Source organism: Podarcis erhardii, assembly GCF_964252035.2.
Source record: "Podarcis erhardii genome assembly, chromosome: 8".
Lineage (NCBI taxonomy): Eukaryota > Metazoa > Chordata > Lepidosauria > Squamata > Lacertidae > Podarcis > Podarcis erhardii.
Genome location: NC_138499.1, coordinates 63,791,897 through 63,909,874, shown reverse-complemented (window position 1 = coordinate 63,909,874; position 117,978 = coordinate 63,791,897). Strand labels below are relative to the sequence as shown.

General features: G+C 43.4%; 3 protein-coding genes across 4 annotated transcripts; 1 reads left to right on the top strand and 2 right to left on the bottom strand.

The window, feature by feature from the left end:
* Nucleotides 1–5,404: 5,404 nt before the first annotated feature.
* On the bottom strand, nt 5,405–11,145 carry GCM2 (glial cells missing transcription factor 2; the record flags this gene model as incomplete). The annotated part of the gene is made up of 5 exons (XM_081874973.1): nt 5,405–6,286; nt 6,962–7,087; nt 8,252–8,364; nt 9,893–10,145; nt 11,059–11,145. The coding sequence occupies 5 exons, from the start codon at nt 11,143–11,145 to the stop codon at nt 5,405–5,407; spliced, it is 1,461 nt and encodes a 486-aa protein (XP_081731099.1).
* Nucleotides 11,146–17,130: 5,985 nt separating this feature from the next.
* SYCP2L (synaptonemal complex protein 2 like) lies at nt 17,131–51,512 on the top strand (the record flags this gene model as incomplete). The annotated part of the gene is made up of 31 exons (XM_081874972.1): nt 17,131–17,160; nt 17,555–17,689; nt 17,876–18,018; nt 18,467–18,638; nt 20,134–20,158; nt 21,291–21,376; nt 21,483–21,571; nt 22,320–22,354; nt 23,412–23,554; nt 23,923–23,975; nt 28,457–28,610; nt 28,709–28,769; nt 29,246–29,398; nt 34,353–34,461; nt 34,913–35,018; nt 35,443–35,504; nt 36,789–36,840; nt 37,228–37,277; nt 38,710–38,758; nt 39,413–39,572; nt 42,517–42,566; nt 43,877–43,991; nt 45,644–45,717; nt 46,828–46,897; nt 47,549–47,683; nt 48,217–48,341; nt 48,478–48,572; nt 49,082–49,181; nt 49,259–49,329; nt 50,577–50,646; nt 51,275–51,512. 31 exons carry the CDS (start codon nt 17,131–17,133, stop codon nt 51,332–51,334), a joined length of 2,832 nt encoding a protein of 943 aa, XP_081731098.1. The 3' UTR covers nt 51,335–51,512.
* Nucleotides 51,513–53,547: 2,035 nt separating this feature from the next.
* Nucleotides 53,548–105,109, bottom strand: ELOVL2 (ELOVL fatty acid elongase 2). 2 transcript variants are annotated; one of them, XM_081873164.1, is made up of 8 exons: nt 104,837–105,109; nt 80,058–80,121; nt 76,871–77,058; nt 68,387–68,464; nt 64,170–64,341; nt 62,238–62,362; nt 59,966–60,100; nt 53,548–56,796 (listed from the first exon to the last, which is right to left on the bottom strand). In XM_081873164.1, the coding sequence occupies exons 1-8, from the start codon at nt 104,837–104,839 to the stop codon at nt 56,671–56,673; spliced, it is 891 nt and encodes a 296-aa protein (XP_081729290.1). In that variant the 5' UTR covers nt 104,840–105,109; the 3' UTR covers nt 53,548–56,670. The 2 variants fall into 2 exon arrangements, with proteins under 2 accessions (XP_081729290.1, XP_081729291.1); XM_081873165.1 differs by lacking the exons at nt 68,387–68,464; nt 76,871–77,058; nt 80,058–80,121; nt 104,837–105,109 and adding an exon at nt 65,407–65,645.
* Nucleotides 105,110–117,978: the final 12,869 nt, after the last annotated feature.

Here is a 117,978-nt window from a genome sequence, read left to right as displayed (position 1 = left end):
ATTACCCTTTTGCTCTGGCTCAAGTGCACTCCAACTTCTGAGTACCTGAAGCCAAGTGCACACGGCATTAGCCACAAACCGTAGGATCCTTCTGTTTATTGGTGCATTTCCCCTCCAACTAGCTTCCATCTGATTTAAAAACGCAAGCTGTTGGTTGTGCTTGCGCAGATGGCAGCTTTCTTGTACAGTTGAGGAGTTCTGGGGTGGGGGCTGCAGGGGTGGGAAAACAAAGCAGGTAACGTGCATTGGCCGAAGCGAAGGCACCCCTGCGTCCTCTCTGTACAGCAGATTAGAAGTGAAAAATCACTTGACTTACTTTTCTTTTTGCATTCAACTGTAAACCTGATCAGCTTCTTTGCTGCAGATATAGGCTTATGTTGACAGACAAATTGATTCTACAGCAAGTCAACTGGAAAGTCAGGGTAACAGAGTCAGTTTTCTGGAATCCAGAGGATAAACTGTTGAAAACAATAGATCTTGCCGTTGAAAAGATGTTCAAAAGAAGTCTTAAAACTAGTGCCATAAAGCAAATTAGGCATGGAGCGCTACTGCTATTGTTTACATTAAATGTGGTAACACTTAATTCCTGGTTTAATGAGCAATTTAAACAAGGAGGAAAAGTTTAAAAATTAGCTATTTGGAGTTCAAATGGCTAAAAACACATTGCCGGTTAAATAGCACTAACACCATACACGAAGATTTCAATCAGAAATCAGACTGCTTTATATCTCTGGATAAAAACAGCAAGCTTTACATACTGCTCTATACATCAACAAGATAAGAATTCCTAGCAAACAAGCATTTTCAAAGTCTTATCTTACCCTGCAGCCACTGATTATTAGATAGGTCCAGTCATTTGATACCAAGAGCTGGCTCAGTGTTTATGCTTCAATACCTTCTCAAGGTAACTGTATTGTGCTACAGATTCAGTACTGCTAGTGTAGTATCACCTTATGTTTTGCTTTATTGCATTTATAACTATGCATTTTTGCATTTATGCCTCACCTTTGCAGGAAGAAGAAAAGGCTAAGGAGTAAACAAATCTTGAGTGTAGTCCCTAAGACAGTTGGATGTCACCTTGTACGCCTCCTTCCAGTAACTGCCGCGCCCAAACTGGTGCCAAAAGTATTGCTCTCCTTTCCTTTTGACCATATCAGTGAGGCTGAGAGAAGGGGAGTCTTCTCATCTGGGCAGCCTGGGACCTCCATACACACTGCCCAGGCTTGTGTCCCATGGAGGTCACTACTATGTAACCTTTTTATGGCACAATCCTAATACAGTGGTACCTCAGGTTACATACGCTTCAGGTTACAGACTCCGCTAACCCAGAAATAGTGCTTCAGGTTAAGAACTTTGCTTCAGGATGAGAACAGAAATCGTGCTCCAGTGGTGCGGCAGCAGCAGGAGGCCCCATTAGCTAAAGTGGTGCTTCAGGTTAAGAACACTTTCAGGTTAAGAACAGACCCCCAGAACGAATTAAGTACTTAACCCGAGGTACCACTGTATATGGCTACTCAAGACAAGAACCATTATTTTCAGTGGGTGTAGAATTTCAGCTTTAAAGGTCTTTCCTTTCCTTCCACCACCATCCTCTCTCTCTCCCCGCCCCCCTCCCACACATACCACATTTTAACTAATATCTCTTTTTTGTCAGAACTTTACTAACATCTCTATAGGCAGTCTCATTGTAGATTAAAATTAAATTCATATTTCTCATGTTTCTATTGCATCTTTTCCCTTTTTTGCATTATGTTGTGCCACATCACATGTCACATTTTTCATATTTGAAAGCACTTCTGAATAGGAAAAACTGAAACGTAGGACATCTGATGATACAGGGAAACACTGGCCAGTCACAGCTTGCAAGTGACAACAGTGAAAGAAATACTTGTATGGCTCTCTCCTACTTTTTGAACCCTTCAAGCAGCAGGAGTAATTATAAATACATTTCTATCAACCATGTGCCTTAGTTTCAAAGATACTAAATGCACTTAACGATATCATGTATTCCACCATCATATCTATAGTAGTCAGCCTCTGACAAGAATAATTATTATTGATGCTTAATCTTTAAGTAGCAAAGGCATTGGGCAGTAGTTCTTTAGCAAGCTTAACATTAAGAATAAATAAATATGATGTTGGTGTATTTGAGCTTGTGTGATCATGTTTACTGCACATGCCTGTGTTGCTCTTCATGGGTTATCTATCACACAGTTGCTTTTTGATGTTGTTCTTTGATAGCAGTTCTTAGGTTTCATAGATAATAGGTCAGTTTGACCTTAGAAGAACAACCTGCCAGTGTTTCCCAAAGCAATGGGATCAACAACATGTGCCGATCAGTTTGCACGTCATTTTGCCCCAGAGACATAACAGCAGCAGCGTGCCTTGCTCTTGCTGTGAACCAGGAAATGAAATGAAAGATAATAGGCAAGAGCTAAAAGATCCATGAAGAGCAACACAGTTTGCATTTTTACAAAAGAAGCTGGAAACGACAACATCCAAACGCACCTGCTCCCTGACTCATTTTACACTTGGCCGTGTTCACGTTATGGTGCACCCAAGTTGGCTCCTATTTTAACTGAATATAACTTTTTGAAATGGACTTCAGGCATATTCCCCAACCAAGTTAATACTGTAAATAAAATACGTTGTTTAGTTTGAATTTATTCCATATCCTACATTTCCTCTAAGGAACTCCAGGAGCTGCATGTGGTTCTGCCCCCTTCCCTTCAGCCTCATGACAAATTGGCTAGACTGTGTGACTAGCCCAAGATCGCCTTGTGAACTTTGATGTCTGAGGGAGAATTTGAACCTGGGTCTCCCCTAGTCTAGCACTCTTAGCTCAAGGGTAAGGGAAGGGGCCTTCTTTAGGCTGAGGGCCACATCCCCTTCAGGGTAACCTTCTGAGGGCCACATGCAAGTGCTGGGGAGGACTAGCAATGTCATGGTCAACACAGGCCAAGTTCTTTACTGTCTTCACGATTGCTTCTAGCTGAGAAATAACGGTTGCAATAGCAGTGCAGATTCCACAAAGCAAGGAACATTAGGCCACATTCCAGTGCCCACTTCCATAGCACTAAACCGTGTCCTTTAAAAACTGTTTCAAACTGATTTGGGCTACCACATAAAAACGAGACACAATTGAAGATGTTTAATTTTATTTTAGGAGCCTCTTAAATACATAGCAGCTGCTACTGAATGATTCTGATAATGCAATTAGCTGTATTAATTAGAAGGGGAAATAAACAGCAAAGAAGACAAGCTCTCAATGAATACGTGAAGGACAAAGGCTGCTCTGAGAATCTGTGTGTGGTGAATGTGGTACGGATGAGATCAATATACTGTATTATTTTTCTCACATTTCTATTCCAACCTTTCCTGCAGTGACCTCAGGGTGGCACGTGCATGAGTGCAATCCCATGTTATCCTTACAATTGCCCCTGTGATATAGGCTCAGGGATGGTGCAACAGGCCCAATGAGCTTTATGGCAAGTGGGGCTTTGAGCCCCAGTCTTCCCAGTCCAAGTCTGACTTACTACCGAGATGCTAACCACTCTGGATCAGTAGATCTTGTAAAAGGTATTTGTTGTAGGGAAATTACAACCATAGAGGAGCAACAGGTAAATATTTTCAAGCACTCTGTAAAGAAAGACTCTGTCTGTGCCATACTTCATGATGCACAAATGAGAGCCCAAATTCATTTTACTGTTTTGATCTCACCTGCTAAACTGGCTTCCCATTCATGAGTAGTGTATGGATCAAGAAGAATGGTTTTCCTGCAAGCAAGCTTCCTTATGAGAAATATGGTCGTGTGAGCTAACCCACTATCACTGTTTCTGTTTTATTGATTCATGAAAAGGTGCTTTTAAAAAGTGCTGGGGAACCTATGAGACTCTGCATGTTGTTGGACTATAACTCCTGTAATCCCAGATCACTGGCCATATTGGCTGGGGCTGACAGGAGAGTACAGCAACATCTGGAGGACCACAGGCTATTGAAATGGATATTACAAGCCTTGCAAGCTTCCTTTCTCCATTCTGCTTAATTATCTAATCATAGAATTGTAAAGTTTGAAGAGACCCTGAGCCCAGCCCTGTGCAATGCGGGAACACGCAGCTGTCCTATAAGGGATTAAACCTGCAGCCATGGCATTATAAGCACCACACTCTACCCAACTGAGCTTTCTGGCCCATGCAGTGAATGAGGGCTGTTCCTTATGTTGGTTTCGTTTTGTAGCTTTCATTGACGAAACTGATTGGAATATTTGTTGCTGCAGTGAAATTCAGCCCTCCAGGAACACAAATTCTGTTCCATGAAAATTATAGTGATGTGTGCTTAGAATCAGAAAATTGTAGGGTTGGAAATGATAAAAAAACTTAAATAAAACTGATTCAAGTTCATAAAATATCATCATGTATTGGGATGAAGGGCTGTATAAAAATGCAATAACTAAATAAAATAAAATTGTTTGATTTCCATCTTATGTCTTCAAATTAATGTTTGACATAATAGCTTAATAAATTGATTTTTTGAAGGTGATTTTGTTTATTACTTGTTGGTTGATGGTTTTTCAGCCTTTAAAGAGTCACATTTTGATAGCATTTTATGCTGCCATAAAGACTGAATAGGTGCTTTCAACAGGGTTGTGGAGCATGTGGTCCTCCAGATTTTGTTGGACTTTGTCTCCCATAAACACAGACCATTGTCCCTGCTGGTTGGGGATGATGGAATTTAAAGTCCAGCAACATCTGAAGAGCCATATAGGTTCCCCATCCTTAAAACCTAACCATAACCACACAAGGAGCTAATGTGAAATAATATCATTACAAAGGGCGCACACATACTGATAATTTATCATGTGCATGACAGATTAAAAAGAATAGAGGTTCACTGTTCACTCATGCAGTATCCATGTGTTTCCACTGAGCATGCACAGCTGATGTTCTCAGTGATCTGCACTCACAATACTCACAATGGAGCGATTTTGAGTAAAATACCAAAGTTTACAACAGCATTTTGAGCCTATATAATTCTGGCACTGTATGTATTATATATGCCAACAGCTTAAATTCTTCCAAATCTTTAGATGATATCCAATGAAGTCATTTTCAGATTTCAGTGGACCTCTGGTATGACTGACATTGCATCACCCTTTAACCTAGCCATGACTTAACTGCTGTGTGGTTTCTACATTGTGACTTTAATGTTATGTTTAGAATGAATAACATGAGCCACAGTGTTGATCAGATCTCCCAAAACCAACAGATTTCCCACAAAATATTTTATAATCTATTGGTTAAAAATAAATAAATCCTTATCTTCTCTCTCTCTCTCTCTCTCTCTCTCTCTCTCTCTCTGTGTGTGTGTGTGTGTGTGTGTACACAAATCTTGCCACACCTGAGGCTTAGTATTCAGTATTCTCAAATTGGAATGTTTGTCCTTCATATCCAGTATAAACTTTTCCTGCATCAATACTATCCTGGCATTTATTCACTGATGCTATATGCTCCTCCTTATCAATTGTCAGAAAATGCTCACCAATCTCATTTGGTTTGCCCATTCCCCAGTCGTCTTGAAGGCTTATCTCTCGACAGACATTCCCTGAAATGCTTTCTGCCAAGGAACAACTCATAAGATCCTTTGGATCATATAAACTGTCATCGTACTTCACAGGAGGCTTGTAGGCTTCAAGGGACATCTTGGTAGTTGTGGTTATAACAGTTTGCAAAGGCAGGCCTTCCAAAGAGGAATGACTGCTATATCTGCAAGCATATTCTTCACAGTAATGGGGATGATTAACACTGACTTGACTCGATTCATCGCCAAACCTTTCTCCGTAGTTAGTTTCAGCTAAGGCCTGTTTTAGTCCATGATGTTTATGGGTGCCATCAAAGTTCTTTTCATGGGCATTTAGTGAATTTGCATGGTACTGAAGTCCATTCAACACAACATAGTCAGCATCCCCTGGAATATCCATTGGATCTTTGTGAAATGTATACAGACTGGAATTGATGTAACCAGGAAATGAGCATTCATAGCCACAAGTTGGTTTAGATGTATAGATTTTGGGGCTCGGACGCTTCTGAAGTGGTGATAACACATCCTCTTGAAAGCTGGCTGCATCGTAGGTAATGTTGTAAGGTTCTATATTTTGAAATAAATGGTGAGGCTGAGCTAGGAGTGGCAAGCCGGTATCTGTAATTATGTTAATTTTTTCTGATCCTTCTTCACATCCCAGATGATGAATATAATGAAAGTGACTGCTGTTCTCAAAACACATTCCTGTCTGATGAGAAGATAAATAAAAAGACTTCAGGAGAAATGGCTGCATGCACCAGTGAAATATGGCGAATGGCTATTTCAGTTGTTGCCAGTTGTGGTTCAAATTAATTTTGCTCAGGTTTTTCAAATGAAGCATCAGAGATGGCTTCAAATGGCTATTTGACATCAGAAACACCTGGATCTAGTGCTGATGTTCTGTACACATCTTGGAATCACCATAAACATTTGTTGGATAATTTTAATTTTATGGGTTTATTTATTGGCTTATTTCAAGCCTAGGGCATTTTGCTGTGGGTGTATGCAGCAGCAACCCACTGATGGGATTAAAGTGAAATTGTACTGATTTTGAAGTGGGCTATCTGCACCTCCTACTTCATAAATTATTATGTGATGTTCCAGCATCACTGCCTCCACACTAGCGTTGCTCCTCACCCCCCTCAAATTAGACAACTCTCCAGCCCCTACAACAGATATTGCTGCTCTTGCTAGCGCTCGACACACACACACACACCACTTCCCTGCTTTGCCAAAGGTGAGGAGTGAAGCAGATGGACATAGTGGCTGGGTAGCTGCCTGTCTATCCCCACGCACTGCAACTCACAAATGCTTATACCTGGATAAATTTGTTAGTCTTTAAGGTGCCACAAAGCTCTCTGTGGTTCTGCAACCTTATAGTTACCTGAAAATCCAGAAGCCTTTTTTTCTGAGATGAATGAGAAGGTGGTGTTTGCTTTTTAAGGGCACTTCTTCTGATCTCTGTTTCTGATTTACTCTCTGGTCTAGGGTGGTCATGTATTCCCTTGGCCTGGAGAAATACGGACACGTGAACAATGTTCTTAGTTACAGGAAACATACGAGCATAGAGACATTTCAACCCATCCACAAACTAGTTAATTTGGAGTGATCTTATAACCAGTTTAATATGGTATGAAGGTCATTTTCTTCTGTCGAAAGCCATGGTCAGGAACATTTATAAGTCTGACCTTGTAACAAGAAATTGCTTTTTTAATCTATCTGGAGTTTTGCTAACGTCTGTGGATTTGTATCATTTATAAGAAATGAAGTCAACTTTTGTTGTGCAAGCCTCATTGAAACGAACCAGAGAAACTGATTAAAGTGAGTGTTGGTAGTCTCCCCTGGCTCAGATGGACAGCTTATTTTCACCAGGACTTGTGCATTCAGGTCTAACTCTGTAGTACCGAGCTGAGATCAGACACCCTTCTGTTGAGCCGCAGGCACCTGAGGAAGAGCTTTGCATCCCAGCAGGCATTTTAAGTAAGTTGTATTAGGCCTATATGGCTTCTATTGATTTAAACGCCATATTATTTGATTAGTGCATTGTTCTATTGATTGATTTGTAAACTGCTTTGAGACCATTCATGGTAAAAAGTGGTCTATAAATATTGAGAATGAATAAACAAATGAAATAAGTAGTGAATGCTGGATCAAACATAGGAAAGGATCCAGAGAGCTGCTTTGGACATGCCAAAGGGTTGAGGCATACCCATCGTGCCATATGATGACAAACTCTTTGAAATGTCCTTCCATTTCATAAAAAGGTTGATATGAAACCTTGGGGCTACAATTTAGCTTCAAAGTCCTTGGGGCGTAAATTGTTCAAATAATTAATTGGATTCCGGCCACCATGTTTTTGGACTCTAAATCAATGGCTTTGGAATTATGTCAATATTCAATATATCAAAGACCCAAAAGTTACACGGCCTGCCATCTTATCAATGCCAGGCTATTGCTGCAGACCCTCAGTTAGTGCAACATGATTAATTTCATTCAAAAGCACTAAAAAATTGAAAAGGGTGAGTACAGGTGATTATTACAAGCAATTCCAGTTTGAATTTCTTCTATGTGGTGGACAAATATGATCATGGATTTTCCATCCACAAATTCCAAATCACTGAAAAGGGAAAAAACACAAGCTGCTCAAAATCCAAAAGCACTATTTATATTTTACCTGGAAAAATATTGCCTTGCCTTCATGTCTCCAGAAGTTAGTTACTGGGTAGCCGCTGTGCCCCCGGCAAGGAATTAATTCAAGAGCTGAATTGCAGTTTGGACAAAGTTTTTCTGTGAGACAGAGGGATAATAGGTTAAAGTGATGAACAGAAGGCAAGTCAGATTCAATCATTCTGTAGTAAAATCTCCAGGCAGAATTATTTTTGAAGCAGATTTGATAAATGGTGGAATTATTAACTTAGAACCTCTAAAGTACAAACCTCTTCAGAACTGATGTTGCTTGTAACTTAAAATGATTTATGAATCTGATAGCCTTCCACATTTTATGTACTCTCCAAAACTGAACCCACCACCAACTCTTCCCCTCTGTAGCATTCCAGGAGCTTTCCACTGGTTTGTTTGTCAACACTTGCCACTCCAGCAATTTTGCCTACTTTCCCCCAACAACCCAGAAGGGGAAGTCCTACAGGCAGGGTGGAATGACAAGATCGTAAATTTACTTTGCACAGAAATACATTAGTAGGATGGTGTATAATAACAACGGGGACTTTGGTTTAAAGATGTTTGAAACCCTATTAATTGCAAGTGCTCACAGCTGCCAGAATGAAAGGTAGGACTCCTAGAGCTGGCTCAGATATCTTTGGCATTTGCAGGATGCTTACAACATGATTTTTTACATCCATGAGACAAAAGTGATCCTATAAGTACAATGCAGAAAGAAAAGTTACACCTGGAACAGTTATGCCTGCAGTTTTTCTAGAGATGGTATTGAAAGCAGATATTTGATTCCTGTTGGTTGTTACTCACAGATTCAAGATTACTGTTGGGTCTTCCTTGGATTTCTCAGATACATTCCTTGGAAAGTGATGGAAATTCCAGGGTAATTTTTAAATAGAAAAATGGTTTGCAGTTACAGGATCATTCAAAACATCATCCCATGAGTGCCAAAACAATATTCTCTAAGAGGACTCTACAGTTGCACCTTGGATGTCCAACAGCTTAGTTGCCAAATGTTTTGGCTCCTGAATGATCGAAAACCGGAAGTGAGTGTTCCGGTTTTTGAACTTTTTTTGGAAGCTGGACATCCGACGGGGCTTACAGGGTTTCTGATTGGTTGCACGAGCTTCCTGCAGCAAATCAGAAGCTGCGCTTTGGCTTCCGAACTTTTTGGAAGTCGAATGGACTTCCAGAATGGATTCCGGTCGACTTCCAAGCCACGACTGTACTTTTAAAAACACTGAGAAAATATTTAACAGAGCTGTGTTGAGGCTTGAAATCTCCTGGACAGATTTTCCTTGACTTTTTACATAAACCACCTTTCATCCAAAAACAAATTCCAAAGCGATACACAAAGAAATTTAAAATGGCAGAAATGTTGTAAAAAAAACCAGCACAATAAAATTAAGAGGAATGAAGCCGTCCAACCAGCTAAAAATGCCACCATCTAAAATGCCTCTGCAAATAAGAAGACTTTAACCTGGCATCGATAATGTTACAGCATGGATGCCAGGTGTACCTCCCTGAGGATGCCATTCGACTGAACTCTCTGCTGTAAACTCCACAAAGGTCCCCTATGGCTCCCAAATCAAAGCAAGATGCAACAGCCCTTGGGTGGCTTCCTCCATCACAATTCTCTCACTTTGCTGCTTTTGGCGAGCCTTGTCGCATATGGCAGGCCGGAGCTGCAGCTTGGTCCCATCCAACAGGGTGCAGTCCCCGGCACATGCCACTACACCAAGGCAGGACTTCTTGAGGATCTGGCAGTTGTGGTTGTTGGTGTTGCGCATGGCCCACCCGCTGAGGTGGCGCTGTGCGTTTTTATCCTCGTTGGAGTAGATGAGCCGCAAATAGCCGTCAGGCCACTCCTGGAAGGAATCAAAGTGCTTGGGCTCCTGCATCAGCGGCAAAGGGATGAGAGAAAGAGGAACGGATGGAGGCTATATTAGCAAAGCTTCTCATTAAGGTGAAAACCAGCCTGGGCCTTTATCATTTTTACACACACACACACACACACACACACACACACACAATGTATTAACAAAATAATGCAAGCAGTGGCTCAAATGCACATGCGAAGATCAACCATGACAGCAACTTCCCAAAACCGTGTCCAGTTCAGCTCCACACTTAGATCCCAGATTAATGCTGCAAGTCTGCACATTCCATTGAAATCAGTTAGATTTATAATTGTGGGCTTGTAATTGTGCAAATGCCACAGGCTCAAGCAGCTAATGCAGTTTCATTGTGACTTTATTGGTGATGAACAATGCAATTCTCCTCTATGGGCTTTATTATTCAGGCTATGTATTCCCCCCCCCCCCAAAAAAAAATGTGCTTCGGTGGAGAATATTTTAAATAGAAATGAGCAGGTAATATAACTCTACTGGCAAAAGCACACACATATACAATATCATTTTGTAGTCCTCTCCTGTTTTTAATTTTCAGGGGTGCTTTGCTCCCCTTCTCTTCTTCTGGAGCAAATATCCACAATATCCACAAATATCTACAAAGTAAGAGGGAGAACAAGAACAGAAACACCTCTGCACCACTCCTAGCAATTGCCTATAGATCAGCCATCATACCATTATTGCTTGTTTGCTGTTGCAGGAGCATCCTACAAAGATACAGTGTAGTTGGGGGTGTGCTTTGTTGGGGTGTACAGGGCCATCCTATACACACCAACTCAAGAAAAAGCCCCAATGAGCTCAGTAATGCTGACTTTCAAGTGTGTTTTGCAGCCTTAGAAAACTAGCCCACAAATTCATTCAAGCAGGTTTCTTCCAAACCTCCCTCCTTGAACTGTACCTGTGGTAACTTGGGATCATTGATATCCCAGGTTAACTTCATCCCATAGGAGCAGGTGTAGTCTGAGTCCTTTGACATGTTAACCATGGATCTAGGTGAATAATATAACAAAAAAAAAAAAAAGATACAGCAAAAGGTAAAGATTAATCTGGAGATAAAGGTTAACCTTAAGCTGTAAAGAAGGCCAGAATTACTTTATATTTACTTTACTTTTTATTTAACAAAATTTATTTTGCTTAATCGTCAAAACCTCTAAGCTGTTTACCTAACATATAAAATGTGCATTAAAGGCAGATGTTAAAATTAGCCTTCTTTTTTCAAAATAAAATCAGCAGTTAAAAAAACCCACTACAAACTAAAACATCCTATTAAAATACACATCATATTTAGACATCTGGGTAGGCTTGCTTAAATAAAGAAGAGTTTAGCAGTGGTAGAGAACAGTGGCGTAGCGTGGGGGGGTGCAGGGGGGGCCGGCCGCACCGGGCGCAACATCTGGGGGTTAGGGTTAGGGGTAGGGTTAGGGGGCGCAAATCCACGGGTTAGGGGGCGCAAATTACTTGCCTTGCCCCGGGTGCTGACAACCCACGCTACGCCACTGGTAGAGAAGGTGCTTGTCTAAGGACAATGGGCGCGGGGGGGCGGTGCTGCCAAACTGAAGGATGGAAATCTGTGCAAGTGAGGAATGAACATTATGCAGCACTTGAAAAATGTCCCACATATCCAAGTGGTTGAGCAGGCATCTATGGGGTAAGGTGAACCTCATGCCCCAGCTAAGAGGAGGGGAGGGGAATATAAGAGAATCATGCAGTTCCTAAGGCCAGGCAGTGTGTTCATGGTTGATGTGGGAGTTGATATAGATGATTTCTGCTCCCAGTTCACCATTCTCACCCATGGCCCAACAGTCCTCAGCAGCTGCTGTGGAGTGGGGGTTAAAGGGCTGCAGTCTCCAAATCCCTACTCAGCCACGAAGCTCCTTGAGTGCCCCTGGCCCAGTTTCTATTTATCAAACTGGCCTACCTCACAGGACTGCTATTTGCAGCGGGTGTGAGAAATCATGTGAGCAGCCCTGGGCTCCTTGGAGGAAAGGCAGACATAAACAAATACCCCAGCACCTCCCTTTGTAAGGTGCCCATGTCTCTACGCAGCGGTTCTCAACCTGTGGGTCCCCAGATGCTGTTGGACTACAACTTCCATCATCCCTGAGCTCTGACCTTGCTAGCTAGGGGTGATGGGAGTTGTAGTCCAACAACATATGAGGACTCTACAGTGATGGCAAAAGAGAACAAACTGAAAGGGATGAAGGTGAGGATGAGAGACAGGACAGGACAGGAGAGGGAATCAAGGGTGTTGCACAACCTGCCTTAAGCAGCGGCGTCCTCGCCTTGCCTTTGCGTTTGGCCGCTGTCCGTCTCTTGTGGTGCTGAAATGAGCCCGCTGTTGCCCTTACCCTCTCGAGCTCCGCTTCTGATCTGCTGCTCACTCCGGGAAGGGGATCTTTTTTGTCCCCGACCTTCACCCTCCCACATAGCTGTCCTCCGAGGTGTTAAAAGCACGTGGGGGAGGGCGACTCCTCCTTCTCCTTCAGCCCCGGAGCTGAAGGCGCAGGAATCCAGTATTCTCCGCCCGCACACACAAAAAATAATTAAACAAACATTCAGGACTTCTGAATGGATTTCCAGCGCTGAGTGGATTTTAACCCAGCTGCGCACTCGACTCGAAGAGGGTGTATAGTTATCTAAGTAGTGCTTAGGCTTGCCAACCTGGCGCCCTCCAGATGTTTTGGACTAGAACGCCAGACGTTTTTGGATGCTGATGGGAGTTGCGGTCCAAAACATCTGAAGGGCACCAGGTTGAGCAAAAGCTGAACTACAGGAAATATTAATTGGAGGTTTTTAAACCGAGGTTGGCTGGCCTTCCGTCTGGGATTCTTTAGCTGAGATTCCTGCATTGCAGTGGGTTGGCCCAGATGAGGTCCCTTCCTTGAGGTCCCTTCCAACTCTACAATTCTATTATTCACTGTCCCTGAAATGGTTAGATACAAAGGAGCTTAACAACTACAACAAGGCAGCTGGAGTTGGAAGCGACCAAGTGCAATCCGAACCATGTCTGCTTAGAAGTAAGTCCTATTGAATTCCATGGGACTTACTCCCAGTCAGGTAAGTGGAAAAAGGACTGCAGCCTGAATTTGAACATGAATTAGACCATACACCATGTGTGGAAAACCGGAAGGTTCTGCAAAGTTGCTGTTTGATATCCTTTGCAACGACTCGAGGCAAGCTCTCTTTAATCTTCTAATGTTAATTCTGCAATGTGACAAAATTCCATCACACCGATGGCGGCAGGCAGGGAGAGAGAGAGATGGGAGCCATTTCCGCACGCTGACAACGAAAAGTATTGTTTCATAACGATTTTGCATTTTTCCTATGATGTTAGTTGGTTCACAGTTTTTAAACCGATAGGCAGGTAACACATCTTTGAGTTAATTAAACAAATCTCTGCTCTGTTCTAAGATACAAAAGCCTAGACTCCTGAGCACACTGAATACTTTCCTGCCTTCTCTTTTTTTTACTTTCGATTTTGGGTTTTATTCGCCGATACCACCCTGAAGACATTTAAGCCAGCTCTCTGGCACGTAAAACGACGATCCAATACACAATTACCTGGGAGTAAATCTCATAGAACTCAGTGGGTCTTACCTTTGAGGAGACACGTTAAATAAAGTCAGCTTTTGATGCTCAGCATTGTGCAGGGCACTGGCTGCGAGCGTATCCGATGCACACTTACGTGGCAGGTAACGTAGACGTTATTAATTTCAGCCCTCCAGATTTGCTAAAATACCCTAAAAACTTTACAAGCTTCTAGGGTATTTTAGCAAATCTGCAGGGCTGAAATTAATAACGCATTTATTCCGCCGCAGTCTCGATCCCTAAACACACTTGCTAGGGAGTGAGTCCCAATGAAGAAAATGGGATCTACTTCGGGGGGGGGGCGGGACGCGCGCAGGATTCCGCTACCGTGCATTCTCAAAAGCAGACGACGCGGCTGCGTACAATCAGAGGACTTGGTTCTGCCTAGCACAAACCTCTTGGAAAAGGATCGTTCTGTTAATAAAATATATCACGGGGTATATTCTGCCTTTTATATATATTTTTGATTTTTGTTCCCGAAACAAGCATTCTAAATAAACTCTGCGTAATAGTTGCGACAGTGTTTGTTCTAAAATTATGAACTGCTAGGATCTACTGTATTTTGTTGTGGCCAATAATAAAAGAAATCGCCATCCCTCGACCGTTTGGCAAATATATGACGCGAAACTTTATAGATTTTTGTTCTCCAATAAAAACAATAAAATGCCAGTTATTTTATTTGCGGATTACTGGAACGAGAATCATATTGACAATGTTCTTCCTTTGTCTTTACTTCCCTCGCTTTGCGTTACATTATTTCAATTTTTTGTGACCAGGATTTATCAGTGCTAGACCCGATTTATGAATGTATATTTTTATTTTATTGTTTTTATTTCATTGGCCGCTTTTCCATTTGTCTGTCTTGTCTGTTTAAAGCATGAATAAAATAAAGGCTGGGCCTCCCTCCAATGACCCTGGAGGCGTGTTTTCTGAACTATGTTCCTAAACATCTTTTAAGGCATAGATTCTTGTTTGTTTAATGTTAACCTCCATAGTTATTGTGAAGCAAAACTAAATAAGTGGCACCTGTTGAACTGGTCATGACGTATCCACAACACCGTTTTACATGCGCCGGTTGGTATTCAACTAAGTTTTACTCAAGAGTCAGAGTAGACTTGTTAATGAATATGCATAAAACTTAGTTGAATACCATCCATTATAGCTACTCTGTAAAAGAGCAGTCCTATACTTCCGTGTAGTTTGCTCCAAGGTAAACGGTATAGGATTGCTAAACCTAAATCTTAAGTTCCACTCACAAGATGGCTATAATGGGCGAAAAATCCGGTTGCGATAGGCTTATTTTTTGGCAGGATCCTAAGGTCTCCAACACAATGGGACTTCCTTTTGAGCAGACAAGTCTAGACTTGCCCTATAAACTGCGTTCTTGGTAGTGGTGCCGTGTGTGTGTGTGTGTGTGTGTGTGTGTGTGTGTGTGAGAGAGAGAGAGAGAGAGAGAGAGAGAGAGAGAGAGCGCGAGAGCGAGCGACCGCAGGTTACAATGGTGTAGCCGTAGCTATGTAGCGCCACAATTTCTTACAAGGAACTATGAAATTCCAATTTTCCTTTGTGGTTGGAGATTTTAATCTGCCTTGGATACAGAAAATATTAACTTTTGGGCTTCAATCATATATAGGCACGCCTTCACTTAGGAGCGACATTAAATCCAGGTCTGCGTAAACGTACTGCAAAATCCCTTCTCCGTTTGCAACACCTCCACCGAAGTGACCCTTCCAATCCAGCTCTGTAGGCTCGTCTTCCAGGCAGAATGAAAAGCGCGCAACGCTTTCGGGACTCAGCGATCCCGCTTCCTTCCTCTCCTTTTTAAGTCGGGGACAGAAGTAAGACTTCCTATTCGGCGGGGTTTATAAGGCGCACAGGATTGCAACCGTGGCGCAGAACTCTACCTCTTCTCGTTCCGCCTGCTTACAAAATAATGTCCCCATCCTGAACGCATAATTGATAAACCAATCCTAGGGACATATGCGCAGCAGCAGGGAATAAAATTCCCCCTGCACCCCCGGATTCAATGCCTACTAGGAAGGGATGCGTAGCTTTCCTTTCAGGAAATCGCCTCTTAAAGTAACCCCTCCGACGCAGTGTGGGGTGGGAGAGTGGATCGGGCTCCAAGCGCACTCAGCCATCCTTAATTCACGCCCTTGGGCGCAGGTGGCAGCATCAGCTGCGCGTGGAACGCGCGTCAGACGCTGCCCGAACGCTTATTAAGGCCGCGCTTGGCGCGCGCGCGCCACTCTTTCCTGGAGAATTTGGAGCCGGCCATGCAGGATCAGGTCGGTGGGCCGCTTGCAGGCCCGCGGGAGGGGCTCTGTTGACTGGTGTAAAGACTGGGTCTCCAGCCTAGTGCTCATGACAGTTGGGGTGGCAAGCCTGTTGTGGGCTTTTGTTTGGAGAGTGTGCCCCATGGGCCCTCCCCGTGGGGGATCCTTCTCAAGTACACATGTGTCTGATTAGGCTGACCTGAGATTAAACCCTTGGAGATGCATAGGGTCACCTTGCAAAACGCTCAAGGTGGGGGTTACCCAAGGAGCCTCAAAGGTCTTTTTTCTGGGATTTTGGCTGACTTTTTCTTGGCTGCAAATGGGTGGTGATATTTATATATTTTTTTGCTGGGGACACATTGAAAATCTATGCCACATCTTTTAATCAAATACTACCAGGAGTGGCTTATAGCAGATGAAAAACCCTGCAGGAGGAGGAGCTGCTTCTAAACACCAGCTGTTGGAAATCACAGGAGGGGAGAGAGCTCCTGTGCTCTGCTCCTGTTTCTGGGCTTTCTTATACAGATAGGTAGCCATGTTGGTCTGCCATAGTCAAAACAAAATTTAAAAAAATCCTCCCAGTAGCACCTTAAAGACCAACTAAGTTAGTTCTAGGTATGAGCTTTCGTGTGCATGCACACTTCTTCAGATATGTGTGCATGCACACGAAAGCTCATACCTAGAACTAACTTAGTTGATCTTTAAGGTGCTACTGGAATGAATTTTTTTATTTTGTTTGGGCTTTCTTATGTTCACTTAAAAACAATTCTGGCACAAGTTCACTGATGCTCTTTCTTGAGGACATCTCCAGTCTTTTTTGCAGTGATTGACATAAGTACTGGAATTACTGAGGTGGGTGGGGAGGCATTGTGGAGAGGGCCATTGCCTCTACCTTTCCTAATGGACTTGGGGTGGGGGCCTAGTGGGCAAAATTGGTGAGTATGAGCAGCTGGGCAAGTGAGCTTCCATTAAGGGCCCCCCTGCCGTTTCTGCCCACAATTTGAGCTCTGGGTAGATATTTCTAATGAAAATTTGTATGTTTGAAATGATTGTGTGTGTGTCCCCCTCACGTATAGGAAGAAGAGAGTAGAGAAAATGATGGTGACATGCCGGACAGATCTGAATACTATGTAAATATCACCATGTGCACAGCATTGTTCGGTCAGCTTAAAATCAGATGTCTTTGTTTCAGAGACACTCATCTTTTCAGCATATTGAGGGCCAAATGAGCCCCACTAGCAGAAGCTCACACAAGACTTCCACCATTGTCCTCCCCTCACACTCTTCCAAATTGGCTTGTGTGTGTTTCAGGAGAAGCGCCAAAGAAGAGTGTAGGGAGAAGAGTGGGGAGCAAGCTAAAAAGCTTGTGCTGGTGGAGCCATTTCCATGGCGCTATGTTGAATTTCTCACTCTGTTTTCAAAGTTGGTATGGACCAGGAAGTGGCTAGACCAGTGGTGGGAAAGCTAATCTGTCCATAACTGAGAGGCTACAAATTTTTCAAAAAGTTGTTTCTGCATGTTTTATTCTAGCTAGAGTCATTACTGAGTGATGCCTTCAAGGGAAAAGGATTTCAGAAAATAAAAGAAATAATCCAAGGGAATGATACTTATCCTCAGAAGTACAGCAAGCAACTGTTAAACCAACTGGACAAAGTTCTAAAAAAGGCAAGTAGGAAAAAGTTCCATTGTTTCAGCTGCAATTCTGTAGCTTCTTTCTGAAGAGTAAGCCCCACTGAACTCATGAGGCTCGCTTCTGAGTAGACATTTATAGGACTGCAGTGTTGATCTCTTAAAATTCAGTCCATTGAATTGCTTGTTTATGCAGTAATGCGGGATTTCCCTCCATCCTAGGAACTGGACAAAAATGAGTTCACAAATGTATCCCTATTGTTGAAGTGCATTCAGCAGTATTGTAGAAGTGATCCTCGAGATGGTGTAAATTTGCTTCTTCAGGAGGGATTGATAGCAAAGATAAGTAACCCTATGCGTGAATGGTTGTTTAAGTGCTATGCTGTGTATAAACCATACTAATGCTCCATGAAACAGAAATTTCCTTGTTCTAAGAACTGGTGATCTTAGCCCAGAGCTGACCAAAGCAAACTTCTAAATAGCCCTCCTTTCCATTGCGGATTCATTGACTCCCCCCTCCCCCCACCAAAAAACTCCCAAACCATTTGATTTTTTTGCAGTCAGTTTGTTTGACCTCATTTTCTTACTTGTGGACAAGGATGACAATCTTTCTTTTTTGTTTTATGCAGCTAGGCATGGTTCTGTGAAGATTTGTGTTATTTCATTGAAAGAAGAAATTGGTTTCATAAATTGGGAATAACCCACATAAGACGGGCAGGCAATATCCATGGGCAGCTTTTATCTTACTCTTCAACTGTATAATAAAAACACTTGTGGGTCCCCATACCCATGTAATTGTCTTCTTTCTCCTAGCTGCATTTCTGTAAGTAGAAAACTAGCTTTGAGACATTCCTTTGACTTTGCATCTTGTTTGTTTTACATGGTCATTTGGTTTGAAAGAACCAGAGAATTTCTGAGCCTGATCGAACCAAGTGAAAGTACATTCTTGGTCCAACTTGTTGAAGACTTCTTCGACACTGCCTTGGTAAGTGCACAGAGACAAACGTGCTGTGTTGCCTTTTGGCAACCATATTTGTGTGCCATGAAGCGGCTGGTTAGGAACCCCACGAATCTCCCTTTTCCCTGTAGCCATGCCTATTTGTGACATTTATTTTGAAAAAGTGCTTTTTCCACTTGACCTTTTCCCACGTGGGCGTAGGGATGGGGGAGCCTGTGGCCTGCCGGAATTTGTCTCACTCCAACTCCCATGAGTCCCAAACAGCCTGGACAAAGGTCAGGGATGGTGGGAGCTGTAGTCCAGCAACATCTGGAGGAACAAGTTCCCCCAGCTAGTGGTAAGCTAATGCTTTCCTTGTATGTTTATATGGGACTGTATGGATGCAGCTTTGTGCAATACTAGGACATCGTAGTAATGTGGAAAGCCATCCTGTGAGCCTGTTAATATGCAAAGATGCATGTGGATGTTGTGCAGACCCTCCAAGTGTTCCTGTTTTCTAGGGACAGTCCTGGATTTACAGAAGCCGTAGCAGTTTCTGATTTAGTCCCAGATTGTCCCACTTTTCCTTAAGATGTCCTTATTTTAATCAGAAAAATGTTGGAGGGTATGGAGTTTGTCACACCCACACCCACACCCCTGAGCCAAAGAGATAACTATACAACCTTTAGAAGGCATCTGTATGTATAGGGACTTTATAAAAAATGTTTAATTATGTTTCTATATACGTTGGAAGTTGCCCAGAGTGGCTGGGGTAACCCCGTCGGATGTGTGGGGTATAAATATTATTATTATTATTATTATTGAATACGATGTCCCTTTCTTTACTGGAGAAATGTTGGAGGGTGTGCAAGTTAAGGCTGATTTTGATAAATGCTCCCAGTGATAAACTGGACAATGGAAGTTGCTTCTGGGCTTCCATGTGTCTGCAGGAACATTATGTTCACTTCCCATATGGTTCAGCTGCATTGTAGCAAGTACCCATGCTAGCGCCACAGGGTGGCAATGCTAGTGAGGCCAGCATCCATGACATCTGTGGGATCCATGACATCTGTGGGACAAATGTGGGATTTGCTGCTTCAGATTTTCCTGTGAAGACCCAACCATGCAATTTTTGCTGGAAGCTATGTTGTTCAAAGTACATAGCAGCTGGCCCTAACTTGTCATCGTACTACGTAGTATTTTTACAAAACCTGCATGGAAAAATGGGAATGTAGAAAATGCATGTGAAAATCTGTACATGGTTGAAATGCACTGCATGAATGACAATGATAATAATTCAGGACGAGTCTAAATTTGAAATAAAACTCAGTGTTGAGGAGCAGAAACTTGTTCTGTTTGAACCTGGCCGGTATTACGGTTAAGCACACTTTACAATGCTGTGATATATTAGTGCTGGTGTGTAAGTTTTAAAAACTGGGCAGTATTTTGAATGTGCTACATTTTGATGCATGCCAATAAGGTATTAACTTTGAGTTATATCTATTCTGTTTCTCTTCCCATCCCTGCAACATCTTGCTTTCAGATTATCGGCAAAAGCAACGCTGAAGGTCAGTCGCTAAACACCTTTAAGTATCTGATGATGATTTATTATCAGAGCAGTCCCAAGGCAACATGACAAAAGACAAATACAAAAATTACATTTTAAAAAAAGAAATGGCGGTTTGAAGTAGAGAGAATTTATGGCTGTTAAATGCATATGATTTGTGACTACAATACTATGCATACCTCTCCAGGAGTAAATCCTATGGAACACATTGAGATTTGCTACTGTGTAAACATGCAATGTTTTTGTTCGGCTTTCTTTCTAAATTGTTTTGAGTCCTTGTGGAGAATAGGAGTAAACAAAAGAAGTGAGGCTGCCAGTTTTATTTAGACTGAATTAGACAACCAATTAATACTTTGGATCAGTGGTTCCCAATTAGCTAAGTACTGAGGAGCCCCTGTTTTTCAAAAGCCATGAACCCCTAATTTGGAAAATTTTGATATCTCTGTGGTAGTTTTTGTTATGTGAATGCTGCCACAGACCCCCGGTGCCTGCGGACCACCAATTGAGAACCATTGTTTAGCTCACTCTAGTGGGTCCCCTCTAGTTAATCAGACTGAGAGATTAGGATACTGTTGTCTGTTTCTGATGTTTTGTTTCTGATACTTTGCTGTAGTAAGGAATTGGAATGGGGGACACACACTTCAGGAATGTACAACTATATTTAATTGACTAAAAAGCAAATTATTGATCAGCTAAAAATGATCTAATCTGTGTTCAGCTCTAGTAAAAATGCAGTAGGTATTTAAACTTCTACAATGAGGGAGTGAAAAGCAAACCTCTTGTACAGTGGTACTTCGGTTAATTTGTTCCGGAGGTCCATTCTTAACCTGAAACTGTTCTTAACCTGAAGCACCACTTTAGCTAATGGGGCCTCCCACTGCTGCCGCGCCGTCAGAGCACGATTTCTCTTCTCATCCTGAAACAAAGTTCTTAACCCAAGGTACTATTTCTGGGTTAGCAGAGTCTGTAACCAACCCGAGCTACCACTGTACAATATTACAAAAAGCAGGTTACACTGATTTGGGAAGATTGCTATTCCAATAAGAGAGACTGTGGCACTGCTTTGAAACTTAGAGGTCTTGCTGCCTAACTGCTAACAAATGTGTGTTTCTCTCCCAACTTTTCTGTTATAGGGAAAAAGCAGTTGCTGGAGTCTTTCATACCATATTTAGGACATCTAGCTGCTGATTCTCACGTGAGCTGTTTCCTTCGACAGGAGGTCAGTTTCAAACAAGGAATATGTGGAATGATTTCTAGGAAGTAAATCAAAGTCATTAGTTACTTAATCTTGTCTTCCTACGTTTCTTACACTTCCTGCATCAAAGGCTTTGAGAACCTTAAACACTCTGCTAGATAACACCGGAAAAGAGGAGAAAAAGAAGTATGCCGGGTCTGAAGAGATGTGTCTGCTTATGTAAGCATCTTTGTCGCATGTGGACTTGATCCTTGTGTGTCTTCTGTGCTCTGTTAGGTGCTAGGAAGGAATCTTTCCCCTCATTTCTTATTATATCTACTTAACAGAAAGTTTGAATTTTTGCTGAAGTAAATGAGGAGACATTTGCATCCAATAATGTCTTTCATTGGTGCAGTGTGGCTAGCCTATGTGGTCCTGCAGCTGTTTTTGGACTACAACTCCCATTATCCCTTACTCAACTAGACCAAATGCACCACTGGCTACCTAAAACATAAGACTAGTCTCTTGGACAAGGCCTATGGCCCATCTAGTCCAGTTTTCACAGTGGCCAACCGGATGCCTGTGTCGGAAAAGCAGAATATGAACACAGGAGCACTCCATAAATAGCCCTGCTTCAGTTACTGCTGGGAAACATATGGAAACAGTTTTAAATTTTTGTATACCACAGCACTGTGCCTGTAACTGAATATCCATATGACTGTTCAAGTGAAGAACTTCCTTTTATGAATGGTGCATTTGAATATTAGGGAGAAAGGCATTTGGTTGCTGTGGCCCTAAACTGCTACGTTGCTTCAAAAAGATTAAATTGGACAGTCTTGGCAAAAGTTCCCTTTAAGTCCACTCCTGTTATGCATGTTTTGTTTCTCGGTTTTGACTGTTCATACCTTATGTATAAATATTTAATCCCCAATTGTTTCTCTCTCGCTCTCTAAGGCTTAAAGCTCATTAATGGGTTATGTCGTTTCAGGAAAGAACTTGCAAAAGCAATTCTGGATGTTGGTGGTAAGAAAAACTTAGCATCTTGGCTGGGGCTGGGAAAAGGCCAGGTACCTGTTTTGACCAGGCCTTAGACATCTGATGCTAAAATCCAAGAATACGGAAACTCCTGTGTAGAGTGGTGCTTTTCAACTGATGTTAGCTGTAAAACTAAGCGGCTGCCTAAGAATTGAGTGAAGCCACCCACATGTGCCCTGATGTCCCAGTGAAATGTCCTTACCAGTTTTTGCCCACTCAGATGATCAGGACTTACAAAGCACTTTTACCTGCCTCACATCTAATGGCGTAGATGATGCCAGGTGAGCAAAAACAGGTGGGCAAAAACAGCGCATGGGCCAAATGCAAAGACCTGGTAGGCCTGATTAGTCCCAGGGAATGCTTGGGTGAGATTGTTGTAGCTTCCCTGCCATCACTAGTTGCTCTAATATCTGATACACCCCATTCTTCTTCTTATTCCTGCATTGTGTTAAAATGTTAAGGGAATACTGACTAGGCATGGGTTAAACTGCTGTCTCTAAAGAACAAGAATTAATTTGAAGCAACTCTTCTTCAGAAATGCTACGTGCAAACAAATATTTTGATATTAATAACATTTTAAGCAATAGGTTCTTTGGAAAGGTGAGATCTCTTCCCTAGCAGTAGAATTAAATTAGGTGAATTAGTAGCGCTAGTTCTAATTCCCATGGTTTTTATGGGACAAAAGTGGCAAACCTTTGTTGAGTCATAGCCAATGAACCTCTAATGGTTGCACATTAATATTTGACTATTCTCGGAAATGCAAAAGTCATAAGACTGTAGTAATAAATCACATTTTCCTTTAGCAAGATAAATAGTGTAGCAATAGCATCAAACTCCCCAGGAGGGAAGGAGGGAGGGAAAGCATGCTGCTTTTTAAAATATTGGAATAATGGACTCGGGCAAAGGCTGAATATAAAGCGGAATAGTTCTTGATCTAAACTTGTAGTGCAAGGAAGGATGGAAGAAAGTTTTTCATCACTTGGTAAGATACTTTGCATATGGGATGCTGAATATATTGTTTTCAAGAACTCTTTTCTTTGTGCAGACTATGACATCCAGATTGCTATTGTGGAAGCCCTGTTCAGGATAATGTTGAAAAAGCTGAGAGACGATCTTGTTCACAACTGGTTTGAAGATCAATACCTTGCTAAGGCTTTTAGAGAAATCAAAGAAAGAGATTTTGAGACAGTAAGGGTTTTTGTTTTTTCTGCTTCTTGTTTTTGCTAATCTTCAAATGTATAGCAACAGCGCAATTTTTTTTGAAAGGGTATAGCAAACTGGTTTCTCTCCCTTTTCACTGAATTAATGGATGTAATCTGCTAACGGTGCATTCTCATGAAGAAAATCAAACATCGCTGGTTGTCTTTAAAATAACTCTGAAGCTGACTGATTTGTGATACTCAGGCCTTCTGAACTCATTTTGCATTTGTACGGTGGCTTATGTGCCACTGGGAAGAGCATGCAATGTTTATTTTTTTTAAAAAATATGGAATTGGCGTTGGAACAATTTTTGAAAATAATTGTCACATTCTGCTTTGCTCCCCCCCGCCCCGAAGGATTCCAGGTTATTTCTTAACAAACTGAATGAAAGACTTGGAGATAAAAGAAGGTAAGGAATTGCCACAAACATGCTCACCTGAGAGAGTTTGAGCACCCATTTATCACAGGCTTTTGCAGGTTTTGTTTACCGACTCTATTTCTGGGCTTATCCACAGAAGTAACTGGGCGCCCCAGACTCTTTCCTCCCCACCCAATGTAGGCATGTCCCTTCTGAGGTGCTGCTGAGGCAAGCTTGCTATGAGTCCAAGTTCTCCCGTTGAGGCCAGTAATGCATAAACTCCAGTGTCTAGGCATGTGAAGTTATGTTGCAGAACTACACCAGTCTTGAGCACTGAAAGCATGGAGGCAGAAAGATGTAGCGCTACAGATCATGTCAGATACAAATTCAGCTTCGGAAGGGATGGCAGTTTGCTGAGTTGGTCTTAAAAGCTTCAAAAGTTACAAAGCTAAGAATCAGCATGCTGTCACCTTGATACTTAAACGAGAGACAATCTGGATGGTGAGTTTTTCGGTTGCTCTCGCTCATGCACACATGGAGGAGACATTGGGGGTGGAATTTTCCTGTGGGAGGCTTATCCAGTTGAGCCCAAAAGTACAGGGCTTGTTGTTGTTGTTGTTTAGTCGTTTAGTCGTGTCCGACTCTTCATGACCCCATGGACCAGAGCACGCCAGGCACTTCTGTCTTCCACTGCCTCCCGCAGTTTGGTCAGACTCATGTTTGTAGCTTCGAAGACACTATCCAACCATCTTGTCCTCTGTCGTCCCCTTCTCCTTGTGCCCTCCATCTTTCCCAACATCAGGGTCTTTTCCAGGGAGTCTTCTCTTCTCATGAGGTGGCCAAAGTATTGGAGCCTCAGCTTCACGATCTGTCCTTCCAATGAGCACTCAGGGCTGATTTCCTTAAGAATGGATCGGTTTGTTCTTCTTGCAGTCCATGGGACTCTCAAGAGTCTCCTCCAGCACCATAATTCAAAAGCATCAATTCTTCGGCGATCTGCCTTCTTTATGGTCCAGCTCTCACTTCCATACATCACTACAGGGCTTAGTCATGTACAAATATTGGGTCAGCTTAGAAGAAGAGAAGAAGAATAATTTGGATTTGATATCCCGCTTTATCACTACCCTAAGGAGTGGCTAACATTCTCCTTTCCCTTCCTTCCCCACAACAAACACTCTGTGAGGTGAGTGAGGCTGAGACACTTCAGAGAAGTGTGACTAGCCCAAGGTCACCCAGCAGCTGCATGTCGAGCGGGGATGCGAACACGGTTCACCAGATTACGAGTCCACCGCTCTTAACCACTACATCATGCTGGCTCTTACTTAGTGGCTTGGTGGGGGAAGTCATCTTTGAAGCTGGCCCTGCCACTCATGGGGTTTAGCTAATTATGTAGAAATATTATTTCCTGGTTTCAGTATTGGGCATTTTGGATAGTAAGGTCTTAATACTTAGAATCATAGAATTGCAGAGATGGAAGGGAGCCTGAGGATCATCTAGACCAGCGGTTCTCAACCTGTGGGACCCCAGATGTTGTTGGACTACAACTCCCATCATCCCTGAGCTCTGGCCTTGCTAGCTAGGGGTGATGGGAGTTGTAGTTCAACAACATCTGGGGACCCACAGGTTGAGAAAGGCTGCTCTAGTCCAACTCCCTGCAATGCTGGAATATGCACCCCTCCCATACAGGGATCGAACCTACAACCTTGGCATTATCAGCACCACACTCTAAGCAACTGCTGTCCTGTTAACTTAAAGGAATCTGTTTTTTAAAAAACAATGATGAATATTCAGGCTATTTAACGGCATTTTTCCATCAAGTAGTGCATTTGACATGCTTGGAATGATTTCTGAAATTTGACAGTAGGCTAAGGCCATAGATGTGAAATAAAGTTACTTATGAGTTCTGTCTGCTTCCCAACATACATTCAAGTCTCCCTTTGCTCAAGCTTCTAAACATCTTGAAAGGGCAAACTTTCTTTCAGAGGAGATGGGAGATGGTTTATTCATTTGTTTTTCATTTGTTTTTTTGCCCTGATTCCATTGTTGTCGAAATCTGCTGGGTGTTTCCCCAGAGGCATGGAAAGAGCTATGTGGCCACGTCAGAAGCTGGAAGTCATGTGTGCATGTCTGCTTCCTATTCCAGTGTTGTCCCCCAGTGTGACGCTGGCTCAGGAAGTATCCATATAGGCAACCTCTTTCACTTGATACACTGATATGATTGCCTTGGTAGTACTGTGGAAAGGAAAGGATCTTACTTAATGAAGTGTGAATTGCTGATGGGGCATGGGAAGAGATGCGGGCCCACCTTGTTTGCCATGGCAGATGGTGTTGATGTGAGCTGGTGCTGACCTGCCTTGAAGTTCTCCAAACAGATGGGCTAGCTTAGGCTCAATCACCACCTCTCATGTTCAGTCTTGCTGTAGGTCATTGCTAACTTGGAGGCCTGCCACTGCAATTGTACATTAAGCGGCTTCTGATGCTGTGAGAGAACAACATGGGCACGTAGATCACAGGAAGTCAGCAGGTCACCCTCCATACAGTGGTACCTCGGGTTTCAAATGCTTCGGGTTACAAATGCTTCAGGTTACAGACTCCGCTAACCCAGAAGTAGTACCTCGGGTTAAGAACTTTATTTCAGGATGAGAACAGAAATGGCACTAGCTGAGATGACTACTAGCTGAGATGACTGGCAGAATCCGAGACCTGGGAGAGGAGAGGGTCGAAGAAGATTGGAAGAAATTCAAGATTTATTTTAAAAAATACTGTAATTTGGTTGAATGTTAAGAAAGGATGCTAGATCATAAATAATTGTGCACCACTAAAATAGAAGGAATTAAGATAAGTAAATTTGAGGAAAAATTATAAACCTATTGGAGAATTTATAGATTATATTTAAATGAATTTGACACAAGAGTGTAAACAAGATGATAAATTGCTGGCAAGAATTGAAAATGATGCAAATGAGAGCGGGAGGCGCGAGGGAGTCCATAGATGTCAAGAAAAGATGTTATGATATATGTTATGCTGTTTTTATTTTTGCATTTATGTTTAAAACCCAAATAAAATATTTTTTTTTAAAAAAAAAGAGAACAGAAATGGCGTGGCGGCAGCGGGAGGCCCCATTAGCTAAAGTGGTACCTCAGGTTAAGAACAGTTTCAGATTAGGAACGGACCTCCGGAACGAATTAAGTTCTTAACCAGAGGTACCACTGTATATTGTTAGATTTCAGGTCCCATCAGCCCCAGCCAGCATGCCCTGTGGTCAGGGGTGGCAGAAATCTTAGTCCAGTGACATTTTTGTAGGACACCAAATTGACTACCCCTGGCATGCATACGGTTACACATCTGGGACATGTTTGTACTCGTCCATTTCCATGCTCAGGCTTGCCAGCGCTGCTTGTGGGGCATTTTCTACCTGCTTGGGCTGTACTTAGCATTGTCTGCTTTAAATAAAAATGTTGTGAAAGGCATTTATTATTATTATTATTATTATTGAAAGATTTTTCATAGATAACAAAAGTACATTCGGTGTCTCTGTTTTAGGCATCCTTCATATAGTCGTTTTGAGACATTTTTTGTTGTAGGTAATGTGGGGTGGGGGCAAGGTGGGGAGGGAGAGGGGAGAAAGTAGAGAAAGAGAAAGTTTGGAGGGAGACGAGCTATTTCCATGGCTGTGAGATGGGGGAAGCAGGGGTCGGAGCAGATTGTATTTGAGACTGATATCCTAGTGGCGAATTTGTTCTTTTGCAGGGTTTACTCAGTTCCATGCAAAGCTGCTGTTGCTGATGCGAACATGGTAATGCTTAAAAATCGCTGTGATATTGCATGAAGCTCGATAATGCTTAATAGGGCTCCTATGGCCTTCGTCAGGTGTTTTGCATCTGAGCAATGTAAATACATGAGAGGGAGGTGGTGGGGAGCAGCATGCCACCTCCATCGTTGTCTTGGTTGCTGTCTACAATTGGGAGGGCAGACTTCTGAAACTGGAAGCTCCCTGTCCTCTTAGAGGCTCCCTGGGTGTTTTTAGACTTCTCATTTTTCCAGGGACCTAAAATGTACAGGAGGCTCTCCCTCCTATCTCACAAAAGACCACAAGAACAGAGTCCTTGATCCTGCCTGAAATCAGAAAAAAAACTACCGTACTTGTTGAATTGTCAGTGCCTTTTTTATTCTAGACAGCTAACTCTTTAACTATATCAAAGCTGGCTAACTGGGAAAAACCTTCATTTTACACTGCAGCTGTCCACGTGCAGCAAAGGCTAAGTGGCCTTGTTTCTCTTGCAAGCCACCTTTGGGGGAGATGTTTTGGGAGAGATGGAGAAAGGAAGGCTTAGCCACTACCCCTGCCAGTTGGTGTTGGGACCCCCATGGTGGTCAAAGCAGTACTCATGCAAGGGAGAGGGGGATAGTCATGGCTTGGTAACATATGTGGCTTGTTTCTTGTGTTCCCTAAACCACGTCGTAAGTGTCTTACGACGACACATTGAAGATGAACAAATGTGGCTTAAGCTTTCATGTACTGAAGTCCACAGGTTATCAAGTTTTTCCTTTCTTTCTGAAAACAAGCAGAAAAGTTTCCCATTTCTTTCCAAGTTACAGAAACCAGCTGATGACAAACTAAAGGAGTTTTGGATTGACTTCAATTTTGGAAGTGAGAGCATTACTTTCTACGTGGACAGCCTTGAGGTAAAAAGAAAAGAAAAAGATAATGAGCCCCTTTGCCCTTGGCTGCTCTTAGCTGTACTAAAATAACGGACACAATTTTACTTCAAATATCCTTTCAGGGTGGTCTTTGGGAGTCGGTGAGGTTGGCAAAGGAAGCAGTTAGTAGCTATCGTCTGACAGGTGAGACTCATACGCTCAAAGGAAACATATATGTGTAAACTGAGCTTGTGCGAATGGAGAGAAATCTTAGTTACTGTTGACAGGAAATAGACACTTGCTGTATGAATCCAGATGTGAAGCAGGAAGAGTGTTTTAGATTCTTAAGGTGTTTTGTGGGGAAACATGAGTGGCTTCAGATTCAAGAAAGCCTTTTCCTGGAATTTTCTTGCTCTGCTCTCCCTAGTTATCCCACTCTGTGTAGATGACAGGAGCGGCCATCTTGCCATAGGCAAATAATGGTAACTTTTGACATGTAGGGGGAAGATAGCAGATACGGAAATACACCATGAGGTTTTTGGGGGGGTTTGGAGAAAGGTTAAACCATTATTGCAGCTGCAATAGTTTTAGTGGTCTGCCTTTGTGGTGCCTTATTTATGCTGTTTCAACAAAGTGTTGGCATCTTCTAGAAAACATGCATTTTTCTTTTTTTTCTAAAGAGGAAGGGGGAGAAAAGATTCTTAAAATGGTCTTGAAGGATCCCACGGCCATCAACAAAAAAGAAGTAAAAAAGATACAAATTCACTTTGATAGCCAGTTTGATGTGTTGACACAGCTCTTCAATGTAATGGGAAACGATAAAGTGATGGCAAGTATTTCTCCCCCTCCCTTCATTTGACCTTTGTTCAGAACCCTTCTGTGGTCTTGAATTTTGTGTGTCATGTTGGTTCCCTTTATGGACGTTAATATAACAGCCAAGTGCTCAGGTCATTTGTTAAATAAGCACAACTAATACCTGCTCCATTTGCCTCATGTTATAAAGCATTGGCTGGTTGCTTAATAATAACAACAAAATTCAAGACTGGAAAGCTGCAGATTCTGAACTTGGCAGGCATTTTTTCATTTCCTACAACTTTTATCCATGAGCAAGTGCTTTTCCTGGATTAAACTCTGCTTTTCCAATAACTTAACTGGACAGATAGTACTTGACCAAGATGATGATAACTGCAATGGAGATCAGCCACAGCAAAGTACAATAGGTGAGTGTCTTTTGAATGCGCCAGTATTAGTATCCAAGTCAGATGAGATGCTTAATTGTGGCCTTCCTGGGTCCTCCAGTCATTTGATGCTAGATGTCTGGTACCCAAGGAGAGGGTGCTCTTCCTTGTGGCATCTTGTGGTTGTAATTCCAGGTGCATCCCAGTGAAGATTGCCTGGTGCCAACTGTGATTACTTTTTTGCTGCTGTGCAAAGTCATCTTTATTTGCTCAGGCGATCAGCATGTTTTATAATAGCCGGTCAATTATCCGCGCCTTACAGATTTACTGATTTTAACTGTGGTTTTGGCTGTTGCTTCTGTGATTTGTACTGAATGCTTTTTTTGTTGTTGCTCATCACCCTGAGAGGTTTTGTACTGGAGGGCAGCCTGTAAATTTACTGATAGTCTATTAACTGGTCTCAGCCATGTATGTAATATCCTCAATCTTACCTTTTGCCATATCCTGTATATAAAGATCCCCATCTGTACAAGAGCAGCAATTTTAGCAAAAAAAGAGGACTCTCTCTAGCCTTTTCCCCTTTTTGTGTTGGTTTAATTTCACAACTGTTGTGTGCTTCTTCCTTGCACTCTCTTGGCTATTGCTTCAGGAGACTTGAGTGTGGAAGCATCGTTATTCTTTTTAATATTACACACACACACACACACACACACACACACACTTATTGATATAAAGACATACAGAATACAGCCCTTGTTTTTATTCAGCCCTTGTTTTTTTCCACGACCGGAGTTCACTGAGATTGAGAAGACAGGGTTGCATTGCTGCCTCTTTGCCTTCCCACAGCTGGCATTCCAGAAGCATTCCTTTTTAGAGTTATGCCTCCCTATCTTCACAGGGAGAATTAAACAAAGGGTAAATTGAGATTTGGGTTGGGCTTTCCCTTGGTCTTGGCGCCACGCTTCATTTGCAGTAAGAGCCATCTCTCCTCCAGGGTATTAGGGTCAAGGCTGTTTTTTTAAACACATGGCTTGTGCAAATGTTTCTGATGAGAGAAATAGTGTGTGCATCCGAAGCATCCCAACTGAACATGCCTGACTGAGCCGGTTTTCTCAATAAAGAAGTCATTGACAAGTCAAGATGGACCCATGGCAAAGAGGGGCCAGAAGTGAGGGGTCTATGTGTGTGGTTGGAGACTTCATGTCTCTTCTGTTTACATCCTGAGTATGTTTACATCAGGGGCTGTATGGGTGGCACCAGAACTAATCATGGAGGAAAAAAGTCTTAATCTGGAACAAATGCCTCCTTGCTTTAGTTTTCACCAGGCATAGGCACACTCCGACCCTCCAGATGTTTGGGACTACAATTCCCATCATCCCTAGCTAACAGGACCCATGGTCAGGGATGATGGGAATTGTAGTCCCAAACATCTGGAGGGCCAGAGTTTGCCTATGCCTGGTTTTCACCATAGCTGCCTTTTTAGAGCCTCGTTCAAGTCTATTCTGAGTTTGGTGGGGTTCATGTCAAGTATTTTTCTTCCTTAGTACAACTAACTAATACCGCTACAGTACTGGAAAGCAAGTGAAATTAATCATTTGTGACCAGGCTTTTTTTCTATCCAGAATGGAAGCCTCCCCTCCCCTCAGCTGAACAGCCTCAACAAGCCTCTGGCTGGCGAGAAGACACCCAGAGCCTGAAGATTATCCTCTTTGAGCTCTGGGGTGGGTCTGCTGGGGAAAGTGCATTCTGGCACCTTTTTTCTGGGGGAAAAAGCACTGTTTGAGACTATAGTGTGACATAGAATGTAGAATACACACACATATATGCATTACACTTCATATAAATGGTAGACAGCTGGGGTTGAGGCTTTTCCCCAACCAAACCATACAATTATGAAAAAGTTTATATTGTATCAAATTAAATGTGGCTCCTTCTGATAGTTCTGAAACTGCATAGAAAGAGGGAAATGTTTTTAAAAGCTGGGGGAAAGAAAGAGGAATTTTAAAATGGGAACTCTGGAAGGATGGTAAAATGGGGCAGCTTCTGGAGGTATTGGGGTGTGTGGAATAAAATGCATTTGCACCCTTAGGCAACAGCATGCCCATGTTTGGCCTAGAAAATTCGTCTATACTGCTGATTTTTTTATTATTATCTTTTTTTTTTTGCAGTGGTAAGCAGACATGTAGAGAGTGGAAAAGATCTTGTGGGTTCAGATTCCTTACTGAACGTTTCAACATTACTGTCGGTTACAGCTACATCCGTGAGCATATTTGGGGACAAAATTTGCCAGATGGGGTTGTCGCAGTTGCTGGGTGCCCAGCTTTCTGTTATTTCCTTTGCTGCTGAATACAAGTGAATACAAAATTACATAGAGCCATGTGACATCATAGCTCAGTCAGTAGAGCATGAGACTCTTAATCTCAGGGTCGTGGGTTCGAGCTCCTTGTTGGGCAGAAAGATTCCTGCATTGCAGAGGGTTGGACTTAGATGACCCTCATGGTCTCTTCCAACTCTACAATTCTGTTATTCCATTCTATGAAGTACCCATCAAAATCCAGTATCCCCAACCCTCATAATGTCCTCAACTGACAGCTGCTGTAAAATTGTCAACTCAGCAGCCATGTATGAACGAGAGAGGTAAAAAGGTGGGAACTGGGAAAATAAAGAAGGTGTTGGGAAAAGTTGCTGTGTGTCAGAAGAAGCAGTGCAGTAGCTGAAGCAAGGTGACCTAAAGGGGGTTGGAGTGTTACTGTTTGAAGAGTTACTTTAAAAGTTCCCAAAAAAAAGTACATTGCTGCAAAGAGGGTGGCAAAAAAAGAGAGAACGCAACAGGATTTGTTGGGACAGATGAGGTAGGGAGGAGGATCTTGATAATTAATTCACTGTATATTTCTGAAAGTTGTTTGTTTGATATGCATTTGTATGCCTCAATTTTGCATGATGGTTCCTGAGATCAAGGAGCAGGTTTTCATCTATGTTTGGATACAGTGGGAGCCATTTTGAAACAAGTCTATGGCCTGAACCTTTCAAAACAGTGCTGATTTTGGGGGGTTTTCTTAGAATTCCTGAGCAAGGCCAGGTATGAACCTGCTAGCAGTATAATATTTGTTTATCCTGGATAGCTTTCCCAGTAAGTCTATACAAATGCTACTGCACATCATTGTTTGGCCCTGTATATATGAAGGAATGTCTCTACCCCCATTGTCCAGTTCTGAGGGCCTTCTGACAGTTCCTTCACTGTGAGAAGGGAAGTTACAGGGAACCAGGCAGAGGGCCTTCTTGGTAGTGGCTCCCGCTCTGGGGAACGCTCTCCTGTCAGATATCAAGGAGATAAACAATGACACAGTTTTCCTAAGAGATCTGAAAGCAGCCCTGTGACAGGAAGTTTTTAATGTTTGATTATGTTTTTAAATCTGTTGGAAGCCACCCAGAGTAGCCGGAGCAACCCAGTCAGATGGGCGAGGTACAAATAGTAGTAGTAGTACAGTCATACCTTGGGTTACAGATGCTTCAGGTTGTGTTTTTTCGGTTTACGGACCACCAGAACCCGGAAGTACCGGAACGGGTTACTTCTGGGTTTCGGCGGTCAAGCATGTGCAGAAGCACCGAATCACAACCTGTGCGTGTGCAGACGCGCCGCTGCGGGTTGCGAACGTGCATCCAGCACGGATCATATTCGCAACCCGAGCGTCCACTGTAATAGTTAATAATAATTAAAGGTAAAGGGTAAAGGGACCCTTGACCATTAGGTCCAGTCGTGACCGACTCTGGGGTTGCGGCGCTCATCTCGCTTTATTGGCTGAGGGAGCCAGCGTACAGCTTCTGGGTCATGTGGCCAGCATGACTAAGCCGCTTCTGGCAAACCAGAGGAGTGCACGGAAATGCCGTTTACCTTCCCACCGGAGCGGTACCTATTTATCTACTTGCACTTTGACGTGCTTTCAAACTGCTAGGTTGGCAGGAGCAGGGATTGAGCAGGGGATTCGAACCGCCGACCTTCTGATCGGCAAGTCCTAGGCTCTGTGGTTTAACCCACAGCGCCACCCGCATCCCTTGTATTAGTTATTCATCACCTGAAAGAAGAAGAAAATCTTGTTATGTAGGACTTCCCTGATTTTGCCCAAAGGCAAGTCTGCTTAAAAGCCTGTTTCCATCTCTAGCCTGGAAAAATACATTTCTAACTGGTGTAAATATCTATTTTCTTACATCTCCCAAACAGACGTTTATAAATGTACTCTGTTGATGCTCATCCACCACCCCTCTCTTTCTAGCAGAAAACCATTGCTCCTTCAGATGCCACTGCAACTAGAGAGAGTCAACTGACAGGAAAACAAAATGACAGTCAAGGTCAGAATGGTTCTTGCTGTTTCTTGTTCCAAGGCCTCAATCCTAACCATGTCTACTCAGAAGCAAGTCCCGCTTAATTCAATGGGGCTTGCTCCCGGATAAATGGTTAAGATTGCAGCCTGTGTATGATTACTTATTATTTAAACCAGTAGGACTTGTTCAGAAAGTGAATGAATTAAGCGTTGGGTTTCTAGCCTTGCATGGCATTTTAATGTTTATAAACTCTGCTGATTTAGTTTTCTCTCCCTTTTTCAATTGAAAGCTTCTGGTGATGTAGGTGCAGTTTCTGGAACAAATGCTTTGGAAACTCCTCCGCCATTGAAGACAAGTGCATCGAATGCCTCTCCACAGAGACGAAAGGATAGGGCTGTGTAAGTGCAGCCGTAGAGATCTCTATTAAAAGACAGTTTTATTGTGGAATGTTCAGTTGTCTGATGGTCCATCTGACTGCTTTGCAGCTTCATCAGTTTATATAGAAAGTGTCATGGGGGGGCAATTTTTTTAAACTTGTGCTTTGTACAGGAAAAATTACAAGGCATCTTAGCATGGTCACTCTCCCTCAGCTAACCTACTTCACAGGGGTTGTAATAAAAAAGAATGTACATTTGTGTGTTGCCATATTTGGAAGTCAATAACATTGGACCTAAGTATCTTTACTTCAGAGAAAAATCCCACTGAAACTGGCTGGGCTTCCTTCCCAGCAAACTTGTGTTAGGACTGACATTTAAGCGAACTTTCCACAGATGCTATTTGGTTCTGTTGGCCTTGGGATGACAGCTCTGGCATATAATTCTTGCCTGTCATTCTTTCTGCTGCTTTTAGTGAGCCAGGCATTGAAGGCGAATCCCATCTGCAAGGTATACAAGCATTTCCCGTAGACGTGGATTTAACGCTTTCACCCAGTTGCAACAGTACGGATTTAGTGAAGGTAACTTGCATTTTTAAACTTGGTTTTCTTAGCAGGTTCCAAAGGTTTTAATTCTTTGCTTGTGTTCTGTTTCACTTGATTAGCTTATTGATTTTTTTACTTATTTAAGGGACTTGCACCTCACCTTTTGACAGGTTTGCCAGGGGGCGGGGCTTATCACTGTATGTAAATGTGCAGTGGGCTGGAATGGAAGAAATTGTATATAATTGATTTCTGACAGTTAAAACACTGTTATTCCCTTTGATAACTGGCCCTACTTTGCCCGGTAGTATTCTTTTTTCTAAAAAGTAACCCAAGAGACTTACCTTTACCGGTGTGAGGTAATTGCTGTTGTTTCATTATACCCACTTCTAATTAAAACAAAGCAGACTAGGTTCCCATTCTTGAATCTGTGATTATCTGACTCTCCATGTTTCCTTTCCAGCATGCTCTGCTGGAGAAGACAAATGCCGTCAGAAGTTCAGCCAGACAGATCACAGAGGCAAAGTAAGGAAGTTTTGTTTGGTATGTTTTAAACCAGGGGTGACAGCCTAAGGCCCATGGGCCACAAGCAGCCCATGGGGGTAATTTATTTGGCCCATGGACCCCTGCCACCCGCTTGGTCGGCTCCCATGCACTGTGCTAAACCAGCGCAGAGCAGGGACCGCCTTCCGCGACGTTGGCCGGCTTCCCATTGGCTGCAGGAAGCTCCTGCAGCCAATGGGAAGCTGCACATGCCACCTCCGCACCAGAAGGAGTGAGGGAAATAGCGTTTACGTGTGTGCACGCACACACTCCGGCCCACTGTGGCATCTGTGGGACCATGAACCGGCCCAAGCCACAAAAACTTTGCCGACCCCTGTTTTAAACAGACGAGGTGAATATTTTAAGTTAACATCTTATCCACTGATTAAGGGCAAGTAATTCTGTTTCAAACATCCACAATGCTCTGTTCATGGCAGAAGTATAATATTTTTAAAGTAGCTCCTAAGGATCAGAGGTTACCTTAACTTTTTTAATACGTTTCATGAGGTGATTTTTCATGTTCATTTCTCATGGTGACAAACTATCCATATTCGTTCTCTGTGAAGCGAGAAGAAGTATTTTTTCACATCAGAGAAACCCACAGGAATCTGCCATGGCCTGGTATGAATGATACCAAGAAGCACTAAATTGGTATAAATCCCTATGTGACTGGGGTGGATTTTGGTAATCTTTGCTAATATGGTGCCCTAAGGGAGGCCAAAATCTGGCACAAACAAATGGATCTTCTCAGTTATGGATTGTCTCAATTTTGCACCCCCTCAGCTTGGCATCCTATGTGGGCAGTCTGCCCACACGACCCTAAATCTGGTGTTGACCATGTAAAAATGTAGCCCAAGAAATGTCAGTCCATCGAGAATCATAAGGGCAGGAAGTGGGAGAGCCCATGCCTTGCAAGCAGACAATTCCAGGTTGAACTCTTGACGCTTCCAGTTAAAACGAACTAGACAGCAGATGCTTTGGAAATCTTCCACCAGAAATCCTGGAGAACCGCTTCTGGTCAATCAAAATCAAGCCTGGACTAATAGTCTGTCCAATATGCAGCTTCTTGTTGTCCTAAGAGGCCATCCTGCTGGAGGTGGTGTAGGGGGTAGCTGAGTTCAGCCATTGATTTGGAAAGCTATGGCTGCAGCTCCATTGAGCCGCCCATCTTTGAATTTTCATAGCGACTTTGAAAATGCATCCTGCTTTTAGGTTATTTTCACAGGAGTAAAAAGTTCTGTTTATCTGGAAATGTTCACTTTGCAGGAAGGATGCGTACGAATTTGAATACACGTCTGATCCTGCCACACATGAGATGGTGAGACACTTAAGTTGGAGAAATATTTTGAACAGAGATTTTGGTGAACAAATTATATCGTGAATAGTTAATATAAATTGTGCCCTTCTCTTCCACCTTCCCCACACACCTAGTAGTTAGTGGTGTTTCTCAGACACCCTGAATTTGGTTGCTGTTTTTTTTAAAGAGAAAGATTTTGTGCCCTAGGTTTACTACTTGCTGGCAGTAGTAAATTAGAAATGAATTCATAGCTGAGACTTCAAACGCAGCCTTGGAGGAAATTTGGTGAGATCACTACAGGGCCTAGAAGAATTATTGTGCTGGGGTTGGGAGTGTTTTTCATTAAAAAAAACCAACCCACCCCCCAAAAAAACCCTTGAACGTATTTTCAGTTCACTTTGTTTTCAGGTCTCTGAAATGAAGCAAAAAGTATTTGTCCAGAAGGCTGCTTTACCCAGGTATAGTTGGAATCTTGCGCTAAAATTCTCTTGGGGCTGTTGTACAGATTTAATTATGAAAGTATATCCAGATGAGATGCTGGAAATGAGAAGCAAAATCAGAGAGCTGCTGCCTGAGAAATGGAATGAGTGGGGAATGAAACACTTGAGAGTATTTTAGTTGTGATCCAGTTTGAGCAGTGTGGAATCTTCCACTGAGTAGTAAGCCTTTGCTCACTTGAGGAGCTCTTGGTCATTGAAATTATGGGAAAGGGTTCTGGGGTGAGAGCCAACGCTGTGTTGTCATGACTGAATTAAATTTTTCTTGTGTTGTGACTTTATGGCCTGCTGGCCTAGAGTGTGGCTCCACCCCTTACAACCCACCACTGCTGCCGCTTAATGAATTCTGCTTGTTTGGGTCAACCCTGGGAGGTAATAATAATAATAATAATAATATCCGATGAAAATAGGGGTGTCCTATTATATTATATTATATTATATTATATTATATTATATTATATTATATTATATTATATTATATTATAATTATATTATATTATATTATATTATATTATATTATATTATATTATATTATTATAATTTATACCCTGCCCATCTGGCTGGGTTTCCTTAGCCACTCTGGGTGGCTTCCAGCTCATATAAAAACATAAGTTTATAAAAAGATTAGATTATGCAGTGCAAGTGGCTGGCCCAAGGTCTTCCTGTGAGCTTTACGGCTAATGTGAATCTGGGAATCCCAGTCTGATGCTCAAACCTAGTGTTTCCCAGACTTGGGTCTCCAGCTGCTTTCGGACTACAGCCTCCATCATCCCTGACCATTGGTCTTCTTAACTAGGGTTGATGGGAGTTGTAGTCCAAAACCAGCTGGAAACCCAAGTTTGGGAAGCAGTGCTCTAACCCGAGGGCCACTTTTCCCCTTAGCCATCACTGGCAGCCCAAGGTAGGTGTCGCAACCTCACACATTCACATGCATACCTCCTCATGCATAAAGATCCTGCAGCTCACCTCTTCCACTTACCAGTGACTGGTCAGCCGAGGTGGGGATGCTTGTTTTGATGACTGGAGAGGACAGACGTCTCCACCCACTCAGCACTGGAGTGCCTTCTTGGTTTTCTCTTTATTTTTGCTTGGCACTGCCACAGTCAAAGGTGTCTTGTGGGCATACAGGGGGCAGGGGGGGAAATTGCTTCGGAGCGCAGGATCAGGTCCAAGGCTGTGGTGTTGGCCACCCCTTCCCCCTTTCTAGCTCTCAACCAGGATATTTTAATGCCTGAAGGTAAAGTTTCTGTAATTAGCAGGGAAGTGTGGGCGGGAGCTGAGCTTGGGAGACTTCTAAAATTGTAGCCTTCAGTATCTAAGCAGAGTTGTCCTAAATCCTTTGGAAGCATCTTGTGCCATCTCTTTAACATCCTGATTTTTGTGTTGTGCGCAGGAGTTCCAGCAAAGGAGACCTTGAACGGAGCAAGTCTAAGAGAAGACTGGTAACAAGGCCCATTCTTAAGTCATCATGGGAATAGGAATATCGGAAATGGATGGGGCATAGTTGACAGGCATCCTGAAAGAAATAGTAGTTCTTGAAATGTGTGATCAGCTGTGGGGCTTTTTGAGCACTTACTTGGCGTCTGAGTTGGAATAATTTATCATCATCATCATCATCATCATCATCATCATCTGGCCGGGCCTTCCCAGCCATTCTGGGTGGCTCCCAACAATATATTAAAAACAGAATAAAACTTCAAACATTAAAAACGTCCCTAAACAGGGCTGCCTTCAGATGTCTTCTAAAAGTCATATAGTTGTTTATTTCCTTGACATCTGGTGGGAGGGAGTTCCACAGGGCGGGTGCCACCACCGAGAAGGCCCTCTGCTTGGAAAGGTCCCCCCTCCACTCTGTATTGTGAAACACTGTGTCTGAAACTAGAGTCGCTGGCATAACTTTTTTAAAAAAGCTAGTTCTGTGTTTAATGTTGATTTTGAGATGATTTATGCATTTAATATGTTTTGATGTGACATCCCCATTCTTTATTGCATGGATGCAATATTTACTTTAAATGTTTTGATGGGACATCCCCATTCTTTATTGCAAAAGATTGGTAGATTGAACTAACTTCTATCTTCACCTCTTTTTTTACAAGTCTGCCAGCTACAGGAATAATCTCCCTTCAGAGAGCAACCAAGAAACTCCAAGCAACAGTGAGGATGAGAAAAGCTGGATCCTTGACTCTCAGAAAAAGGTGGTGTCAAAATCCGCAGACTATACTCGGAAAAAGAAGAGAGTCAGGAGCAAGTTAAAAGGTGAAAATGGGGAATACAGTACAATTTTGAATTAGCCACCTGATGCAGACTAAATGAGAGATGTAGCCAGATTCTGTTTTGGTTTGGAAATGAGCACTGAAAACTTCAGCAGGACTTGCACCCAAGTAAATGTGGATGGGGCTATAGCCAGAGCCTGTAATGACAGATACTTGTGGCTCTCTAGGCTTCATATTATTCCCTGTCTGGGTGTGGCTAAAATAACTGTATTATTAAGAAAAGAAGGAAGAATGCAAAGTGTGACTTGAGAGTGTGTATAAATGCGACAGTTTTTGGATTGGTAGTTTGCGTTCCAGTTAGTGTTAGGGGGTTGGAGTGGGGAGACTTGTCTATTTCCTCTTTTTTGGTTATAAAGGACTGTTGCATTTTAGGGTGGGTGGAACAGGGCTATCCAGTCAATTTTGGGGTATGGAACAGGGCTGCCCAATCAAGGAAACTTCTGAAGCCATGGTTTCTTAAATAAGGTGCTTCCATTAGGCTTTACAGAGCATGTGTCTATATAGAGAGTTGACCATAGAATTGTAGAGGTGGAAGGGACCACGAGGGTCATCTAGTCGAACCCCCTGTAATGGAGGAATCTTTTGTTGTAATCTTCAAGCCTAGTCAGAGGAATGTGCCATTCTCCAGGCACCCGGCTTGGATTACTCTGACCTCCCTGTCTGCGACTCCCGGCAGGAGACAGGCGGGGTCTCTATCGGCGATCCTCCTCAGACGTGAGAAGAACACACCACTCTTCCCTCCTCCCTGTCTTCCCCAGGAGGGGGAAAGAGACAGACAGAAATGTATTTACATGCCTTTATTTCTGTCTATGCAGCAGTACAGAGAAACACGTCTGTACTCTCCAAACATCAAACAGCAGAGAGAGAAACTCCACCCCTGTACTTCCAGTACATGTCAGGTGACACTCTGAGCTAACATCCGGTGCTCAGTACAGTGAATAGACTGTCCCTTTGCTCCCAGGGGACAGTCCCAAACATCAACATCCTGTTTGGCTTTCCAGCCAGCTGCAGCTCGCTGCATTGCTCCTTTTTCATAACATCTTTTGCCCAATGTGGGACTCAAACCCACAACCCTGAGATCAGGAGTCTCTTGCTCTATACTGGCTGAGCTATATGACGTGCAGAAATAGGAAGCTGCCTTAGAGCTAGTCAGGCCATTGATTATTAATAAGAATAAGAATAATTTTATTTATACCCTGCCTATCTGGCTGGGTTGCCCCAGCCACTCTGGGCAGCTTCCAACACAAGTACAAACAGAATAAAACATCGAACACTAACAACCTGATGCAAGATTTAAAAGTCACAGTAACTTTAAAATAAACAACTTACCCGTATTTTTCGCTCTATAAGATGCACCAGACCACAAGACGCACCTAGTTTTTGGAGGAGGAAAACAAACAAAAAAAAATTCTGAATCTCAGAAGCCAGAGCAGCAAGAGGGATCGCTACGCAGTGAAAGCAGCGATCCCTCTTGCTGTTCTGGCTTCTGGGGTAGCTGCGCAGCCTGCATTCGCTCCATAAGATGCACACACATTTCCCCTTACTTTTTAGGAGGGAAAAAGTAGGTCATATAGAGCAAAAAATACGGTATATCAAACAAAGCAGCATTCAACAATCCATCGGAATCTAATAGTAAACAGTAAAATTAAACATCAGCAAATAATAATGAAACAGCTCAATAATCTAGCTCAAGATGTTCTACATTTTATGGCTTTAAGTCTGGGACCTTGTTATGTACTGAGTGGAATAGGATCCAAAAGGCAGCAGTCTGATTTGTCCAAGAACAATAGGATCCAAAATGCAGGAGTCTGATTGGTCCTAGAACAATGCAGCAGTATGATTGGTCTGCTGGAGCCACCCAACCCAGCTCCAGATAGAAGTGAATCCACAACCTGATTGACCTACAGGAGAATTCCGGAATTAGCCAATCACGTGCGGCCCATTGTGTAAATAATGTATATAAAGCAGATACTTTGGGGGGAACTTTCATTCCTCCTCACCAACTATGAGCTGAATGAAATCCACTCTCGACTCAGAGTATATTTCAGACCTTCTACATGCAAAGCAGATGCGCTCACCACTGAGCTATGGCCCTTTTTTTTAGTATCCTGCCTGGCTGGTAGATGCCCGTTTCATTTGCAAACTTCCAAGTTTTTCCTTTCTGAAGAAAGATACTGGGCTAGGTAGAGCATCTATAAAGCATGGTGGTGATAGCTAGGGAAAGTTCAGCAGCCAGTGTTATACGTGTGCATGCAAAGAGATGTGTTTGCTGCCGTGGAGTTGCAGTCACATGATGGTGGCGCAATGTGCCTTGTGGATTGATGTGAGGCTGGGTTGCTGCATTTTAAGTTCTCTTTTGCCGCAAAGCATGCAACTACCTTGAAGTAAACGTATATTTCAAACTAGCTGAGTGGTTTATATGTTTTGTGTGCTGCAAAATGAGGTAACATCCTTTGCTTGTCCATGTGGGTTTTTTTTGCTTATCTTTCACAAAGGTCAACCGCTTATAATCTAGCACTAATGATCTCTGAAATTACCCAAGAATCCTGAGGTTCTTCAGTTATTGAAATACACTGGTACCTCGGGTTAAGTACTTAATTCGTTCCGGAGGTCCGTTCTTAACCTGAAACTGTTCTTAACCTGAAGCACCACTTTAGCTAATGGGGCCTCCTGCTGCTCCCATGCTGCCGCAGCACGATTTCTGTTCTCATCCTGGAGCAAAGTTCTTAACCCGAGGTACTGTTTCTGGGTTAGCGGAGTCTGTAACCTGAAGCGTATGTAACCCAAGGTACCACTGTATATGAAGCCTTACTCAATCGGCAAGAGCCTTTCATAAGTATTATTTCTAGTTTGTTAACTTTAGCAGATTAGAACAGTGTTTCCACCGTTCTTAATTAATATCTTTTGTCTGCCCCTCCCTCACTTAGTATTGCCATTGTCTTCTCCAAGTAGTGGCAGCGATCACCATGGAAAGAAGGTAAGGAAATGCTCAATTCTAATATTTATATATTTTTTGAGACCAGGCTCCTGCAGTGTCAGAAAGCCTATCATTCCTGAATCATCTAGATCTGCTTACATGAGAAAATTTTCATGTGCCGTTTCCGATTCTTAGAAATAATATGGCTGAATTTTAATCAAACTTAAAGTGATAGCAAAGAGTCTCAGACACGGGTCTATATCTCAACCATGTATCCCAGTGACAATATGAAACGAGGGATTGCAAAATGCTTTCTCACACTGAGATTTACCGTATTTTTCGCCCCATAGGACGCACCACCCCATAGGATGCACCTAGGTTTTGGGGGGGAGGGGAATAAAGGAAAAAAAAATATTTCCCCCCCAGGCGCGGGGGAAGCCTGAGCTTTCCCCGACCCCAGCCCCCAGAACAGGCTGCCGCCCCAAGCCTTGCGCGCCCGGCGGGACCACCTGCAGGGCGCGCGAGGCTTACGGACATCTGCCCGAAGCAAGGGGCGGGCTCTGCAGCTGGCCCCCTGCTTCGGGCTGCAGGCTGCTGCCCCAAGCCTTGTGCGCCCGGCGGGACCTCCTGCCGGGCACGTGAGGCTTGCGGACACCTGCCTGAAGCAGGGGACGGGCTCCGCAGCTGGCCCCCTGCTTCGGGCTGCAGGCTGCTGCCACAAGCCTTGCGCGCCCGGCGGGACCTCCTGCCGGGTGCACGAGGCTTGCGGACATCTGCCTGAAGCAGGGGGCGGGCTCTGCAGCTGGCCCCCTGCTTCGGGCTGCAGGCTGCTGCCCGCAAGCCTTGCGCGCCCGGCAGGACCTCCCGCTGGGCACGTGAGGCTTGCTGAGAGCTTCCTGAAGCCTGGAGAGCGAGAGGGGTCGGTGTGCACCGACACCTTTCGCTCTCCAGGCTTCAGCGAAAGCCTGCATTCGCCCCATAGGACTCACACACATTTCCCCTTCATTTTTGGAGGGGAAAAAGTGCGTCCTATAGGGCGAAAAATACGGTAACTTGATTTCTTTCTTACTACTGCAGAAGCTGCCTTTATTCTATGGGTCTGCCTTGCTCTGTATTGTTTAAGCAGATTATCTCTCTAGAGTTTGAAATAGGAATCAATCCCAGCCCTGTAGATGATGGTGAATCTGGAACCTTTTGCATAAAAAGTATCTGCTCCACTAGTGAGCTCTGCGACCTTCCCAGGAGAGTATGTTTCATGAGCTACACGGCTAGATAACTTGTGTTTCTTAAGAGCCTGGGTTGCACATTCAATACTCTGCTGCTAGACCTTTCTCCCATAATAGACTTGATGCCTTTGCCTTCTCTTCCAGGTGGGGAGTTCACTGAAGGGGGAGCAAAGGATGGAGCCAAGCACAGAGCTGTATGACTTTGCCGCAATGCAGCCACCAATGGTTTCCTCAACCCCTATATCGCATGGTAGACACAGTAGGTGGTTCCCCCTAATATACCATATATCTCTGTGATTCTCAGGCTTTTGTTTTGAGAGGAAAGAATAAGCCAGTGGATCTCTGGAAAGCATAAGCTTTGCTCTTTATCCTCTCTTAGTAGTTCTTGCCTTGATTGAGAGCTGAGTCTTCAGCAGGCATTGCAGTGTCATCGCAACTTATTGGGGGGGTCACGTTCTGGGGGTTCGTGCATTACAGCAAAATTGCATTAAGTCAGGACAGCTTCCAGGATTGCCCCTGTGCAACCATCCCTACCTGACTGAAGCCAGCATGCTGAACGGGCCTTTGCCCTCAGACCAAAACAGTGAGTTTTTAAAGCCCTCCATCTTGCTTACTGGGCTCTGGCGTGGTTGTGTATGAGCTCTGCAAGGTCTTGGGAGGCTCCCACAAGATCTCGCAGGGCTGTCTGAGATCCCACGATATCTCTGTGGAGTTCCCCAGAGCCCAGAAAGCGAGGCAAAGGCAGAAAACCCCAGTGCAGAAAGAGCTTTTTAAGCCCTCCTCCTTGACTTACCGGGCTCTGGAGACTCCTGCAGAATCTTGAATGGCCCCTTCCAACATCCCTCCCCCACTTTCCCACCCCCTTTTCATTCATTTATTTTTCAGCCAAGTGCGTAAACATGTGATTGTGTAAGTAAAATCAATGTAAATTGTGATCGCACTGTACTAAGTTCTGAATGTGGACAGAGATGTAGCTAGGCTCCCTTGTGTCCTTGGCAAGGAGTTATATTGGTACCCACTCTGTCCCTTGGCAACCACCAGCTCTCTTTGCCTTTCTTCTTGCACCCTACCCCCTGGGCTTGGGCCCTTGGCAGGGGCCAACCTGGCTAGTCCCTAGGGATGCTGCTGAGAGTGGAGTGGTAACGACTGAAGGGGGCCTGTATTCACTTGAATGCACTTGGAAGTCTCTCAACAATGGGGAAAGCCCATGCCATGGCAACCCCCAGTCGCTAAGAATTGTACCTTCTCCTTCATCTGCATAGCACAATCCTAAAGTCTGTTCCTAAGGCCTGTTTCTCAGAACAGATGAGCTGGCAAGCCTATGTCTGGACTGTACCACTTGGGGCTTTACACAGTGGAACAACAACAACAACATTTGCATCCCACCCATTTGACTGGGCTGCCCCACTCTAAACAACATGTCAAGAAGAAGAGTTGTAGTCTAGCCTTCTTGGCATATTAGTTTCCATATTTGTGGGGAAAACAACATTCCATCCTACAAGTCCCCCCCTTGCTCGATTGGACCCCGACTCTCAATCTCTGGTTTGTGGGTTTGAGCCCCACACTGAGCAAAAAGATTCCTGCATTGCAGAGGGGGTGGGACTAGATAAGCCTTGTCATACCTTCTAACTCAGCGATTCTGTGATTCTTCTCCCCGCCTCAGTAGTGCAAAGTTCTGCATGGTTAAAGGTTTGTCACCTCATCCGCGGTTTGGGAGGCTGTGGTCACAGCAAAATGTGACAGAATGTGGGGGGACCTTTGGGTAGTGTCTTGGCTGTCCAGATATACAGACTTCTAGGTAGATGGAGCAGCACTTCTCATTGACGCTTTCATGCTGTTGTGTTTTGGTGAGATTCTGTGGACTTCAAGGACCTGCAGATGCATCTCACAGATTAACTGCTTCTTTTTTAGATGACTTGGAAATGGCAGACGAGACTTTGCCGAGTCACTTTTTGCCCAATAGCTCAGAAGCTGGAGCAAGCAAGGTACAGTTCCCGGATGTGTGGGTGATGTATTTGTGATATTTCACCTGTTCACACATGAAATATAGATAAAAGTGTGTGTGTGGAAACAGAAACGCTGCACTTGTTATTTGCAAACACACAAACAGGGAGCCACAGAAACCAGAAAGAATGCAAAAAGGAAGAAACTTGATCGCAGAAGTGCTCGCCAGACAGATTTATTGCGGCTCAGCATGTTTCGAAACCCAGCTTTCTTCTTGGGAACGATCTTAAACTTCATTCAATTCTCTAGGGTAGCTGGAAAAACATGAATGGCTGCTGCTGTCTTCTTGGCATCATGGTAGCACTATTTGCCAGATAAGCAATATGCGGACAAGCTGCAGAATTTGAGGAAAGATTTCAGATTGCTCCTGAAGAAGACACCCATGTCCCCAAATGGGTCTAGCTGTGGTAAATGAAAATAAGTTTTTCCCTGCTTTGCACTATCTCTTACTTTGTAATTCCCGGTTGTAATACAGTCGTACCTTGGTTTTCGAACAGCTTAGTTCTCAAACATTTCGGCTCATGAATGCCACAAACCCAGAAGTGAGTGTTCTGGTTTGCAAACTATTTTTGGAAGCTGAACATCCGACGGAGCTTCTGCGGCTTCCTATTGGCTGCAGGACTTTGGAAGTCAAACGTTCAACGTGCAAGGTACAACTGTATGGGGATATCATATGCCTTTTTTTATCACCGTATTTTTCGCTCTATAAGACGCACTTTTTCCCTCCTAAAAAGTAAGGGGAAATGTGTGTGCGTCTTATGGAGCGAATGCAGGCTGTGCAGCTATCACTGAAGCCAGAACAGCAAGAGGGATTGCTGGGCAGCAATCCCTCTTGCTGTTCTGGTTTCTGGGATAGCCACGCAAAGCCTCTTCAGGGCAGCAAGAGCGTTGCTTTCTCTGAAGCCAGAACAGCAAGAGGGATTGCTGTGCAGCAATCCCTCCTGCTGTTATGGCTTCTGGGATTCAGAATATTTTTTTTCTTGTTTTCCTCCTAAAAAACTAGGTGCGTCTTATGGTCGGGTGCATCTTATAGAGCGATAAATATGGTGCATACTGCAGTTGCCGCATTGTCTTGCTTTTGCTCTTCTTAGAAACATGAAGCTGCATCTAGTACTCTGCCCATGGAAGACGAAGTCTCCAAATCCAAGCGGAAGTTTTCAGGTAAAGAGGAAGGGTCTCCAACCCCGCCCCCCGGCATTTACAGTATCCTAAGCCCAGGGATATGAGCAGCCGCCATTATTGCAAGGCAAATAATAATAATAATAATAATAATAATAATAATAATAATAATAATAATAATTTATTTATTATTTATACCCCGCCCATCTGGCTGGGTTTTCCCAGCCACTCTGGGCAGCTCCCAACAGAACACTAAAAACAGAACAAAACTACAAACATTAAAAACTTCCCTAAACAGGGTTGCCTTCAGATGTCTTCTAAAAGTTGGATAGTTGTTTATTTCTTTGACATCTGGTGGGAGGGCGTTCCACAGGGCGGGCGCCACTACCAAGAAGGCCCTCTGCCTGGTTCCCTGGAACCTCACTTCTCGCAGTGAGGGAACCGCCAGAAGGCCCTCAGAGCTGGACCTCAGTGTCCAGGCTGAACGATGGGGGTGGAGACGCTTCCAGGTGGTGAAAGTTTGGAATCTCATCGTGGTATGGACCTAAGTTTGCTTTAACAGAGAAGTTTCACTGAAGTCCCTTGGGACTTAATTCAAGGAGAGTGCATGTTAGCATTTGGCTGTCAGCAAGCAAAGCCTTATATTCTTATAAGGGCAACAAAGAAATGGGTTTGGGATTCTGTCTTTGCTAGATTTGTCAGCTGGTACCAGTGGAAAGCGCTCAAAGCTCACCAGGAGGCAGCCCAGGGATGAGTGCTCCCCTACCATTCCTTTTATACCAAGAAAACTCTTCAACACCCCGGAGATGGAAGAGGAGACTCGGGAAGGTGACTACTTTGAAACAGAAACCAGCAAGCCTTTGCTGCAGCTGTACTGAATTGAATTCCTTTCACATTTCCTAATTCCCCTACTTCCTGTGTTTTGTTGACAGTGAAGATCTACCTGTGTTTTCCAGAACATTCCACTGCAGAGGTTTCTCCTTTGTTTTTATAGTAACTCTGGATTCTAGCAGTCGTTGATTCTGATGCTTTTTTAATGTACTCTGTGATTGGCTTTTATTATCAGTTGCTCACTGGAAAGGTGGCCAAGCTAGATTTGATGTGCCGTGTGGTTTTGCTGTGTGTGTGAGAGAGAGAGAGTGAGTGAGTGAGAGAGAGAGAGAGAGAGAGAGAGAGAGAGTTAATTAACTAAATTTATATCTTGCCCTTCCTCCTAGAGAAGCCCAGGATAGCAAAACACATTGTAATGCTTCCAGAGTATTCCTTTAAAAAATGCTGCAGTTTAGCAGTGATTTCCCCAAGATACTGAGCATACACAAAGTTCTTATATAGTGTGTGTGGGGGGGGTGTCTTTTTTGCAGGCCATAATTTAGAAGAGTTAGAGGAAGATGTATTTTTCTCCAAAATACTTGAGGAAGGAGCTGGTGATTCGGAGGTCATTGCTGCGTTTGAAAGCTTCACACACGTATTGAAGAAAACGTTTTGGGTAACTAATAATTTGCAACATCATGCTTATTTTAAGTGCACCGCGAGTTGCTTACAGACTGGCATGAATATTTCAACATGTATCTTCACCTGCTCCAAGTATTTCCCCCATTCTAATTTGCTGGCATTGTGACTAGTCTAGGTACAAGAGGATGGCGATTTATACCCAAAACGTTCTGAGGACGTCTGAACGGCATATTTTGGCATTATTGAATCAGATTCATCAGGGCCGGTACGTGGCATCCATCAAATAACTGTGTGGCATCTCTTCTGCAGTAATTGCTGACAAAGGCCTAAAGTCTTATCATGCATGTGACTTGTTATTGGTACAAATGCAGGAGGTTTGCAAGAAGAGACTGCTGTACAGTGTTGTTCACTGAAGTGAAGATGTCTATTCTTTTGGTACAGAGGTTTTCCTAGGGCTTATGAAGCAGGCTTGGGAGCATTGTTATCTAAGCTGCTTCCTCCCTTATCTCAATCAATGAAAACTGTTTTCCAGCTTGTGTCTTGCATTTTATTAGGCTTGCTTTACTAATCCAGCCCAAGAGGTGTCCATCAGGGAGTCACAATGTCGAAGGACCTAGCTGCAAGCCAGGTGCCTGGTGAAGTAGATGGTTCTCTTTATTCTGTTTCCATGTGTTTGCATCTTTCCCCCCCGGCTCTGTCAATTCGCATTAGTGAGATGAGTGTCAAATGCTGCTTTCCTGAAGCGGTAAAATGACTTATGTTTGTCCGCAACAGGCTGAATGAACTGGAACACTTCCACAAGACAGTTACCCAGGAACTTGCCAATCTCGAGAAGAGAACTCGGTTTCTTTCTAACCTTGAGAAGGATACTTTGGTGTGTGTATTTCTTTTCCATTTTATTTGTTGTCTGTGGATTGATTTAACGACTCACCTTGAGAACGTTTGTTTCAGGAATTTTGGACTAAGCAATCCAACAAACTCAACAGCAAAATGAGCAATTTTTGTATTTGTCAAATGCAGAGGTATTTATCATCTTGCTTTCTGTCCAGTGTACACCGCTTTAAAAATTGTGCACTGTTCTCCTCCGTCTGTTGGGCTTGCTATCTTCTGGGTACTTTAGCACGTGTATCTCCACATCACTGACAGTGTCTCCAAATGGCACAACTGGAAGAATCAAGCCCAGTTGACTGGGTTTCCTTCTACTGTACTTTTCTTTTCACACAGCCACCCTGGAGTGAGTGGGTGGTGTATATCTGCTCATGCTTTTCCAGATTATTTTATTTGAACAAAGATGTGCTTCTGCTGCCAGGGACATTGGATTCCCCCCAGCAATTCTCAAAGCCACAATAAATTGTAAGTGTGGAGAAATTGAATGCCCCTCTTGCAACAAGCCTGCAGCACAACTTGTGTGTAAAATGTAAATGTCAATTTCCTTATTTGTCACCACAATTTCAAAAGCCATTTATGAAAAATGGCATTAAAATAATAATAATAATCAGCCCGTGCAGAACCAGTAATCCACAGAACATTTGCCGAATCTCGGCTTCCTGGGTCCTGTTTTTATTTTTTAAAAAAATTAAAAAGAGGAATAATAATGGTGATACTAAGGGCCAAGTTGTGTCTTACATGAAATGCATCTTTAGTTTTGCTTGTGCATGTGGTTTGGGGTGTTGTTTTCTTTCTTTCTAAAAATAACAGCCATGGTGCACACACACACACCCCCCCCCCCCCCGTTTGGACTGAGGCTTGTGTAGGGGTTAGTTCTGTAGTTCTGTCCCCATCCCTGTTTCTTTCATGGTTAGGACTTTGTGGCAGGAGGAGAAGGTTAAACCCTCCCTGGTCTCCAAAATCCATGTGGCCACTGTATTCTCAGTTGAGGATCTCATCCTTGCATTCATGGATAAACTGTTGGGAAAGGAGACTCCACCAGAGAAGAAAGTTTAGGGTCAATCAGGCTGAAATGTTTGGGGCACTTTATGTAGTGGGTCCAATGTTCAACAGCCCATCACTGTCTTAGATGTCAGGGTTGCCCATCCCAGGCTACAGCTGTCATCATACAAAGAGCTGCTTTAATACTATTGGCAACCAACATCATCAGGCAGCATCATGAGCTGTGGAAGAGCTGTGTTTCCCCCCCCCCCTCTCTCTTTCTCTTCCTTCCTTCCTTCCTTCGGCCTTCACCCTGGGTTTTGACTGCAGCTTGGGGGAGCATGAGCAGCAACTTTAATTGCACCAAATTCAACTATACCCATTTTGGTTTCTTTCATAGGATACAGTCCATGGATTCAGAGCTGGCGGGAGCAGCAAAGAATCTGGAGGACGCAGCCCCAAATGGAAAGGTAACAGCTATCGCTGGGCAGATTGCCACACATTGCATACTGAACAGCGGGTGTGAGTCTTAGGAACTATAAGGAGAAGCAAAGGCTCTTATTGCAAGATGGCAGTTCTTTATCTAACTATTTAACACCTTCATTTATAGTCAGTACATCTCTGAGCCAAACCATGCCTTGGGACAAATCCACAGGCTCCCTGAGAGGAGGTGGCAGCTGCTTTGGTATAAACTGTGACTTGCTTTAACATGCCATCTGAAGCTTGGCTTCAGACTGATCGCAGCCTGTAACCAAGGTTTAGTCCTGGTGTAGTTAATGGGTTGGGTGTAAGTTTGAGAGTACTACTATTTCCTTATCTCTTTCCATAAAGGGTTTGCCGCAGTCATTTTTTGTAGAAGGAGGCTTCCTGCAGTCATAATGGCTTTTGGCTGTTCCTGTGATGTGTTGGTCCCAAATGTATGAAAATACTTAGGGTGGTATTCAGTGGCAGTGGGACTCATAGTAGACCTATTGAAGTTAACAAGCCATAGGTTCATGTATTTCAGTTGGTCTCCTCTGAGTAGTACTCGGTGAATATAGGTAAGGACTGTGCTGTAAAGCACTAATAGATTCTGCATGCTTTTTTTCTCCCCCACAGTTTGAGGAAGCAGAAGATCATGAGGAGAGAAGCAAGACTTCTGTCATTGCCTCCGACTGATTAAAATTAATTTAAGCTGACCCAAAGAGCTCTGATCAGATGCTGACATGTCTGAATCATTTCTTAAAATATGCTGGACAAATGCCTTCAGTCCATAACTATAAGCAATTGTCTGTTAACATGTACTCGATGCTTAAATAAGTTTTACTCTATTTCTTTCCCACAAGGGGGTGGTGTTGAGGGGTTTCTGGTGCCAACAATTTGTGAAATGCATAGCGTAGCTGATATTTCAGTTGCTATCATTCCTTCCCATCCTTATCTGTCATTTATATTTTATATGCAGCCAATTGTGTTAGAAATGTTGTAAACACAAATTAAAGATAACCTTCTCCTAACAAGAAGCAATTGTTTGAGTGTCCCCCTCTCCCCAATTTCTTATTGGATAAAAACTCTTTTTATTATTTTATTATGATTTACCTCTTGCTTGACTTGTAGAAGGGACTAACAGATTAAAAAATGTATTTGAAGAATGTGGTCTCTTGGACACAAGTGATTCCATCTAGCAGTGTTTGGTGTGGCCCAAATCGCAGCTCAGTTTTGCCTGCCTCAAGTGCCCATGAAAGGGATTCGTGTAGCACAGAAGGTAGGGCAGCACAGTTCTTAAAAGCCGTAACTGCCAGGTTTTAATAATGCTGGCAACATGGGTAGAAAACAGCTAAGGGGGCCTCATGACTTCACATTTAATCAGCACCTCAAAAGGAAATGGGTACGAGTTGTCTTGCACTTCTACCTGACAGAGTGCAGTTTCCAAATTACTTATTTTATTTTATTTATTAGATTTATATACAACCCTTCATCGCAAGACCTCAGGACGATTCACAAGATAAAAATACGATATAAAAGGACAAATAAATAATTAAAACAGAAACATCAAAATAATAACCCCCACACCCACAAACCATAGCTGTCAACCTTCCCTTATTTGGTGGGAAACTCCCTTATTCCAGCGCCATTTTCCACTGCTATCCCGGATTGTTGATATCCTGTAAATTTTCCGGATTTCAAAGGAAGCAGCTCCTCTCCCTCCCTGCCCGCCAGGGAGGCTCCTCAACTGCGTTGCTCGGCTGCCCAATAAGGAGTCTGAGAATGTGGGTGGAGCTTGCATGCCTTGTGCCGATCAAATTGGCCACATTGCCTGGGGACTCGCCTTTGCTCAGCACTTCCCAGCGGAGAGGTGACAGTGTGGTTTTCCTTGCTGCTGTATCCCTTTGCCAGGTTGCTGCGCTGTGGGAAGCACCGCTTGAGGCTTCGTTTGGCTGCTGGCTGGGTTTTCTGCCTTTGGCTTGGAGGGGCTCTACTGTGTATGTGTGTGTGTGTGTGTGTGTGTGTACGTGAGAGAGCATGAATGTGTCACTTAAGCTGATAGTAGGAATGCTGTAGCTTCACACACTTACTTTCACACAATGTGCAATTAACTTGGGGAATTTTTTTACCTCGGGATGTGGTGAGGTCAGTACTTCAGATTTACAAGGAGATCTGAGAGATGAATGGGAGATACGATTTGTCAGTATTAATGGACAGCTAAATAGAAACTTAACCCCAAAAGTTAGGACCAAGATTCAAATCCTGACTGGGTAACTTTGCTCACTAGTAACATTGAACCATGAGGACAAGATGATTGGACTGTGTTCTCGAAGCTACCAGCATGAGTTTGACCAAACTGTGGGAGGCAGTGGAAGACAGGAGTGCCTGGGACAGGTGAGGCTGCTGATCCCTTATTTCGGCTGCTGATCCCTTATTTCCAAGGCTGCTGATCCCTTATTTTCAAATCTGAAAGTTGACAGCTATGCCACAAACACATTTAAAAGGCTGTAGAATGTTAATCAACCAAAGGCGTGGTTGAAGAGGAATGTTTTCGACTGTCACCTAAAGATATTTAATGAAGGTGCCAGACGAACCTCCTCCACAAATGGGGAGCCACTGCAGAAAAGGCCCATTCTCGTATTAGCAGATTCCAGACCTCTTGGGGAGGGGACACATGAAGAAGGGCCTCAGATGATGAACACAAGAGTTTGAGTCAGTTTATATAGAGAGAGGCAGGATATAATAGGGCATGTAATGGGTGATAGAATGTGGCTCCTCCCCCCCAAAACCTAGTGCTGGAAAAAATAATTAACACCCTTCCCCCACCCCCGTTAAGCCAAATCTTGGGTATTTTCATATTCCAAGCTATTGCACTGTCACATAGGAAGAACAGAAGACCGCAAAATGCATTGACTGTAAAACGTGTTTTATTTTCAACAGCAAACACTGATACAGGAAAATAATTTCAGAAGTTGTTATCCTGATGGTTGTTCAGAATAGCAGCATGTTACTAGTTTTTGCGTATTCAGACATGTACCTGATTACGATTTTATCAAGTGGTTTTAAATCTACAGTGTATTTTTCAGCCCTTTGAAAGATTGAGTAAGGCAATGTTCCTCCCCTTCCCTGCCCCCCCAACTCATCCTTAAAAAATGAAACAAAAACCCTTTAAACCCAGGGGTGAGGTGTGCAGTTGCTAACACTACCAATAGCCTCCAGTGCCTGCCAGCCTGGCCAAGTTGGATGGGAGTTGGGGCTTCAGCAACACCAGCAATGGTTAGCCACCCCTGCTGTGAATGTTCGCTGCAAAGTAAACTCTCATACCTGAACTAACAAATACCAGGAGATCTGAGAGCTCCTCGGAATGGCTTGTCATTTTTGGATGAATTTCACATCCCCGATGCAAATGTTTTCAGGCTGTGTTTGGATTAAGTGTGTCTGTCTCAGGTTAAAATTCAAACACCTGTTTGTTCCAAGAGTTGTTTTCAGCAGTCATCAAGTGTTGGAAGTCAAGTGGAACCATGTCTCCCGGAGACGAAGGAATCAAGCACCCATCACGGCTTCAGCAGGCTACACATCTGTAGGTTGCTGAACATGGGAGCTCCTCACACAGGTGGGGATTGCTTCAGGCATTGTGGAATGCTGGTGAGAATTTCTATGCCAGAACTCTAAATTCAAGTGGATTTTATTTGAGTAAAATAGAGGCAAGGAATTAGTCACTTCAAGGATCTTTCTGGCAACACCCAAGTGGTCATTTGGTTTCATGTAGTGCTGTGTGTACCACCCTCTAGAGGGGAAAATTGTCATTGCTTCCTGGTTTCCACTTGAATTCCTAAAGGTTGATGGTTTCTAAGAATCAGATGCTTAAGGTGCTTTGATGAATCTTATTTTCTTACACCCAATGTGATACTGTTTTGTTGTTTTGCCCATCAGTGGCTACAGTTCACCTTCATAAAGGCATGGTGCATATATTTGGGGGCCCCCTGTCTTCTAGCAAAGCTTTTTTCTCCCCAGAGTAAGTCCTACTGATTTAAGTGAGAATCATTTGCAAGTAAACATGCTCAGGGTCACAGTCCTTGTGCCAATGCTGAGCTTTTAGGATTCTGTTGTGTCCTGCACCTGGACTCCAGACACAACTATTTTTTCCTTTTCCCAACGCTTCTGCCTCCTCATCCTCCAGGTTTTAATGTGTGCTGATTACATTTGGAGCCATCAGTTGTACAAAGTTAGGGTGCCAAATTGTCTAAGGTGGCCGGTCTTGCTTGCACCAACTGGGAGAGGGGTGGCCAACATGGAAATGAAATAATGGATGTGTGGAATGGTAAGTGTTTTACTTACGCTATCTGCAGGCAGCAAGGCTGAGCTGTCTTAGCTGCAGTGCTACTTCCTCCTGCTGATGTTTTGTCATAGTACAGAATCAATCAGCTGCTTGGTAGGCTGAATTTCTTAGGTTCATATTGGGAATAAAAGCTGCATTAAACCAAGCTCTGTCACTACCAGTGTCCATCAGCAGCAAATGTTAAGTGCCTGTTAAGTGTTCCACAAGATAAAACTGTTTGAAAGGGGACTGTATGCTTTGATGACACTTACGAATGTGTGTCAGAATCTAGCTTCTTACCACTGTAACCGTAGGCCATAGCGTCTGAGTGTCGAACAGGCTTAATCTGCTAGTAACAGAACACACCTAAAATAGGTATGGTGGCTGCTAGAATAGAGTAGAGAGAGAAGCACTTAAATGTCAGAGAAGGTGGCTCAAGCATGTGGGCTTTATGGACCCACAGCAAGAAATTAAGAAGGTGCAAAGCTCATGAAGTAGGGGTTCAGCTTCAAAACAGGGGCTGCTGGTGGTGCAAGTGATCCGACTAGTCATATTTTAATGCTAAAACTCTGAGGCTGCAATCCCACACACAGGACACTAAGTCCCATTGAAATGGGTAGGATTTATTTCTCAGCAAACCTGTATAGGGTTGCCTTAAGTCTTATCACTTTCGTGCTGCAGTAATGATGATGCCTGCCTGTAAACAAGCCCCTCTTCCTGATTTCCACATTACTGCTTCACAGGAAGAATATTATGGTGCATGTAGTGAACTTGTATTCTGCAGTCACACAGATTTAAAACCGGGGGGGGGGGGGTTGGAGATAAACCATACCTTTCTTGGTTAGCCAAGGAAGCTTTGTGAAGGGTAAAAGAGACAATAGCAAGGTGGCAGTCGGCTCTGTCAGGTGACCGATCGCTGCTTAGGATAACGGGTTATGCCCCAACACGTTTTCTGCAAGGTGATCTGGAGCTGGTTTACCTGTTGCAGCACATTTTTAAAGGGTGGCAGCAGCTACACCAGCATTTGGATGGTTTCAGGGTGGACAATGCAGTTCAGGTGTTCTTAGTTGGCACGTGAAGTTGGAGGAAATTCTAGAGCACCTTACACTGCCTCTTGCTAGAACTTGGAATAGGAGTAATCCTCTTACCTCTCTTTATCCCCAATGAAGATATTAACAAAGATTTTTAGTATACAAGTCACTTTTTTTCCTGGAATCCAAGGGGGGAACAAATTTAGTGTCACCATGCAACCATACTAAAACACACACTTCTTCCTAAGACAGAGATTATATACTGTATGTCTGCACAACTAATACCTGTGAACCTGCCGCTGGTTTCAATAGGTAGGATTTTGTTCAAAGCACCACCACCCCATACCTTCATTATCCCAAGGAACAACTCTGGTCGGGCATTCTGCCCACGATTAAAATTTACAAAATGTGGCTTTGTTTTGGCTGGGTGAAAGAGACAGCATGTCCTCACCGTTTCGATGGAGGTATTTATCAAAACACTTGAAACTACGTTGTTAAAAACAAGTCATCAATTGTGAGTTAAACAAGGGAGTAAAAATTGCTAAACGATAACGAAACAGAGTCGAATCTCATACTAAAGCTGTGCACAACTGCCTGGTCAACTCGTGTTTTGGGGGGCTTTAGCAAAAAAAAAAAAAAAAGAAGAAGGATTTTGTACACTACAGTATAATAAAATATATTTCTTATTGTGCTTTTTTGTTCAGAGCACCATTAGCTGCCATTATGTAGTCTTTATGGAACCCGTTCTTGACTTCTGTTACTAGAGAGGCCTCTTTTGTATTGGTTCTTGAAGGTCTTTTCCGATATGTCTGGAAGGAAAAACAGAAGTAATCAAAATTAGGACCATCCTCTTCTAAGTAGATTTGAATGTTTTTAGCCATAGCCAAAGTTCTATTTCCTACAGTTAAAAAGCATACAACAGCATGACTTCTATTTTAACAGTTTCCACTATTGATAGTGCCTCCTTATCCAGTATTTTTTCCAAAGGCTTTTGTCTAATGTACTAACATTTCTCCTCACAAAATAAACATACTCGGGGCTGTATCCAACTAAGGTTCACATCAAGTAGACCTGTTGAAATTAATGGACCTGAGCCATTAATGGGTCTACCCTGAGCAGGACTAACAACGGATGCAACCCCAATTGAATACTAGCCTTCATCAAGCTGGTGTTATGGCAACTGTTATAACATACTGGTGCTGGCTGTAGAATATCATACTCAACAGAATGGAGTAGATTAGTTTTTTCTCTGTTTGCACTTAAAATGTCACACCTAGGGAGAAAATGCATTCATTATCCACAGAGAAATCTCTTCCAGAAGCCCAGAAAACGGATTGACAGTTGAGAAGAACAGAAATGTGCTCCTGGACTTACACAGAAAAACTCATGGCAGATGCATTTATTTGAAATACATGGTATCATGCTGGAGAAATTCTATTTTTGTATGTGTTTGCTTTTGTCACTATTTAACAACTCTCTCTTAACAAAACCTCTTCCTTATAAGCTACCTAAACAAACTCAATAGACATCCTTTATAGAGGGCTAAAAAGAAATGGATCAGCAAAACCACTAGAGGTCAGCAAGGCAGCAGCAGTTACCCGAATGCTCACCACTGACTTTATCACCAGCCCTGCTGTGGCTTACTGGGAGGAAGAGGTGGAGGGGTGGTGGTGCAGTGCAAACCCATCAGAGACCACATTGGATTGGCTCTGCCAGTGTGTGTACACCAGCCTCACCCCCCTCAGCAAGCTATAGAGATGCTGCTGACCACCCAGCCGACTGCTACAGAGAACAACACCTACAACAAACTTAGATGTAGATCTATTGCATCTAGAAGTGATTTTATTTATACCTAACTGCAGGAAGAACTGCTGAGCTGTGCTATGCAATAAATTTACAGCTGTTTTGTAGTGTTCCCCCACCCCCACCCCAGGCTGTTGCTCCAGTTTCTTTTCCCATTTAAGCATTGCTGTGCAAGATTTCACAGGAAAGTCCTTTCATTTGATCCTTTCCCACACTGAGATCCAGCGCCGAGGGCCTTCTGACGGTTCCCTCATTGCGAGAAGTGAGGTTACAGGGAACCAGACAGAGGGTCTTCTCGGTAGTGGCGCCCGCCCTGTGGAACGCCCTCCCTTCAGATGTGAAGGAAATAAGTAGCTATTTTATCTTTAAAAGACATCTGAAGGCAGCCCTGTTTAGGGAAGATTTTAATATTTAATGCTGTATTGTTTTTAACACTCGATTGGAAGCTGCCCAGAGTGGCTGAGGAAACTCAGCCAGATGGGCAGGGTATAAATAATAAATTATTATTATTATTATTATTATTATTATTATTATTATTATTATTATTACAGAGGTTGAATAGAGTATGTCACAGTAGTTGCATTCTGTCATTGGTGTGCTATTTCTCTGTGACACAACAGCATAAAATTCCAACCCTATATGTATAGGATAAAAGGGGTTAGCCATGCTGCTGTTCTTTTTTTAAAAAAATAAATAAATAGGCACATAGATACGTAATTGGGAGACCTCTGTATAATGTTCGTGAAATTACTGTAGGCAGGGGAGGGATGTGCTTTGCCACCTTTTTTGAAAATGCAGGGTAAGCATTCAAGCGCTAGATTTGCTGAAATGTGAACAGCACTGCTCTTACAAGCAGCACTGAATGTGCTACCATCTCAAATAATTTAGATAATAAAACAAGTAAAGATAATAATATAGTGTAGCTTTGAGTACAAGAAGAACGCTGTAACTCTTAACAGAAGAACAGCCTTGAAAAAGAAAAAAGTGGAGCATGTGAAACAATAGCAAAGCAAATTTATTGCACGGAAAAGGTGCTTGTGCTCTCTCGCTTAAGAATCTGTCGCTGGAACTAATGTTGCCCTTGATTCTGGCCCATTCTGCACCCGGAGAAGGGATAAGAGCCACTGTAGTGTAGTGGCTAGAGCAGGCATCCCCAAACTCGGTCCTCCAGATGTTTTGGGACGATAACTCCCATCATCCCTAGCTAACAGGACCAGTGGTCAGGAATGATGGGAATTGTAGTCCCAAAACATCTGGAGGGCCGAGTTTGGGGATGCCTAGGCTAGAGTGCTGGACCAGGATGTAGGAGACCAGGGTTCAAATCCCCACTGAGCCCATGATGCTCACTTGGTGTCCTTTGAGCGGGGAGGGGGGAGAGTCACTATCCCCTAGCACTACCTTGGAGGGGGGAAATTGAAAGGAGAACCCATGTTACCTTCAGCTCTTGGAGGGAAGGTGGGATGTAAATTTAATAATAAAGCTAATACTGGATTAAATATTTCAGCCCTGCTTCACCAAGAAAGGTCTGCCCACAGAAACAGCTTCTACATATGCAGCAGATGAACCTGCATTGCAAAGCCCAGTTGGGTCTGGGTGAAGCGGCCAGATTATTTTCTTTTGATGTGGATGACAAATGCACATTCCTAACTGGGCCTGCCCATCATTTTCCATTAGGACTCCATTGTAGCCATTGAAGCATAATTTTTGCCTGTATTTTCTGCCTGCTTGCTGAAGCTTTGTAGTACAGAGTTTGCTGGATTCTGCTGAATTGGTGGACACACTAGTGGACTTAATCTATCTTTTCATTATAAGTGAAGGTTCGGTTTGATTTTGCTGTCACGTTTCCTTTCCCCCACGTTTCTCGGGAACTGAATACCGGCAAGGAGCCTTGCAACAAAGGCTCTTAACATTGCAGAATTGGACACACCAATAAGAAACATTATATCACACTGCAGTGGATGTTGCATAATTGCTGACGGCAATGACTCTGCTTCCTTCACCTCAGTGCCCCCTTCAAGTTCAACTCAATGAGCAATTTGAGGAAGATCCTTAAAGTTTGTTTTAAAAACCAGCATGGGGTGGAAACCAAGCTTGACTCCGTTAAAGCTAGGAATGCCAAGTTTCAAGACACTCTTCATTAAGCATATGCAGCTATCCTTTTCCTGTTCAACTTACCTGAACATAGAAGTTAACAAACAGAATGACCAATGTGGCCATGTATGAAGACTGGAAGATGAGGCAACCAAATGGAAATCCACATGGCTTCACAACTGCACTGAGCGTGTGTGTAATGGTGAGCAAAAACTGGATCTGTTGAAGAAAGAAATATCAGTGCCCATCATTTTCAGGATTAGGCCTTCCCCAGGTGAAATTCATTCCCCTTTCTCATGGCTGATAGTTGTGTTGTCAATCTACAAGTTCCTCTCTACCACCGTTCACCTACATTTAATACCCAGGTTGTTAATGAATGTATAAAAAATGGGCAGTTTCCCTTTGGAATGGCTGTTTTGTTGGAGAGAGAAGCCAGGGTGACTCCACATCAATTCTGTTCAGAAAGTTACAGGTCGCACCTTGACACCATAGCGGCAGTGTTGACTACTCATACCTGTTGACGCTTGTGGCAACACCAACAAAAATAAGGCCATTAATGTTTTAGGGGTTCTTACATATTCTGTTCACCTGGCCTTAATATCTTGAATAGTTTGCCACAAGGATCCTGCTTAGTGCAGGAGAGCTGTGATGTCTGATGGCACCAGCTTGGAAACTCTTCGGGTGATGAAGTGTCACTTAATGCATGAGTTTTCTACAAGTCAAGACAGAAGCATGGAGCAGCTGTGCTCCAAATTGCAACAGCGTCAATGTGACGGGCATAACACTATCCCTCAAGAGCACATCAAAGAACATGCCCATATATTGTCTCAGCACAGAGCAGCTCTGGCTATTACAGTGTTGCATAGGGGGCAGGATGCACAAGTGCAATGGCCAGTTATATCTGGAATGTGACTTGCATCTGTGCCACACAGGTTGTCCTTCGAATTTAAACCTAGGCAAGGCTCACACTAAAACATGGGGCAGTGTCAATGAGTAGAGGGATCAACTACAATTACACTGGGGCTACTTCTGTTCCTGCCAGCACTTGGTATTGCTCCAGTATAGTACCGTATTTTTCGTCCCATAGCAGGTCGGGGAAACCTAACCAGGTCGAGGAAGAGCGGGATGGCAGCGCTGCACCTCCCTGCTGTCCCCTGAGCTTGTGGGGCTGGCCGATGTCTGTCCGGCGCTTCAGGGTGCCCCGCGCTGGGCAGCAGGCTGCTATCCGCAGCGTGGGGAGCCCTGCGGGGAACTCCTGCAGGGCTCCCCATGCTGCGGATGTTTGTCCAGCACGCGGGGCGCTCTGCTTCAGGGCGCCCCGCCCGCCGGGCGGCAGGCTGCTATCCGCAGCGTGGGGAGCCCTGCGGGGAACTCCCGCAGGGCTGCCTAGGCTGCGGATGTGTTCCCGAAGCGCCGGGCGCTCTGCTTTCAGGGCGCCCGATGCTCCGGGAAGCAGGCTGCTTTCCGCAGCCTAGACATCCCTGCGGGACCTCCCGCAGGGCTGCCTAGGCTGCGGATGTGTTCCCGAAGTGCCGGGCGCTCTGCTTTCAGGGCGCCCGATGCTCCGGGAAGCAGGCTGCTTTCCGCAGCCTAGACAGCCCTGCGGGAACTCTCGCAGGGCTGCCTAGGCTGCAGATGTCTTCTTGAAGCCTGGAGAGCGAGAGGGGTCGGTGCACACCGACCCCTCTCACTCTCCAGGATTCAGCAAAAGCCTGCATTCGCCCCATAGGACGCACCCAGATTTCCCCTTCATTTTTGGAGGGGGAAAAGTGCATCCTATAGGGAGAAAAATACGGCATATTCCCCCACCCCACCCACAAAACCCCCAGTTCTTATAAGATTCTTGTGGCTTTTCAAATTTAATTACTTCCATCACACTTCTCCCAAATACTGGCCTTGAGCAACTCATTGCCTGGCTGTGTGTTCCTTGCTCCCTTCTTCCAAGACATAAGGTCTCTTCATGGTTCTCGTGGTGGAGCAGCTAGACTGAGATGGCCCCAAGCCTGATTCTATGTAGAATTAGGCATACACATCTTAGAAGATTTGTGTTGCAGACAAACCCACTACATCACGCTGATTCCCACATGCAGCGTGAATGTGTAATGCATGGTGCAGATGTGCATATACATGTTTGGAAGCTGGGATAGGGCTTTGGCTCCTTGCCATTGTGCAAGTGTCCCTGGACAGTGGAAGAAGAAGGAACACAATCTGCCTTGAAGAACTAAAAGCTTCCCCACCCTCAACTTCATCTTCCATTGCAAACTGGCTCATTGCTAGCTTGACCTTGCTACACAGGATTTATATATTTATTTTCAGAACTATGGTCAGTACAAATGACAAAATGTTGTAAGCGTACCAGTTGTGCCTGAGTGAGGTATTTCTTCCACCACAGATACTTGCGCATGGATGGAATGACGGACAGTCCATAGTAGGAGTACATGAGGACGTGGATAAAACTGTTCAAGGTGGGTCCAAAGAAACCTGTGATTGAATTGAACACATTGTTAAGAGTTTGCTTCTGAGAATTCTCAATACTATCAATACTATGGTTCACTGGCAATGTAAAGAACTGGCAGGGTTTCCTTTGGCAGCTGAGCTCAGAGCCTCTATTACCATGGCATAGGAGTGTTACATAATGATGGTTCCATGAGTTTATGCTGTTTTCCTTCTTGTAGTCTATATGGGTTTCTTTCTAATCTTGTTCAAGTGGTGTTGGTTCTGGTGGTGAGTTGGCTCACAACTGCTGCTGGGGTGGCTAAAGCTGCTTTAAAGGACAGATAATCCAGGCTTGGGCCACTGGACTGGGAAGGTGTCAGTGAAGCCATATCTCTACAGCCTAACCCTACACCTGAGGCCATAGAGATGTGGCTCCACCAAAAGGGGATTTGCAAGCACCACTAAGTGGGTGGTGCCTGCAAAGTTCTGTGCATAGTTCCCTGCAAACACTGGTGATTAATCGGGCTTCGCAGGCTGTGCATTTGCTAGCATGGTTTGATTCCAAACTGCAGGCAAAAACATGCCATCTGATGTCATTAGGATGTCAAATGATTGACAGATAGACTGCCACACCTGTCAAACTCGATCTGTGGGGGATGGGGACGATAGCACCTTACTCTAGCCTTTGAAATGTTTCTCACCCCAATATAATTATATGCAAGGAGAATAAAAGGGAGTGATGGAAACTGGGGGGGGGCAGAGGGAAGTTAATTAATAAAAATTTGGATTAGATATGTATATATAAAAAGAAAAAAATGTTATTTTCAAAAATGAAAAATAAAATATTTTTCTTTTAAAAAAAAGAAGAAGTTTCTCACCCTTGCTCTATCATTTTAAAACTGCAACCGGTTCCTGTGTTAATAGGCTAATTAGCTCAGAGTCATTTCCTTTACTTCACCTCACTACAAGGGGAAAGTAGATCTATGAGACCCCTCCAACCTTTGCTCTGCCGGAGGACTACAGAAAATTCTTGCATCCTCAGTATTTCTCGTTGCACAAAAGAGACTCAAAAAGGAAGAAGCAGGGGCTTCTGCACAATGCTCACAAACCAAGATCGGGATGGTATGCATGTGAGATTTGAACTAGTGATCTCAAGGAATGTGCTGCAGTATTCTAGCTGTTCTGCGCACTTTAATCCATCACATCATCTGCAGGATACAGGAGGTGTCTGAGGTCGATTCTACAATATACTGTATTTTTCGCCCTATAGGACGCACTTTTTCCCCTCCAAAAATGAAGGGGAAAACTGAGTGTGTCCTATGGAGCGAATGCAGGCTTTCGCTGAAGCTTGGAGAGTGAGAGGGATCGGTGCGCACTGACCCCTCTCGCTCTCCAGGCTTCAGGAAGCTATCAGCAAGCCTGGGGAGCCCGCAGGAGTTCCCGCAGGGCTCCCTAGGCTGCGGATAGCAGCCTGCTGCCCGGAGCATGGGGCGTGCTGAAGCCGTGGCTGGGGGGGGGAATAATTTTTTTTCTTTATTTCCCCCCCCCCCAAAAAAACTAGGTGCATCCTATTGGCTGGTGCGTCCTATAGGGCGAAAAATACGGTACTAAATGCAGCAGAACATTTCAACAGAGCAAAATGGCAACTGAGTTGCTGCTGTGTGTTTACTTCAGACGGAGCGTGAGCCTAACAGCTTACTCAACATTTTGTTCATGTTTACTAAATGAGATTCACCTCCACTTTCCCCCAAATGGCAGGACTGCATAGATCTGCTGTTAGATCTATCATATATGAAGGTACTCTAGGTATGTTGCCTGGTTACATTTTAAGTCTGCGTCTCCAAATACTAACTTTGTCCGCAAGGTATCCAGTTCATGACGCACCACCAGATGTTAAACATAGTGGCGTGATGATAAACGTGAAGGAAAGTAATCTGACTGTTTTTCTTCCGCAGAACAAAGAACATCGTGTCAGCAAATTCAATGACTTTGGAGAAGTAATACCACCACAACACCTTTGCCACCTGCAGGAACAAGACAGATGAATTAATATCTCTCTTCTTGGAGGAACATGTTCTGCTATCCTTGAATAATCCTTTAGTCAGGCAAAACTCAGATTTAAGATATTTTCCTATGGCTTAAAACAGGGGCGATGAACCTGCCCTTCTCAAACTGTTGTTGGGCTACCACTTCCACTTCCACCATCCCTGGCCATTGGCTGAGAGGAGTTGTAATCCATCAACATCTGGACTGCCTCAGATTTCCCATATCTGGCTTACAGTAATAAAAAATTGGGTACTGCCTGGTCCTATGCAGATGCAAGCCCCCCCCCCCCCCGTATTCCATGGGGCTTACTCTTTACAGCCACAGGTCTGCACTTAAAAGCTCTGTGTCCTAGCTTTGCTTTTTGCCTTGGCGTTTTCTCCATGAAAACTCACATTTTAGTGCTCAATCACAGCAAACATCAATTCAGGTTTTCTGCGGGTTGCTGTTCGCTCCAATTGAGCTTCAAAGAGGGGGTTTTAAAGAGCAAACAAAAGGGTTCCCAGACACAGAGCTTTTAAGCATGGACCATGTCTGGAAAGAGCAGTGTGCACAAGCCCAGAGAGTGCAACAGATTCAGACTTCGTTCCTAGAGGTAGTCTTAAACACAAGCCATTGGAAGTAATCCTCGTAGATTCCAGTGGGATTTAATTCTGAGCAACTACAATTCCTGTCTTAGAAAAGGAACCTACTTAGTATGCAATGCTGAATCCCCGAGCAGCTGTTGTTTATTAATGCCCTCTCTCCTTTGCATTTTCTCAGCAAGGCTTCCAAATTACTCCTCAGAATCACGATCCAGCAGCAGAACTATGCAATTCATGGTGGGCTTTGCAACAGGGTATCAGGCTCTAATAATGGATAATGAATTGAGCAGAACAAGTAAATTGTGCGAGGCATTTACATATGGCCCTGCATGCCGTTGACTGTGGAGAAATTCTTACACACGGTGGGAGTAAATACAATGTTCTCAGCTTACAAAGAACATGCTTGCTATATGCAGAGGCTCCCTTATGTTGGGGCAAATCGTTTGTGCAGTATTTACTTACTCTCTCCCTGTTCTGCCAGACTAAGTTTCTGTGGTACAAGAGTGCCGTGTACCATATTTTGACAGGTGGCATATCTCCTTGAATCCCAGCTTGGGAGAAAGGAGAGTTATACGGTAAGTACATTAAATCTCTACTATGGCATTTAATTGATTTTATATTCCACCTTTCCTCTGAGGAGCTCAAGGTTCTCCCCTTCCCCATTTTATCCTCTCAACAGTCTCATGAGGTAGCTAAGGCCATAGGTGCCAACTCTATGGGGCTGAGGATACCTGAGCCTCCCTGAAATATGTGGGGATGGGGCTGAGCCCTCCCCCCCAATATTGAGGGTCTTGGCTGCTGCAGGCCTTGTCAGGCCTCCCTGCAGTGGCAGAGGGCCTCGCTGGGCCTCCAAGCAGTGGTGTTGGTCCTCTCTATGGTGATGGAGGCCTTGTCAGCCCCGAGGCCTCCTCCCGACACTTGTGATGTCACACGTGTGTGCTGCACTTGTGACATCACACGCACGTGACAAAGCCCCCCAACGTCAAGCATAACTTGGCACGTATGGTTAAGGCTAAGAGTCATTGACTAGCCCAAGGTTACCCATGGCTGAGTGGGAATTTGAACTTCTGTCTCCTAAGTTCTAGTCCAACACTGTCCACTCTTAAGATTTCATTGGAGATAATAGGGACCGTCCTTTGTATTAACTCATTTGAATGCTGGGGCGGGGGCAGGGACAACAACCCTGCATGTATTTGCACAATAAGCATCCATCTAGAAGCACCATCACTTCTTGCAGGTACCAAATTCCAGAGTTTAGCTGTATCCTGAGTGCATAATTCAGTTAAGCCAACTGCTTGGGGATCAAGTACTGATACGTTAAGAGCACAGGCAGGCAAGCAAACATCAGAGAGGGTTGTTTGTTTGTTTTTTGTTTTAAGGCAGAGCCCTTGCTATGCCAAACACTGCCTTTCATCTGGGTCACCTTAACTTCAACTGAGCTAGTTGCTCAACTTTTGGAGGAGAAACAGCACAGGTCACAGAAACTTCCCCAAAACGCAGTGGGCAGAAGATCAGCAGAGATGGCTCCTCGATGCTTGCACCACCCAGACCAGCAGTCTGAGCCTATAGCTGCAGCCCCACCACAATACAGTCATAGCATTGCCACCAGCAACACCAGGGGAAGGTACAGCAATACCACCAGCCTCATCACCACCAGCTGCACTCCTGCCCTCTGCCCTCAATGAAGCTGATATGGGGGAGAGTGGGGAGGGAAGCAGCAGGGAGGGTGATCATTTGCCACCGGAAACAAGCACTTCACCTAACGGTAGGACCAACCATGATGCCACTTGTTGCCAGAAAATCCATAGGAAGCTACCTTTACTGAACCAGACTAGTGGGTTCCTCTAGCTCAGGTTTTCCCAAATTTGGGTCTCCCATTGTTTCTGGACTACAATTCCCATCATCCCTGACCACTGGTTTTTGCTAGCTGGGGACAATGGGAGTTGTAGTCCAAAAACAGCTGGAGAACCAAGTTTGGGAGCCCTGCTCTAGCTCAATGTTAGTTATGCTAACTGGCGGTGGCTCTCGAGGGTCTCAGGCTGAAGTCTCCAGGCACTGCCTGAGGATGCTGGGGACTGAAGCAGTGTTCTTCTGCATGCATAGCAGATGCGCTACCCACCGACCTATGGCTCGGTTCCTGTCTATGCAACAGTCTATGCCTAGCTCCCCCCGCCCCATTTTCCCTCCAACTAATCTTCATAAAACTGCTTTCCCACCCCAACAACTGTACTCCCTTTCTTCTTATAAATTAATTCCCTACCCCTCTCCTACAACTTCGTTTGCGTCAAGACTCACACGGGCTCAACCCAGGAGCGTTGTCTTCAGTGCCAATTCTTGAGTCTGGAAATACGCAGGATTGGAGGTTAAAAACCTTGGAGGTTTTTAAGCAGAGGTTGGACAACCATCTCTCACGTGTGATCTAGCGGAGATTCCTGCATTGCTAAGGAGGGGCTGGACTAGATTACCCTTGGGGGTCCTTTCCAACTCTACAATTCTATGCAAGTGAATGGTGCCTTTGAATCTGGAGGAGCAGAAACAGCAAGCCAAGAGTAAAAGCATCTAATGTGAATTCAGCACCAAGGCTTTTGGGAGGAAAGTTCAGAGGGAAGTGAAATCAGCAATTGCAGTTAGAAGAATACCTTTCGTGCCAGTTCTTTTTCTTGTCTCACTTAGAACTCTAAGATTAAAGATATAAAGAGTATACAAAGAGAGATATACACAGACCCACATACACATACAAGTTTGATAGGCAGTTTCTTTATGGCTACTCTCCGATTCCAGCTTTTGCTACCAGGCAAGTAAATAGTGCAAAAAGGAAAAGAGAAGGAAAACATAGCTTCTTTTCTAGAATTGGGTCCTGGCTGAATCCAGACAGCTGCTGAAGAAGGCGCAGCATGAGAAGAGATACGTGGAGAGGTAGGAAGTATTTTCTTAATTTTGAGGGGGGGGGAGGAAATAGCCTCTCTTAGCTGCAGAAGGTTGTAAGCTTTTTCCTTTTGAAAAACTATTTTTAGGAAATGCTTGCTTGAATTTTCCCATTAAAAAGCACCAGCATAAGCTGTACACCAAAGAGATCGTCATGTGAAAAACAGCCTGAAACAAACAAACAAACCCACCCCAATGGACAAAATTTAAAAGGCAGAGTTAAAGATTAGCCATAGAATGATAAATGCATTTTAAAAAAAATTCTACCAAGGTATAGAAATGTGGCAATGGTGCAATCCTCTATATACCTATCCAGAAGGAAGCCCAATTGAGTTCAATGGGACTTGCCCCTAAGCTAAGTGTGTATACATGAATACAGCCTAAGAAAGAACTGTGAGACATTAAGGTGTGGCTAGCCTAGCCTTTGCCAACCTGGTGCCTTCCAGATATTTTGGAATACGACTCCTGCCAGCCTCACAGCCAACTTTCAGTTCTTGGGTTGCTTTTTGTTTCTTACCCGGATGTCGGCTTCTCCTGCACTGGTCAGGTTTTGACATTGTAAGTTATAACCTCCTTCCCAAGTGGCAAGAATTAGCTGGAGAAGAAGAAAACAGATTCTGTTACTCCAAATAGAATTTCCCATTGTTAATAATTATTAATCACTGCAATCATGTGGGGTTTTGAAGGGTGGATAGCTTTCTGCTCTATGCATGGTAACAAATTTAAATCCCTGTTCTCATAAAAAAAGATGTGCAAAATTATAAGTATGGGAGGGGAATTTAAAATCACGAAAGAACAACAAAAATCACTAGGAACAAAATGGCAGGTATCTTCAAAAATTTCAAACGTAGTCTCACTACTAACACCCTAAATACGGTAAATATCTACTTTGTGTCTGATCCAGACTAAGTCAGTCTTAGAACCCAAGGAAATCGATGAGATGACTTCTTCATGACTGAAGTCCCATTGGTTAATTAAAGGTAACTAAGTCTGAATTCTCAGTTTCAGAGGGGGGGGGGGGAATCACCACTATGAGTTCTGCTCAGATCTAATCCAACCTTCGACCAACAAGCAATGTTTCAAACTATTAGTGTTGCATTTTACCCATCACTCAAAATAATGGTGCTGATCTAGAGATTCCTGCATGTAACAGTAGGCTGAAGATCATTCCAGTCTCCAGGGGCGGCCTTTGGTACTATGGTGCCCTGAGCTAGGCCAAAATTTGGTGCCCCTTTCCAGGCCTTCTGCTGTTTGGACTTTGGGAAGGAGGTGTGAGGGCTCGGGCAGGGTCCTAGAGCCCTCCCTGCTCCATCCCAAAGCTGGAAAAGCACTAAGTAGATTTTGGGGAGGAGGAAGGACTATAGTACCCCATCAGAGCTTTCATGTCAGGTACTACACTTGATCTTAGCCAAAAGGCCGAGAAGCGATCAGAGCTTTCATGTCAGGGCCCAGTGTGGAAGAACTGGTCATGCTGCCCTAAAACTGCCTCTGCACTCTTGATTCCCCCCTTACATGAAGAACTACTTTGCATGTGTGAACCTGATCCCTAAGGAAGTATATTTTCATGTGCAGTATGCAGGATTAGAGCAAGCAATATTGCTTTGTAAGTTCAGTTACCTCAGAAGAAAATGGGCATTCCTCTAAAAGACAAGCAATAATTATTAAAGGAGCCGAAGAAGGTATGAAAGACAGGCATAAACCCCTTTCCCCTTGGTGGAATTGTAGTAGTTCTTTACAAACATGTTGCATGGTGGTTGTTGTTTTTTAAGGCAGCTTGCATAACCATTGACTCTCCCTATATTTCTGTGACAGAGCCATTGTTGCCCACAGCATTTCCACTCTTTTCCTTTGCCTGCCCAGAAAAACTGGGAGAAAACATGCTTACAATCAAAGAGCGGGACTAGATTGGAGCAGAAGTGGTGGAAATGTTGAATGCACATTTAATGCAAAAAAACCCAACAAAACCCTGCAAATCAGTTTGAATAGGAATGAAGCACAAAATGTGAATGTCTGCAGTGTAAGAAACTCTCAGTCACATCACATTTAACTGTCTGGAAGAAAGAAAAGGGGAAATATGTTTCTCCAGCCACAACTTCTGAAACTTCTTCATTGGCATTTCATAACATTACAGATGAAATTCTAAATACTGGCCTCTAAAGCAGGGGGTAAGGAACCTTTTTCCAGACTGAGGGGACTCAGCTATACAGCTGTAAATAAATGTTTTAAGTGTGTTGTAAAGTGCATTATACAAAATGTGACATAAGCTGCTGATGGTGAGCTATGGCAAATTCAATATATTTTTCAAAACGGTTTTTTTAAAAAAACATTTTCACAGTTGTTTTTTATATGTGTCTAGATTCCACTTGGGTCACATTCCTTTCTGGGCTACCTTCGGGGATGGTGGGGGGGAGGGGTGCCAACTTGAATAAAATAGGGGGGGAGGTAAGCCCCGACCCACATAATTGATCACAAGATGCAGTGCACACACACCAATTGAATGGCAATTTCCATCAACTTTGGCAGGGTCTGGCCCTCTCAAATATTTTACTGGGGGCAGGGAAAGGACCTCGGCCCCTAGGAGTTATCACCCGGGGCGGGGCATATGCCAGTGGATGGTGGAGCCAAAGTGAAAAGAGAGCAGCAGATGAAATTTTACCTTGGCATAGCAGGCTCACCTATGCACAAGCTGAGACGCCCCTCTCTAGCTTCCATCCAGGCAAGGAGGAAGCATTAGCTAGATAGACTCAAATGACTGCATTCAGTCCCACCAGGGGCTGAGGTTTCCTCATCCCTTTTCTAAAGATTGGCTTTATTTTGCTGCTGCAGTGCCCGCCCCTGCCGCCATTACTGCTAAGAAAGCCAACAGAGCCCTTTTAACCATAGCATCCTTCTTTTAAGTCTATACGTATGCATGTATGTGGAGATGCCTTACTGGCAGCAATCCTGCACATACTTACCTGGGAGTAAGCTCCATTGAAAAGAATGGGACTTCCCACGTATAGGTGTGCATGTACAGGCGTGCACTGCCAAACCATGCTTTCCTAAAGCAAGGTACTGTATTCCTTTTTTTTTTTTTTTAGGCCTGCAGGGCTCCTGAAAGCCAGGTTCTTGATGCTAATTGCAAAGCTCAATGCCAGTTACTAATTGCCAAGGGCTTGCAGCTCATTTCCAACTCTCATCACTTTCCACAACAGTGCAATTGGTGAACTCCAGTTGGTAATAGCATGACAAACATAACTGAGCACTGCACTTACTCTGCTGCCAGAGCTGAAACTGATATTGCCCATTAGTAATTCCTTACGCTGGCTATTTGCCTGAGCAGCTTTTCACTTGTCCTCTCTTTGGAAGCAGAAGACAGATATCCTTACTCAAAAGCACACTATGTGCTAACACATTTCAGAAACTTTCACTTAATAAAACAAAACGGCGACCTTCAACAACCCTATCTCTTTTGCCCTTCATCATCACCTTGTATTGCTGTAGGCATTATTTTATTTTATTGTTTTAAATCAAATATTTAGTTTATTCTAAATACTGCCTGCTCAGAGCATAGTGGGAGGGTGAATAGGTTGGTTCCCCCCCCCCCCCCGTGTCTCGGAAAACCCCAAGACTTCTGTTTCAAGAGTTGAAAGGCAAACAACCCTGTTTTCTTTACAAAAGTAACTCACTGATGTTCCAACTTAGAAGATGACAAGTCAAAAGGATCCACTCAGCACTGCAGATGTGGAAACACCATTCATTTCAACAGAGGTTTGCTGAAGTTGAGCTGAGGGTGGACTGGACTGCAGCAATTTTTAAAGGAATTATACCTTTGCTCTGCCAATCCAGGGAGTTAATGAAATGGGTCATTATCAAACACAGTCCCTTTAACTCTGAAATGTCACATGTCTGCAGTCAGAATAATCCGGAGAGCAGTGGCTTGCACCCAGCTGAGTGCAGGAGAGGCAGATGGGAAGAGTAACGTGACCACTGCATACTGACAAATATATTTGATGGAAACTGAAGGAGCATAGATTTCTTATTCATTAGAGCAGCCTGCATATCATTTCACTCGCTTGCAGGGTGGTGTGAGGTCACAAAGGCAGGCAAGGAGGCTGGGGATTCTGTCTTCAAAACAGAGCTAGGAGGTCCCATTTAAGGGCCTGATAAAGCTACAATCCTACTAATTCTACAAAGAAACACCTGCTCTCTCCCCATTTGTTACATTCCACCAGTTTCCTCCATGCTAGGGATGCGTCCTCTGTGGCTATAAGGCAGCCTTTGCCAACTTGACGGCTGATACTCTCCAGAGGTTTCGGATTGGGGGTTGAAAGAAGTGTAGTTCAAAACACCTGGTCGGTGCCCAGCTGTCAAAGGCTGCATTGTGGAATGTACTGCATCAGAATTTATTTGGGAGGGTTAAATAGACAAGCAAGTCTTCACTTCTGAATTGTCTGAGTGTTACCCCTTTTTATTTGGGCAAATTGCTTTTGCACCCCACAAAGAGGTGCAAGCTACTTATTCCCCACCAAAACCAGAGAAAGCACCTCCACGCACTAATGAAGTGGGGCAGGCCACCTGCAAAATTCACCATAGGAACCATTGCAAAAATAACCACAGCCCTAGAACGCTGCAAAAGTTATGTCTTTTGCAATCGGTAGGAGAGAGTGTGACTCAGTGAGTCAGTAATATTTATTTCCCATCATCTAATGCAAGGCTGCATACCTGCGCTGATTCAGCATGCAGTTTATTAAGAATCTGCCAAACTTCAAGCCATGCTGGTTGCCTAATTCAGAGAGTGAAAGGAAACTAAGCTCCCTGTTCCCCCAGAAGTGCATCGAACTTGCCACTGTGCATTCCTAAGCTGGAGGAGGATTTAAGTGCTTACAGGTTAGAGGCTACCTTCTGCCCTTGCCTGTGTGGCTGGTTCTCTTGCCTCATTCTCTACTTGCCTTCCCATCAGTCTTTCTTTCCACTCTTTCCCTGCATCCTAATTTCAACCATCCCAGTCCAAGTTTCTTAGCTGTGACCGTGTGGGTGATCTTGTCTCTATATTCCCTTTCCAGCACTGTATGCATCTATTGTCTTATTTCCACCTAGACACTCCTGTAAGCCCTTTACTTCGTGTGATCCTGCCAGGTGCCCAGAATACCTATAGCCCAGTGCTGCAGGTGCAAGTGATATCTGAATGACAGCTTTAGACCTTAGTTTTTAAATCATCAGAAAAGTACACTCAGGGCTGCATCTTAAGTGTCCAGTCCTAAACATTTGTCTGTTTCTTAAAAGCTATCTTAACACCCCTTCAATGGTAGAACAGTGTTTTGTTTTGTGACAACATCCCTTCATAAGTTGTAGCACACAATCCATAATAAATGATTATTATTTCCTGAACGCAGCTCTGTATATGGAAGCTTTTTAAATGTTTAATGTTTTATTACATTTTTATGTATGTTGGAAGCCACCCAGAGTGGCTGTGGAAACCCAGTCAGATGGGCAGGGTACAAATTATTATTATTAGCATATTTGTAGCATGTTATCTCAGCTATCATGATGTATAGTTATGTTTTGTCATTAGTTCCTGAATAATGAAATACTACAAAATTCTGTACAACAGCAAAATTCTGTACAACAGCAAAACTTCCTGATATTTAATTTTAGGAGGCAAATTACCTCCACTCGCATAACCTAATGAACAAATCTCCATTGTAACATGAGTAAATGGCCTCTGTTTGACAATTCAAGTATAAATAGACTCTGCTCACAATGGCAGCTTTGTTCTAAGCATAATTATCCTGCCTGTTTGAATATATGTGGGAATATGGGAAAGAAAACACCCTTAATTTGAAGTCACTTCCGAATATTGACATGGGGAAGTGAAACTATGCTGAAGATGGCAGTATATATACTTTTACTGGCTGGCTTGAAAGAAGACCTGGCAAAGTTATCTGAAGGAGAAGTTCAAGCAAAGTGAACAGGCCCGAAATAGCCACTGCAACCCAGCAAGAACTCCATGACAACCGTCCAAACATACAACACAAGTACCGCATATGAATGCAAACACCCTCATGTGCAACTGCTTCACAGCTCTCTGAATTTGATGGGAGTGTGTCTGCATATGTAAATGAAGCTCCACATTGGAGGCCATTGAAATAAAAAAAAATTAAGGTCTTATATAATAAATGTTCATAAAGGTACCAAGCAAACATGTACATAAATATATAAACCACATGTCTGAAGCTGCACAGGAAAACAGCCCTGAAACCATTTTGACTCCCAAACTGACCAAATGTTTTCTCTGCAAGGTTGAAATCCTGTCTTAAGGGTATGTCTGTGTATGAATAGAGTGAGCCTGTGACCTGGCTCAGGAACTAAGTATTTGTCATTACAAAAGACTGACCAGGCTCCCCAGGGTATCCAATCAAGTGACCATTAACAGGTCTGCCAGACAGGAGATAAACAATACACTCAGATTTCTGTTGTAGACAACCCTTTCTGTGATGTAGTTATGATGTATCTGGGGGGTGGTCTTGAGCTACACCCCTTCTGTGATGTATGTATGATGTTTCTGGGGAGCGGTCTTGGACTCCAGGATGGGCAATTTAAAATGTCTATATAAGGGCAGGCACACCTTTGTTCGGGGTCCTCCTCCTTTCCTACATGTGAAGGGAGCACCCTGTTGCAACAGCTCAATAAAGATCAGGCTTACGAGCTGCTTTGCTTCTCAATATTCTCTGGTTGGCCTCTGGAGAACGTACAAAGGACTCTAAGGGTTCTTGTGTTACCCATAAGGGAATAAGGGCAGATGTTTGTTTATTACACCATCCACAACAGGTGTAATATGAGCTGGCTGAGGACCCAAGAAAGGTTTGGTATAGGCTATTGGGGTTTCCCTGTCAGCTCTATTCCTGTTATGTACTAAGCCTGGATCCTTGTAGGAATTGCCTTAGAACCTGAGGATGAGGCAAGACTCTTCTGTTTGAGATAAGCAAAGGGTTTATTGAAACCAAAGCCTTGGGTTTTGGCAAAGAGGTGAAGTCTGCTTCTTTTCAGATGGATTAGGAGGGATCCATGGAAAGAACCAATGGGACGCGGGTGGCGCTGTGGGTTAAACCACAGAGCCTTGGGCTTGCCGATCAGAAGGTCAGCGGTTCGAATCCCCGCAACGGGGTGAGCTCCCATTGCTTGGTCCCTGCTCCTGCCCACCTAGCAGTTCAAAAGCACGTCAAAGTGCAAGTAGATAAATAGGTACCGCTCAGGTGGGAAGGTAAACGGCGTTTCCGTGTGCTGCTGTGGTTCACCAGAAGCGGCTTAGTCATGCTGGCCACATGACCCGGAAGCTGTACGCCGGCTCCCTCGGCCAATAAAGCGAGATGAGTGCCGCAACCCCAGAGTCGGCCACGACTGGACCTAATGGTCAGGGGTCCCTTTACCTTTACCTTATGGAAAGAACCAGAACAGATCCTGCAAGCAAAAGCTGGAGGTGGAGGGCAGGGAGAGAGACAAGGCCCTGCATTTCTATTTGTTCAGGAAGTTAGAGAAAACCCAGCACTCCAGAGTTCCTGCTTCACTGAAGCCCTGCTTTCTATGTAGGTTGCCTATTTTTAGATGATCTTTGAAGAGCCACTGTTTAATCCGTGGTTTTAGATGGGCTGCTGAGATATAATGCAGCCCGTACTTAAAGACTGCAGCTAGCGTGCCCCAGAGACCTCAAATACTTGAACACAGTGGAAGTTACTGTATATGCTACAGTAAATATCCAAAATAGGGTTGATGTTCCAATACTGACAATGTGGTGACTGTTAAACACGGGCAAACAGCCCCCCACACCAAGAAGTGAGGAGGTTGCCTGAAAAAACCAAATGGAGCTACACAAGTAAATGTGGACAATAAACATTATGTGGTTGCTCACATTCACTGGCCTGCCTTTATATGTTCAGAAGCTGCCTGAAGGATTTGCAACATCTCAGCATCCAGTGGCACACCTGAGTCAGAGGTATTTGTCTTTGGCAACTTGAATAATGGAATTTATGGAAAGGAGAGTCCTGGTCCTCCTCATGTGGTCATGGGTTTTCGTATGAGAACTTCCACTTCCCACATGTTCTGAAGACAGCCATCACAGTTTAACTGGACTAGTGGTTGACCTTTTAAAAACACCACCACCAGCACAGATGTACAGCACAGTCCTAACCCTGCCTACTCAAATGTAAGCCTTATTGAATTCAATGGGTCTTACTCCACCAGTAAATGGGGTTCATACTGCAGCCTTAGCTAAACAGGAAGATATTATTACTCTGGCCATGTGTTACCTAATATACAGTAATTACTCTCAGGTTGGGGAGAGGTGCTAGATTCCACCCCCCACCCCGCCAGCCGGGAGTCAAATTTAAATGCTCAGAATGCAGGGAGGAAGAAGGCATTGCGTGGGTTTGTTTTTGCTTTTGTTTTGCAGTGTGGAGAAAAAAGTGAGTTATGCATGGCCCCTCTGCTCAAAATGAGCTTCTCCCAATGCAGAAAAGTGTCCACTGGGGCTGTTTTGTACATAATTTGTGTATCATGTGTGCCCTTTGGTGACAGTGCTTCAGATCCTCCCCTTTTTCCTCCCTTTTGTAAAACAAATGGCTAAAAAATTGTAATGTAAGGCATCTCTTATGTTTATGCTTCAAAATATAGTTCATTACAGACTCATTTCTAGAAGTCACCAGAAGGTCACCCAGTCCAGTCTTTGCACATATGATTCAATAAAGCTCCTATAAGATCACTGAGATCACAGAAGATCAACTATGGAAGCAGGAACAATAGATGTACCCTGAATGTAGAGCAAGGAATAATTCAAACTGTGCATGTCTGGATGGCTCAGGCAGGTGAGCCATGTGATACTGGTGGAAATAAAGAGTAAAATATAGAAAGTAAAACACTAGGATTCCCAGAAAATATGACCTGTGAAAAGCAATTTTGCCAAACTGCCCAATCTATTAAACTTGGAGAACAACAACAAAACTGGGCCAAAACTGAAAAGACTCACCTCTATAAGCATGTAAAACGAAAGCATGGTGACTCCAAGGTTATATACAATGAGAAGACCCCTGAGTGACAGAGCAGGCCTGTTCTTCATAAATGTGGTACCCAGCCATATGAAGAGAAGATATGCAACAGTGAGAGAAAAAGTGGGCAAGTAAGAATCCAGCATGAGCCATCCTCTGACCCTGGGATCTGAAGAAACAAAGCAAAAAGCCTCATGAAATCAGCACATATAAATATTTCTTGTTCAATACAGTCATTCAATGGGCGACCAACGCCTTTTCAGTCTCCCAGTAATACCCAGCCTCCGGTCTTTACAACCTCCTCCTAGGAAGCTCTTATAATGTGGGGTTTTTAGTTTGTTCTTGCTCTTGTTTTTATTATGTCCTCCCCCCAGTACTTTTATGTTGTGAACCGTCCTGACATCTATGGAGAGTGGTACATACAATTCTTAATAAATAACAACAGCTGATTATTCAATTAAATTTAATGGGTGAGAACCGAAATAGCACAAGCAAGTGTCTTCTTGTGCAACAAGGCTTCTCTTGCTTCTCAACCCCCTACAGAACCCACATGCCCCCAAAATCTGCTCCAGAGGGCTGAAGGACTATCCAGAGAAGAGTTTGGGGGCACAAAAGGGAGCTGGACGAGAGAAAGAGAGAATGCACAAGCAGATTTCTGCTGTGGAAGTGGGCAGACATCACTGGATGTCATCCAATATATTTGCACATTACCGAAACCCCAATAAACGATCATATATAAGCCTTTGATTTTTTTTTTTTATCATTACTACCATTTGTTAGAAGAAGAAGTCGCCATCTACAATGTCTTTTTTCACACAGCAGTACACTGTCCAGAACCAGAATAGCTTAAAAACCATAAGAGGAATTCATCATTCCGAGATGCAAACATAAGTATGTCCTAAATGGGCAGTTATGCCCTCCAGAAGGCAGGTTAAGGCCTAATGAAGTGCTGTCAATTTCAGTCAAAGTATTCCCAGGTGAATGGTAAGACCCACCTTATTTTTATGCCCGTAGTTTTACATTGTTTTTAATGTTGTCTTTTAATGCTGTGACCCACCCTTGGAACTTAGGGTGAAGGGAGGGAAATAAATAAAAATAATTGAAAGGTTATTGGTACAACAAAAGATAACAAACCAATAAGCTTCACAAATCAAAGCAAGAGTTAACATCTGTGTGTGATGATTCAGTTAGAACAGGCACTGCAAAACTTGGCCCTCCAGATGTTTTGGGACTACAATTCCCACCACCCCTGACCACTAGTCCTGTTAGCTAGGGATGATGGGAGTTGTAGTCCCAAAACATCTGGAGGGCCAAGTTTGGCCATGCCTGAGTTAGAAGTTACTCTAAGAGAACAAGAAGGAAGCTTAGAATCAGAAAAATAAGATCATACCTTATTTGACCATAGCAAGTGGGGCTCTGCTTAATAATTATTATTACAGAGTCACCTGGCCAGTATCTGATCCCCATTATTTATTGTCCCCAAACCACACATATTGTCGACTGCATACACCCTGGGTAGCTGTGGCAAAGCATCAGTTCATTTCTATTCTAAGCTTGGACTTTCACACCTGAATCTTTATGCGCTTCCTTGTAAAGCTATAAGTCCTTACATTATAAACTAAATGCCTTTGGCGCTTTCTTAAGGTAGCTGACCTGAAGCTTTTGCACAAGTGAAGCTTTCAATGACTAGGGATTTTTTTTTTAAGGTGACTCATCCCTTCCTGCTATCCATGCTGCATTTTCCTTTTCTTTATCGGGCCCTGATGAATGCCAAGCATAACTACCTCAAAGTCTCCCAAAATGGGTGACTATTTGTGCAAAGTCAACTAACTATACCAGCAATCAACTTGGATAATGCCTTCATTGCTGTAGCTGTGACTTAATGACTGCAATGCTGCAACGATCATTCCTTGCACTTCTGAACCTGCTAGGTAACAGCTCCAGGTAAAAGCACCCTTAAGGAAGCACCCTTTTAAAACAAACAACAACAAAACATCCGCTATAATTTTTTTTACACATTTGACACTAGCCTATTTAAAAGTTAGAGGAGGAAACAGAGGCAAGTGTGTTGCAAACCAAGACCCTGTACTTTAAGAAAGTGTATCAAATCAGAACCCTGTGATCTGCAGAGGTATCCCTCTCTGCACCAGAAGATAAGGACAAAAAAGGGCAAAGGGCTGTTGCTTCCAAGCCCCGCTTCTCAGGGGCATCTGAATTGCTACTATTTAAAACACAATGCTGCAGTTGAAATAAACTTTTATCCTCACCCAACAAAGCATTTTGCCTATTCACGTTTCTAGCTTCACACCATATTCTGTTTAAGCGCTTTAAGTTGCCTAAAAAGCAGCAAGAACACGAATTATCTCAAAATTCAACACAGCACAATGCTCCCTCTATGCTTACCTAGTCAATAGCTGGACTAGTCAATGGCTGGATATGAAATACGTAGTTTCCTCTTTCCACAATGAAATCCTGATGGTTCTACTAAATCCTGGCAGTTTCCCTTTTTGTTGTAGCCAACAAAGCAAATGTTTTCACAATTGTATCCTCGTATGACCAGGTAAAAGTCATTCACATCAACTTGCTTTCACTGGAAACACTGGTTTCTTCCTGTCAAGCAAGCTTCCCCTTTCATCAAATGAACAAATTGGCACAGGTAGAATTCATTAGACTTAAGTACCTTTAAGTCCCTTGGGAGCTATAACAAGTGATTTTTATTAGCCACAATGAACAATCGCTCCAGCTGCATTTCTGAACAGAAAGATATTTTTTTTAAGCACCGGCAATTGGGAGAGCAAAAAGTGTCACTATCTTCTTTAAACTAAGGGCTAGCTTCCAAATATTTAACTAAAATATTACATGAGGAAATTATATATAATATATATATATATATATATATATATATATATATATATATATATATATATGGGCTTAAAAGAGAGTGAAGTGTCATGTAAAAGAATTCCCTAGGAGAATTCCCTAGATGAGATATGCTGCCTGTTATATATTCCACTAGGAGTTATCAGAACCAGCTATATATTCTTTTTGAACTAAATGCACTTATCTCCCAGTTTTCTTTAATCACCATGGCACACATATTATAATGACCCTCCAGCAGAGCTGGTGCAGGTGAGGGGAGCCTGGTAGCACCATGAAAGAAACACCTACCTCTAGCTCCAAACATATAGTCCACAAACTCATTTACTTCATGGTCAAATGCCTTCAGATGTTCCTAAAAAGAAAGCAGAAGGAAACAAGGGTCAGTCCTCATTTACAGAGATGTACAGCCTCTTGGGCTTGCCGATCAGAAGGGCGGCAGTTCAAATCCCCATGACGGGATGAGCTCCCTTTGCTCGGTCCCAGCTCCTGCCAACCTAGCAGTTCAAAAGCACGCCAAAAAGTGCAAGTAGATAAATAGGGACCACTGGCAGGAAGGTAAACACCGTTTCTGTGCACCGCTCTGGTTTCGGTGTTCTGTTGCGCCAGAAGCAGCTTAGTCATGTTGGCCACATGACCCGAAAAACTGCGGACAAAAATGCGGCCTGTAAAGCGAGATAAGCGCCGCAACCCCAGAGTCATCTGCGACTGGACCTAATGGGTCCTTTACCTTTACCTTTTTACAGCCACGACAGCTAAATTGACCTCCACATGGAGTACCAACATACATCTGGGTATCTAATACTAGCAGCAAACAACAGGGAGAGGTTGCCTTTCTGCATTTCTTCATCTGGATGGTCTTTTTTGGAAAAATAAGATGGATCCTTGGGCTGATCCAAAAGGGATCTTCTTCATAGGATCTTAATGCAAATGTAAGATTGGCGGGAAACAACAGAGACTTGAAGCATTTTAAAGACTAACAGATTTATTATGGCCCAAACCCTCACGATCTAGAAACTTCTCCATTTTATGCATGAAGTGCTAACCTCAGTTGACAGGCATATATGGATCCACTAGTACAGAAGGGAAGAATTGTAAACAGTGAGGTTGTGGCAGTGAAATGCAAAAGGTACTATTTGTGAGAATTAAAGCTCCAAGGAAGACTCAGAGTAGAGCCACTGAGATTAATAGATGAAACTTAGTCATGTTAGTGGGTCTACTCTGAATAAGCTTAATTGAATACTGCTCCCCAATGAGCAATAATCACAATGACCACAAAAGCAGTATCTGGTGATTCCACAATAACCTTATCATTCCTAATTAAAGCAGGAAACAATTGTCTCTATTCAAGTCCAAATGAATAGAATCAAACTGTTATAATTCAGCTATTTCACACTTTCAGAGTCTCCCTCTGAAATTCCTTTATAGGAGAATGGCAGCTTTTAGGCGAGCAGCAAAATATCCTGAGAGATTGAAATGTTCTTTTGCTAGTTGCTAGGAGTTGCCTTTTCTGAGGTCAGATGAGACTGGCAGTGATTATTTTCTGCAAAAGTGCCTCAAAAGTATCTGCCAACACAGGCTGACACTATGGAGGGTTTGAATGGGCAAGTCACCATGTAAGCTCAAATGCATGATCTGCTGTGGCTGGCAACTGAAAATTACAAGTTAGGAGGGGGTGGGGGGCAAATCAATAAAAGCAAACAAGTGGTTCATAACAGGAGTTGACCCAGGACATTGCACCAATGTCATGTTGATACTACAAACCAAGATAAGCCAACGAGGTGCTGCAGCTATTTGCGAAATGATTATGCAACAGCACAAAAATGAACACAGAATAGACATGCATGCACACGAAAGCTCATACCAAGAACTGACTTAGTTGGTCTTTAAGGTGCTACTGGAAGGAATTTGTTTTGTACAGAATAGACAGAGCACGAGAGGATGGGGGCAAAGCTTGAGATGATCTCCTAATACATTATCCTACTGGCCTTTCGGCTTCTACTGAAACCACCTGTATGGAGGACACAACCCTATGCACTTAATGTACTGCAGTAACATGTTATAAGTGGCAGGCTTGTTCCACAAGGGTTGTCAGCATAGTAAGCTTCTGTGCAAATTCTGCCAGCTACAGATATCAATAGGATCAATGCATTCTTCAAACACTCTTTAGGGAAGACCATATTCTGCAGAGGATCTACATACACAGTTTGCATTGTTTAGTGAAATCTGCATGCACAAAAGCAAAGGCAGGATAGATGTTCCAAAGATGCTGTTGAAGATATGTTCAATTGAAATATGGGAAAGCATTAAAGTACCTTTGAAAGGTATAGTGATTGCGACAAGGTTTGTTGCATTTTGAGAACAATGTATGTTTTCTAGTTTTCTTATTTAATTGTACTGCCATTCAGCTCATGGTTTGGCTGTTAATCATCATTACAAAGTATACATGCCATTGGTCCCAGGGCCTCCTGTATATCAGAATGCTCTCTTTATATTCTAAATAGTTAATTCGAGACTCCTTTTTAATACCATTATCTGGTTGGAAAAACCAGCCTGATTCTACAAAAGTGCTACTGATTTAACAGAAAAAGAGAAATTGTTTCAATCAAAACTATATTTTCACTTGCTCTATTAAGATGATTTGGGATGCGAGTGGCACCACTGAAGCCTCTTGGGCTTGCCGATAAGAAGGTTGGTGGTTCAAATCAGCACAACGGGGTGAGCTCCTGTTCCTCTGTCCCAGCTCCTGCCTACCTAGCAGTTCGAAAGCACGTCAAAGTGCAAGTAGATAAATAGGTACCACTGTGGCAGGAAGGTAAACAGCATTTCCGTGCGCTCTGGTTTCCATCATGGTGTTCCGTTGTGCCAGAAGCAGTTTAGTCATGCTGGCCACATGACCTGGAAAGCTGTCTGTGGACAAACGCCAGCTCCCTTGGCCTGAAAATGAGATGAGTGCTGCAACCCCATAGTCACCTTTGACTGGACTTAACATCCAGGGGTCCTTTACCTTTAACCTTTTACCTTAAGATGATATAATCTATATCCATAAGAATATATCTTCAAATAGTTTGAGTTGAAACATTTGCCTGCAGCTGCCCTACATTATTATTAAAACATTTTAAATGTACACCTAGAAATGTAAGGTGCAAATGTGATAAATACAAATTTCCAAATATGTCTATCATACTAAAACTTATCAGGGAACTGGGTTCACAAGGCTAGCTGGTTTCAACAAAAAATAGTTTCAGATGAGGAGCTGAGTCAGGAAACGTGGAGTGTGAGAAAACAGAGAACCTCAACTTTAGCCTTCTCTTACTGCTTCTGTTTCACAGAGATCCCATTGTCCAAAGTTTTAACATGACATTTTAAAAATGTAACAATATTTTGTTCATCTCTATGTGGCTTATAACAAATGGAAAATCAAAGCACAAAAGCTTGAATTTATTATTAGTTGACATAAGTGGTATTTACACAAAATAGGAACAATATCACTATTAACATGAATTCTAGTGCCAGTGGACAAATCTTTGCCCAAGGCTGAAATTTAATACGTATGAGGGACATGTTGGTTTATTGGTACTGGTGGATGAAGGTTGGGAAATGCAAAAGGGGAAATTGTTGGGAAGAAAAGCTTCTGCATCTAAGAGGCTTTCCTGTAAAATCGCTATTTTCATTTGCTGTGCACATTAACCACATGAAATTATTTCCATCAAGCTTTTTCTTTTGGTGTAAACGAAATCTATACAACTGCTGCTTTCCCTTCAGACCTTGTTAATGAGTGAACTTGTTGAATTTAGTGTAATTGCTGTGACTGCAATACTAAGCTACTTGGCATTGCACAGCAGAGAAGAGACTGAGATGCAAAGCAGGATGTCCCCAGCTCATTTCTCACCTTTCCATGAACTCATTAGGTGCCCTTACACAAGCTGCTCTCTCTGTCTCAGCCTTTCTACAATATGGGGAATACTAGCAATTTTGATTCATTTTGTGATGTTGCTGTAAGGATTGCAGCTATCTTATGAATTATTACTTTATTTCCCATTATTTGATTACCCAGCAACACTTGATGCAGCTGATGCTGAATGTGTGAACTGACTCCATCTGAAAATGCTGCATTTAAAGTGACACAGGATCACAATAATGTTCTATATGTGGTACGGCTTCAGATCCATGATGGTCTATTCACACACACATGCAAGTTATCACTTGACGGCACAGTCATCAAATGACAGGTGTGCATGTGTGAACCAGCGTTATATGATCTGGCAGTATTCCACCATAGCAAAATATCTCACTGAAAAGTTCCCTCCTCCATCTAGACCAGCTCTCAGAGAACTGAAAACATTAATCTTAGTATAAATAAGGTGCAGGGAGATGTGTCCTCCATTCTGGAATACTCAGGTCATTTTCTCAATCTCAGAGATGAAGACTCACTATATAGAGTTTTTATTTTATACACATTGGAAGGAAAAGTTATATAACAGCAGAACTATTTCCCACATGACTGAGCATATAATATCTCCTGAGATATGAGGGGAGAAAAAAGAGACAGGATCACGTAAGAAGGATGTGGGTTTTTTTTTAAGTTTGCTTTTCTAACTCAAAATGTGTCACATGCAATTAAGATCAAGCTATTCAGTGCTTCTCAATTTGTTTGTACTCTAAAAGCTTTTCTTAAACATTTTTTTTTAAAGCTAACCACTTTCTGTCTAGGTTTTTACACAGTGCAGATGCTTCTGTTTCTCAACTCTCCCTGAACTCAAAAGGGAACCTTATTCAGTCATGCTATTTAAGCTGAATACAACAAAGTAGAGTTATGATGTTCCACATTAGTGATTAATCAGAGCTCAAAAAAGTAGGGTGTGTGTCTTTTCTCTTGAAAAACTGCCCAACTCTGCTGTCTGACTCCTTTTGGCCATCTGCTGTGCATGATGGCAAATCTACATGTTACATACAAATGGGTGTAATTAAACCCTAATGGCCATATCACTAATAGAACAGCAATGTTGGGAGATAGGACCACCCCAAGAAATTTAGTTGCCCGAGCTGAGGAACAATATAGTGGCACCACCCCATTTCACAGAAAAATGCTGACCAGGCTGGCAGCTGAATCTGACTTCATCTATCACCCAGGGGGGCAGGGAGCAGGTTAATGTAGGGAGGGCAGGCTGTTCACAAGGAGATATATCCTTCAATTCCTCACTGCTGTTCCCTCATTGTTTCACCTGATGCCTGCTTGCTGCCCAGGTCTAATTTTACTTTGGAGGCTTATGGAGTTTTCTAATATTTGTGTTTAATTACAAATATGCAGGTTGAGCCCCAGCTTAAGCAGTCAAACAGAGGGCCAAATCCATTTCCCCAGACACAGATGGCACCCTAAATGCTGTTAGCTTAATGAGCCCCCAAACACAGCTTTTTCTAGGGTTACACTGAACACAACCTGTTTCTACACATTTACAAGAGTGTAACACTTCTTGATTTGTACAGTGGTACCTCTGGTTAAGACTTAATTCATTCCAGAGGTCCATTCTTAACCTGAAACTGTTCTTAACCTGAGGTACCACTTTAGCTAATGAGGCCTCCTGCTGCCGCCACCGCACGATTTCTGTTCTCATCCTGAGGTAAAGTTCTTAACCCAAGGTACTACTTCCAGGTTAGCAGAGTCTGTAACCTGAAGCATTTGTAACCTGAGGTACCACTGTGCTCCTGGACTATTGTGTACAGAGGGACGCAGACTGCACAGTTGTTGAATGTAACGTGTGAAGGCTCCTCCTGTAACTTCTGCACTCCAAAACTTTGATCTGTGTTTTCCTGTATACAGACATAGATGACATAATCTTTACCTAGGAGTTGGGGGAGAAAGTCAGGCCCTGTTTCAGGTATCTCCTAGCCCAGTGGTAGCGAACCTATGGCATGTGTGCCAGAGAGGGCACTCGGAGGCCTCTCTGTGGGCACGCGTGCAGGGCTGTAGCTTCTGGGCTGGGGCTGGGGGGAGGAGGAGGAGAGGAGGGCTTGCGTGCAAGCAGAAGAAGGGGAGGTGGGGATCTCTCAGAAGTGGAGTGCCTGGCGGCCTTAGGGTGGTTCAGAGGCTCTCAGATGCAGCTTTCGGGCTGCCTCCACCTTCCCCAACCCCAGCAACTATTCAGTCTGGCTGCCTTCACATGGTTGCAGGGGATCTGATGCAGAGGTGGGGGCTCCTTTAAACTTCTCCCTTGAGAGAAATGCAGCCATGAACCCCTCAAGGTGTGATGAAAGTGTGATGGAGCCTGCATCTCCACAGCTGAGCAGCCCCGATCCAGCTGCTGTTCCCATGCAAGCAGCAATGCTGCCTAGCAGAGCAGCCCGATTCCCGCAGGAGCAGGCTGGGGAGAGGGTGGCAGCAACATCCCTTGCCTGCTCGTGTAACAGAAGTGTGGCACTCAAAATGGAAGTTATACTGAGAACAGAGCACGTTCAGCTTCTGAAAAAAGTTCCAAAACCGGAACACTCATTTCCGGGTTTGAAGTGTTCAGGTTCCAAGTAGTTCGAGAAATAAACTGTTCGAAAATGAGGTACCACTGTATTTATTTTTCCCAATTTGAACTGTATTTATTTTTCCCCTGGTGGTGATTTTCTGGAGTCAAAATGAGAGTACCCCTAAACATTTTTTTTTTAGAAAAAAAGCACTGAGTTATACCATAAAATTATATATCAGTGGACGGATAATTTAATGAAGAATGTAATGCAATAAATTTTATGAATTATTATTTATTACCACAGCAGTCATAAAGAAGAAACGTGAAACACACAGAAAAAATGAGATATACAGGTTAAATTGCCGTGTTGGCACTTTACGATAAATAAGTGGGTTTTGGGTTGCCTTTGGGCCCTCGGTCTCTAAAAGGTTCACCATCACTGTCCTAGCCATTCAGAAGATCCTGCTATTGGGAGCAATCTGCCAATCTCTCTAACAAAGGAGGCACTTGTTAACTTTGACAGATTACTTCTGGCTCCATTAACCCTTTCTTGTATAACCCATTTCCAAACTTCCAACTGTGTTTTTGCAAAACACAGTGGTTTTTAAAGAGAACTGATCTGAGTCAAGATGAATAAATTGAAATCCCAAACTGAATAGTGTTCTTCTAATAAAAATGGGGCAAGGTCCACTAGATTAATAGCCTCGTATGCCTATTACTATTACAATAATATTGCTTCAGAGGAAGGAAGAGCTGCTAACATTCTGCACATTGCAATTTTGTAAATTGGGAACTTGTGGCCAGCCTTCTTGCTGAGTATGAAAGGATAGAGTTCTATGAATACTGGCCATCCCTGGACCTGTTTGGGAGAAAGGGACCCAAAAGCAAGTGAGTCTATAAGCTTATTTCCTCTGTATGCTTCCTATTAAGAGTGTATATTTGCATCCTGATTCTATTCTGATTCCAAATCTGGATTTAATTGCAAGACTCTAATTTAAGTTTGAGCAAAAGAAAAAGAAAAATGTTCGTTCGTTCTTTTCCCTGAGTGCATATTTGCTTAGTTTTGCTGACTCTTGTTCCTGCTCAGATGGTGAAACTTATGAATCAACTAGTAGAATATCCTAATCCAGTGTTTTATTAATGGTGGGAATGCACCTGGGAACCTAGAGTGGAAGGTGGCACTGAGGGGATATCCACAGATACCAGGTATTTCACAAAAAGCATTCCGCATATCATCTCTACCTAGAAAGACTAAAATGAAGTGACATTGATCGAAATCTTTTAGCAAAGAAGAAAAAGCGAACACGTTGGTAACTTTGAGCCCAGAGTCCCAGCACTAAAGCTTTTCCTTCAAAATAAATAAATAAAAACACAAAAACAGGATTTGTGTGTACCCTTTATACTAAGTAAGTCATCTCTGTGGTCAGTGTGTCTGTGTGCAGAATTCCTGCATGGCAAGGGGTTGGACTGGATGACTCTGGGAATCCCTGCCAACTCTACAATTCTATGATCCTAGTATTTATTAGACGATTGTCTAGCAGACATTCCACAATTATTTTACTGTCTTTTTTAAAAAAGAAAACAACCCTGTTATAATGAAGTGTTGCAAACATATGTATCACACACAAAATCTGGCCAAATTAAGAAAATATGATGTTTACAGCTCTGGAATCTCCCTGCTCTTAACGCTGCAAAATGAGCCTGGCCCGGAAAGGAGATTAGTGCAATCCATTTAAAAGTAATCCTATTCTATTCTACCTACTTCATAGTGGAACATCAGCTTAATTTGTAATTAAGGAAGATTTATCTGGGGAGAGAGTATATGAAGAAGCCTTCTTCCCCAATCTGGTGCCCTCCAGATGTTTTGGACTGCAATTTTCATCAGTTGCAGACATGCGGGCTGAGGCTGATGGGAGTCTTAACCACTGGCGGAAGAACGGGGGGCGGGGAGAGCGCACCGCCCCCAACACCATCAGGGAGGGGACTACCATTGTGCCCCCCCCGGACACGCTTGGTGGATTTCCCCCACAGCGCTGGGTGCCAAGCCCCCACAAGCAGTGTGTCATGCCCCTAGGACACATGCCACACCCCTGTGGGTGGCACGTCACACCCCCGGGACGCATGCCACACCCCCACAGGCAGCATGCCACACATCCCAGGATGCATGCCACCACCCCCCCGCAGACGACGTGTCATGCCCCTCTGGGACGGGCGCCAGCCACGCCCCCACCTGCTCTCCACCCCGGTGCCAGAGCATGCAGCTTCACCACTGGTCTTAACGCCTGAAAGGCATCAGACTGGGGGAGGCTGGTTTTAGCTCACCTCACCTCAAAATGGATATTGCAGAGTTGGAAAAGATTCAGAAACAGACAACCAAAATGATCAAGGAGATGGAGCAACTTTGCTGTGAGGAAAGGTTCCAGAATTTTTGACTTTTTCCATTGAGAGAAAGGGTGACATCACAGAAGTTTGCAACTGATGCATGGCCTGGGGGGAGTGGATAGAGAAAAGTGTTTCTCCCTCTCTCAAAACATGTGAAATTGTGGGCATCCCATGAAACGGAATGTTGGAAGGTTCCAGATAAATAAAAGGAATTACGGTACTTCTTCACACAGTGCATAGTTAAAACTACGTGTATTGTATTTTACATATTGAACAAATATTGTTTCATGAGATTTTATGTTGTTCACTGCTGAATATTATCTTACTAAGCAATATTATCTTACTAAGCTGAATATTATCTTACTATAAATTTGTATAATAAGTAAATGTGTATAGTAAATAAATAAATCACTTCTCTTGTTTATTCTTAGAATTTAAAATGTTGGCTTTCTACTTGAGTGCAACATCAAAGAAAACTGCCAACAAGTTTGAGGCTTACACTAGCTACAAAAAACAAGTTAGATGGCTGCTACCGTGAAATAATGGGTTTTAAAATAGAATACATTATTTTATCACACTTTCACCCTGCCCTTTCTGCAAGGAGCTTAGCCCAGTATGCATAGTTGCCGTTCATCTTCACAAATTGCCCTCTCCTCAGGCAGGGAATGTGTGCGACCGACTCGATCAGCATTGTTAGTTATTTGTAGTGTATTTGTAGCGGAAATGTATTTCACACACACACACAAAATGGTATTGGGGAAAGGAGGTGGGAGTTGGCAGTTTATTTTATTAGTTCTATCTTTAGCTGTGAATGTAAGAGTTGTGGGGATGCTGTCTGGAGGACACTTGTGAGGACAGGCAAGTTAATGGGTGAATAACTTATGCATTGCTATGAAGGAGTTTTGAAAGCAAAAAAGGTTTAAACCTCTCTTGAGCTCAAGGGAGAGAAATGCATTCCATTCATGAATGCATATGTAAATAATACTTGTTGTTCAACTGGGGCCAGCTTGACAAGTAAAGATTTATCTCCAGCTATTTGTAAGGCGTATATTTCTATCTTCTTCTTCTCCTTTGGCGATCACTCGTAGCCAAGTAAGATTGCCTTCCATAAACACTGTTTTATATAGCGTCACCTAATGAGCTTCATGGTTCAGGGAGAAGAAGAAGAAGAAGAAGAAGAAGAAGAAGAAGAAGAAGAAGAAGAAGAGTTTGGATTTGATATCCCGCCTTTCACTCCCTTTAAGAAGTCACAAAGCGGCTAACATTCTCCTTTCCCTTCCTCCCCCACAACAAACACTCTGTGAGGTGAGTGGGGCTGAGAGACTTCAAAGAAGTGTGACTAGCCCAAGGTCACCCAGCAGCTGCATGTGGAGGAGCGGAGACGCGAACCCGGTTCCCCAGATTACGAGACTACCGCTCTTAACCACTACACCACGCTGGCTCTCAATATTTGGAACTGGGTCTTCCTCATCCTAGCCCCATGATCTACACCAGGAGTGTAGACCTAGGAGCCAAACAGCAGTCCTCTCTGATCCTCAAGATTCTCTCCAGGCCATACACCACTCACTGGCCCTGCTCAACAACCTCCCTGAGTGCTCTTGCATGACTGGAAGACATTGTTTAATTGTAATAATGTGCTTCTTGCTTGCCTGGCTGGAGGAATGTGCATATAGAAACCTCCGGCTTTGGTGTGACTGCAGTGCAGCCTACTACACAAGGAAAGGTTGCATTGATTGCTCTGGTTGCTTTTCCTTCTGGCCCTGCCCACCAGCCTCAAGAAAGAAGCCCCTGAAAAATTGCCTACAACCAGGGCCAGCCCACCCATGAGGCAAGCTGAGGGGATTGCCTAGGGTGGCAGGATTCACAAGGGCAGCAGGTTCCATTGCAAATCTTTATTGCCCCTTGTTCCTGATTAACATCTTCCCTCACCCCTTCATCCCTGGTGGGAAGGGGGCCACTGTTTTTGTGGTTTGCCTCAGGTGACGAAATGTTTGGGTGAGCCCTGCCTATGAGGGAGCAAAGCCCTTAGGCTGAAAACAATTCCCTGGCTCTGTTCCATCCACTAGGCAATGACCTTTGCCCCTGAAGACTGCTTGTGATCTTGTTTGGTGATTCCTACAGTTATAGCAGCGGGCCAGTGTGGGAGAAGCCTTGCTGTGCTGCTAGGTTTATCCCCGAGTGCTGCAGGCTACGAGACGTGTTGCCTTTACTGACAAATGGAACCATAATTAAGTAAAAATTAATTGACCCACATCTACACAGCATCATTCTTAGAGTATTTTACAATTACCTGACGATCAGAAAAACTGAGCACTCAATTGATTGCTAGTTGCTTTTCAGATGGTTTTAAGGATTTTGATATCGTATCAGTTTTGCAAGGAAATCATGTATGCATACATCTGTGCAGCTAGCATAACAAAATATTAAAAGAGTAGGCTGATGCATGTTATGTTGCTGCTGACACAGACAAATGCACATTAGTGCATATGTTTAGGCACTGGATGTTTAGGAAATTATGGTGCCTTTGGCATATCTCCTAGCTAATAGTGCAACTGAATGTAAAATCTCTGGCGCAAACAACAAAAGCTATTATGCTACAGCCAGGATACATTCACACAACCAGCAGGCATATGGGAACTTCAGCACATACACTTGGCATGGATGCTTGTGATGACTGCCAGTCTGTAGTGAGGTATTACCACACACAGTATTCAGCTTTCAGCATGTTTGGGGAAGCATCAGTGGGGTTGGGTTAGAGGTAAGTGTCCCAGTATGTGCTGTAATATAAATCCCATGCTTGGTCATAGATTTACACTGCGCTGGGCTTCCACATACTGGATTCCACATACTGTGGCTATCTTGTGGTTAGATGGTTGCCTGAGCAGCTTCAATAGACCTGGCAATCTTTACAGATGGAAAATAGTTTGCTAACTTTTACTGCTCAGGTTCAGTTCCATGCATTCAAATTTAATAGCAGATCAGGTATGCTTATCTAAATTAGTATCAATTTCTCCACTTTCCATTGCAGTCTATATTTACTCATACAAGTGTAACCAAGTATTTCTAAGCAGCCGGCTGAATGACAACACTGAGTTCGCTAATGGTAGAAGCAATGCTTTAAAATGTTTCCATTTTATGAAAACTGAAAAGGGGGGGGGGGTATGAGAAAAATAATCCAGTCAATGTGATGCAGGGTAATTATCCATTTAGGAGCGGTAAACATCTCTAATCAGATTAGCTGGATTTGGACCTTAGGGAAGTCTGCTCTTTAACCATGCAAGCCTATGTGTGTCTACTTGGAAGTAAGCCCTGTGGAGTTCAGTGGGACTTACTTTCAAGAACTGCAGCCTAATGGCCACATCTATTATTTATTATTTTATTTTATTTATAAGGTTCATATCCTGCCTCTCATTACATGCAATATCAAGAGGGACACAACCATTTGCAACAAAATATAAAACACTTTAATCATACACTCACACTTCATTCATTAAATATATCACTCAAGATAGTGATGCAACTTAGCACACTTTAGTAAAAGTTAATACTTTGTTTACAAATGCTGCAGGAACAAAGGCAGCAATGGTCCTCTAAACGGGAAATCAGAACAGCAATATGTAACTACCTCTCTTTGTTTCTTATGCTGACTATGTGCCATATATGGTTCCGTTTGTATGGTTATGTGTACATATGCTTATGATAAATAAAATTTTGAAAATGTTTAAAATGGAAAATGAAGTACAGAAGGAGGAGGTCGAGGAGGAGAGAGGAAGGCAGGCAAGATCTACAACAGAGCGGGGAATCAAAATTCTGTACACTGGTATAGATTACCTGCACATGATGAGACTTGTTGGCCAGCATGAGATCCCAAATCTCTCACTCCACACATTCATTTGTACACAGATCGATGTCTGACTAGGGATGGTACACTCTAGGGCTTAAGCATTTAGCTGAAATCTTTTCTCAGTCACATACTCATTAAGTGATCGAGGCTTAAGCAAGCCCCTTTATGTCACCCAGCATCTTACATCTGCAATATGTAGATGATGATGATGATGATGATGATGATGATGATATTGTCCTCTCTTGTAGGGTTGCTGTAAGGATTACCGGAAGAATACATAGGTGCATTTCAGCACTCTAAAATGCTACATAAATAATGCATGTATTTTATTAGTTAGACATTGCAAAAAAATTACAGTGGTACCTCAGGTTACATATACTTCAGGTTACAGACTCCGCTAACCCAGAAATAGTACCTCGGGTTAAGAACTTTGCTTCAGGATGAGAACAGAAATCATGCTCTGGCGGCACGGCAGCAGCAGGAGGCCCCATTAGCTAAAGTGGTGCTTCAGGTGAAGAACAGTGTCAAGTGAAAGCTGGACCATAAAGAAGGCTGATCGCCGAAGAATTGATGCTTTTGAATTATGGTGCTGGAGGAGACTCTTGAGAGTCCCATGGACTACAAGACGATCAAACCTATCTATTCTTTTCTAAACATATTTTTTTTTATTAACAGGCCAATCCAATCACATTATTTCCAAATCATATTAATTCCAAATTATACAGCCAAATTTTTAAATTTTGTTGGGGGTACCCATACATCAAGCTCTGAACGGGGATCAAAACATCACTTCTGTTGCTGCTTTTATCAAACAGTTCTATCCAGATCTGTCCAGATAGTCTCTTTATTACTTTCTTCATCTTCTTGTTGTTATCATGTATTCCTTTCTTTGCGATCTCTGATAATCTTCACAAGCAGGTTAGAAACAAACAACTTCTGCATGGGTTTTGCACACTCCAAAAGTCATATCTCATATGGACAGCCGCCATTCCTCCCCTTCTTCAAAAATTTATCCTCGGTCTTTCCTATTAATTTTCCCAAGCTTGCCGTGTATATCACAAAGGGGCTCTGCCAGGTTATCAGATTCAATCCATCATTCACATTCCAATGACCCTGGTCCTCCTCCCCTCGTCTTTCTTCGACAAGCCTGTCTTAGCAAGACACCATTATAAACTGTGTCATAGAATTTTTCCTCCACTCTCCAATATTTACAAGTCCTGTCTTCGATCATTAATTCACTCCACACAGCTCTTAAATTCTTGCTTGCGATTAATAAAAGGCGACGATTCGTCTCTCTGGGGTGGAGGGTTATAAATACTCACAGAAGGGAAAGGAACTAAAAGGTTTTTTCCTCCACCCCCCCTCTTTTTTTCGCTCCACACGTACCAGTCTCGTAATGGTGGTTCATCACTTGATTTATTTGTCTCCTCCCATCGCTCCAATCGCAGAGATGCATTAATCAGCAGCCTTATCTCTCGAACTCTGCTTGATGTATGTGCTTCAGCTTCTTTCCAATTATATATTTCCAATTATATTTTCGAGCTGAAGCGAACCAGGGCGCAATTGGAAGCAGCGTCAGGAAGAGCCGAGCTCACCGAGGGCTGGTGCCAAATGTCCTGCACCCCCTTCTTTCGAATCCGGGGGTGCATTATGGACATCGCTGGCAAGGCTCTCCCCCGCCATCTCCTTGGGGGGGCAGGAAGACTGCATACTTCCCATAGCAGCCTCTTTATTACCTCCGTGGGTCGGAGAGATGTTATTGTCGGCCATCTTCCAATGCGCTACCTGGTGGCCCCCCAAACCTATCCATTCTTAAGGAAATCAGCCCTGAGTGCTCACTGGAAGGACAGATCCTGAAGCTGAGGCTCCAATACTCTGGCCACCTCACAAGAAGAGAAGACTCCCTGGAAAAGACCCTGATGTTGGGAAAGATGGAGCGCACAAGGAGAAGGGGACGACAGAGGACGAGATGGTTGGATAGTGTTCTCGAAGCTACCAGCATGAGTTTGACCAAACTGTGGGAGGCAGTGGAAGACAGAAGTGCCTGGCGTGCTCTGGTCCATGGGGTCACGAAGAGTCAGACACGACTAAATGACTAAACAACAAAAAGAACGGACCTCCGGAATGAATTAAGTACTTAACCCAAGGTACCACTGTATAGAAAAAGTTTTGAACGAGTATGTCAAAGTCATATTGTCCATACATTTCTGTTAATTCCAAATGATGATGGTACCAATTTTGATAGCTTTCTGTTGAACGGAGGCATAAGAATGAGTTAGTGTTATTTATGCCATTGATAAACTGAGATTATCTTGCTATTTGAAACACATTTTGGATTACTGCAGGAGAATGGAAAAGGGGTGGGAGTAATTTTATCCCACTGAGGATCTTTTCCACATCTTTCATTTTAACACATTTCAGACACTGGGCGCACAGCTTGTGCACAGGATATCTATGCTAGTTCAGCAATTGAACTTTTTAAATAGAAAGAGAGAGGGGGAGAGAATGCCTTCAGTTTTACAACAGCTCCCTGTCTAGCCTTGAGACAAAGGCGGCTCTATGTTTAAGAAGGAGGTTTCTTGGTTGCTGTCCCAGCTGCCTGCAATGTAACACTGTGTCCCCAAGACTGGGATTAATGTACCAGGGGCTCCTCCTCCTTTTGCTGCCAGGCAGGGTCATAAAGGATTTTCTACCACACATCCCCTTAACTGTACCGTGCAGTATTGCCACCTTAAAGAGCTTGCTCTAGATGGAAATGCAATTATTCCCCTGCTTACTCATTTAAACATTTGGCTAAGATGTCATATTTCAAATAAGCCAAGTGCTTCAGAAACCAGAAGGCCATGCATTAAGAACATTAGCTTCTACATCCCCAATTCCAACAGTAACCTTCCACACTGCTTGGGAGGCATGCTTCCTGAAAACTTAACATAATCTCCTTAATTGGTCCCTTACCTTTCCCACCCCGACCTGGCCACAGTGATCCATGCGATGGTCACCTCCAGGCTTGACTACTGTAATTCGCTTTACGCAGGGCTGCCCTTGAAGCTGTCCCAGAAACTCCAGCGGGTGCAGAATGCTGCAGTGAGGCTCCTCACGGGGTCTCTGCCATGGGAGCATATTTACCCAGTGCTTTTCCAGCTGCACTGGCTCCTGGTGGAGTACAGGGTCAGATTTAAGGTGCTGGTTTTGACCTTCATGGCCTAGGACCCTCGTACCTACGGGACCGCCTCTCCCAGTATGCCCCACGGAGGACCTTAAGGTCCATAAACAGCAACACCCTAGGGGCCCCAGGCCCTAAGGGAGTTAGATTAGCCTCAACCTGGCTCTGGCCAGGGCCTTTTCAACACTGGCTCCGGCATGGTGGAACCCTCTGTCTCATGAGACCAGGGCCCTGCAAGATCTGATTTCTTTCCGCAGCGCCTGTAAGACAGAGTTGTTCCACCTGGACTTTGGCTTGGAGTCAGTTTTGATTCCCTCCCCCTTTTTCTTTTTTCCTTTCTCCTCCTGTGATGAGGCTGCATTTTAATGTTTCAATGTTTTAATGTTATATTTTAATCTTGTTTTTAAGTTGTATTCATTCAACTTGTTTTTATTATTGCTTGTTAGCCGCCCTGAGCCCGGCCTTGGCTGGGGAGGTTGGGGTATAAATAAAATTTATTTATTTATTTATTTATTTATTTATTTAAATTATGTTATGCTCCTTCATCTGTTCCAGCTCCATTTCTACCTTTCAGGGTGTTTGTATCTTATATGGTTTGGTATCAGATCTTAAAGCAATGTCCACAGGATCTCCTTTAAGTAGACCATTGTCCACAAACATATCTCCACCCCCACCCCCACCCGCTGTTTTCAGTAGTCTCATGCTTAGGGCTTCTCCATGACTGAGATTATCGAAGTTATGACTATTGCATACTCAGTGAACAAAATCTGCTTCTCTTTGTAACTTGTTTGTGTTGTATGTAAAGCATAAAAAAGTGACACCTTTGTGTAAAATGGTTTCTGCATTATGTAAATATGGGGTGGGGTGCTCTGGAATCTTCTGTAGGTCATCCCTCTTAAATTGCTGTGGCATCAGCTCATAAATCACTTTTGGAACGATGATTGTCCCAAATATATTCTTCAGGGAGGGTTACTCTCTTTACAAAATATGGAACCTAAGAAAAATAAGACATCCACTACTGCGGTCACTTTTGAACACAGCAAAATAGCATATTTTGGAGCACATCCTGAAATGTACTCTCCCATCACTGGAGCAAACTCCTCTGTTAATTCTTCCACAACTCGTGCATGCTGTTTGAAAGGGTATCTTTGTGTTGCAGAATGCTTTTAAAATGGCAGGATTGCTTTTTCTTGGACTTCCAGTATGAATCTACTCTTTTCCAAACTGACCACTAAGTCTTCTTCTAATGTTTTGTGGATTAAAGGTTACCTTCTCCAAGTTGCTCCAAAGTTATCTTTTCTATCCTGCTCTGGGGTTTTGATGTACTCTGATTCCCTTGCTTATCTCCATGGCTTGGTGAAGGACTGAGTCTTCTATTAGCTACATTCTTTCAGGAACCCTTTCTGCAGAAAAGCCTTCCCCAGCCTAGTGCTTTCCAGATGTTTGGTTCTGCAGTGCAGTGGAGACTGGTGCATTGGAGTGAACAGGGCAGTGGCCCACCAACCTCACTCTGCCTTCAGCCAGCCCCCACCTTCTCACAACCAGCCCAAGCGGGTGGCACTGGCTGTCCACTTGCCCTTCCTCAGTCTTGATGTTGCTCTTGTGGAACTCAACAGGGAGGAGGATGGAGACAAAACTAGCATTAGTTGGTTTTGCTTGCAATTGGCTCTGATTCTACCTACAGTTGGCATCCCTGCCTTCTCCCCTACCATTCCCAATGGGTAATACCACTTCTACAGTACCCACCAGCCCCATCAAGCATGGCCCATAGTCAGGAATGGTGGTTCATAACTGATGTAGGGCAAAAGATTGGAGAGACCTTTTCTAGAATTACAGTCACCAATCTATCTCTACCAGCGGTCTTCTGTTTTTTAACAGTAAATTCAGTCTTGTTCAGACAAAGCCCTAACAAATGACTCAGGGATTTGACTAGTCTTCGACAGCAGACTTCTCATAAGCTACATTCCTCTTGGGAGTGAAATAGGTATCTAATCTGGCTACGGTTGTGCTTATTGCCCTCTTCAGCAAAGAAAAAGGAATTGCAAACATTGGGCGGTATCCAGTGTTAGCCATACTCAACACTATACCCACTGAAATCAACCAGTTGAATCTAATTGGTTTACTCTGAGATAGGTTTACATGAATAGCAGCCATTGTTGGCTTCTTTCCCCATAACATAGTGATGAGCTTTATGTGCACTATTCCTCTGATGCCAGGCAAAAGCAAGCAAATATTTTCTTCTATTTCTTCCAGGGTGCAGGATTATTAGAGCTGAAGACTTCTGGTGCAGGGAACAGTGTCATTTTCCTTGTCTGGTTAGGAATCTGTAAATTTACAACATGACTTCTGACACCATGTTATGGTCTTCCATCGATGTGTCGTGCATTAAGACGCACATCTATCAAGACTCCTTTTATGTGTCTGAGGAGGAGCTCTGTCAACTTTAATGGAATCACTCTGAAATAATTAGTTACGAGAGTGAATGTTAAAAATTTAAATGTCAGTAAGCATTAGAGGTCCAAAGTTTCACATAGATGTCCCATTGACTTTAATTCATGAATTGTGAGCTACTGCCCAAGGTTACAATTCTTGCTGCGATCTAGTAAAATCAGTGGGGTTGTAGTGGAGTAAATGCAGTCAGAATTATACCTGGCTGTCTTTTCCTACCTCTAAATACCACCCCTGGCTCAGAACAGAGCTAAATAAAATGTCCCTTTGTACCAGCAAATGCTTACTAAAGACACTGTCGCAATATACCGGTAATTTATTTGACTTCCTACACAACTAACCAAAGCAAGCCATTACATAACAAGTAACTGGAAAGCAAATGTGGTGTGGATGCCATTATTTGGAACTTGTACTCTGATGAAAAGAATGCCAATTCCTTGAAACAGTATTTTCCCCACCCCCTTTTGGAGGTTTGTGCCAGTCATTCACTCGCTGCCAGTATGATGCTTTTTGGAAGGACTCTGTTTAGAGTTTGCAGCAGAGATTGCTGGGGATTCTTTTTTCTTAATACTGGCTAGGAAGAATGCATGTGTGAGGAAGGCAGTGGAAGCTGCAGAATCAGATACCCAGTGCCACTTGAGTGGATGAAATGAATACTGGAAAATAACCCTCTCTTAAATTAAAACTAAGTGGGCCCCAGTTAGGTTACTTAAGCCTAGATTTGCAAGTACAATTACATAGGCTATTGTATAAATTAAAAGACTAGCCCAGTGAAGACTGTTGAAAGGGGTGGGTAAGGGAAGGAACAGGTAACTGAGAATGCAAGATTGCTTTTTTCCCCTTTTATAAATGTAATCACTGATGTTGCACAAAGCTTTCCATGCTTTATCACGCTAGCAACTATCCCCATCCAATGGAATTCTGTTATTCCCATTTTGGTGATGGGGAAGTTGAAGCCAACAAATTTTATCTCAAGTCAACCAGCTGAGGAGGAAGTGGAACTTGGACCCAAATTTCCTAGATCAAAGGCCAATAACCCACTGGATCGTGCTGGCTGCAAATCAATGCAGAGACATTCTTTTTACAGGGGAAAATGTCAGTGAAAAAGAACTTAACTTGGGTTAAGAACTTAATTCGTTCTGGAGGTCTGTTCTTAACCTGAAACTGTTCTTAACCTGAGGTACCACTTTAGCTAAAGGCGCCTGCTGCTGCCGCCGCACAATTTCTGTTCTCATCCTGAAGCAAAGTTCTTAACCTGAGGTACTATTTCTGGATTAGCAGAGTCTGTAACCTAAAGCGTCTGTAACCTGAAGAGTCTGTAACCTGAGGTACCACTGTAACACTAAATAAGCTTTGTACTTTCCAATATCATATATCTCCAAGACCAGGGATGGTCCTCTTAAGATGCACAAGAATTCTTTGCAATCAAAATGGCTGGGTGTTGGGTTGGTTGTTTGTTTGGTGCAACATTATTTAATGCATGACAACACCAGATGATATACCCACATCTCCAGGAGGTTATCCTTTTTTATGCACCCCAGTGTTGCATCCAGTTCAATGCCTAATTTTGGCACATTACACTGTCAAGGGCTCTAGGCTCTCATCTTGCCAATGTATCTGCAAAATAAAAAGGATCTGGGAGCGTGCCCCCACAAACTAAGCTTTAGGCCTCCACAAATCATTTATCCACACCTCCAGGTATTATGCCAGACCAAAAGAAAAGAGAAAAAAAGTTGTTATATGGTTGCAAAGAGGACATTGGCTTATGACACTTGCTGAAGGAACCGAACTCCATGAAGATTCCAGATAACATGAAGCTCTCTAGCTGTAGGGCAGTATGTTCATAAGGGAAGGACTGTAGCTCAGTGGTAGAGCATTTGCTTTGCATGCAAAAGGTCCCAGGTTCGATCCCTGGCATCTCCAGATAAGGCTGGGAAAAATGCCTACCTGAAACCCTACAGACTCGCTGCTAGTTAGTGTTGATAATACTGAGCTAAATGGTTGAATGGCTTGACTTCGTATAAGGTAGGTTCCTATGTTGGGGTGGGGAGCATTTTTCAGTGTGGGCTTCTCCACACTCTCTCTATCCAGGCAAGCAAGAGGCATTGTCACAGTTCAGGGTCACATTCAAGCAAGGCAGAGGCACTCAGGGAGGGCATGAAACAGAGCCCATCAGGTGTCTGGCTTGGTGTGTCCTGGGGACAATCCTGAAAGCCAGACAGGGACCCCTGGAGGGCCACATCTGGCCACCCCATCCTATGTAGCTGTGAAGAATCTCTGCACTGTGGGGGTGAGGAAACTTGTGGTGTGAATTGGTCCTTTGTCACTAGACAAACTGATAGTTATCATCATTCACTTTTGACAGGCAATGCTCATGGCATGTCTGGGGTGTTCCACAGTTTGCAACTGCTGCAGAAAACATTGGTGGTTCCTGAAGTCTAGTATATGGGGTGACATCCAATGGTGTCAGCCTGCCTGCACAACAAAAATTCGGTTTGCATAAATGGAGATTCTCCTGCCTATTCTCTCTTCTCCCCGCTGCAGCTCCCCAGTAATTCCAAAATCTGCTCCATTGCCTCTCTCTACTGGTCCATCTGGCTCAGCATGGTCTCTTCTTACTGGTAGTGGCTTTCCAATGTATTTCCATGCATGTCTACTTGAGATGATCCAGTTTTAACTGGAGATCCTGGGGGAAATCAGGCTCATGGCTCAGAATAAGCATGCAACTGAGGCTGAGAACGCTGGTTAATATGGGAAGTATATTCCATAAACAGCAAAACAAAACAAACAAACACCCTGATGTCTTCAAAATGATTATCAGGCTTGAGTGGGGTGAAACATTGTATCCCGATTCTCACAAATACTTTGCATGGCTATATCGAAAGATACAGTGTAATAATACATGCTTACTACAGAAACTGTATACAACTTTCAAACTAACGATTTCCCAAATAAAACACAGATACTGGCACCTTGACCTTGGGCATCACTGCCATTTCAGCGAATTGTACTTGCTTCCAAATGATGAGTTTATGCTCAGCATGTAAGATGGACAAGAGAATTTGTTTTTATATGTGTTTCCAGGTTTGTAGAACTTTGCAACCTGGGAAGCTGCTTTCCATCACATAACTGTGATCACTAAGAGTCTCCTTTGTCATTTCATTGTAGTTCAACTACACATGTCTCTGTGTAAAAAGTGTGTCCATCTCATTCCCTGCACTTATTTTCTCCAATAAGTTACTGACTTAAAAAACCAACTGCAAACAAAAAGCCATGCTGCCATTTCTGAATATGCTTTGGATACAGCGAGTTCCCTCCATGGGCAGGAGAATGGCACATATTACCTTCCAACTCTATGATTCTATAAAACACATAAAACACTGCCAGGATAAATCACAAGTATGGAATATATTTATGCTGTCCAAAATCTAATTTCCCAAAAACTACTTGGGTGTATGGAGAGTTCAGAGAGTTCAGAGTAACTGGTGCAAGCCAAAAGTTTCAGGTTTGGTGTTAGAATAAAAACTCAGTAGCACCTATATGTGACCTGATTCCCAGTTGATGTGCACTAGGTTGTTCATTATATCATACATCATTAACTTCATCTTATCATTAGTGCAGTCCTTGTGATCCTCTGGGACACAGGCTCAATGGTGTAACTACAAACACACATGAACACATTACTGATAATTGGGTTAGCTACTGAGCCACCTTGAACCTTCGTTTTCTCATCTGTATATTCACTGAGATGACTGATAGGCCCAGCTAACATGAGGGTTCCAATCCCCTTTGTGGATCACCCTTACATTTCATGCTCTTACATTTCAAATTACATTTCAAAAGCTGTAAGCTTGGCAGGGTTTTTTAAATAAAAAAATTACACGCACAAAAGTCACCCAATAAGATAGCATTTTTCATTCATCTGTTAGCTCCCCACCTGTAAAACCTGCCTTAGTTAAGAAAAATTTGAACCCAGGTGAGTACCTTTTTAAAGCTATCAACAGTGCAGAACTGGGTTTGTTTCTTGGAATTGGCACAGCGAGAAATGTATACAATAACCTTTAAGGGGTTTCCAAAGCTTATCTGATTCTTGTTTCATGTCATTCTATGAAAGGCATGAAATCTATTAGGGATAAAGCTATATACAACTGGAATTTTATCACAAACACACCCTTTCTCCTTCCATTCTTATTGCAGTTTTTCTGTGATGTGACTGTAAACTGTTACAACATTCATTAACATGGCTTTCAGCTAATTGTCAAGAATAGGTATTGTAGGTCTTGGAATACTTATTATTTCTTTCTCATTATGTACAGCTTAGTGTTCTTTTAGATAGATGGGGGGGGGGAGAGACAAACCTCATTTTAGCTTTGTTACTGTCAGAGGTAAATGGCTACATACCTGTCATCTGGCTACAATGGTCCTTTGGTCTGGTAACCGACCTTCCAGATAGTAACTAAGGGCTTTTCACACAGTAAGACCCAAATTTTGACGAAAAATATAATATATGTCATTGTCCTCGTTTTGTCTTACAGGCTGAAAACATTCCCTGAGCTGTTATCCTAACATGAGTATTTAATTTTGCCGCAAAAGAATACATATACAATCTGAACACTCACATAAAAGACCTAATCCAAATATGGTCATGAAGAACCCGACTGAATAAGGGTAATGGTGGTGAAGCTGGAATGCTAATACTCTAACATGCATTTGTTACATTCAGATAGATTTGTTCCCAAAGCTAGTAGCTAGATCTGAATTTCCTAGGATTTTCTAAATAACTTGGATCTGCAGTAGGAAGGAAGGAGCAGAGTGCTGCCTTTTAAAGTGCAAAATCTGTTGGGCAATACTTTTATTGGGATCAACGAAAACATCACAAAAGTGTGGAGCTGTTGTGATATTTTGATTGATTCCAATAAAAATATGGCCCCACAATGTATGGTGGGGTTTTTTTAGGAACCTGCATGTCTACTTTGGTTTTTTATGTCCCTTTAAACGGGCTTTTCATCTTTAATTTGCATACTACTAGAGTAGGTGGGGAAGGAGTAATTTGGAAGTTCTATTGGCAGCCAAGGATTCCACCTAGAGTTCTTCAAGGCTTGCCTAAGCTGATGTTAGGACCAGTTTGTAACATTGGAGTGGTATAAACTAACTGCTTCACCCATTTCTACAACAGAGTTAGGTAAAAGGAAAGTTTCTTCTTCTTTTAACCCTTACTATAGTGGCACCTTACTGGTGCTGGCTCGCCAGAGCAGCTTCGTCATGCTGGCCACGTGACCCGGAAGTGTCTCCGGACAGCGCTGGCCCCCTGCCTCTTAAGTGAGATGGGCGCACAACCCTAGAGTTGGACACGACTGGCCCGTACGGGCAGGGGTACCTTTACCTTTACCTTATAGCGGCACCATGAATGTTTTCTGTTCAAGTGTGCACAAAGACAGAAGATCTGCAAGGGCAGCTGATTAAGCCTGCAATCCTATAAACCCCTTTATCAGAGAGTAAGCCCTATTGAACTTAATGGCACTTACTTCCAAGTAGACTTGTATAAGATTGCACCATATAGGAAGCAAGTGTGTGCATGAGTAGAGGAGCTCTTCATATACAGAGAGCACCCCAAAACTGCACCCTGATTCTTCATAGGATGCATTTTGAAAAAATAAGCTGTGGGGCACAAAAGGAGGGGAAGGAGGGAGCTCAGTTGGTGAAACCAGTATGTAAAATATGGCTTCCATGAGGTCCTCAGTGTGCTTTTGTTAATGGGTCTGAGAGCAACAAATGAACAACTGTGAATCTGTATGTGTTGAGAAACAAACACCTGTATGCAGATAAGAACATGTGTCTGTCTGTGTGTGAGGAAACATTAGTTGGGGAGGTCAGGTGTGGGTGGGGAAGAGAGGATAAAGTAATGTGGGCACAGCAGTTGTTGCCTATAGACAGAGAGAGAGAGAGAGAGAGAAGGAGAGAAAGTGCTATATATATGAGATACAGTGAGAGAAATGGATGGTGTTTGCCTGTGCGAGGGCTGTGTGGGTGTGCTAACAAGAACAGTGTGCATATCAAGAAAATGTGGTGCATATGTTGCGCGAGGTGCATTGTCTTGCAGAGAACAAGCATTTGTGTGCAAGGAAAAGGCTCAAGGTGTAAAAAGAAAAATGCTGGCATTGCGCTAGATGTGAGACAAAGGATAAAGTGGGCATGAGAGAGAGAGAGAGAGAGAGAAATGGGGTATAGGAGCGTGAGGCAGCATGTCATGTACAGGTGTGAGGAAAAGTGCCTGCGGGGAATGATGTGGGAGAAAATGAGGGGATGAGGCGGAGGAATAAGGAAGAGGGGTTTGTGTGTGTGTGTTTGAGGGCGGGGAAGCATGTGGGAACGAGAATGAAGGGAATGTGTGCACCTGCGTGTGTGTGTAGGTGGGCAGAGAGAGAGAGGAGCTGCGTGTGTATCCTTGGCTTGCTAAGCGTCTAGGAGGGAAGCCTGAATGGCGCGCGCGCACGGCTGTGGCAGGTGTTGGGGTGGGAAAGGCGCTGCTGTGGGCGCCTGGGAGGAGAGAGCCCGGCTCCTGTCCGTGGGGTCTCCTGGCTTCTTTCTCAGCCCTCAGGGCTGAAGAGCGAGAGGGAGAGCGCGCGCGCGAGAGAGAGAGAGAGAGAGAGCGCTCTCCTCCTCCTCCTCCTCCTCCTCCTCGGAGGGATTTAGCGTCTCCCGGCGGGAGAAACGCGGCTGTCCGCTCCGGGCGCGCCAGAAATAGGCTGGTCCCTTCCCTCACTCCTCCCTCACTCACCATGTTGCCGCCGCCGAAGGGGGTCTCTGGGCGGGGGGAAGGCGGCGGGGCGCGCTGGGCCAGGCGAGGAGGAGGAGGCGGCGGCGGCGCGGCGAGGCGCTGTCCAGGGTATCCCGGCTCTCCGTCAGCTCGGCGAGCGCTCCAGCGAGTCGCGGCTCCTTCCCCGGCCGGGCGTGCTGGGCTTCCCGCTCTCTCCGCCTCCGCCTCTCGCTCTGCAGCTTAAGGCCAGCTCCGGCCTCCCCATGCTCCGCGCGCCCGCCCCGCCCCCCGGCCTCGCGCGAAAGGCGAGGGGCTGCTGGGCTGACTTCAGAGAGGGGGCGGGGCCAAGGGCGGCCCCGAGGGGGGGGGGGAGCGCGCAGGCTCCTCCTCCTCTTCTCCCTGCGCGAGCCAAGAGCTCAGCTTGCGCGCGCCAGCCGGTGGGTTTGCAAGGGCAAGAGAGCCGGCGGCGCCTGCTTTTCGCGGGGACGTTTGATCTTTGCATCCCCTCCGCGGGGCTCCTTTGGCCCACTTGGCTCCGGGGCCGCTGCAAGGCTGCCAGCCCGTTTCTCTTGCCGGGGCGGCGAGTTTAGCGACCTCCAGTTGCAGATCTGGAACGTTGCAATAGATTCCCTGACTGGGGAGCCGTGCTTCGAGAGCAGGGTTAGGCACCTGGGAGAGCAGGGTTTGAATCCCTTCTCTGCCCTGAAGCTCACTTGGGCTGTCTTCTCTGAGCCTAAACGACCCCGCCGTGTTGTAGTAAAGGAGGAGAGGGAGAACCGTGCGCCTTGAGCTCCTTGGAGAAAAAAGTGGGGTACAAACTTCGATCGCTCGATCAATAGATAGACAGTTCTGTATTAAAGAGAAAGTTGCAACAGCAAGCAAGCAAGCAAGCTGCGGCAGCTTCGAGGGTCCCTCGCCTGCAACTCCTATGCACTCCTGTGGGTACCTGGAAGTAAGCGCCATGGAACTTAGGGCCCCTTCAGACGTGCTTTCCATTGCGTGTTCATGGTGGTTTGTGCTCATGGTGGTATAATCGCAGGAGTTACGCGCGGTCCCCGCTTTCCACACCCGTTTGCACCAGCAAACTTGGGGAGAGGGAGAGAGGATGTGCCGCCATGAAGCTCACCTAGGGTCCATTAGCATCCTAACCTACCTCACAGGATTGTTGTTAGGATAAAATAGTGAAGGGAGAACTGTGTGAACCACCATGACCTCATTGAAATTGGGATATTAGTGTAATTTTTTAAAATAAAGAAATGTTGCAGAACTGCAAAAAGGTGCCAGTATGGAGGTGTCTGCAATGGGGCTTATTTCTACCTTCAGACAGTTACCTAAGATTATTACTTCAGTGGGAATATTTGGCCTTTTCAAAGTAATGCAACTTGTACTGTGTAAAGGCAACTTTTGGTACTGTACCACTGAGGCACAGAAGCAGAACTGGTATGAGACTCTTTTGTACCCCAGGCAAGGCTAACTTCTTGCACAAACACATTTGTGTAAATTACTCACTTCAATTTTCAAAAACAGACATCTTACAGAAAAAAATGAAAAGCACCAAACTTGAATCTGCTAAATTTATTTTAAATTGCAATAAATAATACAACAATCTTTGATTAGCTTCTCAAATACAAAAGAAAATGTTTTAGCACACAAATCATTTTGAATAATCTTGTGAATTGTGGTGTTAAAATTTAAGTTTGCAAATTTTGCCACTGGTTCCTTCGAGTGCTGATCCTTGGGCATTTTTCATGGATATATGTAGTTTTATGTAGTTTTTCAATTTCATTGTTCCGCAAGGGACAATGACAATAAAGATATCATATCGTATCGTATCGTATCGTATAGTTGCCAAGCCAACCGGTTTCTTTTGCAACATTGTTGAGCATATGTAAGTTTGTAAAAGTTTGAGTTTTGAGAAACTGTGTTCACCGCTTGCTACTGACCCTGAAAGTGTGGGAGGAATGCTTAGATCAACAGAAACATTAGGCACGTTATCCAGGAGTTTTTGTTGTAGTACGAAGAGAAGTATTCCTTTTGGCAGCAAAGACTTTGGAAGTCTTCGAGCTATTGCTATAAGTTCACAGCACAGATCTTCAGCATCAATATATTTGTTTCCATAGTGCATCAATTATTTTTCCAAATTCTTGCAGGCCTTAAGTGCCTCTTCAGTAGATTTGTTGTTGACACTGTATATATTGCTGCAGCTGTTGGAATCTCTCTTTAGCAGATTGTATGGCCATGTCTAAGACAGCATAGTAGAAACCTTCCTTAGTACCTTCAAGGAAGCTTTGTTACTGATAGTGGTCATTTTAGAATTTCTGCTATGTTTCTCTGAACATGAAGGGTAAGGTTTTATCTCATTTCTGATAAAACTGAGCACACCTCAGCAAAGCAAGGTCCAAGGCTGCTGTCCACATGGTCTGTATGGCTGGATTATAGAAAAGCAAAATACCAGACCCAATGTGTACGATCTTTGCTGCCTCACCTTGTTGACTATCAATTGCTGGATGTGACTGGAACCTAGCCAGAGACCTAGCACTGGATAATGTAGCTGAGTGATCATAATAGAATCTTGAGAATATCAGGTCAAATCCAGTAAATCTAGTAGACTACCTGGGGTGCTGGATTTATCACAGGCTACCTATCTAAGGGGTAATCAACTTGGTGTTCATGGATGATGGAAGTTGCAATCCAAACATCTGAGGGTGCCACCATGACTGTCTCTGATCTACCTCCGCAGTTAGCCACTCAAAAGCTTCCACATAAGGTACAAATTTGACTTTAGGCAAAATGATGGTGGCAACTTGGAAAAACAGTGTTCCTCATCTGCAGCTCCATGCCTCTATATTGCATCTGGTGTTGGACAGCTCCATGTATGCACTGACCATGGTCAAACCACTGAGCCCTCTTGGGCTTGCTGATCAGAAGGCCAGCGGTTCAAATCCTGGCTCCCATAGCTCTGTCCCAGCTCCTGCCAACCTAGCAGTTCGAAAGCATGCCAGTGCAAGTAGATAAACAGGTACTGCTGTGGCAGGAAGGTAAACAATGTTTCGCTGCTTCTGGGTTGGCGCCTCCGGCAATGGCTGAGCTCCTCCGATCGGGAGGAACTTACTCCGTGAAAAACAGGGTCTGACCGCCACGGCGAAGGCAGAGACCCATTGAAATCACAGGTGGAAGAAACCTGTGAACCTGGGATTCGGCTGGCACCTTTTGCGCCTCCCCTACTCACGGGGAAACCCTGTTTAGGGGATCTAGAGTGACGTGGGGTGAGCGGCACAGTGCTTTTAATTGACCGCTTCTTTCACGGAGTGAAGCCGCATTGCTGTTGCTGGAGAGCGCTGACTTTTTCCTGTGGACAATTGGATTTTAAACAACTACCCGTAAGTAGAACGAAAAATTGGATTTTTAAGTATCTTAATTCGGCGCCGAAGCGGGAAAGTCATAAACAGGAAGTCCGCCTTCTGCTTTTGTAAATAGACTGAAGCAAAGATGTTACAAGCTAAAGCCTTTGAAAGCCTTTGATAAAAGATTAAATTTCCATCGGTTAAAAATACAGAACCCCCCTTGGAGGCAGGTGAAGAGGGGGGAAGCTTTGAATTGAACTTAGTAAGCCTGCAGGAGTGAGGGGAAAACCAAATCACCTCAGTTCTGAAACTGGGAACGGGTTGCCAGATGATGTTTGGGGAAAGTTCGTTGACAGAACGGATTTGACAGTTAGTTGAAATAAGAGCAATATACTGTTTCCATTGTCCTCTTCTGCATTCAAAATGGAGGAAAAGTAACCGAAAATTGAAACTTTGTTTATTGCTTGAGCTGTGCTTGAAAGAACTCATACAAGTGGAGACTGTTTCCCTCTAGAGGGAGCTTTTGAAACTGTTACAGGAGTGTAACTGGGGGATCTACAGCTGCAAGATAAGGATTCTGAGAACCAGTGATTGACCTTGGACTATTCAAAATGTTGATAGGAGAAGATATTGTGACTCTATTATGTAAAATAAGTCATTCGCTGGAAGAGCTTAATAAAAAGACGGATGCCACGACTTTTAAAGTTGAAAACTTGGAACAGAAAGTGACTAATTTGATACGAGAAGAGAGCACCAATACAGATATAATTCAGGACTTGGCACAAGTACCTACTTTGGCAGAACAAATGGTGGAGGAAAAGGAGAAAGTTGTTGTTTTTGAACCTAAAATAACACAAGTGGGACTCTTAGTTTTACAGAAGCAAATTGAGGACTATAAATTGAGGCCTTCTATGATTGAATATAGAAAAAGTCAGATTTCGAGGATTGGTTCCTGGTTTGGACTGAAGAAGGAAAGTCGGAATGATCCCTCTATCCAGGGATTAATTGATTTTTGGGACATGGACTTGGACTTGGACTTGGAGGAGATTGAAGGTTTGGGGGCCTTTGGATTTGGAAGAATCTTGAAATACGGCCTGAAATACTTTATTGACCCTAGCCTCAACTATGGAAATCTGGCTGAACTGTCCAGAAGGAATAAAAATATTGTTAAGATGGAGTTTTCTCAAGATTTGCTCTCTAGCATCAAAGAATATGAAGGAGATCAGCAGAAGGGACCTGGAAAAGAGTTAAGAGCCTCAGACATAAGATCTCCAGGTTGATGGACTATATGGAATTGACGGAAAGGACTGGCAGAATCTGAAACCAGGGAGAGGAGTTGATGGAAGAAGATTGAAAAATTTAAAGTTTATATATAGAAATATTGCAAAATTAATGAGTGATAGATAATTGGTGGATTGATATTTTATGGATTTAGCAGAAATGTTATTTGGAGGAAATTTAAAGACTATTTACAGAAACATTATAAAATTATAAAATTAATATCTGTTAGAAGGATGTTGGAATAATATTATATGATTTTAGCAGGAATGATATAAAGGATTTGGGAATAACTGACTGTTAATTGGTGAAAGGAGGAAAAGTAAAGTTACATTATATTAAGACAATTTACAGGACAAAAATTTTAAAAGAGGGAAAGGATTTGCTGAAATGATAAGTGACCTAGAATACAAAAAAGGGAGGTGGGAGGAGGTCAAGGAAATAAGCTAATGAAAGATTAGTAATGAGGAGATTTGATGCATTTTTCTTTGTGTTTTTGTTTTTGTTTTTGTTTAACGGGTTCTATTTCTCTGTTTTTTTTGTTTTTTTTAATATTGTGATCTGTTGTTTTGCTTTTGTTTAATGTGGCATTTTTTACTTTTTCTTTCTGTAATTTTTGAAACTTTAATAAATATTATTTTTTTAAAAAAGGAAGGTAAACAATGTTTCCATGTGCTCTCGTTTCTGTCACGGTGTTCCGTAGTGCCAGAAGCGGTTAAGTCATGCTGGCCACATGACCTGGAAAGCTGTCTGTAGACAAACGCTAGCTCCCTCGGCCTAAAAGTTCCGCACCCCATAGTTACCTTTGACGGGACTTAACCTTCCAGGGGTCCTTTACCTTTACCCTCACCTTGCCTCAATACCAGTTGGAAGCATCTATTTGCCTTTCATGTGGACTTTCCTCCCACTGTCTTTATCTCCTTTTTTCATGACAGCAAAGGGCCTGCTTACATCACCAAAGATTAAAGTACAAAGATAATTATAAAGCTCCCAATTATTTGGAGCCAGCAGTTTTTAAAGAAATGCACCAAATCTGCAATGCCCCAAGCTGGGATATGCAAAACCTATGTATTTCATTTCTTAGGTTAATAACTTGACCAGACATCATCTCTGCAAACAAGCTCCAGTAATAAGGAGCAGTTTAGAAAGATTAAAATAAATCCCAAAGACTTTAACTTGTAAACTTCTGTCACTTAAGATTGCTAGGAAGGAGCCATAAATGGGCTCATTTTTTGAGACACTTTTCTGAATAGCTCTCCAGAAACAAAGTGAGCAAGGGTACCCTTAAGGCAAGCTTCATATTCCCAATTTTTAACCAAGGCCTTGTGTGATGTCCACCAGGCGTTGTTCTTCACACTGAGGTGTGTTCATGGGAATTTGTGCCCCATGAAATCATAGTTGGAAGAGACCCCAGTGTATAGTGGCTTCTAACCAATGCAAGAGGCCAGGTGAAACTATGCAGTGGATGTTAGGAAGGGATTTCCAAGGAGGATATTTGCCTGTTCCATACATTGGAAGAAGCTGGCAGAAGGTGTGGAGGTCGGAGTGTGAGAAACAAACAAAACTGGTGATAAATAGAACACAGCATGCAGAACAGGACATAGAAGAAGAGATCTTAAATCTACAGTTACATATTGTCGGATTGTCATGTCATTTAGAAATTTGATAATAATAATAACAAGAACAAGAACTAATAATCAATATGTATAATATGTATAAAATGATGTACAGGTGGTACGTAACGCCCGTAAAATTGGAAAAAATATATAAAACTGGTGATAAATTATGCTGGAAATGCAAGATCAAGGAGGGCGATTTTTTTCATATGTGGTGGTTGTGTGAGTCTATCAAAAAATTCTGGGAATCTATCTACAATGAACTAAAAAAAATCCTCAAATATACCTTTATAAAAAAACCCGAAGCCTTTCTGCTTGGAATAATTGGAGAGGAAATCAAAAAGGAAGATCAAACACTCTTTCAGTATGCGACAGTGGCTGCCAGAACTCTAATAGCGCAGAATTGGAAGACATCAAAAATCCCAACTATAAACGAGTGGCAATATAAATTATTTGATTATTCAGAATTGGCAAAAAATGACACAGAAAATAAGAAATCAAAAAGACATAAAGTTTAACAAAGATTGGAATAAATTTATGACATATATGGAAACAGAGGTAAAAAATCTAAAAATCACAGTAGGTGCGATGTAACACTTGTGATGTAAAGAGTTTTCTGAGGAAAAGAAACTGCAGATAAAAAATCATATAATATATTCTGAAACCGAGATGAAGGGAAGTCAATTGGTGTTGTGTGTTATTTAGTAAATGTAAGCTAATTTGTATCGTATGTTAGGAGATTTCTTTCTTTTTTTTTTCTTTTTTTTCTCGTTATTATTTGTCTTTCTTTATGTATGTCTTTTCTGTGCGTATGTATTATGTATGTTTTTGTTTGTTTGTTTTAATGTTTCATGAAATAAAACGATTAAAAAAAAAAGAAATTTGATAATAATAATAACAAGAACAACAACTAATAATCAATCAGATTTGTGGTACATATTGCACCCCCTCCAGTCCTGGCTGGTATTGCTGCTCTAAGTAGTGCAATCACTGTATTTCTTTCTCCAAATAATTCCATACCTTCAAGCCCCCTTGGGAGAGAAACATTCCCACCCAGATGATTTTTTTTTCTGCTGCAAGGAAGCACGTCTTAGAAAACTGGCCAGTTTTCTCTTCGTTTTTGTTTACTAAAACCTCTTTGGTAGATTTCTGGAATGGAAAAGTGTTGAAACAGATGGCTAATGTTTTCCATGCATCTGTGTGAACACTCAACATGGGGCTGCGCAGGCTTCGAACATTTTGCATGGTGGTCTGTACTGTGTTTTTGGTTTTTGTTTAATAAAAGTGTAACTCGGCATAATAACTATATCTGTCTGTGTGTCAGGAAAAAAATTATCTGTGTCTACAGAAAAACCTCTGCTCCCCAAGCACACAATAACCTATGAACTCTCTCTCTCTATATCTCTCTTTCACCTCTCCACCTCCCCATAGGTTTCCTGTTCATCTCAATATTAGTTAAATGTTGTTTCCTTGAGGTATGCATGCGTTATTGGGGAGGATCTGATGCCATGAAATGGTTGGTTAATGTTCTGGTTTGCATGTGGTTGTGGGGGATAATTATTGCTCCAAATACAGTGGTACCTCAGGTTACATACGCTTCAGGTTACATATGCTTCAGGTTACAGACTCTGCTAACCCAGAAATAGTGCTTCAGGTTAAGAACTTTGCTTCAGGATGAGAACAGAAATCATGCAGCAGCGGCACAGCAACAGCAGGAGGCCCCATTAGCTAAAGTGGTGCTTCAAGTTAAGAACAGTTTCAGGTTAAGTACGGACCTCCGGAACGAATTAAGTACTTAACCCGAGGTACCACTGTACCTTGCAGCTTTTCATGACAGAGCAATTGGGGGAGGGGGTGTTGGGAGTTTAAAGTGCAGTTTTCCTGTTAAGAGTTAGTGTGAATGTCGCTTGATCAGAGAAGTGCTTATCTACCACCGCTTGCCAGGCAGAGGATAAGGCAATCTTCCCTTCAGTTTTCTGGGCATGACTTTTAAACTGTGTGCTTGTATCAGATTGACACAGATGGGTTTCCATCAGGGCCCTAACGGGGTAGTCATCTTGATTTTTGTTGTACTCCACCTCTGCCTTTCGATTGCTGCCAGCTTTTATTTGGTCTTGTTTTTAGATGCAATGCTAACACAGGACTCACTTCCTTGCTTGCTAAGAAAACTTTACTTTCGGATATTGGGCAGTTTGGTAGTTTTTTGTTCTGCTGCTGTTGTCTATTCAGTTTCCTTTCCCCCAAAGACTTTTCTTCTACAAAATCACTACAGTGGTACCTCAGGTTAAGAACTTAATTCGTTCTGGAGAACTGTTCTTAACCTGAGGTACCACTTTAGCTAACGGGGCCTCCCGCTGCCGCTGCGCCACCGCTGTGCGATTTCTGTTCTCATCCTGAAGCAAAGTTCTTAACCCGAGGTACTATTTCAGGGTTAGCGGAGTCTGTAAACTGAAGCATTTGTAACCTGAAGCATCTGTAACCTGAGGTACCATTGTACTGGGGGGGGGGGGGAAGAACCAAGATCTCATCCACACCATCAAAATCCATCTTTCAACTAATTGGCAGTAATGCAGAATTTTTTCCAGAACTGATTACAGTGGTACCTCGGGTTAAGAACTTAATTTGTTCTGGAGGTCCGTTCTTAATCTGAAACTGTTCTTAACCTGAGGTATCACTTTAGCTAATGGGGCCTCCTGCTGTTGCCACGCTGCCGCCGCCGCCCAATTTCTGTTCTCATCCTGAAGCAAAGTTCTTAACCTGAAGTACTATTTCTGGGTTAGTGGAGTCTGTAACCTGAAGCGTCTGGAACCTGAAGCATCTGTAACCCGAGGTACCACTGTACAAGGTAATTTGCCTGTCAGCGTGCACCTGCCATATCAAAGTTCTTCGGTTATCTCTGTTTTGCCCTTCTCAAAATTCCACCTATTTGGCATTATGCATACCTTTATCACAAGGCCTCACCCCTCTGCCCCTCTTTTGCCTTTTTGGTTTCGCTGCTGTTCTATTTCTGGTGGAACCTTCCTCTAATTCCATCTTCCAGTTCATTATTTATTTATTTTTTCAGGCTTGGTGCTTAAATGCATAATTGAACTAATACATATACAGTGGTACCTTGGGTTAAGTACTTAATTCGTTCCGGAGGTCTGTTCTTAACCTGAAACTGTTCTTAACCTGAAGCACCACTTTAGCTAATGGGGCCTCCTGCTGCCGGCACGCCACCGGAGCCCGATTTCTGTTCTTATACTGAAGCAACGTTCTTGACCTAGGCACTATTTCTGGGTTAGTGGAGTCTGTAACTTGAAGCATATGTAACCTGAAGTATGTAACCTGAAGCATATGTAACCCGAGGTACTGCTGTACATTCAGCTTATAACTGCCCATTTTAATTCATTTTATTGCGAAAGAAAGGTACCCATTCCTGGTGCTCTAGGAATGCAGCCTACTTTCTCTGTCTATTGTATATTTCCTGTGCCTCTTTAGCATTCTGCTTTTTTTTTTTAATCTTCTGCCAGTTGGTGCTGGACTCTGGAGGAGGTCCAGGGCCACTGAACACAGTCTCTGGACACAGTCTCTGACACAGAAGCTCCCTTATGTAAGCAGTCACCTTATTATGGAGAGCTGGTCCTCTGCTAAACATGCTGGTCTTTGGGGCACATGGGTGTGACAGAATTACCGTATTTTTTGCTGTATAAGACTCACTTTTTCCCTCCTAAAAAGTAAGGTGAAATGTATGTGCATCTTATGGAGCGAATGCAGGCTGCGCAGCTATCCCAGAAGCCAGAACAGCAAGAGGGATTGCTGCTTTCACTGCGCAGCGATCCCTCTTGCTGTTCTGGCTTCTGAGATTCAGAATATTTTTTTTTCTTGTTTTCCTCCTCCAAAAACTAGGTGCGTCTTATGGTCTGGTGCGTCTTATAGAGCGAAAAATACGGGTAACTACTACCACTGGAGTGCTCAGGAAACACACACTGGTCCTCACACATGTGTTTCCAAGGGACCTGAGGGCATCTGCTGTGGCACTATGTGTAGGTGTGGTGGTTGGCTTGTGGAACTGTGCAAAGTGCAAACTGGCAACAACTTGTGCTGCAGCAACAACGTAGTACTTACAGCCCTCCATTTTGACTGAACACTTGCGGACAGTGGTTTGGAGGGTGCCTTGTCATTTTTACAAACTTCCGGATTGATCTACCCCTAAGGTGCCTATGCAAAACTCGTGTCCAACCATCCTTGTTTCCCCATGTGCACATATGGAAGGGAGGCACCCCAACCTTAACATCAGCCATCGCTAGAAATGGGGAAAGCTCATAAGGAGACAGGGTGGTGCCACTGAAAAATAAAATAATAACCTGCAAGCTGTTGTTCCCAGGCTAATCTGCATGGACAAGTTCTAGAGACAATGCACAATCTCAGGACAGATTTATAGATACGGTTTTTGGCACTCTTTCACATGATTTTCATGCCAGCATGAACACATGACAAAAATTATGCGGGTTGCTATACTGTTGAAAATAAGCAGCTTTCCATTGAGCCTACTTTAATTGCTTATTTATCAAACCCTTCATGTGTAACCTCTGTCCTAGTTTGACCTCTGTGCTTCATCCGAAATTCTGTGCAAGAACGTTGAGCACTTCTTTTGGGAAGAGAATACCTGAGGGCAAGACTGCACCTCACTAATGCAACGTATGTCTTTACGATAGCTCACTGTGAATGCATAGGAAAGCAAATAATGAGTAAATCAAAATCAAGACAAAAAAGAAGCAAAAAGTAACAGAAAAAACAAATGCAAGACACAGCCTCGGAAGAAGTAATCAGACCACCTTAGATGCTCTGCTTAAGCAAATTGTCCTGGACAAACCATGAAAGGGCCATAGCTGAGGCAACTTGATGAACCTGCAGTGTGTTGTTAATGAACCTGTATTTAGTTACGAGTAACATCCCACCTTGAGGGTACCCCAAGGCATGCTGCAAGCTCTGTTCAGCCACTTAGAACTTCTTGGTTGAAACTTGATGAATCTATGCCGCCCCTTAGTGGGCTTTTGAATTATAACACTCTCCTCCTTGAGTCAATGTTTAGGTGAAAAGCTCTTTCCCTCCAGATGTTGTTGGGCACCAACTTCCACCAGCTCTACCCAGCATGGCCAATGGTTAAGGATGATGGCCTTTGTAGTCCAGGAACATCTGGAGGGCCACAGCATCCCCGCCCCTGGCTGAGTACCAGCAATTTGGATTCTTCCAACATATGCCATGCATGTTTCAGGAACCCTACAGCATTCTCACAACTCCCATGCCAGGGGGAGAATTCAGCAAGAGAGTGGACTTCATTATTGATAGCAATGCATTGCCCAGAAAGTTCAAATATCATGTTAGGGAAATTAAAAGTTAAGTGAAAGTCATGAAAATGGAATAAAACGCTGGAAGCAGAATGGGGTACATACAGGGATATATTAAGGTTTACTGGAGAAGGTTGTGAATGGAAAACAAGAAGTGCAGGACTGGGTGACACGATGGCTTCAACAGCACCAAGTAAATGAATTATTTAAGAAATATAGGATATTTGGCTTTATAGAACAAAGATCTGAAATTGAATTAAGACTAATAGAAGGTAAAGAAAAACTGATTTTGAAAATGTATAAAATGTTGTTAGAATGGGAAATGAAAGACGAACTGGTTAAGTCAGCAATTATACATCAGGCTAAAGATTTGGGGCATAATATTGATATGGCTGCCTGGGAAAAGTTGTGGGAAGTAGATAGGGAATTCACTGCCTGTTATACTTTCAAGGAAAATTATTTGAAAATGATATACAGGTGGTATTTAACACCTAATAAACTGACCAAGAAGGGACACAGGTGGCGCTGTGTGTTAAACCACTTAACCACACCACTTAAGGTAACCCAGCGTCTAATGAGAGAATGGGGTGCCCGCAACACGCAGAAATGGAAGCCTATTCTGCAAAACCGAACCAATTGCACGGTCTGCACCCGGAACCTCTCGCACTCTGTGACCTACAGATGCTTTGGGAGGAGTACCCCTCCTCCCTGTGCCTTGGAATGAGTCCTCAGTTACGGCCCCGATTTTGGGTTCCGACGGATTTTGGGCTGCGTTAAGTTTGACAGAAGGAGCCTGTGGCTTTAACATCTCTGACCATGGTGTAGCTATTCGGCACCTGGCAATAGAAAGAGAGAAGGTAGCCCATATTCCTGTCCCAACCTGGAACAGATGGGACATGTCTTGGTTGACTGAGTGGCTTCTGAACCTGGGGTGCCTTAGAGGACTTTTTATGATGTTGATAGGCCCCTTGCTAATCTTGCTTCTTTTCTGCTCCTGTATACCCTGCTTAATGCAATGCTTGCAAAATATGATGCGTAAAATGATGTCACGAATGATTCGGCCCCAGATTATAGCACTGACACGAGAATACCAGCCAGTGCCTTGGGACGAGCCATAAGGCTGTCCAAAAGAAGAGGAGGGAATGAAGGAATGGGTTGCTGTGTAGTAAGTTTAAAAACTGACTCAACCCCCCCCCCCTTTTGTTCTTTCAAAAGAGAGCACTTTTAAATGCGTAAAACTTGAACTGTTGAGCAAAACCATAATAAGGACACAACTGCATAAACAGTTCTGTTCTTTATCAGGACAGGCAAGGGATGGCCTTGGCTCCCCAGGGGAACAACGAAAACATGTCAGAACTTATGTGCTGACGACAAAATACGCACAAGACCAATGTCCGGGGGAAACGCCAAAAGCGTGTTCCCGGAGATTATGACGTCTTCCCAGATAAGAGTAGGAAGAGGAAGATCCTTTTATGGTCAGAAGTACAGGAAGGAAAATCCTTTTATGGTTGAGAGTACCAGAGCAGGAACATATGTGATGTCAACCTGTGTACGTAGGCCGACGTGGTTGGGCTCCTAGGGGAGGAGTGAGAGGG

Coding starts and splice junctions, on each gene's coding strand:
- ELOVL2 (XM_081873164.1), bottom strand. Junction 62,363..64,169: donor CTGGATACCTTGCGGACAAA/GTTAGTATTTGG, acceptor ATTCAATCACAG/GTTTCTTTGGACCCACCTTG. Junction 56,797..59,965: donor TTGTTAACTTCTATGTTCAG/GTAAGTTGAACA, acceptor TTTTCCTTCCAG/ACATATCGGAAAAGACCTTC.